This window comes from Mus musculus, chromosome 7, assembly GCF_000001635.26.
Source record: "Mus musculus strain C57BL/6J chromosome 7, GRCm38.p6 C57BL/6J".
Taxonomy (NCBI): Eukaryota; Metazoa; Chordata; class Mammalia; order Rodentia; family Muridae; genus Mus; species Mus musculus.
In genome coordinates, this window is record NC_000073.6 from 19,206,734 (window position 1) to 19,342,921 (window position 136,188).

At 50.2% G+C, this 136,188-nt stretch overlaps 7 protein-coding genes, 2 long non-coding RNA genes and 1 other non-coding gene across 18 annotated transcripts, besides 2 other annotated features; 5 read left to right on the top strand and 5 right to left on the bottom strand.

Moving 5' to 3' along the window:
* Positions 1-5,804: 5,804 nt before the first annotated feature.
* Gpr4 (G protein-coupled receptor 4) lies at positions 5,805-17,443 on the top strand. The gene is made up of 2 exons (NM_175668.4): positions 5,805-5,901; positions 14,657-17,443. Exon 2 carries the CDS (start codon positions 15,422-15,424, stop codon positions 16,517-16,519), a length of 1,098 nt encoding a protein of 365 aa, NP_783599.1. The 5' UTR covers positions 5,805-5,901; positions 14,657-15,421; the 3' UTR covers positions 16,520-17,443.
* Positions 10,246-12,285: an enhancer, noted in NCBI's record as "VISTA enhancer mm1753". NCBI's record gives its function as "enhancer in: limb[3/5] | facial mesenchyme[3/5]" and the evidence as "EXISTENCE:transgenic organism evidence [ECO:0001131][PMID:17130149]".
* Positions 17,444-21,655: 4,212 nt separating the features above from the next.
* Positions 21,656-40,084, top strand: Opa3 (optic atrophy 3). Its single transcript, NM_207525.3, has 2 exons — positions 21,656-21,851; positions 38,021-40,084. Exons 1-2 carry the CDS (start codon positions 21,710-21,712, stop codon positions 38,416-38,418), a joined length of 540 nt encoding a protein of 179 aa, NP_997408.2. The 5' UTR covers positions 21,656-21,709; the 3' UTR covers positions 38,419-40,084.
* On the top strand, positions 35,397-35,556 carry Gm25134. The gene has a single exon (XR_003946946.1). It is a non-coding gene; the product is annotated as a U1 spliceosomal RNA (small nuclear RNA).
* A 2,617-nt stretch (positions 40,085-42,701) lies between the features above and the next one.
* On the top strand, positions 42,702-49,813 carry Gm38499 (predicted gene, 38499). Its single transcript, NM_001370864.1, has 2 exons — positions 42,702-42,914; positions 48,623-49,813. The coding sequence occupies exon 2, from the start codon at positions 48,640-48,642 to the stop codon at positions 49,105-49,107; it is 468 nt and encodes a 155-aa protein (NP_001357793.1). The 5' UTR covers positions 42,702-42,914; positions 48,623-48,639; the 3' UTR covers positions 49,108-49,813.
* A 382-nt stretch (positions 49,814-50,195) lies between these two features.
* On the bottom strand, positions 50,196-65,121 carry Vasp (vasodilator-stimulated phosphoprotein). Of its 4 annotated transcripts, none has more exons than NM_001282022.1 (13): positions 64,781-65,121; positions 57,921-58,092; positions 57,702-57,837; positions 55,242-55,326; positions 54,443-54,480; positions 54,091-54,332; positions 53,848-53,948; positions 52,683-52,734; positions 52,499-52,532; positions 52,241-52,286; positions 52,070-52,160; positions 51,129-51,186; positions 50,196-51,021 (listed from the first exon to the last, which is right to left on the bottom strand). In NM_001282022.1, exons 1-13 carry the CDS (start codon positions 64,783-64,785, stop codon positions 50,984-50,986), a joined length of 1,098 nt encoding a protein of 365 aa, NP_001268951.1. In that variant the 5' UTR covers positions 64,786-65,121; the 3' UTR covers positions 50,196-50,983. The 4 variants fall into 4 exon arrangements, 3 of the variants coding, with proteins under 3 accessions (NP_001268951.1, NP_001268950.1, NP_033525.2); NM_001282021.1 differs by having other exon boundaries at positions 53,848-53,945; positions 57,672-57,837; NM_009499.3 differs by having other exon boundaries at positions 57,672-57,837.
* A 4,950-nt stretch (positions 65,122-70,071) lies between these two features.
* Ppm1n (protein phosphatase, Mg2+/Mn2+ dependent, 1N (putative)) lies at positions 70,072-73,362 on the bottom strand. Of its 3 annotated transcripts, none has more exons than XM_017322151.2 (5): positions 72,374-73,360; positions 71,537-71,654; positions 71,352-71,457; positions 71,217-71,277; positions 70,072-70,473 (listed from the first exon to the last, which is right to left on the bottom strand). In XM_017322151.2, the coding sequence occupies exons 1-5, from the start codon at positions 73,289-73,291 to the stop codon at positions 70,465-70,467; spliced, it is 1,212 nt and encodes a 403-aa protein (XP_017177640.1). In that variant the 5' UTR covers positions 73,292-73,360; the 3' UTR covers positions 70,072-70,464. The 3 variants fall into 3 exon arrangements, with proteins under 3 accessions (XP_017177640.1, NP_808359.1, XP_006539883.1); NM_177691.3 differs by having other exon boundaries at positions 70,074-70,476; positions 72,374-73,316; XM_006539820.4 differs by lacking the exon at positions 70,072-70,473 and having other exon boundaries at positions 70,851-71,277; positions 72,374-73,362.
* Positions 73,363-75,890: 2,528 nt separating this feature from the next.
* Positions 75,891-89,431, top strand: Rtn2 (reticulon 2 (Z-band associated protein)). 2 transcript variants are annotated; one of them, NM_013648.6, is made up of 10 exons: positions 75,891-76,132; positions 79,802-79,846; positions 79,950-80,420; positions 80,514-80,777; positions 86,343-86,550; positions 86,870-87,008; positions 87,115-87,184; positions 87,686-87,732; positions 88,718-88,776; positions 88,983-89,431. In NM_013648.6, exons 1-10 carry the CDS (start codon positions 76,099-76,101, stop codon positions 89,059-89,061), a joined length of 1,416 nt encoding a protein of 471 aa, NP_038676.1. In that variant the 5' UTR covers positions 75,891-76,098; the 3' UTR covers positions 89,062-89,431. The 2 variants fall into 2 exon arrangements, with proteins under 2 accessions (NP_038676.1, NP_001020535.1); NM_001025364.3 differs by lacking the exons at positions 75,891-76,132; positions 79,802-79,846; positions 79,950-80,420; positions 80,514-80,777 and adding an exon at positions 84,336-84,443.
* On the bottom strand, positions 83,874-86,348 carry Gm51441. The gene is made up of 3 exons (XR_003946609.1): positions 86,066-86,348; positions 84,306-84,474; positions 83,874-83,908 (listed from the first exon to the last, which is right to left on the bottom strand). It is a non-coding gene; the product is annotated as a predicted gene, 51441 (long non-coding RNA).
* A 2,095-nt stretch (positions 89,432-91,526) lies between the features above and the next one.
* Positions 91,527-94,060, bottom strand: Gm26802. Its single transcript, XR_881870.1, has 3 exons — positions 93,594-94,060; positions 92,322-92,424; positions 91,527-91,954 (listed from the first exon to the last, which is right to left on the bottom strand). It is a non-coding gene; the product is annotated as a predicted gene, 26802 (long non-coding RNA).
* Positions 94,061-95,962: 1,902 nt separating this feature from the next.
* On the bottom strand, positions 95,963-103,385 carry Fosb (FBJ osteosarcoma oncogene B). 3 transcript variants are annotated; one of them, XM_006539543.3, is made up of 5 exons: positions 103,247-103,385; positions 102,573-103,138; positions 100,387-100,707; positions 99,826-99,933; positions 95,963-98,569 (listed from the first exon to the last, which is right to left on the bottom strand). In XM_006539543.3, exons 2-5 carry the CDS (start codon positions 102,696-102,698, stop codon positions 98,108-98,110), a joined length of 1,017 nt encoding a protein of 338 aa, XP_006539606.1. In that variant the 5' UTR covers positions 102,699-103,138; positions 103,247-103,385; the 3' UTR covers positions 95,963-98,107. The 3 variants fall into 3 exon arrangements, with proteins under 3 accessions (XP_006539606.1, NP_001334515.1, NP_032062.1); NM_001347586.1 differs by having other exon boundaries at positions 95,963-98,273; positions 98,414-98,569; positions 102,573-103,312; NM_008036.2 differs by having other exon boundaries at positions 102,573-103,312.
* Positions 112,674-113,533: an enhancer, noted in NCBI's record as "VISTA enhancer mm567". NCBI's record gives its function as "enhancer in: heart[3/6]" and the evidence as "EXISTENCE:transgenic organism evidence [ECO:0001131][PMID:17130149]".

Consider the following 136,188-nt stretch of genomic DNA (forward strand, 5'->3'; position numbering starts at 1 on the left):
AGCTGCCCTTGAAAGCCAGAAGAGGGCTCTAGGTCTCTTGGATTTAGAGTTGTAAGCAGTTGTGAGCTGCTCAAGGTAAATGCTGGGAACAGAACTGAGTTCTCTGCTGGAGCAGTAAGTGCTCTGAACCCCAGAGCCGTCCTTCCAGCCCCATCTACTTTGGTCTTTAAGACAGTCTCCCTTACTTTCTTTTGTTTTGTTGTTTGTTTGGTTTTGGTTTTTGAGACAAGGTCTCTGTGTAGCCCTCGCTGTCCTAGAACTCTATGTTCTAGGCTGGCCTCAAATTCTAAGATTCACCTCCCTCTGCCTCCTGAGTGCTGGGATTAAAGGTGTGCACAGCCATGTCTGGCAAGTAAATGTAGTTAAAAACATAAGTTGGAGAGGGTTTGTGAGGCAGCTCGGTAGCTAACGATGCCTTGCAGGGCAAGCCTGTGGCTTGAGGACCCGTGCAAAGGAGGATTGAATGAGTCTACAATGTTACACACACACACACACACACACACACACACAAACACACTAAAGAAAGGAAGCCACCAAACTTCCAACCTACTGGCCTGAAGGCATTGTCCTATCAATGTCTGGCCAGGATACAAATGTTCCTTCCACTACTCAAACAAGCAAACAAATTTTGTAAGCAGCATTCCTATGTGGCATGCATGTGTGTATGTGTGTGTATATGAGTGTTCATGTATGAGTGTATATGTGTGTATGTGCATGTGTGCATATGTGTTCATGTGTGTATGCCTGTGTATATGTGTATGCCTGTGCACGTGTGTGTGTGTGTGCACAAGTGTGTATGTGTGCATGAATATGTGTGAGTATACATGTGTGTGTAAGTGTGTGTGTGAATGTGTGTGCATGGTTGTGGGTACAGTGAAAACCAAGACAACCTCAACACTACCTCATGGAAAGGGCAGACCTGCCTCAGAAGATGCTGAGACCAAAGTGGTATCATGGAAGGGGCAACAGAAAGACCTTAACACAGAAGGGTGAAGGAGCCATTCCAGGTGGAAGTTCTGATGCGTGTTATCTCCTTCCAATAAAATCAAATAAAGCCTCTTGTGGCTCCAGCTATCTCCTGGCCCCTGTCACAGGCCTCGACAACTCTGGGTGTTGCCTGTTGGGGACAGATCTGTGTCTCTCACTTTCTCTGGACCATGGGTAGGAAGAGCCAGGATTCTTGGTCACTTCCATGCTGTCTCCTAGCTGTCTCCTTGCCCAGTTCAGTCAGAGGCAGGAACTTGGGCACTGTTTATTGAGTGGCAATTAGAGTGTGTTTGAATAGCTGAGTGTGTCTTATCCAAAGACTACTGAATTCAACTTCCTCAAAGGGCTTGTGCAAAGGGTGCAGTCTGTAAAGTGCTTGCTGCAGTAGTGACTGTCCTCTGAGACAAGTGCCTGCCATCTTACGGACTTCACCTGTGTTCCCTTGCAAAAGAAACATCCCAGCTGGGCTTTTAAACTTTTAATTTTTTTAAAAAATTATGTATATGAATACACTGTCACTCTCTTCAGGCACATTAGAAGAGGGCATTGGACTCCACTCCAGATGGTTGTGAGCCACCATGTGGTTGCTGGGAATTGAACTCATGACCTCTGGAAGAGCAGTCAGTGCTCTTAACCGCTGAGCCACCTCTCCATCCCGCTGTGCTGGGCTTTAAAACTGTTTACACCCCCTTGGGACACAAGACCCTAAGTATTCAGCCACTTCCTAGCCACTGTGGTGTGCAATGATGTCCAAGCTGCAAGTGGTTGCACAGAGGGGTGGGGTGGGGCTCCATCTATGCATATATGAGCTGTCATCATCCCCTCTGGGTAAAGGCCTTTCTGGTGTAGCCTGTTGGGAGGAGCACTCATATCCCCGCCGGGGATCCCTCACCTGTGCTGGCTAGGGAAGACCCCTCAGAGGTTGGAAACCCTCATTGCTTCCCCGTGCGCACTTGAGTAGCGTGTGCCTCGGTTTGTCTTGGGCTCTTGGGAGGAGGGCTAGACTGTGCCTAGGTCTTCTCCCAGGAAGGAGTCAGCAACACCATACAAGTATGACGTCCTGAGTTCAGATCCCCTGCACCCGTGTAAAGAGCCGAGCTGGGTACAGTATGCCAATCCCAGTGTGGCTGGGGGTTGAACCTGAGCCTCCTGCTTCCGCCATCTGAGTTCTGGGATCACAGTTGTGCGCCACCATTCCAAGACATCTCTAAGTTGTTTCTTATTGTTATTGTTTTGTTTTGTTGAGACAAAGTCTCCCTAGGCTTTTAAAGGCCTGTTTTCTGACATTCTTGGGTCAAGCCTTCTTTCCCCCCAGCCCCCCAATGGATTCCAACAATCCAAGTTCTGGGAAGGTGACCCAGACTATAGATAGAGAAACAAATGCTTGTTAGCTCTTAATGTTTTGCCGTCCCCTTGTGGTCATCTTTGGATCTGCATGGAAAATTATCCCTTGAAAGGCCAGTTGGAAAAATTGCTGGTGATTCTCCATCCACCCCTCAGTGTCCCCTCAGTGTCCCTGAGCTGGGTCGTGAGAAACTGCCTTGTGCATAGCCTGCACCCAACCAGAGTTCCCGTCCCCTCCAGTCTGAGAGTAGGGGATGAGAAGGAGTTTTCGTTCCTCGGTCTGTGTTTGCACCCTGAAGGCTTGGGTGGTGATGGTCTCATAGCTGCAGGTCCTCTCCAGGGTCTCTCTGTCCTTCTGAAAACCGTCAGCGCCAGCCTTTGTGAATGTTTCCCAGTGATCCTCAGAGAGGAGCTGTGTTTTGCCTGCCATGACTTGGAATACATTGAGGCAACTTAGGGTTAGCTAGAGGAGAGGGCGATCCCACCCCCACCCAAGCCACTGGGCACTCTGACTTGCTTTTCAGAACCAGGCCGTGGCGGCTCACACTTGTAACTCGAACAATCTGAAATGGAGGTGGGAGGATCAGGAGTTCAAGGTCAACCTCAGCTGCTTGTGAAGTTCAAGGCCCTCCTGGGCTGGGTAAAACCATGTCTCATCTCTTGGGATTTACATGTAAGGTTGCCATGACACTTGCCTTGGCTCTGCCCTTTAACTCTCTGATGCTGTGAGTGTCCCTGCTTTGTGGTTAACCAGCTCATTTCCTATGCCTATTAAGTTCCCTGGAAGAAGAGAATTCACTGGTTCAGAGAGGTGAGGTCACCTACCCAAGGCCACACAGCGGTGCTACAACAGCTCCCTTTTCCTTCTAAGTCGTTGGATTAGTGTGAAGCTGTAGACCGGGTGGAAACTAATCTGCGATGTTAAAAGAAAGAACGGGGTACTGACAAGATGGCTGATGACGGCTATCAGGAAAGTGCTTGCCATCCAAGCATGAGGACATGGATGTGGGGCTGGAGAGATGGCTCAGCTGTTAAGAACGCTGACTGCCCTTCCAATGGACCCAGGTTCCATTCCCAGTACCCACATAGCAGCTCACAAGCATCTGTAGCTCCAGTTCCAGGGGACTCGACTCCCTCTTCTGGCTCCTACAGGTACTGCAGGCACAGAGTGCACAGACATACATGTGAACAAACATATACATTTGTAAATAGTGTGGCATGTTGTAGTTGTTGAGCTGAGTTAGAGGGTAAAACCATTTGCTATCAAGCCGGACGGACAACCTAAGTTTGGCCCCTTAAACCCACATGAAGGTGGAAGGAGAGAACCAGCCCCACAAGGCTCCACATGTGTGCCAAGACACTCATCCCACATGAGTGCCAAGACACTCACCCCATATGAGTGTCAAGATACTCACCCAGCTCCCCCATGTCCCTACACAGAGTAATGATAAACAAGGATTTTTTTTTAAAACTTATTTATTTATTTATTTATTTATTTTATGCATATGAGTATACTATAGCTGTCTTCAGACACACCAGAAGAGGGCATCAGATCCCACTACAGATGGTTGTGAGCCACCATGTGGTTGCTGGGAACTGAACTCAGGACTTAGTCAGTGCTCTTAACTGCTGAGCCACCTTTCCAGCCCCCAAACAAGGATTTTAATTAGATGAGTTGGCACATACCTTTAATTCCAGCCTTTGGAAGGCAGAAGGGGACAGATTTCTGAGTTCAAGGTCAGCCTGTTCTTAGAGTGAGTTCCAAGACAGCCAGGGCTACATAGAGAAACCAAAACTAAACCAAAATCTTAGACAAAAAATCTAAGAGGAACTACCTAAAAGGGCTTCTATGTGCACATACACACACATACATGCACACACAAATCCTCACAGACATATGTGTACATGTTCACACAAGGGCACCTGATGTTACTATACACACACTAACAAAGAAAGAATTGGGTATGGTGAACCAAGCACTAAGGAGACAGAATAAAGTGGACCTCTCTGAATCTCTAATCAGCCAGGGTTACATAATAAAATCTTGTCTGAAACAACCAACACAATACTGAGTGGTATACTCAATAACAGAGCCCTTCCTAGAATCCCCCAGTGAGGGCTGGGGTGTGGCTCAGTGGTAGAGTCCCTGCCTAGAATCCCCCAGTGAGGCACTGGGGTGTGGCTCAGTGAGAGAGCCCCTGCCTAGAATTCCCCAGTGAGGGCTGGGGTGTGGCTCTTGCCTAGTGTGTGTAAGGCCATAGGTTCTATCTTCTCAGCCAAGATAAAATAACTATGTAAACTAGAATTGTAAACACCATCACTGCTGTTGTTTTTGGAGGGCTGTATTCCTGTTGGATCAGAAGTCCCTGAGTCTATAAATGACCTCTCAGGACTAATTTGTGCAGGAAGTGACCGACCGAGATAAAAAGAGGGCAATGCGGCTCTTTGGAACCTTTGCACACTTCCTGAAAACAATGGGAATTTCACTTCCAGGCAACAGACACACAAGAGTAATCAACCTGAACTCAAGAATGGCCCTCCCGCCAGCAGGGAGGCTGATGATCAGGAAAGGATAGAAACGTACAGTCCTGGCAAAGTGAGGTGTTGAAGTGATCTATGGGTACATCAGACTTTTAGAGGGCAGACTAGGGTGTCCTGGACAGCCAAGTCGAAACGTTTTAAAGATAGAACTTCATTAGCCCACTTTGCCCTCAAAACTCTCAGCTATCCTCCTGTCCCAGCCTCTCAAGTGCTGAGAGAGTGCAGGCATGCACAGGTACCCCAGAACGAGACTTTTTTAAAATAGATTTTACATTATGCTCTCTGTGAAGTGACAAGAGACAGGTTGAGAAAAGGACTGTGTCTGACTACTTTGACTGTGGAAGAAACAGAGGCAAGGCCTAAACTCTGACCCCCAAGGCTCCTTCGACTTGAGGTGGATACTTAAGAGGCCACCATGTAACATGTTTTCCTTTACATTTATCTATCTGAGGTGTATGGCACCGGACAATGCAGAGGTCAGAGGACAACTTGCACAATCCCATTCTCTCCTTCCATCGTGTGGGTCCTGGGGATTGAGTTCAGCATCAGTAGCAATCGCCTGTCTGCTGAGACAAACCCCTTTGTTCTGGGTCCCTTAGAGGGATAGAGGGATATGGAGAAGGTTATTAACAGAGGCCTGCAGGGAGGGGGCTCTTCAAAGAAGGAAGCAACAGGAAGGAAGGTCCCAAGCTAAGCTACCTTTCCCAGAAGAAGGCTTAAATTCGAAGTGTGGAATTGGAGAGAGGGTAAGGAAGGAGTTAATGGATTGTACCCCTGAAGCAGCAGGTGAGATTTCCAGGCTTGAGTTCCTGAGGTGGGGGGGGAGGACGCGGTGGGGTGCAGGGGAGCGGCAGAGGAGGGGTTAATGGGGGCGGGCCTGGCTGGGGCGGGGCCTGGGTTCCGACTCCAGCCCCGGGCCAGGGGTTGTCGCTGCTGTCCTGCCCCGCGGGGGCGCCCGCCGGGTCCCTGTGCTGTGCAGAGTCGGGACCAAGTCAGAGACGCCGGTCGCCCAGCCCAGCCGCGGAGCAGGTGGGTGCTATCCCTCCGTTCCCATTCTACCCCTTCTCAGGTCCAAGACTCTGGGTGGCCGCTCCGCTGCCTCAGTCTCCCCGCAGCGACCCCTCTCCGCCACTCGGCTCTGGAGAACTCATCTTTTCTGCTTCTCCCTCCTGAGCCTGGGGTCCCTAAGATCCCCTGCCTCCGGGTCTCTCTCATTTCTCTCTCTCTCTCTCTCTCTCTCTCTCTCTCTCTCTCTCTCTCTCTGTCTGTCTCGCGGGCGCGCGCGCACACACACACACACACACACACACACACACACACTCGATCTCACTGCATACCATAAACTATCTTTGAACTCACTCTCATGCCCACATTGACCTAACATTCACGGCAATCCTCCTGCCTCAGTTTCCTAGAGTATACCGGGATTACATGTATATGTCACCACACCCGACTCTCCACCCTCTGGCGTTTTATAGACAGATTCTGTCTGTACAGTTCAGGTTTACCTTAAACTGGCTGGCCATCCTCCTGCCTCAGCCCCTTAAATGTTGTAGGTGTTCTTCAGCAACAAACCCAATGGACTCTATTTCTTTATCTTTTGGGGTCCCCTACCTGCTCTTCCCATCTGCCTCTGGATCCCTTCTACCTCATCCTTGGCCTCCATTCCCTTGTTTATGTGAGACCCCCTCCTTTTTTTCTTTGTATGTCCCCAACTCAAACAAACCCCAACTTTGTATATCCATCTCAGTGTGTCTCTTCCCACCCTCTCTTTTCTGGTTCTCTGGCTCTTAGTGCCTCTGCCCCCATCACTCTCCCTACGTCCTGAGACATCCTGGAACCTTTTCCTCAAGGTTGTGGGGCTGCTTAGGATTGGGGTAGGGGACAGTGGGATTGCAATCCAGAGCAAATGGACTCTGAGTGACACCATGACTCTAGTACCTACTTTGTAGTCACCCATGGCTTCTGAGGTCACACCTACCCCACCCTCCTGTCTCAGGAATTCCTGGCTGGGGGTGGGGGTGGGGGGGAATGGACTTCCTTCCTCCCTTCCAGAATTTTGGCTGGGTCTCTGTTAACTCCTTCCTGCTTTGTCTTACTCCCCTTCCCTGGAACTGAACTCCTGGGCAGCATTTCTCAACCGGGCTAAGACAAAGCTCCAGAATTCCCAAAGCTTTGGTGGTGGTGGTGGTGGTGGTGGTGGTGGTGGTGGTGGTGGTGGTGTGTGTCTCAAGCTGGATTCGTACTGGGGACACTAGTGTAAATGATGGGGAACACCTTGGCGCTCCTTCTAGACCCTCCGACTAGCTACACCCCCTGAAATCTACCAAAAGGGCTTCCCAGCATGTCTCTAAGGTTGAACTTGATCAACTTGGGGTTTGGGGTTCTCCTAGGAATGGCTACTGAGTCAGATGGGCAAGGGTTCCCAACGCAGACCACCTGGGAGCCCTGGAGGCTGGCATGCCGGTACCTGACTGTTATCCCAGCACTAGGAAGGTGAGAGGCAGGAGGGTTAGGAGTTGCAGGCCAGCCTGGGCTACATGACACGCTGTCTCAAAAGACTCTTGTAGTGGCACAGGCCTGTAGCTCAGGCTGAGGCAGGAGAATCTTAGTCTAAGGCCAGCCTGGGCCAATTTCTGTCTTTGAATGATAGATAGGACCTGGAATGCTGAAACCCTGACAAGCACAGAGAACCAAGGCCCTTTTGATGTTCTGGCCCTTTAATCTGTGCATATGCGTGCTGATATCTTGAAAGTTTATGCTACCCACAGCTGTGTGCTACAAAACACCTGTGGGAACCACACAGGCCACGCCCCTTCCATTTTACACACAGGGAAACTGAGGACTTAGAGCAGAAGTAAGTTACCGCCAGCCTCAGGGCTTAGGACTCTTGCCTAACCGCAGCCCATATCCGGAGACCTAGGTTCCCTTGACCATATCTGGAGACCTGAATTCTTGCACTACCACTAAGTCGGATTAATTTGGGCAATGAGGTCCGCTAAGTGAGTAGGGAGCTGTGCCAGACTTGGGTATGAATGGCTGGAGACCAGAAGGGAGGGTTTGCAGAGCGAAGCAGAAAAGATATTTCTGAGGGCTTGCTGGTGGAGAGAGAAAGGGACCAGAGGTGGCCTGGCCTGAGGGGTTGAGGGGGAGGAGTTTCAGACAGACAGACAGACAGACAGAAGCCAAGTGAATTAACTCCACCCCTGTCTCCTGACCCTCCCCTCAAAGCCCACTGCTCCCCCGGGACAGGGCCTATAATTTGGTTTGTGTCTAGACAAATAATAACTCAGCTGGTGTGAACAGGGAGGGACGAGGCCAGACCGCTGAGCAAGGGGTCAGAAGCAGCCTGGGTTTCTAGGTTCGTCCCTTCTGAGGTGGGGAGAATATAATTTGGGGGGGCAAGCGATCAGCTATCCTGATCCCCCAACTCTGTGAACCTTCAGCACCTCAGAATATTTTAAGTCAGAGCAGGAATGTGGGGGGAAAGAGGAAGTAGGGTTCACCTATTTACAAAGCGTTCTCATTTCGGCAAAGAGCGAAAAGGGAAACGTGTATTCATTTGCTGGGAAAAGATAAAAATCACCCAGGGTTTAATAATAGATTATGAAAGTCATAGCGTGTGTTTTATTTTATTTTATTTTTTTCTTTTTTTTTCTGAAATCATAGAGGGTTCTAACAATAGAACTTCAGAATCTTGGGGCCGGGAGACGCCTGGAATATTGGAAACTGACAAGGGTGTGCGTGCTGGCAAAGGCGAGGATAATAATAACAGAAAGCAGAGAATCAAGGCTCTAGAGTGTTAGAACATTCGACCACAAACGGGGCTGGCCATAGAATCTCGGGACTTGAGAACTGCCGGATCCTAGAATGTCAGCAGGGTAGCTCTAAGAATTCCACAGTCCTGCTGGGTGGTGTGGGTGTAGAGGTCAGGGGTGGGGGTGGGTGGGGGTGGGTGGGGAACAGAGATGCTCCTTAATAGAAATGGGGAAACTGAGGCCCAGCCAGGTGGCCTGACTGCACCCCCCTAGCCATTTCCGCTTGCTGCCAAGGCACCAGGTGGGCAGCGAGAAACACTGATCACATTTCAGCCCTAATGAGCAGACCGGAGCTGGCTGCTCCCCGGGGCCTCCAGAATGGGGGAGACTGGGAGCCCATGGTGGAGCGAAACAGGGGGAGCTAGCCTGGTGGCTTCGGAAATGAGGGTGGTGAGTGTGCTAAGGGTTGATGAGGGGGAATGAAGGGGGGGCTCCTATCACTGCTTTCTCTTGGCTTTTCAACCTCCATGTCTTTGAATTTTGCTGTATTGGGGACTGGGAGAGGCGGGCTTCTGGGACTAGGCATTTTTCTGGCTTTAGTTGCTGTGGCCAACTGGGGCTTGGGGTACAGGCTATCCTTTCCCATCACCCCAAAAGTTGTGCCATATTTTAACTTATCTTTTCCTACAGGGGTGTAGAATTTGTGCTTCTATGCACTTCCCAAAAGACTCACGTAAGGGTTAAGATAACACTGACCAAGCCATGATGGGTCAGTGTGTGTGTGTGTGTGTGTGTGTGTGTGTGTGTGTGTATGTGTGTGTATATGTGTGTGTCTGTGTGTGTGTGTGTGTGTATGTGTGTGTATGTGTGTGTGTGATGCGTGTCAGGCATGTGCTCACCTCTTCCCAGGGTCACTTTTGTGTGCTTCTTTTTTTAAGATTTATTTATATGACACGCCAGAAGAACGCATTGGATGTTTGTGAGCCACCATGTGGTTGCTGAGAATTGAACTTGGGACCTCTGGAAGAGCAGTCAGTGCTCTTAACCACTGAGCCATCTCTCTAGCCCTGTGTGCATGTTCTTTAAAAATCCTTATTAACTAGGTATGGTGACACACATCTTTAATCCCGGCACTCAGGAGGCAGAAGCAGGTGGATCTCAGAATTCACGGTCAGCCTGATCTACAGGGTGAGTTCCAGCTCAGCCAGGACTACACAGAAAAACTCTGTCTTGAAAAATACATAAATAACAATTTCTGATTTTTAGCAGACTCTCAAAGGGGTTTGAAGCCCCTAGAAAGACATTAGGACAGGAATGAAAGGAAAGAAACACCGGGAAAGGAGATACTGTTCATCTCAGATAGTGAATAACAGCCCTTCCTCTCTGGACCTCAGATTCCCTATATGGCCTGGGAAAAAATAGCTTCCTGTTCCCACACTATGTAAACCTGTATCATGGAATTCTAAGAATCAGAGGTTCTATGATGGCTGGGGCTGGGGTGGGGGTTTTGTGGTGGTAGTCAAATGTCAGGTAGGAAGAAGAAAGGTCAGTTTGATGTCCTGTCTGTCTGTCTGTCACTGCCTCTCTGCCCCACGTCTAGCATCCTCATGACTCAGGTAGGCTGAGGACAGGGTAGATGCCAGACTCTGTTCCCTGAGAGGAAATTGGCAGTGGGAAGTTCATTTCCGTTGGCTGCAGGAATGTCTTTGCTGCCTGTGTACCTGTTCCAGTCTCAACAGGGCCCGGGGGGCCACAGAAGGGAGCTCCAGGGGGCAGCCAGCTCTCTCTCATGGGTTTTTATGTGGGTGCTGAGGATCTGAAGGCAGGTGCTCCCTCACCTTGCACAGCAGTCGCTTACACGCTGAGTCATATCCTCAGCCCATTACACCCTTTCTTCCTTCCTTCTTTCTTTCTTTCTTTCTTTCTTTCTTTCTTTCTTTCTTTCTTTCTTTCTTTCTTTCTTTCCTTCTTTCTTTCTTTCCTTCTTTCTTTCCTTCTTTCTTTCCTTCTTTCTTTCCTTCTTTCTTTCCTTCTTTCTCTTTCTTTCTTTCTTTCTTTTTCTTTCTTTCTTTCCTTCCTTCCTTCCTTCCTTCCTTCCTTCCTTCCTTCCTTCTTTCTTTCTTTCTTTCTTTCTTTCTTTCTTTCTTTCTTTCTCTTTAAATTTTGAGACGGGGTCTCATTTATCCCAGGCTAACCTGTTGGGATCATAGGCCTGGGCCAATGCGACTGATTTATGAAGTGTTGGGGATACAACCCAGGGCTCCGTGCTTGTTAAGCGAATACTTCATGAACTGAGCTATGTGTCTGGCACTCTTTTTAGCCTTCTGTTCCCTTTTTGTGGTAAGAGAGATTGAACTCAGGACCTCGTGCCTGCTAGAGAAGCACTCTTCTGCTGAGCCACACCCCAGCACCCACTGTTAGACTCTAGGTAAGCATTCTATCAGTAAGCTGCATCCCCAGGCCCAGATACTGAATATGTGACTGAAGATGCTTCATTTTACCAAAGATTTTCATGTGTGATGTGATTAGGGTAGAGACAATACCCTTCTTTTGCAGAAGTTAAGGCTTCTGAAGGAAAAGGGGGGGGGGGAGGAAGAGGGCGGGAGACAGAGAGAGAGAGAGCAGAGAGCACGCCAGCAGAGAGGGGGGTGGGCAAAGAGGAAACAGACACTAGGGGAAAGACTTGGTCTGGATCAGAGGTTTTGATTGATGGTAGGCTGGGTTGGCTCCCATTGGTTTACCCAGGAACAAGTCCCTCCTATTCCATCTCCAAGGGATCCAGAAGTTTCCAGCTCTGGGGTGGGATGGTAGGTGTCTAAAGACTCCCCACAGGGTGCTGGCCTTAGGGATCAGGACAGGCCTGACCTTTCCAAGTCAATCAGGAAGCAGATGGGTCCTGCACTTTAATCTCCTCGCAGCTTGCAGCCTCTTCCCCCAGGCTCCCCAGGGCTTGTTGATGCCTGGGGTAGAGTCTGGGAGGAGGCAAGGGACAGCCAGTGGGAGAAGCACTGGGCGGGCTCTCCCAGCCTCTAGGCTTCTGGAATGACTTCTATACCCAGGCACTTGTTAAGCACCTACTGTATGCAAGGACTGTCCCTCACATGAGTAATACAACAGCCCACTTGACACTCAAGGTTCCTGTCCCCGAAGAAGTTACAGACAGACAGAAGGCAACAGGCTACAAACACAGTGCTGTGAGATGGTTGTAGGAGTGGTGGGTAGGAGTGAAAAAGGACATGGAAGAGGAGCTGAAGACACCATAGGCCAGTCAGGGAGAGAGTGTGGAGGAATGAGTACTGAAAGAAGCTCACTGGATTGGAGATTGCTGAAAGGAGGAGTAGGCAATCAGCACAGGCTAGCTGGGAAGAGGCCTGGGACCTGTCACCGGGTACCAGGAGCTTTCATTTTCTGGCAAGTCTATTCATTTTGTTTTGCAATAATGCAGAAAGGACCTAGGGCCTGCACATGGTAATCAAGGGCTCTGCCACTGAGCCACACCCCAAGCCCCTCACTGAGGGATTCTAGGCAGGGGCTCTACCACTGAGCCACACCCCCAGTCCCTCACTGGGGGATTCTAGGCAGGGGCTCTACCACTGAGCCACGCCCCCAGCTCCTCACTGGGAAATTCTAGATAGGGGGACTCTTGGAAGCCTTTGGAAGTTCAAGAAGAAAAGAACAAGAGCAGATTCCCCTAGAAGGTCTCCTGATTGCTCTGTTTGTAGTTAATTGAGGGAGGCAGAATGATAGAGCAGATGCTGTCACAGCCCCTGAGCAGTGATGGTAACATACAGCAAGAGAGGGATTAGTGACACAGGGTCTATCTGAAGATAAAGCAGGAAGGACTTTCCTTGGGAAGAAGAAAGACTTGAGTTTCTTAGGCTTACTGTGTGACTCCAGGTTTATCCCTTCCCCTTTCTGGACTATAATTTCCTCATTTGTCTAGTATGCTTTAACCAGTCTGTCTGTCTGTCTCCCTCTCTCGCTTTTCTCTCTCTTAAATTACACTTATTTATTTATTTATTGCCCTGGTATGTGTGTGGAGAACAACTTCTGGGAGTGAGTTTTCTCCTTTTGGCATGTGGGTATTGGGAATAAAATCAGGGCGTGATGCTTAGCAGCAAGCAACTTCTTGGGCTTTTAAGTGTGTTCTGGGGATTTTTAAGAGGTGGCTTCCCAGTCTCTGTGTCTTTTCTCCAGACTGCGTGGCACTTTCTCTGTTCATTGTCTTAGACTGGATTTCCAAGTATGATCTTGTTTGTTTGTATGGGTTTCTTTCTTTCTCTTTATTTTTCCTTCAAAATAAGCCTCTTTGTAGTCCTGACTGTCCTGAAACTTACTCTGTGAACAGGCTAGCCTCAACTGCAGATATCAGCTTGCCTCCTGAGTTTAAAATGCTTTGAAGCTGGGTCTAGTGGTGCCTGCCTATAGTCTCACCATTTAGGAAGCAAGGATGCTCACAAGTTTCAGAAAAGTCTGGGCTACATAGTAAGATCCAGCCACAAAAATTCATCAAGCCAACCAACATATGTAGGGGATGTGGCTCAGTTGTTACAGCACCTTCCTTGAATGCATGGGACCCAGGATAACAATCCAAGCTCTGTGTAAACTGTGCATGGTGGAGCACTCCTGGCATCCCAATACTCACAAGGCTGAAGCATTGAGGTCATCCTCAATTACATGCCAGGTTCAAAGCCAGCCTGGACTACATGAGAGAGGGAGCAAGATTGGTTTATATCCGAGTAAACTAAATATATACAGACCCTCCAGTCATCAGGTGAGGGGTTTGGGGCATGATTGTTCTCTACCTTTTTTTTTAAAGATTTATTTTATGTATATGAGTGCACTGTAGCTGACTTCAGACACATTGGAAGAGGGCATCAGGTCCCATTACAAATGGTTGTGCGCCACCATGTGGTTGCTAGGATTTGAACTCAGGTCTTCTGGAAGAACAGTCAGTGCTCTTAACCGCTGAGCCATCTCTCCAGCCCTCCTCTATCTTTTGGGGTGTTCTTTGCTTTAAACTTGTAGATCTTCTCAGAATAAGGGTTCTGGGACCTCACTGGACAGTGGGAAAGGAGAGGGAAGCCTGTGAGGGCTTCTCCCACTGCTGGCACCAACCCCAGGCTCCTTTTCAGAGTCTAACAGCTCCTGCTCTGTCCCACTGTCAACCCCGAGGCCCTTTTATGGCCGTGGGGCTCTGGGAAATGGGCTGTTTGGGAAAGGGGACTGAGGGCAGAGATTTCCCACCTTGGGCATCAGGACCTTGGACAGATCTGAGTGGTCCACTGCTTCAGTTTGTTAAATCTCTGAATCTGCTGTTTCTTTCTGTATGTGAATGTATGAGTGTGGTGTGTATGTTCACGCGCACGCATGTGAGTGCTTCTGCTTACTATGTTATACATGCAGGAGTCAGGGGACAACCTATAGAATTGGTTCCTTTCTTCCATGGTGTGAACTCCTGGAATCAAACTCAGGTTGTAAAGCTTGGCTGCAAGCTCCTTTCCCCACTGAGCCATCTCCACACCGCTCACCATCCATTGCTTACTTAGAAACAGGTTTTCACAGCTTCCAACCCAAGGTGCACTGGAGGATGATTTTGATTCTCCAGCCTCCACCTTCTGGGTTCAAAGACACGTGCCAACCTGTTGGGTTTTTGTTGTTGGGTTTTTTTTAAAGATTTATTTATTTATTTTATGTATACCAGTACACTATAGCTGTACAGATGGTTGTGAGCCACCATGTGGTTGCTGGGATTTGAACTCAGGACCTTCAGAAGAGCAGTCAGTCAGTGCTCTTAACCGCTGAGCCATCTCTCCAGCCCCCGTTGTATCTTTAACTTGTATTTGGAAAGCCCGTCTATTGCCTGGCACCCTCAACCCCATGCTCTTAGACATCTCTTCCTTGGGGTGATACTCAAGCAGGCTTTGTTGGGGTGTTCCTCTGTCTTCCACAGTAATAACGGAAGGTACTGGGGAGGTCAGTATGGACATCCATGCCAGTTTCTCTAATGTGTTTTCTCCCCTCAGGCCTAGCAATCTCAGCTCTCAATGCAGTCGTGAGTGGAACAACTTCATCTCCACTCCTCAGTCTCCACCAGGATCAACTCTGAGTCTCCTGGAACCCCCTTCAGAGTCCCCCTCCTACACACAATCCTGTGCTCCACCACTTACTCACCTTCCTGTTTCCTAGCATCCCTTCCCACAGTCACCAGCCTTTACAAGTCCTTCCTCTTTGTCTGTCCCCAGAGGACACCTCATTTTTTTTCCTGCTTTGGTGACTTTACATAGTTCTCTTTCCAGCTGGTGTCCTAGCAGATGCCAGCACTCTTAAAATTGCATCTTGCCAACTCTGTGACTTCTCTCCATGCTCCCATGTCTTTCCTTAGTCTTCTAGAACATTCCATCCCATTGGTACTTCACCATGTCCATATTGACTTCCTAAGATTTCAATAAGCATGACACCGCTGGTGTCTTCATCTCCTCTGTAAACACTGCCTTGACCTTTTTTTTTCTGGTGCCATCTTTGTGCTCTGGTTGTGTAGATAGCCCATTGACATTAGTTCCACCTCTTATCCTTACCTTCATCATCCCTTGACACTCTTCCTCTCAAGTCCTCCCTTTGCTTAGCCTGCCACAAAGCAAACCCAGACCTCAGTCCTCGTGAACTGTCTCCTGTGATGTTCCCCTGAGCCTCCAAAGAGGGGGCTCAGGGGGCCTGATGGCCTCCCGCCCCCCGTGGCCCTGTAGCCCCAGCGGGCCAGGGGAAGCTCCTGGGAAGCCCCATCGCCCAGGATGGACAACAGCACGGGCACAGGGGAGGGCTGCCATGTGGACTCTCGAGTGGACCACCTCTTCCCACCATCTCTCTACATCTTCGTCATCGGGGTGGGGCTGCCCACCAACTGCCTGGCCCTGTGGGCAGCCTACCGGCAGGTGCGCCAACACAATGAGCTGGGCGTCTACCTGATGAACTTGAGCATTGCAGACCTGCTGTACATCTGCACTTTGCCGCTGTGGGTCGACTACTTCCTCCACCATGACAACTGGATCCACGGCCCTGGCTCCTGCAAGCTCTTTGGCTTCATCTTCTACAGCAACATCTATATCAGCATCGCCTTCCTGTGCTGCATCTCCGTGGACCGCTACCTGGCTGTGGCTCATCCTCTGCGCTTTGCACGCCTGCGCCGGGTCAAGACAGCAGTGGCTGTGAGCTCTGTGGTCTGGGCCACGGAGCTGGGCGCCAATTCAGCACCGCTCTTCCATGATGAGCTGTTTCGTGATCGCTACAACCACACCTTCTGCTTTGAGAAGTTCCCCATGGAGCGTTGGGTGGCCTGGATGAATCTGTACCGCGTCTTTGTGGGCTTCCTCTTCCCCTGGGCACTCATGTTGCTGTGCTACCGTGGCATCCTGAGGGCAGTGCAGAGCAGTGTGTCCACCGAGCGCCAGGAGAAAGTCAAGATCAAACGTCTGGCCCTGAGCCTCATCGCCATTGTGCTGGTGTGCTTTGCGCCTTACCATGCTCTCCTGCTGTCTCGCAGCGCCGTCTACCTGGGCCGGCCCTGGGACTGTGGCTTCGAGGAGCGAGTCTTTTCTGCCTACCACAGCTCCCTGGCCTTCACCAGCCTCAATTGTGTGGCTGACCCCATCCTCTACTGCCTGGTCAACGAGGGTGCCCGCAGTGATGTGGCCAAGGCCCTGCACAACCTCCTCCGCTTCCTGGCCAGCAACAAGCCCCAGGAGATGGCCAATGCTTCCCTCACCCTGGAGACACCCTTGACCTCCAAGAGGAGCACCACCGGCAAGTCGTCCGGGGCTGTCTGGGCAGTGCCTCCGACTGCCCAGGGGGACCAGGTGCCACTGAAGGTGCTGCTGCCCCCGGCACAGTGAGCCCCATGCCCAACTGTCATCCTGCACCCTTCCGGTTGTATGCAAATGTGTGTAAATATGTCCATGTGAATTACAAGAAAAAAATGAGGTTTTTTTTTTCTCTCTGTCATCTTCTTCCACTATGATCCCCAATGATTCACTTAATCCCAGCAGGGTCTGAAGGGGGAACAACACAGCCAGGAGTTTGTCATCATGGGCGCCCAGATGGGGAGCCAGCCATGGAGAGTTTGGGATGAGGGGATAATTAAGCCAACTGCTTGGTTTCTGGCAGATAAGGACAGACGAGTCTGATCAGATGCTACAAGTGTGTGATTCCAGCTACTTGGGAGGCCGAGGAAAGATTTGGAAGTTCAAGACCCACTTGGACCACAAAGTGAAGCCCTGTCTCAAAATATTAAATACAACAAAGCCCGGGGATGTAATCTAGCAGTTTTTATCTAAAATTCCCAGTGAGGGGCTTGGGGCGTGGCCCAAGTGGGAGAGCCCCTGCCTAGAATCCATTCTGGTAATACCTAGCATGCTGGTAATTCCTTCTTGTTTGTATTTTGGAAAGCTATTTACCACAGTCTGGCTTTGAGGTTATGGTCTTCCTTCCTCAGCTTCCCAAGTGCTAGGCTTACAGATGTTAACTGCTATGTCAAGCAGATATTCTGAGATTCTACACAAACAGCATTCTCTCAGTCTCAGATGGTGAAGGAGGACAGGGACTGTCAAGAGCAGGTAAGAGCCAATCTGAGCAGCCTGCCTGAAGGAATCGTAAGCAGGGCTGGTTTAGAAAGGAGGCCCAGGACAGGAAGAGCATCCATTCATGCACTGTCTAATCACATCTTGCCTCAGAGATTAGGTTGGTCTGTGAAGACCAGATCCTGCTATCAGGGAGGTAGGACTAACAATAAAAAATAAACATAGCAAGACAATTCCCTTATCCCTTTTAAATTTAGTGTTTTTGTTTTCCTGAGACAGGGTTTTCTGTGTAGTCCAGGCTGTCCTGGAACTCACTGTATAGACCAGACTGGTCTCGATGCAGAGATCCATCAGCCTCTGCCTCCCTCCTTGGTGGTGGGATTGAGGGGCACCACACCCAGGGACAACTCCGTTTAAAATTATATTTATTTACTTACTGTGGGGTTGGTGTTCTGCCACATCACTGCTGTGGTGGTCAGAGGACAGCTGAGGGAATCAGTTCTCTCCATCCACCATGAGGGGTCCAGGGAGTCACTCAGTCTCCAGGCCTGGGGAACTTGACCTGCTCAGCTAGCTTACTGGCCCATCCATTGCCCCTCACTTGTTTTTGTACTAGAAGCTGATTCCGGGGTCTGCCCACACACCCATTCCCTCTTAGTCTTGGTTAGTTGCTAAGGCTGGTTCGGAACTCTTTGTAGTTCATACAGGCCTTTAACTTGTCATCTCCCTGCCTCAGTCTCTTGAATACCCAGGATGATGGGCCTATGCCATCAGGACCAAGTTGATTTTTTTGGACAGGTCTCATTGTGTAACCCTGGCTGGCTTAGAACCCAGACACCCCCTTTTCTTCTGCCTCTTGAGTACTGGGATTAAAGGCACGCCACCATGCCAGTGGGACCAGTTTGGGTTTTTTTGTTTTTTGTTTTTTGAGAAGGGACCAGTTTTTAGGACTTATGTTGAAGGAAGACAGTAGAAGAAACACAGAGCCTGAGGGATTGTGTAACTTGAGCCCATTCTGGGAAAAGGGTGCCCAAGGGGCCTGGGTGGAAAGGGCCTCTGGGAACCAGCCCACGCCCTGGTCCAGGATAGTCACTGAAGAGGCTGCAGGGCAAAGGGTGGAAGGTCTTACAGTGCTGGGTGGGGCCTCCCTGTTCCTCCCCTATCTGTCTATTCCCACGCCCAGGGTGGCCAGGGCTGCCTGCCTGATGTAGCTAATGATATCCCTTCCTCTTTGTGTCTTAATGGGTGATCCAGATGCTTCGGTGGCTCCTTTCACCAAATAGGAGGGAGAGGAAGTGCCTGGCTCTGGCTAGCCTGCTCCACCCCTGGAGTCAAGAAATGGCAGATGTCTCTATGGTGTAGAAACAGGCCGCTGAGATGGGAAAATCTCTCTCTCTCTCTCTCTCTCACACAAACACACACACACACACACACATACACACACACACACAGAGTGTCTCTCTCTCTCTCTCATCTGAAAAGTCCCATGGAACCCTTCTCAGAGAACTGAGGAGAAGGCGTGAAGAGGACTGGGGGCTGCAAAAGCACTTAGTAAAGAAGCAGGTTTGTGGGTAGGAAAGGTGAGTGGAGTGGAGGGGCTTCAGAAAGCACTGATTTGGGAAGGAGATTGAGATGGAGGCATCTCTGCATGGTGGTGCAGGCCCCAGAACCCTCAAGACCAGTGCAAGAGGACCATAAGTTTGAGGCTAAACTGGGTTGTATAACAAGATTCTGTCTTTGCAACAAAGCAAGACAAACAAAATGTATTGAACACCTACTGTGTGCTGGAAGCTGTTCTGAGAACTAAGGACACAATCAGAAAGGAAGATTTACATACCAGTTTAGAGGTTTCCTAAAGCCTTCCCAGAGATCCTAGACTCCCTAGGAGGTCCTTTGGCCACCAGGGTTAGAAGATGACCCTGGACTTCGACTCAAGAAGTGTTATCTCCACCCTGAGTCCTGTGGAAGCTTGAGCCTCAGTTGGGATGTCTGTAGAATGGGAAGTGGCGACTCTGAAGACATGGCTCCGTGGTTAAGAGATGGACTGCTCTCCCAGAGGACCTGAGTTCTGTTCCCAGCACTATGTCAGGTGGCTCACAAATACCTGTGATTCCAGGTCTAGGGGCTCCAGCGTCCTCTTCTGTCCTCTGTGGGCAGTACTCATGTGCACATACCCCACACACAGGTACACACATATGCACATAACTAAAAATGAACAGTGAAGGGGAAGGTGCTGTCCAAAGAAACCATGGAGCTCACCAGACACACGTCTTCAGAAGGACTCCTGCAAAAGTGGTTCTCAACACTCGGGACATTCAGGGCTGGAGAGATCGCTCAGTCGGTCAGAGCACTAGCTGCTCTTCCAGAGGTCCTGAGTTCAATTCCCAGCAACCACATAGTGGCTCACAACCATCTGTAATGGGATCTATTGACCTCTTCTGGTGTGTCTGAAGACAGTGACAATGTATTCACACATTAAATAAATAAATAAATAAATAAACAAACAAACAAATCTTTAAAAAAATCCGGACATTCTTAATAATTTAGATGTCAAGGTCACATATGCTCTTCCTGATTTTTTTTTAAAGATTTATTTATTATTACATGTAAGTACACTGTAGCTGTCTTCAGACACACCAGAAGGGGGCATCAGATCTCATTATGGGTGGTTGTGAGCCACCATGTGGTTGCTGGGATTTGAACTCAGGACCTTCAGAAGAGCAGTCAGTGCTCTTAACCACTAAGCCATCTCTCCAGCCCTCCTGATTTCTTCCCAGTAGTGGACATCGAACCCAGGGTCTTATAAAAGCTAGGCAGGAGCTTTTACCAAACACAGCTACACTTTGCCTCTTTGATGGACATCTTATTTTATTTTTGTACATTTTATTTTGAGTCAGGACTCACTAAGTTGCCCAGGCTGACCTTGAATTCATTATGTAGTCCAGGCTGACCTAGAACATTCCATCCTCCTGCTTCAGCTTCCTGAGTGCTTCCATGACAGCTGTGTGACACCAGGCCCAGCTGCCACCAATATAAATGAAGCACGGGTCCCCTGATGCGAGGACTTGACCAAAGGCACTGATGGGAAAGTCCGGGGTCCCTTGGCTATGTGTCACCAGTTTTTTCTCTTGATAGCCACGACCCCTCTGCTCCTTTGCCTTCCGGTCCCTTCCCGTCCCCAACTACCCATCCTCACGCCACCATCCAGGAATTTCTCTCAACTAAGTCTTGACTTTGTTTATATGATTTTGCTCCCTGCTGGGTAAGGGAGGACAGTCTGGGACATGTCCTTAAAGTTCCTTCCTGAGCCAGCTCCCTGGGGACCCTTACCCTCCAAAGGAGGAAGTCAGGCTGCTTGAGAACCAGTGATATTAGGCAATGTGGTGGCTGAGAAGCCCCGTGTCACCCCGTTCTTATGGGACCCTCAGTCTTTCACTCGGTTACTTGGGAAAAGGATGGATTAGCTGTAGTGCACATTTGGGCTTTGCGGGACATGCTCTACATGTAGTTACTTCCTGTGTTTTACATTCAGGATTCACACACAAAGCTGACTAGTAGAGCCACTCAGTGAGCATGGCGCAGCGATAGAGTCACCGCCTAACCCCCTCCCCCCTGGGAGGAGCTGGAGTCTTTTGCTCAGTGGTGGAGCCCCCCTCCTAAGATGGGAAATGCCTTGGGGTTCAGAGACACAAGCCTCACAACACAGAAAACACAAGACAGGTACTGTTATGTGTGACATTTTGCTCACGGGGATGCTGACATCAATGCTGGGCCGTGTAGCGCAGGGCTGTGATCCCAGCACCGCACTGCGGCACAGACACAGGAGGATCAGGAGTTCCAAGGACAGCGTAGGCTACACATTGAGTTCGGAGCCAGGCTGGGTTACACGAGACCGGCTTTTAAAAACAATTAGGGGAAAAAAAACAACAACAAAAAAAGAACGAACCGATTTCCTGAAGGGTTGAGTCACTCCTCCAACTTCAGAGAGTGAGTAAAGCGGCAGGTCTGTATGACTACGCGCTGACTCGCTCCCCTCCCCGGCGAGGGCACTAACCGCCGGGAAGGCGCACCCCGACTCTTTAGACTTAATTGGGACTCACCAGGCGCCTCCTATGGGCAGGGAAATCGACTCAGTACGTGACATCACGCAAGACGCGGTGACGTCAGTACGTCGGGACTAGGGCTCCGGCCACGCTCCCACGAGCGGCCGTTTAACGGCACCGCCCTCTGACGCTTCACTTCCGCCGCACATTTGCATACCCAACGTACGGACGTCGAGGCGTCGACGCGGCGACGTCACGAGCGCCCGCCCCCCCCCCAGCAGACAAACACCCTCCCCACCACCTCCGCCGCGAGCGTGCAAACGCACGCTCCTACGTAGGCACGTAGGCAAGTCCTTCCTTACGCAAGCACGCACGGCCCACGGGCGGGTGGGGGAGGAACGGCGAGGTCGGCGGCGCCCCGCCCAGTCAGCAAGGTTGCGCGTGCCCCAGGGCGGCCGCCGAGATGGTGGTGGGCGCGTTCCCCATGGCGAAGCTGTTCTACTTGGGCATCCGGCAGGTTAGCAAGCCGCTGGCCAACCGTATCAAGGATGCTGCCCGCCGCAGCGAGTTCTTCAAGACCTACATCTGCCTACCGCCAGCCCAGCGTGAGTCTCACCCCAAGGCCTCTAGCCCTTCCATTCCCGATCTTTCTAGTTCAGGGGAACGGCGTCTGTGCTTGACCAATCCCGGCGCGAACCGGCAAAACGCTATAGCCAATGAGGATGGCTTCTGCTAGAGGGGCGTGTCACTGACCCAATAGGGAAGAAGGGAGAGCAGTCAGGGGCGTCACCGCGCGAGTTTGGAATGCAAGCCAATAGAGAAGAGGGCTTCTGGCGGTTGACGTCTACACCAGCCAATAGGATGAGGTGTGAGAAACACCAGGGTGGAGCTTATTGTCAGAAGTTAGGGGCGGGACCGAGAAGAAGTCCCCTTAGCGATCCGCTTCGGAGCCATCCTTAAGAGAGACACTTGACTACAGAAACCCCAGTTTGTCCCTCAGTTTCCCTTCGGCCCTGTGGGTGATTTGCGTATCACCCTGGGTTTAGAGCACAGAGCTTGTGCGTTAGTTTTACACTGAGTTAGGGTCGTGATAGTGTTGGAATCTTGCGACCTGGCAAAAGGATGAACCCAGAATGGGCGTCCTTCCGTTTATTTATGAGTTTCCTCACACCGATCCTTTTCGTTCGGTAGCCGCACCGTGCAGGCTTCTTAGCCCGACACTGGGAAAGATACGGTCCTAATATGTCCGCATTATGTCAGGAACTGTAGGCAGACTCGAGTTTAGAGCAGCCGGGTGAGCCAAGGGAGTCTCCTGAGCAAAGACCTCACTTGCTTCGCAAACGCACCAGATGTGTGCTCCTAGAAAAGACTGATCTCTGTAAAGCAGAGACGAGGGGGAAGTCTTTGTAATTTACCGAGAACTACCGTTCATGTTTGTCCAACGCCCCATGTAGCTTATAAATGATATGATGAGTGTTTGTTTTGAGCTGACCCTGCTTATAAAACAACAGGGTCTATCTACGCCAGTACCAGTCTGTCGAACCAAGACTCATACAGTGACAATCTAGATGGGATGGCAGAGCCCACTAGGTACCTGACCTGACATAGAGTACAAAGAGCACTTCCGGGTAGAGGGAATATTCCAACTGAGACTGAAGGGTGAGGAGAATCTCACCAGACCACTGAGGGACATTGTTGGCTCCAAGGGTGGAACATAGGCACTAAGGGGACCCTTGACTTTTCTCCTCCACATGTGTGTTTAATAAGATTCTTGGTCATTTTGGGTTTTGGTGGAGCTTCTGCCTGGGCCAAAGGTCTTGCAGTGGAAATTTTGGGATTTTGAAGCAAGAAATGATGGTATAGACTCACATCCCAGTGTTTGGGAGGTTGAGACAATAGGAACAGGTCAGCTACCTTAAGATACCTGATTGAGTTCAGTCTGGGCTACATGAGACCTTGTCTCAAAACCAAAGATAAATAAATAACTAAACAGACAAACCAGCCTGTCATGGTGGTGTACGCCTTTAATCCCAGCACTTGGGAAGCAGAGGCAGGTAGATCTCAGATCTCTGAGTTCAAGGCCAGCCTGATCCACAGAGTGAGTTATAGGACAGCTAGGGCTGTTACACAGAGAAACCCTGGCTACAAAACAAAACAAACAAACAAACTGGTCCCATATGTTTGTCAATCTCAGCACTTGGAAGGCAGAGGCAGGAGAGTCAGTGCAAGTTATGAAGTATCTTTACTTATAAAGTGAGTTCCAAGATCTGCAGGACACAAACCAGGGATGACAACTTAAATTTATAGAAGAAAAAAGTAAGCCATCGCAGGCAGGAATTTGGTCACTCTCCAAGATCACACTCCATTACAGTCAGTTCATCATGGTAGAGGCTTGTGCCAGAGCCTAGCTGTGGACTCTGGACCTCCTGGCCTGTTCAGCTTCCTGCTTTTCTTCCAAGTCCTGGGACTAGTCTTAGCTTTGTGGTTTAGGGAACGGCTTTACCCTGCCCCTTCAATGATGACTTTGGGCAGGGGAACATAACCCACCTGAGCCTCTGTTTCCAGTTCTGTACAGAGGCTATGGAGAGACAGGAGCAGTTAGTGCCTGCCTACTGTGGTCCAGTCTGTATTCTCCCAGCCTGTAGGGCACCTAGTCCTTAGTGGCTGCAGTGGCCTTGCTCTCCCACTGTATGGATGTCCTCTGTGCATTTATGCAGCCTGAAATGCTGTCTTACTGTGAGGAATATGAAGATGTAAAGAAATCCAGGCCTCAGGGATTCCTATCGTCGAAGATAGGCCACAACCAGAATCAATGCCTAAAATATAAAGTAGGAAGTCTAGCCAGGCATGGGGACACATTCCAGCACTTGGGACTCGGAGGCAGGAGGAGTACCTTGAGTTTGAGGCCAGCCTGGACTGTAACATAAGCCTCAGTTTCAAAACCAAAAAATAAAAGCCTGTTAGGTGGCAACAACTTTTGTGGAAGAAAAGAAATGAGGTGAAAGGAGCTCTGTAAGCAGGGGTTCTTCAAAGGTCGCCCTGCCTCTGCACATGGAATGGAGGAGACCAAGGCAATTCGGAGAGCGCTCACGTGAGGACCGGGCCTGACCACTGGAAACACCTGGGCTTTTTGCCTGAGGGGCAGGGCTCATTAGAAGGTTCTGATCCTATGCCTGAGTGTGCATGTGCTTTGCATGTGTGTATGGTGAGTGTAAGTGTGAGTGTGTATGATGAGTGTGTGTGAGTGTGTGTGTGGCCTTGAAGATGGAACACAGGGTCTTGTGTGCACTGGGTAAGAACCTTACCACTGAATCACAGCTCAGCCTCAAGGCATAATTTACTAACTTTTTGTGACTGGCTCTCACGTAGCCCAGCGGGCCTCACACTTGCCATGTACTAGAGGATGACCTCAGGCTTTTGATCCCCGTCTCTCACTGCCACATGCAGGTGTACAGGCATGGAAATCTATACATCTTACTGTATGGCTTCAACAACTTCACTGTTTTGTGTTCCCCTGTGAGCCTTCCTTGCCCACTCTACTGATCCCTCCTCTTTCCAGCCAGCCCTCTTTATTTCATGACTCTTTCTTTCCTTGAGACAGGGTTGCCCTGGCTAGTCTACAGCTGGCTGTGTGGACCATGCTGAACTCAGAGAGACCTCCCTGCCTCTGGAGTTCTGAAATTAAAGATAGTGCCTTATGGCTAGGTAGTGGTGGTGCAGGTGCCTTTAATCCCAGCACTCAGGAAGCAGAGGCAGGCAGATTTCTGAGTTTGAGGTCAGCCTGATCTACAGAGAATGTTCCAGGACAGCCAGGGCTACACAGATAAACCTTGTCTCCAAAAACAAAGAACAAGATGGCGCATTATTATTATTTCTAAGTCCGTTGAGTTGGTTGGCTGTGCATTGGCAAGGGGTTATGGTAGCCTGACCATTGCATGAGCTATCAGTGAAGAATAAGTCTCCCTTCCTCCAGCAACTGTTAACTGCAGTAGTTCCTTAAGGCAGGGTGGGGCCTGGGGAGTTACATTTTAATAGATCTTTGGTAATCATTGCCTGAGGGTGGATGCCTCAAGGAGACAGCTTACACAGTCCAGCTCGGTATCCTTTAATCTGCAGTATGACTTGGCACTAAAAAAAGTTCACTAGCTAAGCCTGTAATGCCAGCCACTCTGGAGGCCGAGGCAGGAGAATTGAAAGTTCAAGACCAGGCTGGGGAGTAGAGTGCATTCACAACCAGAACATCCTTTGAGACCCTGTCTCCAAAGAGTGGAAAAGAGAAATAAGTAGCTAAAGCTGAATCACAGTGGTGGGGAGCTTTCTAGTATAGAGGTGTGGTGGGCCAGGCATGCTGACAATGCCTACCACGCCAACACTTGGAAGGTGGAGGCAAGAGGAGGAGCGGAGTTTGAAGCCAACCTGGGCCACTTGAGGTCTGGTGCCCTGCTCTCGAATTCTCTCTGCCCACCCTTGTCATTCATGACATTGACATAGTTCTGCAGAACTTTCCCCAATTGGCTCTGAGTTGTGTGTCTTTGGCAGGGATCCCACAAAGTATAGTGTGTCCATATCTATCTGGGGAAGGATAGGTTTGGGATACACGAGATTTTGTGGCTATGTACATGTGTGGCCGTGGTCTTGAAATGGTGTCATGAGTCATGGTTAGCAAGTCAACCTTCCTTTCCTGTCAGTGGTGATTGGTCTGGAAATTTGTTCAAAGGTAGAGCTGGCAGGAGTCAGGTGGGAGAGAATAGATGGCAAACAGGCAGAGGAGACTCGTGTGCTGTTGGAGATGTTCTGAGCTTGGAGAGCCCCACCTAGCAGGGTCCTGCTTTCTTTCAGTCTGTTCTTCCTTTCCTCACAGTGCTAAGAGGCTGTGGCTGTGGCTCAGCGAGTTCAGCCGTGAGTTGTCGCTCCAGGTCAGGCCTCTCTCCCACTGCTGATCCATCTGAGGATGTTGGCGCTCAGCCCTTGTGTTGTGCTTCACTTTGTTCTAAGACAGAGCCTCACTCTGTAGCCCTGCCTGGCCTGGAACTATGTGGACCAGGCTAGCCTTGAACTTGAGCTCCCTACCTCTGCCTCCTCCTCAGTGCTGGGATTAAAGGTGTGCCTGGCTGCCTGCCCCTTATCCTCACAGCTAGGAAGGCCATTGTGGCTGCTACAGCTGAGAGAGTACAGGGAAGAAGTCCCCGGCACTTCAGTAGTCATGAAGCAGAAGCCCGCCCTGTAGTTCCTGCCTGTCTCAGGTGATCCACACTCCTGGGAGGAAGAGACAGCCTTACGTTCTGTCCAGTTCCTTGATGCACTGTGCAGTGACGGCAAATGTCTTGTTTTGTTTTTTTGGCTTTTGAAGACAAAGTGTTGTACAGTTCTGGGTGCTGGCCTGGAACTTGTGGCCATCCTCTTGCTTCGGAGGTCTTTTGAGTGCTAGGATTTTAGACTTGTACTGCAACTTTTCCCGTGGCCTCCATTACAAAGTGTGTTACACGTGCTTCCAAGGAGCTGAGGGTGACATTGGGCAGGAAGACCCTGGTTCACTTGTGTTTATTTCTTTCTAGTGTGCTGCTCATTTTCCTAGTTTGCCACATGCAATAAGCAAGACTGTGGTCCTTCAAAGATGCCCACTTTTGTATTAGTTGTATTCTCATCACTGTAACCAAATACCTGAGGCAGACTAATTGTATAAAGAAAAGAGGTTTATTTAGCTCAGAGCCTGGGTATCATTTGCATCGGCTCAGCTCTTTTCATGGCCTACTTGCTGTTCTGGGACATCACTGTGTCTGTGGCTCGTCTCTGCTTATAATGCCATCAGGATTCTGCAATTCTGTCCTTGACTTCCATCCTAGTGATCTTAGGGCCTAGAGGCTCCACTTTTGAGTCTTTACCGTCTAAGTCTGTACTCTCTTAACCACTAGCAGAAATTTCTGGGGACTACACTCCTGCTGGAGCTCTAGGGGGAAAAACACTCGAAGGTTAGGCATGGTGTCTCACACTTGCAACCCACTAACTCCTTTTCTTTCTTTTTTTTATTTTTGTTTTTGTTTTTTGAGACAGGGTTTCTCTGTATAGCCTTGGCTGTCCTATCCTGGAACTCACTTTGTAGACCAGGCTGGACTCGAACTCAGAAATTCACCTGCCTCTACCTCCCAAGTGCTGGGATTAAAGGCGTGCGCCACCACATCCGGCCTTTTCTTTCTTTTTTTTAAATTAAGAAAAAACAAGGTATATTTTTACTTATGTGTATGGGTGTGTGCCACATGTGTGCAGGTACCCTAGGAGACCAGAAGAGGGAGTCAGATCCCTTGGAGCTGGGGTACAGATGGTTGTGAGTGACAGGGTGCTGGGAGCCAAGCTCAGGTCCTCTGCAAGAGGAGGAAATGCCCTTAACCTCAGAGCCAGCTCCAGCTCTGGAGGGTTCTTTTTTTGGGGGGAGGGGGTGTTTGAGGCAGACGTACACATTGAGATCAGGCTGGCCTCAATCAAATGCATGTGATTTTCCTGCCTTAGCCTCCACAGCAATAAGATCACAGGTATCTACCACCACACCTGACAGCAGTGACCCACCCTTTATTTCTTTTTCCTTTTTTAAAAAAAATTATTTATGTATTTATTTATTTTATGTATGTGAGTACACTGTTGCTCTCTTCAGACACACCAAAAGAGGTCATCAGATCACATTGTAGATGTCTGTGAGCCACCATATGGTGGCTGGGAATTCAACTCAGGACCTTTGGAAGAGCAGTCAGTGCTCTTAACCACTGAGCCATCTCTCCAGCCTGACGACCCCTTTGTTTCTTTAGTCTGTGGCTGGCTGGGCTCTGCTGGGAACCTCCTCTGTGGGGGTGCAGGAGCTGAGTGACAGGTGGCAGGTGCCACCATGGAGCATTGGTACCACTAGTTCCCATGGCTTCTCCCTGTAGTCTTCTCCACCAGGCTCCCAGCCTGCTCATCACGGTCCCGTTCAGCAGGAAGTGGGTGCTATGGGCCATTAAGGGCAGGGCCTGGATGTGCACAGTGTTATCCCTATGGCCCTGTCAGTCGGATCAGCCCTGAGTGCCGGCCACAGACAGTGCAGGAAACATAAACTGCCATACTTGACCACAGTGCAGGCACCCTTGGATTTGAATCCTGGTATCACCACTGATTGGCTGTGTGATATTCAGAGCGGGTTGCCCTCTCTGAGCATTTATTCTGTATTTCAAAATCAGGCAAACATCTGGCCTTTGTTGTGCATGTCTGTAATGCCAGCCCTGGGAGTCTGAGGATAGGAGGAAGTATGTTCAAGGTTCATCTTGGTTACTAGCCAGTTTGAGGTCAGCCTGGGCTACATGAGATTCTGTCAAAACAACAAAAGGAGGTAGTCATAAAACTTAACCCCAAGATTCCTGTATGATAGTGGAAGGCTCTGACCTAGAGCCTGTGGACTGGTTGTTTTCAGTGGCTGGGAGGGCATGGAGTCTGTTGTCATGTGAGAATAGGGCTTGGTACACTGATAAGGACTGTCTGCCCTTGTGTCTCTGCTTTGTGATTTCCTCTGGGTGTGTCCTGGGCACACCATTACCTTTCTGCAGAGTAGAGTACTTATGACTGATGACCAGTGCCCTCTGCATGCTCTGAGGCCAGTCGATAGCATGGCCCACAGCCAGCCTAAGGAACCTGGGCAAGTTATTTAACCTTTCTGGGCCCTGGTTTTGTACTCTGTTTTTGAGTGTCCTGACACTTTTATAAGTTATTATGACAAAGGAAAAATATTTTTTTTCTTTATAAAATTAAGGGTTGAACTCAGAGCCTCAAGTATGCTAGGCAGGGGCTCTACCACTGAGCCACACCCTAGCCCTGGCCTAATCCCTACATGCTATTGTAAATGTTAGTTGAAATACATAAAAATTTGGTGCCAGCTTTCTTTTTATTGTCACCATCATGGTAATGTCAGCTCTCGTGCTGTAAGCACCTGTTCTTGCTCACACTTAGGACTTGCAGCTTGCATGGGTTGTGAGCCCTACATTGCAGTTGGCCCTCATAGGCTTACTACTTACGCAAGTCTGGGCCTCCTCTCTCCAATTCTAGCTTGCTGGCAGTGGCTATTTGACCAGAAGCTTCAGTTAGAGCCGAGCTTGGTGCCACACGCCTGTAATCCCAGCAAATGGGAGGCTGATGCATGAGGTACCTGCATGGCACTGGGCTCCAGTGTGAGGCCCTGCCTCAGAAAACCAACAAGAGTGGGCAGGTGGCACACACCTGTAACTTCTGCACTCGGGAGGTAGAGGCAAGAGACTCAGAGTTCACAGGCATTCGTCCTCAGCTCTGGACTGTTATAGGTCAGCCTAGGACTCATGAGGCCCTTTCTCAAAACAAAGCACTTCAGCAGCAGAGGCACACAACAGGGGAAATATAAGCTCATATTGGGAAAATAGCTGTGAATAGAGACAAGTGAGAAAGTCAAACTCACAAGGTGGCTGTGAGGGGCGGGGCCACCTGTGAAAGCACCCAGTGCCCCAGTCTGCCTGCAAATGCTCCATGCTGAAGCACACCTTCTTATACACTGAGGGTTTGAGTTTCCAGAAAGAGAGGCTAGGTCTCCTGCAGCAAGGGAAGGGCTGGACCCAGGCCACCAGATTGTCTGGGACCTTTCCAGCTCCTAATGGCCTGGGGGATGGGAGTCATGCTGCAGGGAAGCTGGGCACTAGGCTGCCTGTCAAGACACCCTGGGAAGACCACAGCCTCGGCTCTCAGTGGAGTTGGCAGGCTCCTTGTTACTGTTGTCTTTAATATTGTTTTGTAGTGGACAAGGAACCTAAAACCCCATGTATACACCTGCTCCAGCACTGGCTGTCCCCTCAGCCTCTACATGGAGGTGTTGTCCCCTGAGCTTGTGGCCACTGGCTAGTCCTTCTGTGGGTTTACAGCCTAAGTTATATTTTGCTAAAAAGGAATGTATCTGTCGTGCCTCTTGGTATTTGGTTTAGAGAAGTTGAGTGATACTGCGGCATGCATGGGACCACAATAGAAAATGCATTCCCTTTAATCCCAGCACTTGGAAGGCAGAGGCTGGCAGATTTCTGAGTTCAAGGCCAGCCTGGTCTACAGAGTGAGTTCCAGGACAGCCAGGGCTACACAGAGAAGCCCTGTCTCGAAAAACCAAAAAAAAAAAAAAAAAAAGAAAATGTGTTCCCTATAGACAATGGGGGCACCACACTGAGTGGGAGCCTAAAGAGAGTCTAACAAGCAGAGACCTGTAAACACTGCAAGTCACAGTATTACCAGATGTGAACTTAAAATAGCCAGGGTTAAAGCTGAGCCTGGGGCTCAGTTGGTAGAGTGCTTGCCTCCATGCAGAAGCCCCGGGGTCCAGGCCCAGTGTGTATAAAGGGTGTGGCTACACACCACCTTACCCAGCACTCTGGAGGTGAGGCAGGAAGATTAGAAGCTCTTGGTCATCCTTGGCTATCGTTTGAAGTCAGCCTGAGCTACATGAGATTCTTCAAAAAAAACCAAAACAAACCAAACCAAAACAACAAAAAATAAAACAAAAAACAAAAATACCTAAGTGTATATGTTAAAAAGATAAAAAAGAATAATAAACACAAGTAAAACTCAGGATTGCCAAGAAACTGGAAAAATGGAACCATTAGAACATCTAGAAATGACAGCCCCAACCAGTCACCCCTCAGTTAGAGAACTAGGCTTAGCCAGACATGGTGGCACTTGCCTGTAATCCCAAAGCCTGGGGAGCCAGGCAGGAGATCTCAAGTTCCAGGCAAGCCTGGGCTCTACAGTGAGATCCTATCTCAAAAACCAAAGAAATAGCTGCTGCAGTGGCTCACACCTGTAGTCCCAGCACCTAGGAGGTGGAGGCAGGAGGCTTAGTTGGTTCAGGCCAACTGGACTCCTGAAAACCATCTCAACAAACAAATATGAAGGAAAAAAAGAGAAGAAAGACTAGTGCTGTTGTAGCCCAATAGTTGTGTGCTTACTTAGCATGCACAAGGCCCTGGATCCACCCCCAGCAACACATACTCGCAAATAGAAAGTACCATGGAGTGCAGTGTGCACATCTTTTTGTTTTTTGGGGTTTTGTTTTTGGTTTTGTTTTGTTTTTTTGAGCCAGGGTTTCTCTGTGTAGCCCTAGCTGTCCTGGAACTCACTCTGTAGACCAGGCTGGCCTTGAACTCAGAAATCTGCCTGCCTCTGCCTCCCAAGTGCTGGGATTAAAGGCATGCGGCACTACGCCTGGCAGTGTGCACATCTTTAATCTGAGCACATAGGCAGAGATAGGTGATCTCTGTCAACTGAAAGCCAGTCTGATTCAGGCTAGACAGAGCTCCATGGTGAGACCCTGTCTCCAGGAAGGAAGTTATGGAGGGAGGGACAGGCAAATACTGGATTAAGTACAGCTGCATAATGGTTGGCCAAGCAGCAGGTAGGTGACCTGTAGGCACAATGTGGCTTTGTGGGTACTTGCCTGAGATGCCCAGGGGTGCCACCTACATGGCCTGGCCCAGCTGACCTGGGGAAGCACTGGCATTTTTATTTTTAATGCTCTCCAGAGAAAGTCACTGCCCTGAGATCTATTTATAGTCTTGAGAGTGTCACATTAGCTCCTGTGTGTGGCAGCCAGGCTGTTGACCTCCAAAACTTAAGATGCTCTCCTGCTAAGCAAACACTTTCCTGTGTGTGTGTGTGTGCATGCGCGTGTGCGTGCCTGCGTGCCCTTCATTATTACCAGTTATGTATCTTGCTAACATGATATATTTAAGTATTTTAAAAAAAACAATTAGAAGGGGTGGCATTAATTATTTTTTATTCTTTCTTTCAGTCTTTCTCTCTTTCTTCTGTTGTTGTTTTTAGAGGCAAGGTTTCTCTGTGTAGCCCTGGCTGTCTGGAACTCTAGACCAGGCTGGCCTCGAACTCACAGAGAAACACCTGTCTCTGCCTTCTGAATGCTGAGATTGAAGGCGTGGGCCACTATGCTTGGTCTTCATTTTAGAATTTTTTTTATCCATGCTACCCACCCTCCCAGTGGTTTTGTGTACACAAAACAATGTCTTCCTTCAGTTGTGGTGTCTCACATCTATAATTCCAACCCTCAGAAGGCTAAGATAGGAGGATTGCTGATAATTCAAGGCCAACCTGGGCCAAAGAGTGAAATCCTGCCTCAAAAAACCATAGCGGTGCTCACTGTGACCCCCCCCCCCCCCCGCTGTAGGTCTGGGCTGACGTTTGGATGCTCCACCCCACTCTTGCTGCTTGACTGAGTGCTGTGCTCCTATACCCCAGCTCCTCAGAGGCTGGTGCTGGGCGCTTGTGAGTTTAGGGACAAGCTTGGCCACTGGGCCTGTCTGAAAAGAAACAGTTTTTAATCAACCGGGGCTAGGCTTGGTGGCACACACCTGGCATTTGAGAAGTGGAGGCAGGAGGATCAAGACTTCTAGGTTATCCTCAGCTACTTAACAAGTCTGAGGTCAGCCTGGGCTATGTGAGATTGTCTCAGAACAACAGAGGGGGCATATAGTTAAGTGCCTAGCCTGCTTCTGTCTCCATAGCTACAAAAACAATCAACCTCTTCAGGTCCTCCCACTGTGTTTGAAGGCTGGTTGATTTATAGTGCTGTATCACACTCTCCTTACTCAGGCTGCCTGCAGTACTCTGGATGGACAGGAGAGGGCGCCTGGGTCAGTTCTTCAGCTCTGTGCTGCATCTGGGCTTGCTCTAGCTGCATGGCAGGCACAGAAAGCTGACTGAATAGCTCCCTGACAGTGGGTGTTTCCAAAAGTCTTTGTACTCTTCTCAAGTTTATTGAAAACCAGCCAGTAAATCTTAACCAAACCTGCAGACAGACCTCCTGCCAGCTAGACAGTAAAGCACCTCTCAGTGGTTTGGTGACTCTATCTTCCTCTTGCTGACTTTTTCTTTTTTTAATTCAGCCAGTTCTCGTGACCTCAATAAGGCGGCTAGAGCTGTGAGCACCAAGCTTCTTATTTCTTTTCTTTAACTGAACACATGCCAAGTGCCTGAGGAGTGGAGAAGATAGCGTTGGAGCTCCTGGAACTGCAGTTGTAGACATCTATCAGCTGCTATGTGATTGCTGGGAACTGAACTCAGGTCTTTGAGAAGAGTGGTCAGTGCTCTTAACCACTAACCATCTCTAAAGCCTCACACCATGCATTTGATCCTTCAGGAGGCACCTGTGGGTGCAGCTTAGTGATAAAGTGTGCACTGAGGCCCTAGGGCTTAGTGATAAAGTGTGCACTGAGGCCCTAGGTTCTATGCTGGGGAGTGGGGGTGAGAGCAGCTGGCCAGGCGTGGAGAAGCAAGCCTGTAAATGCAGCCCTTGAACTGCGCGGGGTGGGGGGGGTGGGGGGGGTGGGGGGGCTTTGTTGGCCCAGGGAGTGGCACTATTTGGAGGTGTGGCCTTGTTGGAGTGGGTGTGTCACTGTGGGTGTGGGCTTTTAGACCCTTGTCCTAGCTTCCTGGAAGTCAGTATTCTCCTAGCAGCCTTCAGATGAAGATGTAGAACACTCAGCTCCTCCTGCACCATGTCTGCCTGGATGTTGCAGTGCTCCCACCTTGATGACAATGGACTGAACCTCTGAACCTATAATTCAGCCCCAATTAAATGTTGTCGTTATAAGAGTTGCCTTGGTCATGGTGTCTGCTGACAACAGTAAAACCCTAAGAGAGTCTTAATGTGTAGCTCAGGCTAGTCTGAAACAGTCTTAATTCTCAGCCTCAATTCCAGGCACTTCAGTGAACCTCTACTGTGGCCATTATAAGTCCCACAGATGAAGAAACTGAGGCCTTAGGGCAGGAGGTGGTAAATGGCTTCAAGCCAGACAGCCTGACTCCTTGGTGGCCTTAACCACAGTGCCCTAGGGCTCAACTCCAGCTCCATTCCTCAGGCAGCCCTGCTATCTCCCATCAGATTGCTACAGTCCTTGCTCACTCCTGGGATGATGAGCAGGCAAGCCTTTGAGCCATGCCTGGAGCACCCCACACTTGCACCCCTTCCCCTACCTGCTGCTCTCCACATTTGCAAAATGGGAAGCAGATGCACTATGCCAGTCACACGGCAACTAAGCAGCAGGTGCAGGACTGGAACCCAGGACCACCCAGCCCTCAGCCTCCAGAGCTCACAGGTGTCCCTCTCCTGAGCCCAGCTGGTCTGTCCAGATCTGGGTGGGGAGCCTAGGCAGAGGTCGTTCTCTGGCGGAGTCGTTAGGAGCCTGCTTTAGTCACCACTCCTTGTATTTAGTGTCTGCGGGTGCCAGGAGCTGCTGTAGAAGGAAGGACTGTGAGTCAGCGGGACAGATGGTGTGCATGTGTGCGTGTGTGCACACCTGTGATCCCAGCCTTCGGAGTCAGAAGCAGGAGGAGTTCATGGGCAGCCTTGGCTATACAGGGTGTCTGTCTATATGTCTGTCTGTCTGTGTGCTTGTGTGCCTGGTGTCTGTAGAGGCAAGAAGACTTGGGGTCTCCTGGAACTGGACTTACAAACTGTGGGAGCCACCCTGTGGGTATTGGGAATAAAACCCGGCTCGCCTGGAAAAGCAGCCAGTGTTCTTAACTGCTAGGCCATCTCTCCGTCTCCCTAAATTTTGAATTTTATTTTTATTTTATGTGTGTATGTGTGTACCTGCACACATATATATGCACCATGAAGGCCAGAATCAGCTGGATCTACCTGTTGTGGGTCCTCTACAAGAAGAGTTGAACTGTCTCTCCAGGCTGTTCTTTTATTTTCTTGAGGCAAGCTCTCATTACATACTAGCCTCATATTTGTTATCCCCCTGCCTCAGCCTCCTAAGTGTTAGTAGGAAAGGTCTGTGGCACTGTGGTTAGGCCGCCTCAGAGTGAGTGTTGAGCTCACTGGGAGACAACCAGAGACAAAGCAGAGACTGCTCGGAGCCATGTGATAATTTACTGACCAGTAGCAACAGCGGTAATTTAATTATGCTATTTCTTGACAAATGATGCTAGATATCTTATTAGGAGTTTATGGTGAGCCTGGCTTTGTGAATGGGGAGTGTTCCATAGAGAATCAAGTCTCTGAAGCAGCACAGGCTGAGAAATAAGTCCTTCTTGTACCCAAACCACTTCACTGGGGTTTCATTAATACTATTCATTCTTTTGTATTTTTTTAAATTTGTTTTTGTACACTTACCTGGCAGGGGAGATACCATGATCATGAAGGTGGTTTTCCCAGAACGAGACTCATCCATTGCACTCCAAATGTGCTGACCCTGCAGTTTCTCCAAATGCAGGAAATTCAGAGTAATTTGTGGTGGTGGGGGATTGTGTTTGAGCTCTCCTGTGGAGGGTAGGGGAGAAAAGAAAAGATGTATTTTTATTACTTTATGTGTGTTATGTTTGGCCTGAGTGGATGTCTGTGCACATGCTTGCAATGGATCCTATGAGACTAGAGTTACAGAAGGTTGTGAGCTGTCGTGTGGGTGCTGGGAATCAAAGCTGGGTCTTCTGAAAGAGCAGCAAGTGCTCTTAGCCTCTGAGCCATCCCTCCAGCTCTTGTATGTAAATTCTGTAAAGTTTTTTGTTTGTTTGCTTGCTTGCTTGTTTTGTTTTTGTTTGTTTGTATTTCAAGACATAGTTTCTCTATGTAATAGCCCTGGCTATTCTGGAACTTTCTCTGTAGACCAGGCTGGCCTTGAACTCACAGAGATCCACCTGCTTCTGCCTCCTTAATGCTGGCATTAAAAGCCTATACCACCACGTCTGGATGAAATTATATTCTATGTTTTGTTTGTGTATGTGTGTGTGCCCACATGCCACTACTGAGCATATGGAAGTCAGAGGACAACTTAGAGGAATTGAGTTGAGGTGTCAGTCACTTTTAGTGACTTTTACTGTATCATCTTGCCCTTGCTAATTCTGGATGTGTATTCTTATTGAGATACAACATGCATGTAATACTAATGGCAGGCCTAAAGTGTACAGGAAACTGGTCATAAAGGCACAGTCCTGCAGTAGAAGCTCTTAGGAGGCTTTCTGCCCTAGGTTCAGTCCCAGCCTGGATTACACAGTGAGACCTTGTCTCAAAAACACAGTAAATAAGTCAAGGAAGGTGGCACGTGCCTGTGGTCTCAGGCAGAAGCAGGAAGGCGCTCAGCCTTAGCTGTGTAGCATATTTGAGGCCAGTGCATGCTACATGAGACCCTGTAACAAAACAAGGAAGCAAGAAAGCAAAGCGCATGATGGTCTACATAGTGAGTTCCAGATCAGCCAAGGCTAGTCAGTGAGACCATGTCTTAAAACAAAATAAAACAAAACAAAACCAGTTTAATAAACAATAAAAACTAAAATGAAGGCCGGGCGGTGGTGGCGCACGCCTCTAATCCCAGCACTTGGGAGGCAGAGGCAGGTGGATTTCTGAGTTCGAGGCCAGCCTGGTCTACACAGTGAGTTCCAGGACAGCCAGGGCTACACAGAGAAACCCTGTCTCGAAAACAAAAAAAAAACAAAAAAAACTAAAATGAAGACAGGAATGGTGGTGCATGCCTGTGATGCTCACAGCTTGAGAGGCTGAGACAAGACTATTCCTACAAACTCAAGGCTAGCCTGGCTCTACATGGTGGATTCCCAGGTCAGCCAGGCATAGTGAGACCATCTCAAAGACTCAGCTGGGCAATGATGGCACATACCTTTAATCCCAGCACTTGGGAGGCAGAGGCAGGCCAGCCTGATCTACAGAGTGAGTTCCAGGACAGCCAGGGCTACACAGAGAAACACCGTCTTTAAAAAGGAAAAAAAGAAAAAGAAAAGACTGTTGAAAGTACTTTCGTGCGCCCCCTCCATCTTCTCCCACTTAATGGTCTCCCACGATGCTAAGCTGGTGAAGTCGGGCACCTGCCCTCCCCTGCTCCTGAGGCTCTCAAGTGCTGAGGAGAAGCAGGGCCAGGCAGGGAGACCTCTGCTCTCCACTGGGCTTCATCAGTTTGCACTGAGAACCTAGGATCGGAGCCTCCCGGCTCACAAAAGCTGCAACCCTCCCTCTGCATTCTGGGAAGGAAAAGAAAGGGAGTTGGTCTCTTGCCAGAGAAGTGGGCGACTGCCGTGGAGAAAGACAGCTGGCCACTCTGTGTGGTGACCTACAGAGTGCCAGTGTGGCTGCTGGGCCTTTATAGCTTGTGTGCTCTTAACAGTCGGGGAGCAGGTGCTTGTGACCTGTTAGGGGCATGGCCTCCCATCTGAGGACCTCTGCTCTTGTCAGGTTTCTGCTCATTGCTGCTCTCTGGAATTTTCTTGTGCTTTGATGGATGTCTCTGGAGCTAGGCCTGATCCTTATGGTGCAGAACTACCCCAGCTACTCAGGAGGCAGAGGCAGGAGGATCATGAGTTCAAGGTCAGCCTGTGCTACATCTGGAAAAAAGTAAAAAGCAATAGGACGTAATGTTTGTCATCCCAGCACATGAGGAAGTAGAAAAACAGTCCGAGGCTGAAGGTCATCCTTGTCCACGTAGGGAGCTGAAGGCCAGTGTGAGCTCCATCCATCCATCCATGTATCTAAAACAAAAGATGGGCTATAGCTTAGTGGTAGCAGGTGTGTCCAGCATGCATGAAGCCCTGGGTGCTGACCTTATTACTGAGGGAACAAAGCCCCCAGGTCACCCTGGGAGGAGATTCCATGTTCCCTGAGTGAAGCAAGGGACAGGTCTTGCTTAAGGTGACTGCCCACTCCCACCTTGGTCTCTGACTTCAACTGGAACAAGAAAGTATTGGGGGTGGAGCTTCGGAACACACCTGACCTCTTTCTCCCCTGCAGTGTACCACTGGGTGGAGATGCGGACGAAGATGCGCATAATGGGTTTCCGGGGCACTACCATCAAGCCACTGAATGAGGAGGCAGCAGCAGAGCTGGGTGCTGAGCTGCTGGGCGAGGCCACCATCTTCATTGTGGGCGGAGGCTGCCTGGTCCTGGAGTACTGGCGCCACCAGACTCAGCAGCGCAATAAGGAGGAGGAACAGCGGGCAGCCTGGAACGCTCTGCAGGATGAGGTGGGCCGCCTGGCACTGGCCTTAGAGGCGCTGCAGGCTCAGGCACAAGCGATGCCCTCCTTGAGTGCCCTGGAGGAGCTGCGGGAGGAGCTGCAGGAGGTGCGTGGTCAGGTCTGCAATGCTCACTGTACTTCCAAGTGCCAGGCAGCATCTTCCAAGAAATAGCCAGCTGCTAAGGCCTGGACTTGTTTGTGACCATGTGGCCTCCAATAGAGCCTTCTCCTCACACCTCCTGGCCCGGGATGCTCTGGCCTAGCAGAAACCACGAGGACCTTGATGTAGCTGTGACATGTGGTCACCCCTTACTGACAGGTTCTGGGCATTTCCCCAGGGAGCACTCAGCAGAAGCCTTCAGAGCCCATCCAGTCTCTGACTCAGAGCCCTCAGCCCCTCATTGGACTTTCAAGGTCTCAGACACCTGACTCTCCACTGCTCTGGCAAAGGCAAAAGATGGAACCAGGGCTCAAGTCTGATCATGACATAGACAAGGTCACCTGCCCATCATTGGAGCGCCTCCTTCCTTCGGTGAACACAGGCCACCTTGAGCCTTGCCTCAGGTCAATGTAGCTCCCATGGAGGCAGCAGAGTGCAATTGATGTTCCCGTTCTCTCTCCTCATTCTCCCTCTGAGGTCCCCAGGGGATCACGCCTGTATAGATCCCCTTACTCCTCAGCCTGTGGCATTACCCCATTTCCTCCCTAGGCACAGACGGATCCTAGCTGGCTCGATTCTGACCTGTCTCAGTCGCAGCCCCGCTGCCCTATCCTGAAATGTCCCTGAACCTTGTTTCGGGTGGCACATATTTCCTCCTGTCCTTCTGTGGTATTTTTCAGTTGGGTGGGTTAGATGTCACACACACACCTGTCTGACCCTTCATACCCCTTAGGTCTGGGTCCCTCTACCCTTTCTGTTGCCCCACCTTCCTTGCTCGATCCCCCCAGACATGACTTACTGCTGGGAATGTGATGGAGGAAACAGAGTAACCTGTTCTCCCACCGTTCTGGAAGCCAGCGGCAGAGGTCAGGGTGTTTGGGCCCCACTTTCTTCTGGCTTCAGGGGCCCCAGATCTCCTAGACTCTGTGTCCTGTCTTCATGTGGCTTTCTCTTCCCCCACCTGTCTCTTGCAAGGACACCTGCCCTGAATACAAGACCCACCCTAAATTTAGGATGACCATATTGAAAGAGCCTTTATTACATCTCTGAAGACCCTTTTTCTAAATGGAGACACACAGGCCCCAGGATTCAGACATGGAGTTTTCTTTTGAAGGCCCTCTATTCAGCTTGCTGCCTTCTGCCATTTTAAAATGCAAGGCCCCTACTATGCTGTTTGGCTCTTCCGGCAGCCTACTCATGGCTTCTGGGGTTGGGCTAACCACTATAGCTCCAGAAGGATTGTGGGTGCAGCAGTCACTGTCATGGTTGTCCAGTTCCTGATGGAGCTGCAGAATAAGGAGGCCTCCTAAGGATATATGAGGGGCATAATTAATACGGACCTTCAAACTGGGCCAGTGATCATTAACAATAGAGAAATCCGGGCTTGGTAGCTCATATCTGAAATTCCAGCACTCTGAGGCTGAGGCAGGAATGAGCCTGGGTCCCATCGTGAGTTCCTGGACAGCCTGCTGAACCACAGGGAGAGACCCTGTCTTTAAAAAAAAAAAAAAAGGCAAAAAGTAAAAAAGACAACCAAGCCAGACAGTGGTGATACACGCCATTAATCCCAGCACTTGGGAAGCAGAGGCAGGTGGATTCTGATCGAGACCAGCCTGGTCTACAGAGTGAGTTCCAGGATAGCCAGGGCTACACAGAGAAACCCTGTCTCCAAAAAAACAAAACAAAAGTAAAAGAAAAAAAGACAACCTTGGAGGAAAGGCAGAGGTTTTGGCTCTGGGGGAAAAGGAGCCGAGACTCATCCTGTGAACTCTTCCCACATTGGGAAACTAAGGCTCAGGAAAAGGGAAGCTAGGTGACTTGGCCAAGACCCCATAGCTCAGGAGGGACCAGAGGACCCAGAAGATTCTGGCTGCAGGGCAAGATGAGATAAGGCCCAACCTCTTCCCAGTGGCCAGAGGCACTGGGTTCTGCCCTCTTATCAGAAAAGCCCCAGGCCACACCCAAGATGTCTGACTATAGGTAACAGGTTCATTCTCCCTGGCCCTTGTCCCTAGAGGTGGCACTTGTAGGGCTCCCCCAAGGGGATGAAAATGACCCATCCCCAGGATTCCCCAGACTGAAACCAATACTGAAACTGTACCTCAGTTTCTTCTAGAAGAAGCTGAAGTTGGTGTCTTTAAATTTAGGAGCAGCTGAGTTAGGTGAAAGCTGAACTAGGGACAGAGGACACACATGGCTAGGTGATGAGGGGAGGACAGAGTGAGGAGCCAGGAAAGCTGCCTGTTTGCCATGGTTACCCCTGTGGAGTCACTAAGAGTTCCAGGGCCAGCCCTGGCCACCTTGCCCTGGGTCAGTCTATAGCAGTTATGGCAAAGCCAAGACCGGTGAGGGCGCTGAGCTCCATCAGGTCAGTCCTTACTCCAACAGACCAGCCTCACTGGTGGTGAAGAGCCCCATAGGAATGGTTTCTCTGCTTGCTTGGGAGGAAACAGGCACCAAGAGGAAATGTCACCTTTGGGTCACCCAAGCATGAAAGTAGGCCTCGGGGCCCACCCTGACCCAGTGGAGCCTTCACATGGTCCTGGTGTATGTGGACATGGCAGCCTCTCCCATGATGACAGTGCAGGAAGCCACCGTGGTGTGGTGTGTGGTTCCAGAAGCCTCTGGGGCAGGAGGCCAGAGCAGCTTTCATGGCTCTGACTCCCTACTCATGCAATGTTACATATCCCCACAAAGGGAGAAGGAGGACAATAAATTTATGAATGAAGCTGGTTGTCTTCAATTTTATTTGTGTGTGCTTTTAATTGAAAAAAAATCAAAGGGGGATGGAGAGATGGCTGAGAGGTTAAGAGCACTGACTGCTCTTCCAGAGGACCTGAATTCAATTCCCAGCAACCACATGGTGGCTCACAACCATCTGTAATGGGATCCAATGCCCTCTTCTGGTGCATCTGAAAACAGGGACAGTGCACTCACATATGCGACATAAATAAATAAATAAATAAATAAATCTTTAACAAGAAGGAAAGAAAGAAAGAAAGACCGGGCGTGGTGGCCCACGTCTTTAATCCCAGCACTCGGGAGGCAGAGGCAGGTAGATTTCTGAGTTCGAGGCCAGCCTGGTCTACAGAGTGAGTTCCAGGACAGCCAGGGCTACACAGAGAAACCCTGTCTCAAAAAACCAAAAAAAAAAAAAAAAAAAAAAAAAAAAGAAGGAAGGAAGGAAGGAAAGAAAGAAAAAGAAAGAAAAGAAAAGAAAAGAAAAAAGAAAAGAATCCTATAGACTGACAAATAGAAGCACTGGCCACCAAGCCTGATGACTTGAGTTGGATCCCCAGGACTTGATGGTAGAAGGAGAGAACTGACTCCCTCGGTTGTTAGACCTCCATATTTACCTTGAAATATGCACACAACCATAAACACACTAAATAAATAAATAAACAAAATGTGATGAGAACTTTTTTTTTAATTCCAGGGATGGCATAGGCCTTTAATCCCAACACTCGGTACTCCTGCTAAACAAGAAAGACTGCTAGGGGGCTGGAGAGATGGCTCAGCAGGTGAGAGCACTCACTGCTCTTACAAAGGTCCTGAGTTCAAATCCCAACAACCACATGGTGGCTCACAACCATCTGTAATGAGATCTGATGCTCTCTTCTGGAGTGTCTGAAGACAACTACAGTGTACTTAGATATAATAAATAAATGAATAAATAAATAAATAGACTACAGAAGACCCTGTCTAAACCAACCCAGAATTGCAGCAGGCATGGTAGCGCGTACCTCTGAATCTCAGCACTTGGGGAGTCATTGTCCTTCTCAAAATGACCTTAAAGTCCATCTTAACCAGAAAAGCTGCCCTGTTCTTTGCCATGCTGGGTCCCCATCCCCCAGTCAGCTGCAGCCCCAGTCTCATGGATTTACAACCCAGTGAGGAACAACTGCACACACACTCAGCATTACCTGGTTATGTGAGTAGATGGGGCTGGACCTAGACTCTTCCCTTCTGAGTGATTTGGGGCTTCAGGGCATTGCAGACAGAACCTTGTCATACCAGCTCACACAGCCTGAGCCAGTGTTGGTGGCTCTGCCTGTCCCATCCCTGGCTGTTGGTCTCATCGGACAAGCCACCATAAGAGAATGAATCTTATACAAGCTCCAGCCGGTTCCCCTGGCCCCAAAGCCATCCCTTGGCTGGCCAGTGTGAGCACTGTGGATAGATAGACTGGCAGGAAAAGCCTGCCTTAGTGGCTGGGGTGCTATCACCCACCAACTGGACACATGTGCATGGAGCAGCTACTGTGTCCAGTTTTCTCCCCGTGTCTGGATAAGCCAGGGACAAGACAAAGCTCAGCAGAGCCACCATGGTGCTGCCATTCCAGCATATGGGTAAAGAGCTGGCCCTGGGGAAGTGATGCCGTAGACAGGGCTCTTGTCTAGCATGCCTGAAGCTCTGAATCCAGTCCCCGGCACTACATAAACTGACATCCTGCTACTGTGGAGGTGCCTCAAGTTCAAAGTTGAAAACTCCATAGGATGAAGACGCAGGTAAGAGCAATCAATCCTAACAGTGCAAAGCTTAGTAGATTAGGCCCCTGAGCTGAAGCAGTCAATAAATGTTTATTACAACAGCTGTGCTCACTCACTTTCACATTGTCGATGGCCACTTTAGCAGAATTTGAGACTCTGAGATGCTTGAGAACAGTTAGTTACCCACTGGCTCTTTACAGGAGAAGTTCACTGACCCCACACAGCAAGGGCAGACAAAGGTCACCCTCTCAGGGAGCCAAGTGTGGTGGCACACACCTTTTGTTGTTGTTTTTTTTTGTTTGTTTTTCGAGACAGGGTTTCTCTGTATAGCCCTTATCTGTCCTGGAACTCACTTTGTAGACCAGGCTGGCCTCGAACTCAGAAATCCGCCTGCCTCTGCCTCCAGAGTGCTGGGATTAAAGGCATGAGCCAACATGCCTGGCTGTCACACACCTTTAATCTCAGCATTGGAGAGGTAGAGGATGTCAGAGCTCTGTTGAGTTCTAGGTTGGCCTGATCTACATAGTTCCAGGACAGCCAGTGGCATGTAGAGTGACCCTGTCTCGAAGATGCAGAGAGGTGGTGGCACATGCCTTTAATCCCAGCAATCAGGAGGCAGAGGCAGGAGGATCTCTTTGAGTTTGAGGCGAGCCAGGCCTACAGAGTGAGTTCCAGTACAGCCAGGGTTACAGAGAAACCCTGTCTTGAAAAACAAACTAAATAAAAATGGCAATCAAACTAAACCTCTGGAACAGGAGGTCACTAAGGCCCTGGACCCCTTGTGTCAAGCATTAGCTCACTCGTCTGTGTTCCTGATTCTCAAACCCCACAGGAGCTGCTACCAGCAGCCTCAGAAGGCCTGAGCTTGCACTGCAATCCTTGAGAAGGAGGGGCTTATGTAACCCATCCTGGGCACACTGTAAAGTAATTCTCTTCTCCCTGTATGTGGATCTCAGGGTTGTGTAATTCTGTGCACATCTGTATCTGTAACATGATGTGTGTAATGTTGTATATGTCTCTGGAGTGACAGTTTGGCAAAGTCATTACTCAGTAGGACTTGCTACTATGTCTTCTTTTGTGGTAATCTACTTCATAAAGAAGAGCTAGCCCGGTGTGGTGGCGCACAACTTTAATCCCAGCACTCGGGAGGCAGAGGCAGGCGGATTTCTGAGTTCAAGGCCAGCCTGGTCTACAAAGTGAGTTCCAGGACAGCCAGAGCTATACAGAGAAACCCTGTCTAAAAAACCTTACTGAGGAACCAATTTTTAACTCCCAGCACCCACATAGTGACAGTGGCTCACAACCATTTCTAACTCTAGTTCCAGAGAATTCAGTGCCCTCTTCCACACACGCACTTTGTCCACAGACATACATGCTGTCAAAATATTCATACACATAAAATAATAAATCAATAAGAACTATATAAATATTTGAATATGTACATGCATGTATGTGTTCTGTGCATTTAAGATATATATTTTTAAACAATATTATCTGAATGTGACAACACATACCTTAATCTCTGTTCTCATAAACTGAGACAGGACAGTGTCACAGATTTGAGGCCATCCTGGACTAAAATAAGACAGTAAATAAATGTAAAAACCAGGAACAGTGGCTCAGGCTTTCAACCCATGGGAAGTGATGGCAGGAGGTGCAGTGAATGCGAGACCATCATCAGCTATGCAGTGAGTGTAAGGCTAGCCTGGGCTACATGAGAACCTGGGCCAAAAAACAAAACAACAGAGAACAGGCTTAGTGTTTGCCCAGCACTAGGGTGGGGGTGGAATTAGGACGATAAGGAAATCAAGGCTAGTCCGGGCTAAGTAGCCACTGAAGTCACTAGTGAATTCAGTGCTAGCCTGGATTATATGAGACCCTGCTTCAGAATAAAGAAACAAAGCAATATCAACATGACTCTAAACCCTACCAAGCATGGGTGGGGATGCCTTCACACTAGGTTACTCGGAAACAGAAAGGAGGCTCACTAGAGCCTGGGAGTCAGTCCTAAGCAGTCTGAGGAACACAGCAAGAGGAGCAGGGAACTCTGTATGTACCGTAGATGCACTCTGCACTAGTGTGGGCAACCAGAGCAGAAGAGTGGATTCCTGGTTCATTTTGTGCAAGCTGTGTCGTGAGTCTAATTAAAATGAAAAGTCACTATATAGTTACCTTTGCCAGCAGAAGTGCACACTACTTGCTATCTTCAGTGGGAGCCCAGATAGCCAGGTGTAGTGGTGAACTCCATTAATTCCAGAAGATAAACCAAAAATTCAGTAGGGTGTCCAGTTCAAAGCTAGGCAGGGCTACCAGGCTTTTGCCTATCTCAGAAAACAAAACAAAACAAAACAAAAAACAGAACCTAGCCTTGTCACTGATGACATAGATGGGCTGCTGAGGGGCTCAGCAAGCCCAGAGAAACACTTCTGCTTACTGGCTGCTGCTGAAGCTTCTGACTCGGTTACAGATGAGGTGATGCCTTCATCTTAAGAGTTTTATGCTCCTGAGCGTATCTACTCCATCTTCTAGAGTTCTCTGGCCAGGTGGCAAAAGCCACCTGACAGAACCTGTTTCCTTTAGATTCTTCTAGACCTCTGCAGCATCCTTCCTTCCAGGGCAGGGAGCAGGGCCCCTCTGGAGTAGAGTCCTTTGACCTGCTATTGCACAAGGAACATCATAGAATTTCTTTATGGCCAGCCAGAGGCACTAAGACAGAGTTTCAGTGGCCAGCACGGGGAGGTCAGCTAAAATCAGGAACTATGATTAAAAACTATAGCTGGCAGGTATAGAGCACTGACTGCACTCCAGAGGTCCTGCGTTCAATTCCCAGCAACCCCATGGTGGCTCACAGCCATCTGTAGTGGGATCCGATGCCCTCTTTTGGTGTGTCTGAAGACAGCTGCAGTGTACTCATAATAAATAAATCAATCTTAAAAAAAACAAAATCAAATGAGGGGAGCCATATAACTTCAAGGGTACAATGCCTGTCGCCAAGCCTGCAGACCTGAGTTCAGTCCCTGGATGCAGAGGGTTAAAGAAGAGAACAGACTCCCTGCAAGTTGCCCTCTGACCTCTCTACATGGACACACACACATAAAATATCAAAGACAAATATAAGCTTCAGTGAGTGAGGCTGGCTGAACTGATGGTTCAGCAGGTAGAAGAGAGCTGACGCCCAAAAGTTGTCCTCTGACTTCTACATTCTCCAACTGGAACATTGGACACACACATACTAATCATAAATACATTGTAAAGATAAATAAAAGAAGCCGGGCGTGGTGGCACACGCCTTTAATCCCAGCACTCCGGAGGCAGAGGCAGGTGTAATTCTGAGTTCGAGGCCAGCCTGGTCTACATAGTGAGCTCCAGGACAGCCAGGGCTATACAGAGAAACCCTGTCTCGAAAACCAAAAAAAAAAAAAAAAAAAAAAAAACCCAAAGCCTTGACAACCCAAGAAAGGATTCAAAACATTTTACCAAACACCCTTTTTGAGAAAAGTACTTAGGGATATAGTCCAGCAAATCTAGATTCAAACTGCCTGAATATAGAACATGAGGTCAGACATTCCAGACTCCTCAAGCTTGTCTCCAGGGATCTCAGAGCAAAAGGCAGGCCTCCAGATGGGTACATGCATCTTCTCACAAAAGCGATATTCCCAGGTCCTAAGGGAGAAACAAATAGAAGATAGAATCCAGCCAGGGGCGGAGAACACCTTTAATCACAGCACTTGGGAGGAAGAAGCAGGAGGATCTCTGAGTTCCAGGCCAACCTGGTTTATACAGTAAGCCCTTAGCTCAAAAGGAAAAATAATAAAGAGTTGAGGAAAGAGGTGAGGTGGTGGGAAGACATCATGGGAACACAGGCCTGAGCCTCAGGGACAGCCAGTGTGTCCATGACCTACTGAGAAACAGCCGTTGAGGAAAAACACAAGCTTCCAAGTCAGATGAGGGCCCCAGGGAACAACTGCAGTGGACAGCAAGCTCTTCCGGTATTCACCCAGCCCTGAATGGGTTTGGCCCTCAGTCCTCCAGCATTTGGCAGGCAGAGACAGTTGGGCGTTTGTTAGTTCCAGGCCAGGGGTTCGAGGTAAGACCTTGTCTCAGCACACACTCCAAAGAACTGAAAATACGGCTCAAGTGGGTTTGTAAATGACAACAGAGCAGAGTGCTGGTGCAGCTTAGGGAGGCCCACTGTGAAGACCCACAGCCACTGAGGAGGGAGCACACTTACAGGACTCAGTTCCTTTTCAGAGCTTCCTTTTATAGGGTTCAAGAGAAATTTAGTTGCTGAGTGGTTGACAGAGAGCAGTTCTCTTATTTTGGTTGATGGGTTACATATTCATTTTTTTCTACTACGCATATCCCATCCCATAAGGTATGATTAAAATTTTTGATTTGTGTTTATGCGCATGTGTCCGTGTGTGCCATGTGTGTTCTAGTGTCATGGAGGACAGAGGAGGGCATCAGATCCCATGGAGCTGGACTGCAGGCAGTAGTGAGACATGAGATCTGGGAACTGGACTCAGGTCCCTAGCAAAAGCAGTATGTGCTCTTAACATCTGAGCCATCTCTCCAGCCCCAGAATGTCTGGTTTTAACCATGCACACCCAGTTATACACCGATAGACTAAGATAGTAAACAGAGGACTATCTCTAAAATTTACTTGAGGACACAGTTTTGTAATTTTTTTCAAAGATTAATATATGCCAGGCAGTGTCGGTACACATTTTTAATCCCAGCACTCGGGGGGTAGAGGCAGGTGAGTTCAAGTTCTGTGAGTTCAAGGTCAGCCTGGTCTACAGACTGAGTTCTAGGTCAGCCAGGGCTACACAGAAAAACCCTGTCTCGACACCCTCCTCAAAAGATTTGTTTTTATTTTATGTGCATGAGTGCTTGGGGTTTTATACTCTGTGGCCACCTTGTGACCCTAACCCTGCCCCACCTTCCAACCAGGGCAGCCTTTTCACTCATGCCCACTTTCCAGGATCTTCTGGACACTGGTTTTTGTTTTGTTGTTGTTGTTATTATTATTAGTGTGTGTCAGTCATTTATTATTATTATTTTATTATTATTATTATTGTTATTATTATTATGTGTGTGTGTGTCAGTCAAGCTTGGGGCAACTCTAGAGTGGGCTTCTTCCAGTTCTGAGGATGGAACTTCGGTAAGCAGGCTTCCATGGCAGACACCCTTACCAACTACCAAACCGTTGCTGACTCTGGACATTATTTAATTCGTTTGTTTTATTTTGAGATCAGGGTCCATTGCTAGCCTAGAATGACCTTTTGTTTCACTCTCCGGTACTGAAATCATGGCTGCCACAATCACCATGACCTGCCCACAGGAGGGCCCTCGTTCTGTCCAGGCCAATTTTCAAAAGACCACCTGGAACTTGTTCCTGAGTGCTGAGTGTCTACCTCAGATAAGCCTGTACCATCAAACTTGTACCTAGGGGACCTCGCATGCTAGGCTGGCACTCTACCAAGGGAGCCACATCCCAGCCTCAGACCATTTTAAAACCATGTCTTCAGGTTCCCGCAGGCTGGAGAAGTCATTATCCTAAGGTTGCGGACTGGGTGACTGTCCTGTAGCCAGGCAATTATGACTATGGCTGTGATCCCCAAGACATGGGGGTGAGGATGGGGGTGGGGTAGGGGAGTGTTTGCAGTGGGGTGAGGAGCGTCCCTGGCCAAAGCAAACTCCGACTCCTCTCTTCTTCCCTGTAGTGTACCACTGGCTAGAGATGCGGACCAAGATGCGCATCATGGGCTTCCATGCTGAGGCCATCAAGCCACTGAATGAGGATGCAGCGGCTGAGCTGGGTGCGAACCTGCTGGGTGAAGCCATCATCTTTGCTGCTGCGGGCAGCTGTCTGCTGCTGGAGTTCTGGCGCCAGAAGTCATCGAAACACCGCAGGGAAGTGGCGCAGGTGGCCACGGTGCTGTCGCTGCGGGAGGATGTGGAATACCTGGAGAACATGCTGGACGAGGTGCAGGTGCAGGTGCAGGCAGCATTGCCCAGGAACTCACTGGATGAGCTGCGGGCAGAGCTGCGGGCAGAGCTGCGGGCGGAGCTGCGGACAGAGTTGCAAGCAGAGTTGCGGGCAGAGCTTCAAGATGAGCTACAGAAGTTCAGAACCCAGATCTGTAAAGATTGCTATGAGCCAGAGCTTAAGCCTGAACTCCAGTGTCCTGAGGCCCCCAAGGAGTAGAGGCCGCAGGACTCTGGCCTTGGACGTGGACTGTTGTCTGGGCTTGTCACATGACTGACCTCTCTGCATGGGCCCACCCCCAAATGGTGCCAGCTAACGTGCCCTGGTCTCTGGGGACAGATGGGTCCTAGGCTGAGAGAGGTGTGAGTACCCCTTCCCACGGGGTCTCTTTAACCCACTGGTGGGACATGACAGGAACCCTTCCAGCTCCCCTAACCAAAACCACCATTGCTTGAATGCTGTACTTGGAAAGGAGGGCAGTGTGTTGGGGAGCCGTCTAACAACCTTACTGGCCCATCATACTCCCTGCCTTAGGTTCTGGAGCCCCATCTCCCTCCATCTACCTCACTTTTTAGGGAAAGAGGATGGGGTCTGCCCTGCCCTGCTCAGTCACTCTGCCTACCCCACCGCACCCCCATAACTGGCCTTTTGTAAAGGACCCACCTGCACCCTTACCATGTGGGCCAGTGCCACCACCCACCTGTTTGTTTCACGGTATTCTCAGGATCACCCTCCCTTACTGCCTTTGATCTTCCGGGTAAAAAGCCACTTAAAATATGGCGAACAGCAGCCTCACCTTCTGTCCAAATGGGACATTCCAGAAAACCAAATAACTCCCTTACCCACTCTTTGCTAACCCACTGGGCCACGAAGGAGTGGTTTATGAATTTAAAATGTTTTATAATTAAAGGAGCCCCAGGTTAAAGAGTGTCTCAAACCATTATTTGTTGAGTGGGCAGGCGTGTCATCCATTTCAGTTAGGAAAGAACTACGGGAGGGGGACTCCTAATGGGGGGGGGGCAGTCATCTTCTGAGACCCTTCCCAGGTAAAGAAGTCAACCCAGCGTTAAGCTGTAAGACTTAACCACACAGTCTGCAGACACTGCAGGATGGAGGAAGCAGGCTGGTGAGGACCACAGAGAGAAGGGGCGTGACTGAACCAGGAATGTATGTAGAACCGGAAGTGAGAAGCAGAATTCTTGCAAGGGCGCCCACAGCTGTCAGCAACCCTCCTTTCCTGGTAGGATACCTCCCCTCTCATATAGCTGCCTTTGATGGGGCATAGCATTTAAAGTACTCCAGAGACCTTTGCATTTATAAAAACTGCAGATTTATTCAGCGAGGGCCCGTGTCCAAGAAGCTATGGTGTAGAAGTCGGAGGACCTATTTTTCCTCTTCTCCCCCTCACTTCATCTTCCCGGAGGGCAAAAATGGTCTGGACCCTGAAATCCTAACCCAAATAAAAAAACCACAAAACTGAGGTTCCAAAAAAGTTAAAGAATCTTAATTCCTCATAGAAAAGAGGGAGGAGCCAAGGCAAAAGGGTGTCCCAGGGGTGGGGGAAATACCCCCCACCTAGTGGGATACCTCCCCTCTTATATATAGCTGCCTCCGATGGGACAAGCCTGGGGTCTAGCATTTAAAAACTCCCACACCCCATTTTTATCAAAACCAAAGAGAAAAAAATTTCCCTTCCCCGCCCCCAAACCCAAATATATATATATACTTTTTCTTAAAAAAAAATTCCAAGGCATTAAAGCGTTAAAGTGAATCCAGAACAAGAGAAGGTGAGACCCCTCCTTCCTTCCCTCACTGCGGGGTTACTCGGTCCATCCCCAGCAGAGGAACCAGCCCCAAGGGGATGGTGAAGGGAAAGGACCAAAGAAAACAAAGGGGTGGGACCTCCTTATCCAATCAGCAGCCAGCGTGGGTGTGACCATGGCACCAGGAAGCCACACCCCACGTGGAATCTTCCAAGTGGGAGCTGGCGGGGGAGAACGCATTCTTGTGTAACTCTTGGTCAAGTAGAGGCAGGGAAAGCAGGTGCCAGGCAGGAAGTACAGAAAGAAGAAATGGGTCTTCTGGGTCCCTGTAGTCAAGGAGAACCCCGCTTCCTCAGCTCCTGGACAAAGACTGGAAGGAATGAGAGGCACAAGTCAGGCCAGTCTCCACTGTCTTCCCTTCCAAGGCAGGCACTTCCCATGAACACAAGGGCCTGCGTTACAACAGAGGTGCCTCACCTTCGATGATTTCCTCTTTCATTTTCTGTAGCTCCTTCCGCACCTCTTCCAGAAGCTCCTGAAAGAACCAATCAAGAGTGGTCCCGGACTCTCTTACTCCAACTTATCTAAGGTTCTTAAACATGAACACTTGCTTGTGTGCTTGTGCAGGTGTGTGCATGTGAGCGTAAGGGATGTGCAAGCAAGAGTGAGGTACATACATACACGTCGCTGGGGTGGAGGTCAGAGAACAGCTTGAAAGAATTCACTTCTTCTACCATGTTGTTTTTGTGGCTAGAACTCGGTTAAGAGTGGCACAGCCACCTTTACCTGCTTAGTCACCAAACAGTCCACTTTATTTCAGGGACAGGGACGGATCGTAGGGCATCTTAAATGCTACTTAAGCACACTACTGCTGAGCCACGCCCCAGCCCCTCTCTGGAGGATTCTAGGCTTTACCACTGAGCCACGCCCCCAGCCCCTCACTTGGGTGGGGAGGAGGGGAGTTCTTGGCACTCTTCTGATTAGCCAGGTTCTCTTCCCTTCCTTCTTGACTGAAGACAGAGAAAGCTGGTTCAACAACCCTTCCCTCATCCTTTAACACAGCTGCCAAGGTCACAAAATGATGGGAATGTTCTACAGGAGAGTTCTAGATCTTTGGGGCCAGCAGAACAGTATTGGAGAACATCCAGGAGCAAGCTTGCCAAATGTACATAGTCTCCTGCCAACTGTGACTAGAGATGGATAGCTCGAGCCACTGAGGATTCTGGGGACTCAGCAGGAATGAGTGATAGACTGGTACGGTCTGCTATAGCTACTGGGAAAGTGTGGGCGTCTGTCCCCTGGGCCCCACCCACCAACTCCTTTCCTCAGGCTAGAAGAGGTTTCTCAGCCTTTCCTAGAACCATTCTGGAGCCAGGTCTGTCTCTCCTGGCATCTTTCTAGCTATTTCCCCAAGCTACCTGCTTCACCCTCTCCAAGTCGGAGTCATCACTGGAGCAGGGCGTCGAGGGGTGGGCCTCGGAGGTAGTCACAGAAGAGGACGACTTCATCCTGAAGAGATGGCACAGGGCAGGAGTGAGGGTCCTATCCCAGGGGTTGTATTATGTTCCTCCCCAATATTTATAGCCTACCTTGGCAAGGTTGTGCTGTTCTTCTCCCAGGGTCTTCTCACAGGTTCTGGGTGGGTGGGTGGGGCAACAAATAAAGATCAGAGACAAGCATTGCCCCCACAGTACCATACCACCACTCAACTCACCAGGCCAAAGAATTTTAGAAAACTACAATCCCCAGTACTGTTTTCACAGATTTTCCCCTGTAGTGCTTTTAAAACAAGAACAATGTGTCCTTGGATTTATAGTTTCTATGGATAGAACAGGGCTATCACTCACCACTCTGGGCAGGGAGTCGGGCCTCTGACTCCTCCTGTTGGCGGTAAATACAAGTATCATAAACTACCCTTTCTATGCCAATATTCAGGTCCAAAGCCAGCTCAGCCCTGTAACACCTCCTCCCTGCCCTAGGGTACTAGTGTACACCATAAGGAATATAGGGCAGGAAAAGCCCCCTACTTACACTGGCTGACTCGTCTTTGGGGGGCTTCTCCCCAACCTGTGTGGCTTTTCTTCTGCAGAGGGGCAAGCAAGGACAAGCTACAGTTCACACTCTGCCACTCAACAGGACCCCTTCCCACTGCTAAATTCCAGGAGAGGTTGGAAAGTTAAAGAAGGGGCCTGCAAGATAGCTCAGCAGAGAGAGATGCTTGTACCAGCAGAACCACCTGATTTAATCCCAAAGACCTCTGTGAAGGCTGATGGAGAGAACTGAGTCCTGCAGCTTATCCTCTAACCCCCACATAAACAGACATACACAGTGAATAAATAAATGTAGCAAGACTTTTAAAAAGAGAGGCAGGCAGATCTCTGTGAGTTCAAAGCCGCCCTAGTCTACACAGCGAGTGACTGTCTCAAAAAAAAAAAAAAAAACAACATGGGACAGAATGTATTACATGGCACAAGGCTGTAATCCCAGTATGTGAGAGGCAGAGGCGGAAGAGTCATCATTCTAAGTTCCAGCCTAGCCAGGGCTGAGAACAGCAACAGCAACAATCCAGTTCAGGGCTGCTGAGATGGTTCAGTAAGGAAGGGTGCTGGCTGTTAACCCTGACAACTTGACTCCTAGTCACAGAACCCACGTGGTGGAAGGAGAGACCTCTCTTCCGGGGAGTCATGGGCACACTCATATATACGATAAATAAAAAGAAATAGCTTGAAAATTTAAGGAAAAATCCAGTCCAGAGATTGTTCCTCTAGAATCTGGAGGGGTCCCCCATAATTTCCACATCTGGAAATCTTAAGCATTCTAAGGGCGACGAGGAGTTAGTTCCTAGGTCAGCAAGCTGGGTGTCTAAGAATCTAAGCTTTCAGAGTGTAAGAATCTCTCATGGCTCAAGCACTTTACAGTCTGTGAGCCACCTCAGGGGCTGAGTCTCCAGCATCGTGTCCTGGACATGGCTGTCATCAGGCAGCACCGCCACTCATAGACACAAAGAAGCTGAGTGCAGGTGTGTCATTCCAGCGCCCAGGAGGCCGAGGCAGGTGCATCGGGAGTTCAGCCTGGGCTAGACATGAGCGGCGGGGAAAGGAAGAGAGAGGACAGGAAGGGGAGGGGCCCAGTCAGCACTACAACAGCCTAACCCTGAAAATGCAGCATATAGCTGAATTCTGGGACTCAGGCTCACCTCCGGGCCAGCATGGCGTTCATCTCTTCCATAAGCCCCCCACCAGTGCTTCGACTGTTCTCAGCTTTGGGGGCCAGGGGCCCCCCAGAGGCCTCCTCCTGCTGAAAGAATGAAAAGGGGGAGAAGGCTTCACAGGTAGGCCAGGTGACCTCCCAGCCCTCTTGTGACACCTTTGGGGGACTCTGACCACCTCCCATTGTCCCCTCAGGGCTTCATCCCAGCCACTCCCTGGTACTTCCTTACCTTGCTCACTTTCCTGAGTTTGGCTCCAGCAATGGCAGCAGCCAGGCCTGGGGCCCCGGAACCCCCACTATTGGGGCCCTGTGCTGTAGGGAGTGGGGGTGCAGGGGGTGGGGCTGCCCCTGCTCCATGACCTGCCCCAGATACCCCTGAGGAGGGCAGACCTGGGGGTGGGGGGGGACCTGGAGGAGGGGGAGGTCCTGGAGGTGGAGGAGGGCCCCCAGCTGGGGGAGCAGGTGGGCCTCCTGCAATAAACACAGAGAATGGTCCTACTGAGAGAGAAGCCTGGCTTTGTGTCCTCCCTGCCCAACCAGCTCCTCCAGGGAGGTCCCCGTGACCCAGTCACGGCCATCACCTGCATTGGAGACCCGGCGCTCCATATGCTCCGGCTGCCTGTACGGGGGAGGGGGGAGAAAGGAGGCTGCTTCAGTCCCCAAACCAAGCTAACTGGTTCATCTCTCAGGTCACCAAGGAGGCTGGTGCCTCCCCTCCATCCAAGTCTGCCTTCCGAGGGCCCAGGGAAAGAAGGATGAGAACAAGGGGCAGGAGGCATGGATGGAGCCTGGGTACGTTCTTTACAACTATGCAAGCAGATGATTCCAAAGTGGCCATGGGCTCAGAAAGGTGGAGTCCTGGTGTGGAGTAGGGGCACGGGGGGGGGGGGGGGGGGGAAGAGGGGGTGGTACCAGCATGGTTCATTCCCTCATCAGATTCTTTTTGGGGAGGGGTTAGATTTTCTTTCTCTTTTTAGACAAGGTCTCACTGTGTAGCATAGGTTAGCCTAGAACTTTGTAGACCAGATGAAGTTCTAACTTGCAGATCCACCTGCCTCTGCTTTCTGAATGCTTGGAAAGGTGCGCACCACCGTGCTGATTTGTACAACAGCACCCCTGACTAATTTCTAAGGCCAGCCTGGAATTCACTACATAGGCTGGCCTCAAACTCTTGGCAACCCTCCTGCCTCAGGCTGAGATGACAGGTTGTATGCCACTACACCCATTTTTGCAGTTTCTTGTCTCTGGGGGCTTGGTAAACAGTGTCTGAGTGCCATCTACTTCTAGACTCTTGGCCCTCTGACCTTTCTAGAAAGTGAGAACTGGCAGGTTCTGAACTCTGGGAGCTATGGGATGCCTCAAAGGAGTGAGGGTCCCCACCTTTTCTGTTGTTCCAGCTCCTCTGGGGAGGGACCATTCTGGGCAGACCAGGCAGGGGGTGCTGGGGCTGGGGGAGGCCCACCTCCTGGAAGGTGAAGAGAAAAACCACAATAAGACAGGAGGAGCTCCACTCCTCAGTCTCTCCTCCCCTCATCCAGACGCCATCCCAGTGAGAAGCAGAGGCCCTGACAGCCCTCACAAGACTCAGCACCCAGAAAAGGGAACAAGGAGCAGCCTACCTGGGCCTGAGCCCCTGTGAGATGGGACATCCACGAGACACAGACGTCCCACTAGTCACTAAGCCATACAGGTTTGAAATCTGCAGAAACCACCACTTTTTCCAGGCCTGCACCACCAATGGCATTTCTCCACGCACACAGACTGGGGAAGCTCTCCCACTAACACTAACGAGGCCTTGTGAAGTCAACATCTCAGCCACTGGGCTGTTTTCCCTACAGAAAGCAGAGCAGTCACCTAGGACACCGCGAGGTGGGTGGGGACATGGCTCAGTGGTAGAGCACCTGAGTGGCTTGTCCAAAGCCACCCCCCCATTCAACCACCAGCACCTCTTAAAAAAAAAAAAAAAAAAAAGGCAGGATTTTGGCATCATTAGGGAATTTAAAATAAAAGAAGATTTGTTCCCTGCACTAGAGTTTCCACTTGACCCAGATCACCACATGGGCTGAATGTTTCCAAAAACAGTAAGAAATACCATGTAGCTGGGCATAGGGCACACGCCTTTAATCCCAGGACTCAGGAGGCAGAGGCAGGCAGATCTCTGAGTTCAAGGCCAGCCTGGCCTAAGGTGAGTTTCAGGACAGCCAAGGCTACCCAGTGAAACCCTGTCTCCAAATAGCACATAGGGCTGGCGAGATGGCTCAACGGGTAAGGGCACTCACTGACTGCTCTTCTGAAGGTCCTGAGTTCAAATCCCAGCAACCACATGGTGGCTCACAACCACCCATAATGAGACCTGACTCCCTCTTCTGGTGTGTCTGAAGTCAGCTACAGAGTACTTATGTATAATAATAAGTAAATCTTTGGGCTGGAGCGAGCAGGGACTGGGCACACAGGGTTGACCGGAGTGAGCAGAGGTCCTAAAAATCTAATTCCCAACAACCACAGGAAGGCTCACAACCATCTGTACAGCTACAGTGCACTCACATACATTAAATAAATAAATAAATAAATAAATCTTTAAAAAGAAATAGCACCTAGAGACTTTACTTTGAACTGAGATGGCACCAGGGTCTGGGACATGGCAGGCAACCCTGTACCACTGACCTGCTGCCTTAGCCGCCTGTGGACTTTGCTTTGCCCAAATACAGCTGTGGAGCCCAGAATGGCCCAGAACTCTCCATCCTCTTACCTTCTCAAAGGCTCACATTACAAGTAAATGCCACCATGACCAACACAGGGAACTCGGGGGAGGCTGGACAGACAGACGTCTTGGTGTAGCAAGTGGTCGAGGAAACTTTGCAGAGAGGGGCTTTTCTACTCGGCATACGCCAGGCATCGACAGTTCCCATCAGTCTGCCTCCATAGGTTAGCTGATTTCTAGGCAGGTAGACTCAGGCCCCGAAGGGCAGGACAGCAGCTTCAGGCTGCACAGCACTGCTGAGCGGGTCTTCTGCTCACCCCAAACCCCAGCCTGTTTGGCTGTTTGAGACAAGGTTTCTCTGTGTAGCCCTGGCTGTCTTGGAACTCACTGCACTGTATATATAGACCAGGTTGGCCTCGAACTCAGAGATCCACCTGCCTCTGCCTCTTGAGTGCTGGGACTAAAGGCATGAACTACCACACTGGCTGCGTTTTGTTTTTGTTTTTTAAAATTTCATATGTATGGGTGTTTTGCCTATACATGTATTTCTGTGTACCACATATGTGCCAAGTGCCCACAAAGGCCAGATGTCAGACCCCTTGGTGGGGATCTCTGAGTCACCCATCCTGTGGGGGCTAGAGTCAAACCCAGGTCCCCTGGAAGAGCAGTAAATGCTCTTAAGCACTGAACCATCTCTCCTGTCCTCCAACACGTGCTTTTTGAGATAGAGCTTTATGTAGCTCAGGCTGGACTCACACTACCTGTATAGCTGAGGATAGCCCTAATCTCATTATCCTCCCTCCTCTACCTGCTGAGTGCTGAGACAACAGGCTTGCACCACCAAACCTAGTTTATGCAGTGCTGGGGACTGAATGCAGACAGACAGACAGACAGACAGACAGACACACACACACACACACACACACACACACACACGCTAAGTGAGCTCTCTACATACAGATCTATGTTCCCAGTCCCAATTTTATTTACGTATCTATGACAGAGTCTTGCTACATCATCCAGGCCTGCCTGGGACTTGTTACAATCCCCATGCTTCAGCCTCCTTATCACAGCAAGAGCCCCAACACAATCCCACCTGCCCATCTAACCTTCCAAGGCCTCTAGGGCGTTGGCCATGCCTGTTGCAAACTGTATGGCGTCCTCCTTGCTGCCGAAGTTGAGGCCCCAGACCTGGCGGGCATCTCGCCACTGATGGAAGATGGGAGTGGCCTGATTGTACTTGACACCCCGAATGATGGCACAGTTGATAACCACCTACAAGAGAGAACAGGTTGACGCGGGCTCCGTGGTAGGGAGGCAGAGGGACAGAGGGACAGAGGGACAGAGGGAGCCTGCACCTGCTGATCCGGCTGCATCTTGCGGCCAACAACTCGGAAGGAGTTAGCAGTGGGGTTGTGGTAGATCTGGACGCGGCTGAAGGCCTGGGGACCAGTGCCAGCAGGGAGCCATCGCTTGTTGCTGTCATCATAAAGCATCACAGTAGCCCGGCTGGAACAGATGACCGTCTCGCTGCCAGGGGAGAAAACAGAGGGGCCAGTCACATTCTCCTTAGATCCATATAGTAGATACAGGAACTGATTGCAGCCTGTACATGAATATACAGGGGTGTGGCTGTACATGCATGACTGGGAGTGTTGCTCAGTGGTTAGAGACCCTGACTAGAAACCCCAATGAGGGGCTGGGGGTGTGGCTCAATAGTAGCGTGTTTGCCCAGCTTGCTGGCCCGGGCCCTTGGTTGAATCCACAGTACTATAAAAGAAGATAGGTTGATAGGTGAGTAGTACCATGTAGTGAACAGATAGGCAGGCCACACACAGGAAGAGGCAGAAAAGAGATAAAGTAGGGTCCATAAGGCTTGAGCTGGCGACCAGAGAGCTTGCTCGAGGTCCTGGGCTCAGCCTCTACAGCCTTAATCAAAAGTGGATACAGGCCGACTAGAAAGGACAGAGCTGCCAGGACTAGCAGACGGCCCGGGAGTGAGCCGAGAACAGCCTCTGCCTGGCCTTAGTTTCCCTATCTCTACCACCTCTCCACCCCCACCTCAGGTCAGATAAGAAGGGCGGAGTGTGAGGGCAGATCCCAGGGCCCTGGAATTGCCTCCCCTGAGGCCACATTTATTGGCCACCTGGTCCATCTGGTTCCCCAGGGCCCAAACAGCCATTTGGCACAAATTCCTGGCTGCACTGTCACACCCTGTGGCTGGGGATGGAGACACAGAGGTGGCCCAGACAGACTGCCCTGCCACCAGGGAGCAGCTGGTCCAGCCTTGGGGGGGGGGGGCAGTGCCGAGGAGGCCACTGGCTGATGTAGGAAAACAACAGCTCAAATATAGAGTCAGATACCACAGACCTTGGTTCAAATTCTCCACCAAACCCTTCTTCCACATGACCAGAGAGCTCCTCATGTCTCTCATCTGTCACTTAGGGAAGACATGATGGTCCCTACCTCCTGAAGGCTGTGATCTGGTTAAAGTACTAGGCACGGCACAGTACCTAGTATACACTGGGGTACTGAGGGCTTGGTCACTGTCACCACTGAGGCACCCTGCACTCACCCAGTCAGTACTGAGTGCTCAGTACTATCAGTACTAGGGTTCCCTGAACATCTCCATCACACAAGACCCCCACAAACACACCTGTCCTCCTGGAAGACTCAGTTCTCCAGGGCAGGCAGTAAGGCTTGCAGACAGGAAGTAACTTGGTCAAGGTCACATACAGACAGGGGAAGTTGGGGGGAGCTCAGGCCCCACCCACCCCCACCAGACAGGGGAAGTGGGGGGAGTTCACCCCATCTCCACCAGGCTTTTTCCTGAAAAGAAGAAGTTTGTGGTTTCCAGGGGAGAGAAACTTCACCCCACAATGGCAGGGCTGGGGGCTGGGACGTGACGCCATGCTGTGAGAATTTATCAGGGAAAGCCCCTTGGGGGCTAGACACCCCAGCTTTGCATGTATGCTGCTTTATTACCAGCTCTTTAGCTGGGCCCACGCCTCAAGCCTAGCTAGGTCACTCCTCCTGTCCCACTGTGTCCCTTCAGGGTGGATGGCACTCTACCTGGATACAGACAGCGGAGAGGGCCCAGAGAGGCGGAGTGTTCTATCCTCAGTCACACAGGCACAGAGCAGCTCAGAGAGAGGCTCTGATGTCAGATGAGCTGGCTGCCAGGTCCCACTCTTAACCCCACTCTTAACCGCAGACGGAGCTGTGGGTCCTTCCCAAACATCAGGGGCCACGTGAAACAAGCATAGCTTCAAGGGACTGTTTCTGGCCCAGGCACCCTTGGCAGGGCAGGGCTGAAGCCTCACCCACACCTGCCACCCACACCCAGAGCCAACTCTGGCCACACGCCCAGGGTAGACTCGGCATCACTGCCCCACCCAGATGCACTTTGGCCTCTCAGGTGGTCCTGCCCTGACATGGCTCTAGTACTGAGGGAATACTGCTGTCTGCATAACCCTGGGCTGGGTCCTAACCTCAACTAGACCTTAAAGATGATCTTATAGAAGGACCTTCTTAAGACCCAATCTCAGAGTCCAATCCGTCCCCATGTCCCTGTCCCCTCCCACTCACCCCTTCACCCACTCCCCCAACCCCTCCCCAAATCCTGTCTCCTCCCCATCCAAGGTTTGTGAGGTCCCCTGTGCTCCAGTCTCTCCTTCCCTCTTGCCTTTGCTCAGTCTGTTCCAACCTTTACATTCCGTTCCAACATCCCCTTTCCACTTGCACATTCCCCCCACCCCCAGCCACCACCACCACCACCACCACCGGCTCTGCCTAGATGTCCTCCCTTCCCAGAGTTCCTCCCTGACCACTTCATCTGCACACCCCCTTTCTGCTTGACAATCTTTTGTTCCGAGACACCCTTGTAACTCAAGCCCAGGATAAAAACAAAAACCAGAACCAGCCTCAGCTGGATGGGGCCTGCGCCCAGTCATCCTAGCACTCAGGAGGCTGACGCAAGAGGATCTCACGTTTGAGGCCAGCAGGCCAGGCTGGCTGCGCCGCACAGTGAGACCCTGTCTCAAGGAAATGAAACACCAAACCAGGACCGGCAAGATGGCTCAGCAGCTGAAGGTGCCTGCCTCTGAGCCTCGGGACCTGAGCTCGAGGCTGGTTCAGGGAGAGACAGACTACCAGGAGCTGTCCTCTGACCTCCACACACCCGAAGTCAAAATAAACTATTTTTTTTTCCAAATCCTTAAAAAAGAAAAGGTTAAGAAATAAATGTGAATGTAGGTCAAAAGCGTGAAGCCTTGGAAGTGTGACTTCCCCAGGCCCCTGTCACCTGAGAAGCTGCGCACATCACTTGCCTATGAGTGAGTATATTTAGGCGTCCCACCTTTTTAAAGCAGCACCCCCATGATCTACACTTCTTCCTTCATACCTTGCCCTTTTAAAATTATCAACCAGACTGTTTTCTCATCTTTCAATGTACATGAATTCAAGAGGGAGCCTCTCTGTTCGTTCGTTCGCTGTGTGATCTTTGCCCAAGTGTCTTCACCTCTCTGTGCCTGCATTTCATCATCTGTCAAGGGGCTGAGGCTTGAATCTAGCTCATCTGATTGCTGAGTAGTTCGTCGGGAAATTGGAGCCCAATGCTTGGAACAGTGTTGTCGACCTTCAAAATGTCAGCAGCTACTGTTGAGTCTGCTGTTTACAACTGCTGAGTACTGCCTAGTGCTGGGTACCACTCTAGGTTCTTGAGATGCACTGGGGAGCCAAAGGGATCCTTGGGGACCCGATGTTTTGGCAAAGGATAATAAAGGGTAGCAGTTCTGGGCTGGAGAGCCCTGTACTTGGGAGGCAAGGGCAGGACAGCCCTTGTAGGCTTGCGGCCAGCCTGGGTCACATGGTGAGACCCTGTCCCAACAAGGAGCTGGAGTGGAAAATCCCCACAGGAGGTATATACCTGTGACCCCAGCTCTTGGGAGATGGAGGCAGGAGGATCTGGAATCCATGGGAGCAGTGAAGGGCTGGCAAGATGGCTCAGTGGGTAAAGGTGCTTGCTGCTAACCCTGATAACCAGAGTTCGATCCCCAGAAACTTCACAGTGGAAGGTGAGTCTCTTTCCTCCCTGGGCAGCCGGTTCCAGACCTGCCCTCCTTCCATGTAGCTTCATGTCCCATGCCTCAGTTTCCCAGACCTGGAGTTCCCAACACTCTGAGTCCATTAGATAAAAGGAAACAACACAGACTCAAACCCACAACCCTGCAGCTGACAGACTCCACCTTGGCAGCTGGGAACCCTAAGAGTGAGGGAGCCTCTGAGGACAGAGGTGGCCAAATACTGGTAGTCCCCTCTATTGCTACCCGCCCACAACCTTAACCCACCATCTCCTTGCACCCTTAACCTTGTCTGTCTGTCTGTCTGTCTCTCTCTCTCTCTCTCTCTCTCTCTTTCACACACACACACACACACACACACACACACACACACACACACTGAACTCTTAAGTCTCTGATGCAGGCTGGCCTCCAACTTGCTATGTAGCAGAGGATGACCTTATGGGAGGTTAGTGTTAATGGTAAAAGTATGTTATTTGTACAAAAAACCAAACCCATAGATGGTTCTAGTTTTCTTTTTTTGTAATACTACTAGATTTAGACAGTCCTAGGTACAAATTCAAACTTTTACCACCTCTAAACTGATTTTCATATATTTTTGAGACTGGGACTCAATAGCCCAAGGGCCTCCAGCTCTTGGTCTTCCTGTAGTCACCTCCTGAGTACTGCCTTAGAGGCATGAGTCACCACATCGTACTCCCAAACCATTAAACTTTAACAGGCCATTTCCTTAACACCACTGCACCTCAGTTTTACTACCTGTAAAATGGGGGTAAGACCGGGAGCACATGCTTGTACTAGCACTGCACTCAACTGCGGTGGAGATTTAAAACGGAACCAGACTCATATTACCCCACCTGGCAGGAAGAGTGATTGAACCTGCTACATCACTTAAAAAGAAAAGAAAAGAAGAACCGCTGCTCATGTTATTGCAAGAGGAAAGGAGTGAGGCACATTCTTTCAGAATTCTGCCCAAGAGCCCTCAGACCTCTGACCCCTTCTCTGCCTTTCCCAGCTCCCGGATGCAGCAGACACTCGGCAAATATTTGTCAAACTGGGAGAAAAAGAACCGTATCTTGTAATTTTCCATCTCAACCACCTCCCTTCCCACTCCCCCTAGGGCTGTCCCCAGTCAAACCAGTCCTGCCCCCTTCCCCACCACAGCATAAGACCTCTGAGGGCGCTGGAGCCAAGATTCAAAGTCTTGGGGGCAGGGCTCAGTTTACCCAGCTGGGAATAAGGAAATAAGGAATGGGTCGGGGTCTCTGTCTCTAATCCTAGCTGTCCTTGGAGAAGTGACACAGCCCAGCAATTGACCAAGGACGAGGGAGACCCTTTCCTAAGAGGGTGGGGGATTCCTTCAACTTGTGCCTACCCTCAGGGGAGGGAGGGAGGTTTGGCACTGGCCACAGCCAGAGCGGGGCGGGCTGCAGGAGGACCGGGGCTGGGGGTGGGAGTGCAGGGGGCCGGCCTAGACGTTGCTCCTGCCCTTTTACGGTCTCAGCGAGTGAGGCGGCACTAACTCGGACATCCGCCATCCGCCTTCCACCGGGCCTGGGACCGGAAACGGGTGGGGGTGGGGCGGGGCTGGGGGCAGCGGGGCGCAGTGGAGGAACTGACCCCCTTTAGGGGGACAGAGCTCCCATGGGGGAGGGAAGGCCAGGCAGGAAGTCTCCAGGGTGTCTCAATGTACCCCTTCTTGCTCCAAATCCCAACACTCCCACAAGCCAAGGGACAGACTTGGGAGGCCGGGAGGGAGGGAGGGGTCCTAGCTCAGGGTCCTAGAGAGGAATGTCACCTAGATGTCAGAGGGCAAGACTGGAGGATGTGCACATGGGAGGTTAAGCCCAAACTGTCCCCAGGAGACTCCTCCTCCAGCCAGGGGCTTTGGGGCAGGAAGTCCCAGCCAAAGTGGAGGAAGGGAGACAGTATTGTCAAGATGTGGCCCCAAGGGAGAGATTATGGGGGGGTGGGGGTGGCTGGGGCTGAGAGGAGGGGAGGCCTCTGTCAGGCCAGGCCCCGCCCTCAGGTGAGCCCAGGAGTTCAGGGCAAGTCCCAGGGAAGACATACAAAAAAAAAAAAAAAGAAAGAAAAAAGAAAAAAAAAATCTTTGTATCCCCCTCACCTACAAGATTAAATTCCTAGGAAGAGAGCTGGAAGAAGCTAGTGAGCCTGGGTCCCTGAGGGAGAAGGCTATGACCTTGACGCTTTCCAGCGCCCCCTCCTCCAATCCCACGGCCTGGGGAAGGGGGTAACACCCAGCGACATTGAGCCCAGGGGGAGGGACTGTGGTGTGGGGAAAGCAGCTGGCCACAGTGCTCACTCGGGGGCCCGCCCCCCACACCAGCTGTCTCGACAGGTGAGTCAGGAAGACAAAGGCCCCCCTCCCCCAGCTGCTGCGCCCCCTCCCTCCCCGGCCACCAGGTTGGGGGGGGGGGACCAGAACCGTCCTCTGGCCCGGGGGTCCAGGAGCCGCCCTGGGCCTGGAGTGCTCCAGGGCCCTAGGACCCAACCTGGTTGCCTAAGGGGAGAAGAGTCCCATCCAGACCCTCTAGGCCCCGTGGGCCAGATTCCCAAGAACTCCTCCACAGGAGAACCTCGGTGTCCACCAAATTTAGGAACATCAAGAAGTGCCCCTAAAGTTAAGGACCGCGATTCCACTCTGGGACTCTCATCCAGTGCCCTAGACGCAAGGATCCGAATTCCAACCACAACCTGAGACTCAAGAGTTTTAGGGCTAGGGTTCTCTAGCCAGCCTCCCACCTGGTTTTGAGTTTGGGGGCGGTAACTCTGAGCCCGCTTATACTAGATCATCCCTGCGAGGATCTGACTATCTGAGAACTCAGAGGTGCTCCCCCCAAAAGTCTTCAAATTCTGAGTCCCGAGAGCGCCCCTAAACCTGAAAGCCATCAAGAGAACCTCAGCCGGCACCGCCCCAAGCCTTTAGGGAGTAGTGTGGAGAAACGGGGTGTCGATATTTAGAGATCGTTCCAGAAGGCACCGGCTCAGATCTGGGACGCCCAAAGCGCTGTGTCCCCTAAATCTAGCCCCAAATGCGCTGGAGGGGGGGAGGGGGACAAAGGCGGGGCGCGGAGCCGGCTCCCGGCTGGGACCCGGCTGGAGGGTTCGGGGCTCACCTCATGGCTGCGCGGAGGGCGGGCGGCGCGCCCACGGGGAGTGCTCCCGGGGCGCCCCTGATTGGAAGTGCAGGGGTGCGGGGCTGGCTCCAGGTTCTGCTCAGTCTCTCTCGGGGTCCCGCCCCATAGAGTCCAGCTTCCTGGGGAGAACGTGGACCGGGCCGGGGCGGGTCTTCAGGCGCCTCCTCCCACCGGTGTTCTGATGTGCTGGGATCCCCTGCGATGGAAAGCGGGGTGCAGCGTCCGAACCTCGCCGGCGCACCCCCTCGGCCGGCTGCACCTACGCGGTTACTCTTACTACTGTACTCTCTTTGCTACATTTCGTTCCAAAATTCCACTCCCCGTACCCACAATTCCCTGCGCCTTAAAGGGGCCGTGGACGCCTCCAGGCGGGGGATGGAGAGCGTTTAAAAGGCAACGCGGAACCTTGGGCTTCCGCAATTGCACTCCTTTCCCGGTCTTGTGGCGTGGGGGTGCACCCTGAGCCTCACTCCGGAGTTGGAGGGGAAAGCTTGGTGGAAGAGACAAGGGGCCTTTCTTTGATCTCTAGCTGTCTCCACTATCAAATTCTTTAGTAGAGATCTGGGGGTGTAGGTTCTCCACTCCAACTCGCTCCGTGGACTTCTCAGTTTATTTTTTGGGGGATGGGGGTACCCTTGGTTAAGCAAGGGATCTCATCAATTTCCACCTTTAAGTAACACTTCCGCACTTCTCTTCCCCAGATCTCGCTTCTCAGGCCGAGCCCCACCCCTCGCCGCCCCCCACCCTCCCGGGGAAGGTGTGGAGGAAGTGAGCGAGGGGGCGCGGCGGGCCGCTGACTCACCGCGGCCGGGTCGTGGTTGGGGTGGGGGCGGGGGTAAGGGTGGGGGATAGACTAGGAGCGAAGGGTTGGTGGTGAGACCCCGATCTGCTCCCCACGCGGGCCCAGCTACAGCTTAATTTTGCCCACGGAGGGTAGTAGGATCGTCCCAACAATCCGGCAGGCTCAGAGGCCCGGAGACCCTCCTCTAGAGCCCCTTCCCCGCCAACACGTCCGGGCTGAGTCGAGCCCCCCCTCCCCCAAGCCTTCCGCAGTGGGACCCATAGGCCCCGCCCAGAGTTACATCATCATGCAGACACGCCCCTCCCGTAGAGCTCTACCTGGCCGGCTGAAAGGCGGTAACTCTAAGAAAATGGCAGTTCCTGACTTACTGATCGAGAAACTGAGGCTCAGAGACAGGGAATGGGTTTAGCTTATTTGGGTCCCCCCGCTCCCAAACTCACGAGAATCAATCCACGTGGCCTTTGGCCAATCCATTTCCTGGATGCTATGCTGGCTCCCTGTTGTCCTTCACTTGTAAGAACCTCAACCTTCAGGCCAAACTCTTACAGTAATTCTGCTCTAAAAAAATCTAGTACACCAGTTAGTTGTCCTGCTCAAACCAGGAGGCTGAGGCAAGAGGATCACGAGTTTGAGGCCAACCTGGGCTACAGGGTGACTTTAACGTCATCTGAGGTTATATATTTAAGAACAAAAGTGGCCTGTGGAAGTAGGGCAGCAGTTAAAGGGGGGGGGGGGATGGAGAGATGGCTCAGCGGTTAAGAGCACTGACTGCTCTTCCAAAGGTCCTGAGTTCAAATCCCAGCAACCTCATGGTGGCTCACAACCATCTATAATGAGATCTGATGTCCTCTTCTTGTGTGTCTGAAGACAGCTACAGTGTACTTACATATAATAATAAATTAAAAAAAAAAACTTGCTACTTTTGCAGAGGACCCAAGTTCAATTCCCAACACTTACAGGGCTAATAACTGTAATTATAGGGTTACGTTCATATGTGCATGCCCACCACCTCCATACACATATATAATTAAAAATAATACAAGTAAATCTTAAAATTAAAACCACAAATGGGCTGGGCAGTGGTGGTGCACGCCTTTAGTCCCAGCACTTGGGAGGCAGAGGCAGGCGGATTTCTGAGTTCGAGGCCAGGGTATACAGTGTGAGTTCCAGGACAGCTAGGGCTATACAGAGAAACCCTGTCTCCAAACAAACAAACAAACAAAAAACCAAAACCTACCACATATATACACCACACACACAAGTATATACAAAAGCAAACACAAGAATCTGTGGTTTAAGATAATTCCTTTATTGGCTAGAGATAGAGAAATGGTTCAGCAATTAAGAGCAATGGCTGCTCTTGCAGAGGACCCAGGTTCAATTCCTAGCACCCACATGACAGCTAACAACCACATGTAACTCTGGTTCCAAAAGATCTAATTGCCCTTTCTAGCCTCCACAGGCTCCAGACACATATGTGGTACATAGACATACATACATACAGGTAAAACACCCGTGCACATAAAAAACAAAAAAACCAAAACCACAAATGGGCCAGATGTGGTAGCACAACACCTTTAACCCTAGCACTCAGGAGGCAGGGGTAAAAGTAGGTCTCGGTGAATTAGAGGCCAGCCTTGACTATTTATAATGAGTTCCAGGTCAGCCAGCCTGGTCTACATAGTGAGATCCAAGTCAGCCAGGGCTACAGAGTGAGACCCTGTCTGAAAAATAAAACCCTGGGTAATCTACCCCCACACATGCATCCATCTAAGACAGTGATTGTCAACCTTCCTAACGCTGTGACCCTTTGATAAAGTTTGTGTTGTGGTGACCTCCCAACCATAAAACGATTTTCCTTTGCCACTTCATAACTGTAATGTTGCTACTGTTATGAATCGTGATGTAACTATCTGTGGTTTTCTATGGTCTCAAGTGACCCCCATGGAAGGGTCCTCTGATCCCCTGAGAAGTCACCACCCACAGGTTGGTCTGGACTGGGCTATAATTCTCCGAGCCCCTCAGGCTCTGGGTGCACCACAACAAGCTCAGATTTTTATCGGCTTCTGTGTTCTCAACAAGGCCAAGCTAGAACAACAGTTATCCAACTAAAGGAGAACCACACTGCATGTGAGCTTCTGTGAAATGGGAAGAGTGTAGCTCCATATCGCCTTCATTAAAGCATAAGCTAGCTTTTTTTTTCCTGTAAAAGTCTCATTTAACAGGCCTGGAGACACAGCTTCAGACTGTGATGTGCCTGTTCTGTGATCATTAGGACTGGGTATGGGGTCCCCAGTACCCATATAAAAATACATCTCTTAACATCACCAGTACTGGAGGCAGCGGGACACGGCAGATTGCAGTGCTTCACTGGCTACCTGCATCCCTGAGCGCCAGGTTTGCTGAGATCCTGTCTCTAAAATAAGGCAAAGAACAGTGAAGGAAAATGTTCCTGAAGCCCACCTTTAACTTCCACCACATACTCATGCACACAGGGGCACATGTGCACACAAACACGTACACACAAATAGAAAGTCCCTGTGGAAACCCTTGAAGCATAGCAAGCCTGGTCATTTGTGTTTCTGTGTGTGTATGTGTTTGTGTGCACATGTGTGTGCACAGGGTTTGCACACTAGGCAAGACTGTTCCACTCAGCTGCATACTCATCCCGAGGAACCAATTAATCTCCTCTCTCTCTCTCTCTCTCTCTCTCTTTCTCTCTCTCCTCTCTCTCCTTTCTCTCTCTGGTTATGTGTAGCTCTGGATGTCCTGGAACTTGCACTATAGACCAGGCTGGCTTCAAACTCACAGAAGTCCTCCTGCCTCTGCCCCCTACCCCAACCCCAAGTGCTGGTATTAAAGGCGCTCGCCACCACTTCCTGGCACATCTTTTTTCTTACAACATATTTAAAATACAAAAGCAGGACCACAGAGGTGTCTCAGTGGGTAAAGACACTTGCTCCAGAGCCTAAGGATATTAGTCCAATTCCTGGGACCAACATGGTGGAAGGACAGAATCGGCACCCGCAAGTTGTCCTCTGACCCTCACCATGTGGGTTCCAGATTATCAGACTCTGTCAGTCTTCGGGGTACCTGCTGAGCATTCTACTCAGCCCAAGATTTTGAAAAAAAAAGAAAAAATAATGTCAAGTGAACCTCCTTGCTCATTTTTTCCCCTTTTCTCCCCTGCATTTTTTCTTTGACATTATTTATTATTTATTGCTCCCCTTGTTTGCTGTCTCCTCAAACATGGCTGTCATCTGCACTGGGCCTCCAGGATCTCACAGCTGGCCCACAGCTATGAAGAGGGCTTGATGACAGGACAGTGGCTCCCTGCACATTTGCTGACCAGGGAATATGCAAATCACTCTTTTGTTTTGTTTTGTCTCTACTTAGGCCTGGCTGAGCTGGAACTTATGTAGACCAGGGTGGCCTCGAAATCACAGAGATCTACCTGCCTCTGCATTCTGAGTCTGTTTTCAAAGGCATGGGTCACCATGCCCAGCACAACTAATTTCTAATTTAACCAATGAATGGAGTGTGTGTACAGGAGTGTATGCTGGTGCGTGCATCAGCACACTTGTGGAGGCCAGGGAGGGTGTCAGATCCCTTGCAGCTGGGATTTCAGGAATTTGCACGATGTCTGCTTGCATGGATTTGAAACCAGATCCTTATTGTGCAGCAAGCACTCTTAACCAGAGAGCCTTTCCAGCCCTGATATTTGTGTGTGTGTGTGTGTGTGTGTGTGTGTGTGTGTGTGTGTGTGTGAGACTGTCCAAATCCTGATCGTCGATCATCTTTGTCCCAATCCCAGGTGTGCTGGACTCACAAGCTGGTGCCTGAATATCTGGGGCAACAAACCACTTTTAATAGAAAAATGTACTTATGGGTCCAGATGAAGTGGCACATGCCTGTGATCTCAGCACATGAGCAGTGGAGGCAGGAAGGCTTCCATTTCAATGCCTTCCTGGGCTCTATGAGCAGAACAAAAATTAAAGGGGTGCTGGAGAGAGATGGCTCAGCATTTCAGAGAACTTACTACTCTTGCAGAAGAATTTGGTTTGGTTCCTAGCATCCGGGAAGACGTTCACAACCCTCTGTAAATCCAGTATGAAGGGATCTGATGCCCTCTTCTGGCCTGTGCAGGCACCAGGCACACATGCAATGCACATGGATAAATTGCAGGCAAAAGATTCAGATACATATAAATAAATAAATAAATAAATAAATAAATAAATAAATAAGGAGCACACACAGCGGGGGGGTGGAAAGAAAGAAAGAAAAGAAGAAAAGAAACCAGCCCAACGATATGGCCCAGCAGGTAATGGAGCTTGTTATCAATCCTGAGAACCCTGCAACAGTCTCCTGAGCACTGCCCTCCAGCTTTCACATGTAAGCCACAGCATACACACTCAAAATAAATAGTAAGAACACCAATAACAACAACAACAACAACGAAGAAAGGGAATGCATTTGGAGTTACTTTTATTAAGTAAAATTTCATAATCACGTCTATCACCACCTCCTTGTAGCATAGGTTAAAAAAAAAATAGAAAGGCTGTTACTTGCTGATCACTTAAGATCTGTTTGGCTTTAAATACTAAGGGGGAGAAAAAGAAGGGGGTTTAGTTGGGTTTTCTGCTGTTGGGAGATGGCGGAATTCCCCCTCATGAGACTGGTGAGGGAGAAGCAGAAGAGGAAACAAGGAGTTGAAGTTCCTCCTCGGCTGGCCTGCCTTCCCCTGGCTCTCCTCGTAGGGAAGCACAGATTTCCCCTGAGATGTGCATATGGTCCCCTGAGGATGGCCGCTGTCAGGCCTGAGTTCAAGGCTTGAGTGGACGCCCATGGCTTCCGCCCCATCTCACCACTCCTCCTGAAACACAAAATGTGAGAGAGAGAGAGAGAGAGAGAGAGAGAGAGAGAGAGAGAGAGAGAGAGAAGCAACCCACTTCGGCCTCCTGGAACTCACTCTGTAGACCAGGCTGGCCTCGAACTCAGAAATCCGCCTGCCTCTGCCTCCCGAGTGCTGGGACTAAAGGCGTGCGCCACCATGCCCGGCTTTCTTTTCTTTTTGTTTTTATTTTTTATTAAAACTTATTTATGGTATGTACATGCGTGCACTGTTGCTGTCTTCAGGCATGACAGAAGAGCGCATAGGATCCCACTACAGAGGGCAGCCAGTGCTCTTAACCACTGAGCCATTTCTCCTGCCCCCTGGTGTTTCTTTCTTTTTAAATTTAATTAAAAAATTTAAGTTTATGGGTGTTTTGCTTGCATGTATGTATACGTACACTACATGTGTGCAGAGGCCAGATGAGGGTGGTAGATCTCTTGGGACTAGAGTTGTCAGCCATATGGATTCTGGGAAATAAACATGAGTTCTCTACAAGAGCAACAAATGCTCTTAACTACTGAGCCATCTCTCCCGTACCTTCCCCTAGTTCTCTCTCTCTCTCCCTATTTTTTTCCTTTTTTGTTTTTGTTGTTGTTTTTAAACAGAGTCACATGTAGTCCAGAGTAGCCTTCAACTGCCTTACCTAAGTTCCTCACTCCAGAGCGCTGGAATAGCAGGGGTGAGGCGAGTGGGCAAAGATGCAGGGTAGGTTGCCTTACCTCTTGACATTCCCCTGGGGTCTGATGCAGCTTAGAGTAAGCTTCAGCAATGACAGCGGCCCTAAAGAGCAAAGGGAAGCCTTCAGGAGACCTGGTCCTGTCGTCACCCTGCCCCATCCTACCTCCCCTGCTCACTTGCTGTGTAGCCCTCCTCCAGGAGGCAATCCTGGGATGTCCTCTGAGGCCAGGGTCCTGAAAACCGTGTTTAGGCCTGGAGGTTCCTGAGCAGAGGCATACAGCTCTGAGGAGAAGGAGGAGGAGGTGAGCCAACAGCCCACACTGGCCAGCCACCCCTCCCACTGGCCATTTGACCTGCTCACCAGCAACTTTGTGGCTCAGGGCTTCGTCTAAAGCCATCTCCTTGCTAATTGCCTCCTCACAAGGCCTGGGGGCCCCAGGGAAGCAGACCACCATGCAGGTCATATTGTCCAGACTTCCCTGGATAAAGTGAAGGAAAAAGAAAGACCCTGGTGGGCGGGGCAAACGCTCCGTCCCAGGATTCCATGCCTTTGAGGGCATGGCTTGTCAGAAATTCTAGTGTTGGGAGTCTCCCTCACGGATCTGACCAATCCGTCCCTATCTAATCTAAGCTCTCTCCCTTTTGGACTCATCTCTCGGAGGACCATGCCCTTTGCCTGGCCTAGCCACGATACTGCATTAACGAAAACAGACACAATCCAGCAAGATGGCTCATGGGCAAAGTCGCTTGCCTGACACCAAGCTTGACAACCTGAGTTCCATCCCTGGGACTCATTGATGGAAGGAGAGAATTGGTTATCATAAGATGTTCTCTGAATTACACATGCATGATGTGGTAAACCACACACCACACACACACACACACACACACTACATTAAAATGTAATACAATTTAAATAAAATAGACAGCCAAATCTTTTTAAATTCTTCCTATTTAAGGACTCTTCCTGTTTCAGACACACTTCAGGACTAGCCTGAAGTCCTAGCACAAATCCTCGAGGCCATGCTCCTTCTGTTAAATCCGTCCCATTTGCCTATCTGCCAGTTCTAGTCTCCATCACGGTTCAGAGCATCCTTCTTGCTCTGCCCAAGAAGTACCCAAGTCACTCACACCCTCTAGCTCAGCCCCACTCTTTATCAATGAAACCCCTTCTTCCCAAATGCAGTGGCCCCAGGACCTTGCACAGACATGTGTCCAACAGCTGCGCACAGAGTAGCTCCAGATCCAGGCCCAGACGCAGGCGCGACGTCACTAGCCCCGCCAGATCAGCACCAGACAGAGCGTCCCACACGCCATCAGAAGCCAGGAGAACGAACTCGTCCTCATCCTGGCGTGCCAGCGCAGCCACCTCGGGCTCAGCGGACACGAGCTGCAGCTCAGGAGGCCTCCCCGGTGCCTGCTTGTAGGCGAAGTCACCTAGGGCTCGCGACACGGCCAGGGACCCCTCCACGCGCCGTCGACGGACTGTGCCACCGGCGTCGTGGATGCGCTCGCGTTCCCGAGGCCGGTGGGGACGATGGTCCTCGGTGCAGAAGGCCACAGAGCCCGAGCGACTCAGAAGCGCGCGCGAGTCCCCGCAGTGTGCCAGGTAGAGGAATCGCGGGGACACGAGCAGAGCCACAGCCGTTGAGCCACCGGGGTCGCCGCGGGGCCAGAGAGCGCTCAGCTGCGCGTCTGCTTGGAGGAAGGCGCTACGAAGAGCCTGGCGCACGCCGTCGGGCTCCTGGGGCGCAGGACCTAGTTCCCCCAGCACGTAACCTGGGAGGTGGCGAGCTCCGAAGCGCGCGGCCCGAGCTCCTCCATGGCCATCCAAGACGGCGAAAAAAGCCCATCCTGATGGCAGCCCGGGCAAAGCCAGCCGAGCGCAGTGCGCGTCCTCCATGCGTGCGCGCCAGCCCTGAACGGCGCTCGCCCCGAAGCGCAGGCCGGATGTGGCCGCTGCACCCCTGTGCAGCCTCTGCCAACACCGGGGCGCAGCCAGGAGACTCCCAGACGCACCAGGCACGCTGCACTCCTCCTCCACCTCTTGCTCCACCACCTGCTGAGCTCGAGCGGCCCATCCGAGTCGCTCCAGCAGGCGGACAAAGGCCGCCATCCTCCGGCCAGGAGATCAGGAAGGTTCCCTCATTGTCCCCGCCTTCCCTAATCTCTTTTCTGTGAGACTTTAAACCAAGTAAATCTCTTTCCTATCCCTTGACCTGGCCTGAAGTCGGGTCACTAAGAGATATATATATCTCTTAGTGTAGAAGAAATATATTGTAATGTATATGTAAAATATATGTAAAGAAAAAAATATACATATATAATATTTCTTTTCTTTCCCCACACTTTCTGGGTCAGGGGCTGATTGAGCTTGGCGAATAAAAGCAAGTTATTTGCAATCTATTTTACAGGTATAACACATTATTTAAAAGTTTATTACACTCATTTAATGCGTGTGGAGATCGGAGGGCAATTTGTGAGAGTCAGTTTTCCTATTCTACCTTGTGTGTCCTGGGGCTCGAACTCAGATCAGGTTTGGTAGCAATTGCCTTTACCCACTGAGCTCTATCTTAGGTCACGCACACACTATTTTACATGGATAATAATAGTAATACTGTTGTTGTTGTTTTTGTTGTTATCGGTTTTTGAGACATTGTCTCACTATGTAGCCTTGGTTGGCTAGGAAATCTCTATGTAAACCAGGCTCTCAAACTCAGAGATCTGCCTATCCACCCTAACTGGCTTTTTTTCTTATAGGTTATTTTTAAATTTATTTATTTTATGTGTATGGGTGTTCCGCCTTCATGCATATGTACCATATGTGTGCTTGGAGGTCAGAAAACGGTGTCAGATCTCCTGGGACTCAGCTCAGTGGCAGAGACTTCAACTCTAGAACCCACGTCTTGGACTAAAGGACCTCCTCTGACCGTAGACTGCCTAAACCAAAGCTCTACACCTATGTGGGCTGAGCGCCACCTCCCAAGCCCTTTTGTTTGGTTGTGGTTTGTTTGAGACAGATCCTCATGTAGCCCAGGCTGGACTCAAACACTATTGTATCCAAGGCTGGCCTAGAACTCCTTGATTTTCCTGCTTCTGCCTTTTGGGTGTTTTCTGATCAAAGATGGCCTCCAAGCCAGACATGGTATTACAGGCCTGTAATCCCAGCACTTGGGGTGGGAGAAAGAGGATCAGGAGTTGAAAGCCATTTTAGGCTGCATAAAGCCCTGTCTTAAATACAAAACAAAGCAACAACAACAAAAACCAACTTAACTATAATAACAATAGCTTAAAAATCAAAGCTGTCCTATCTCCTGCTCACGGTCATTTTACCAACCTCACACGCTGCCTTTCCAGACCACATCTGTAGCTCAGATCCCATCTATTACATCATTCTATGCTGTTGCCTCAACCCCACCCATGTCTAAGCTCCTCTCTGAGCCTTAAAAGTTTTGAGTGCTTTGGGTTGGGCAAGGAGGCTCAATGGAGTAAAAGCCCTTTGCCTGGTGACCTGAATTCCATCCCCCAAACCCACATGGTAGAAAGAGGGAATTCTGGGACCTGGTGCTGGCCACAACTGCCCATAAGAGGTGTTGATGATATGGCAGAGGCAGGATAGAATAGGAGTTTTGTCTCACTTGTTTATCGGTATCCCGCTGGGGCCTACGTACCTGTCTTACCACACATGCTCTATAGACGACTATTGAAAGGATGAATGAACGGAAACTTCCCAAAGCTCCTACTCTGAAGAGTAAGCTTGCTGGGTATGAACGTGTGACTGGAGCAGAGTGACCTGCTTATATGCTCCACAGGATACACACACACACACACACACACACACACACACACACACACACACACAAATAATTGTAAAACTAAATGTTAGGGCTGGAGAGATGGCCCTGAGTTCAATTCCCAGAAATCACATGGTGGCTCACAACCATATACAATGAGAGGATCTGGCGCCCTCTTCTGGCATACAGGCATATATACAGGCAGAACACTGTACATAATAAACAAACAAACAAATCTTTAAAGAAAATAAGTTGGGGAGGGGTGGATAGACAGCTCAGTGGTTAAGAGCACTGTCTGCTCTTCCAGAGGTCTAGAGTTCAATTCCCAGCAACCACATGGTGGCTCACAACCATCTGTACTGGGATCTGATGCCCTCTTCTGGTGTGTCTGAAGACAGCTACAGTGTACTCACATACATAAAATAAATAAACAAACCTTTTTTTAAAAAAGAAAAAAACGAGTTTTGTTTATTTGTTTTGAGACAGGGTTTCTGGCTGTCCTGGAACTCGCTCTGTAAACCAGGCTGGCCTTGAACTCACAGAGATCTGTCTGCCTCTGCCTCCCAAGCGCCGGTAAAGGTGTACACCACCATAGCCTGGCAGAAAATAAGTTTTAAGTTTTAGTTCTTTTCCCCACCCCCTTTTTCCACGCCATCTCCAAGTCTAGCCTCAGACTCTACCCCAGAACATCATATCCCACCCTCTCTCAGTGCCATCTCTAAAACTGCCCCAACACCCTTACATCGGAGTATGCATATTCTGGGCACTCTCTCCCGCGCTGCACACCGCTCAAGCCCCGCCCCATTCCTAAAGGCCCCGCTCTCCGAAACCCAGACGCCTCCCATTAAAACGGAGGTCCCTCCCTCCAGGTCCTCAAGCCCCGCCTTCAATTCTAGGCCCCGCCCCAGGCCCCCGCGCTGCAGTGCTTGCTCCTCTGCGGCCCCGCCCTCCCCCGCGGAGTGGAGCAGAGGGCGGCGGCGGTGGCGGCGGTGGCGGCGGCGGCTGCTAAAGCAGCCCGGGAGGATGGCGGCGGCGTCGTCGACGCGGCGGAGATGAGCGCCCGTGGCCCCAGGCCCAGGGCGGCGCGGCCGGAGTGGGCGGGGGTCCCGATGCAGGCCCGAGGGGGGCCATGGGGCAGGTCCTGCCGGTCTTCGCCCACTGCAGTGAGTATGGAGAGGCTCCGGCCTGGTGTGGGGCACAGAAAACCGCGTGGGGTCCTCCTAGGGTCTCCATCTTCCGCGAGCGGGCTCGAGGGAGAGCCGGGAAGCCGGGAAGGAGACAAAGGAATCCTTCCCCTCCCCCCCGCGCTTTGGAGGCAACTGGGGCATCCTGACCCGGAGGACCCGGTGCAATGGGGTGGAGGGGGGGTCATCGAGATCGCGTGTTGGGGGTGCGCGCTGGGCGCTGGATTGGGTCGCCCCGCCCAGTGTGAGAAGGAGCAAGCTCGTGGGGAGCTGTCCCCGGCCCTGGTGCTGGCCTCAGCTGACGGGTTGAGTCAGGATGAAATAGAAGGATCCGACTCCCCTCGGCACACATTTTGCATCTCACCCTCATGATCTGCCCAGAAGGCACTCCCAATATCACCCTGGGTGTCCGACCCCTGTCCTAAGAAAACAGTCATCCCTGGCTTCGTTCCAAGTCTGAGTCTTTAGCGGGCTTTTCCACTCAGTAGTAACCCTGCAGAAGATCACACTCCTCTTCAGGCCTCTGGTTGCCCAGGTGAGGAAATGAGACGGAGGTGCGGGGTAGGGTTTCCATTTTCGAAGGCTGTCGAGGCTCTCTTGTGTGAAGAGCCCCTAAGCTAGCTCCAGGGGCTGGCTTCCTGGTTCCAAGCCCCTTGTGTCATCCTGCTCCACTCTGAGACATCGGCTCTGGCAGTCGGTGTTTACCCGTGCGTCCCACACAGGGTAGTTCTGACAGCTGGGGATGCCGACGCTAGCAGATCTAGCCACTTGCACGTCTTGGGTATCCAGATGCCCAAGTTCTGAGAATGTGCCACTCGGACATTTTTAGTTTCATTCCCCTCCTCCTAGCGCCCAAAGATCTCGTCTTCAGCTGAAATCACCAGGGGGAGACCCTGCAGGCCTGTCCCCAGCCAGCCCCACCTCTCTTGTCCTTATCTATAATCTGCCCCCTTCCTCCATTCACACCTTCACACCCCTCTGTTCCTGTCCCAATCACAGTGCCTACCTCAAAAACTTTGTACTGACCTTCCCCTCTGTCTGGAAGGCAGAACCCGAGGCATCTGAGGTCTGATGCCATCAGAAAAGCTTTGGGGACTATTCTGTGTCAAGAGGAACTCCATCCCCCTTACCTTGTTTGACTTGATGTTTTTTTGTTTTTGGTTTTTTGTTTTTGTTTTTGTTTTTGGTTTTTTCGAGACAGGGTTTCTCTGTATATCCCTGGCTGTCTTGGAGCTCACTTTGTAGACCAGGCTGGCCTCGAACTCAGAAATCCGCCTGCCTCTGCCTCCCGAGTGCTGGGATTAAAGGCGCGCGCCACCACGCCCAGCTTGACTTGATGTTTTATGGACTCTTCCACAAAGTATAACTTTATGAGGTCAGGAGTTTTGTCTAATTTGCTCATAATGTAACCCCTCTGGGACCTAGAACAGTGCCTGCCACATAACCTGTGCTCAGTGAATGAATGGTTGGATGGATGGCTGGCTGGCTGGCTGGCTGGCTGGACTGAAACTTCCCAAGGCACCTACTTGAAAGACGTTGAGATAAAGCTTCCTGTAGTCCAGGTTGGCTGGGATTAGGATTGTGTGTACTGTATATGTAGCAATCTGAAGTTAACCTTGAGATCCTGATCCTCCTATCTCCGCCGATCTCCCACATTGGGTCTACAAGCGTGCACCAACACACCCTGTTTATTTCATGCTCGGGGTCAAACCTGCGGCTTTGTGTATTGTGAGAACCACTTCCTTAGTCCTGGTTCAGAACTTCTAAGTCTCCTCTGCTTCTCTATTCCTCCGACCCTCCTCTTCCTCTTCTGTTTCTTTAATTAATTTTATTTATCTTTAAGAGTAATTTATCTTATGTATGTAAGAACTCTGCATGTATACCTGCATGACAGAAGTGGGCACCAGATCTCATTACAGATGGTTGTGAGCCACCGTGTGGGTGCTGAGAATTGAACTCAGGACCTCTGGAAGAGCAACAAGTGCTCTTAGCTGCTGGGCCATCTCTCCATTTTTATTTTATATGTGTATGATGTTTTGCCTTCATATATGTCTGTGCCCCACATGCATGCAGTACCCACTGAGACCAGAAGAGGGCATCTGATCCCTAACAGTGGTTCCCAACCTTCCTAATGCTGCAATCCTTTAATATAGTTCTTCATGTTGTGGGGACCCGCAACTGTAAATTATCTTCGTTGTAACATTGTAATCGCAACTTTGCAACTGCTATGAATTATAATGTAAATATATAATATTCAGATAGTCTTGGCTACCACCCCTGTGAAAGGGTCCTTAGACCTCCTCCAAAGAGGTCGAAACTCAGTGGTTGAGAACTGCTACCTTAAAACTAGAGCTACAGATGTTTGTGAGCCACCCTGTAGGTGCTAGGAATCAAACCTGGGTTCTCTGCAAGAGCAACAGGTGCTTTTAATGAAAACCTTCTCTCCAGCTTCTCTCTTCTTTTCCTTTTGCCCCTCCCCCTCCTTCCCTTTCTCCTCTCAACTGTGTTTGCATGGACTGACTGCCTCCAGAGCTCCCTGCAAGCTTGTTAAGTGTTCCACTCCCAAGCATTTCAGCCCTCTTTTTGCTTTTTATTTTGAAACAATCTTGCTATTGCCCAAGCAGGCCTTGAACTTGTGGTCCTCCTATTTCAATCTCCAGTAGTTAGTTGGGAATACAGGTCTGTATGATCAGACCTGCAGCTCCGAGCTTCTGGTATCGATGTCCTTACTGTTTTACACTCTATACAGAAAGCAAAATGTCCTACCATTCAAATAGCTTAAGATTTCTTTTCTTTTCTTTTCTTTTCTTTTCTTTTCTTTTCTTTTCTTTTCTCTCCTTTCTTTCTTTCTTTCTTCCTTTCTTCCTTTCTTTCTTTCTTTCTTTCTTTCTTCCTTCCTTTCTCTCTTTCTTTCTTTCTTTCTTTCTTCCTTCCTTCCTTCCTTTCTTTCTTTCTTTCTTTCTTTCTTTCTTTCTTTCTTTCTTTTTTGGTTTTTCGAGACAGGGTTTCTCTGTATAGCCCTGGCTGTCCTGGAACTCACTTTGTAGACCAGGCTGGCCTCGAACTCAGAAATCCCCCTGCTTCTGCCTCCCAAGTGCTGGGATCAAAGGTGTGAGCCACCACCACCCGGCAGTTTAAGATTTCTTAAAATTCCAACTATCCAGGCCTCCAGCACTAGTGCATTTCCATCATTAAAAAAATTTTTTTAGGCGGGGCGCTGGTGGCACATGCCTTTAATCCCAGCTTCGAGAGGCAGAGGCAGAGGCAGAAGAGGCAGAGGCAGAGGCAGAGGCAGGTGGAGTTCAAGGACAGCCTGGTCTATAGAGTAAGTTCTAGGATAACCAAGGCTCCTAGACAGAGAAATCCTGTCTTGAATCCCACCCCCCCCAACCACAAAAAGAATTTTTTGTGTGCTTATGTGTGTTTCCATCTGTGTGTGAGTGTTTGTGTGTTTGCATGTGTGTGCATGAGCCTGTGTGCATGCTGCATGGGCCCTGGGCCCTGTATGTCAGCGGTCAACTCTAGAGAGTCAGGTACACAGGATTGTCAGCATGCACTTGTACCTGCTGAGCCTCCACAGCTCGTGTCTTTGACTTAGAATCATCTAAGCCTCTAGATTATAGAATCCTCATTTCTTTCCCGTTGCAGAAGAAGCTCCATCTACAGCCTCTTCTACCCCCGATTCCACGGAAGGTAAGTGGAGTGGTGTGTGTGTGTGTGTGTGTGTGTGTGTGTGTGTGACAAGGTGTCATGACTGGATAGTCTGGAGAGGCTGAGAACCCTTCTTCTACTGCAGGAGGGAATGACGACTCAGATTTTCGGGAGCTGCACACAGCCCGGGAATTCTCAGAGGATGAAGAGGAGGAGACCACATCGCAGGACTGGGGCACCCCCAGGGAGCTGACCTTTTCCTACATTGCCTTCGACGGCGTGGTGGGCTCTGGGGGCCGTAGGGACTCAGTTGTTCGTCGTCCCCGGCCCCAGGGACGTTCAGTCTCAGAACCACGGGACCCACCCCAACAGTCCGGCCTGGGTGACAGCTTGGAAAGCATCCCTAGCCTGAGCCAGTCCCCAGAGCCAGGGCGCCGCGGTGACCCTGACCCCGTGCCTCCAGCTGAGCGCCCGCTGGAGGAACTGAGGCTGCGGCTGGACCAGCTTGGCTGGGTTGTCCGGAGTGCGGGATCTGGGGAGGATTCGGCCACCAGCAGCTCCACCCCTCTGGAAAATGAGGAGCCTGATGGATTGGAGGCCAGCGAGGCTGGAGAAGGTGAGATCTCGGAGGTGTGTGGAGGGTGTGTGGCTAACCAGGATACATCCAAGAAGAAAGCAAGCTCATGGCTTTCCCTCTCTCTGACACCAGAGACGAATCTGGAACTCCGACTTGCTCAGTCTCTACATTTGCAACTTGAGGTCCTGACTCCTCAACTTAGCCCTAGCTCCGGGACCCCCCAGGCGCATACTCCATCCCCACAAAGATCTCAAGATTCGAACTCCGGTCCTGATGATGAGCCTCTGCTGAATGTGGTAGAAGAGCATTGGCGGCTGCTGGAGCAGGAGCCAATCACGGCCCAGTGCCTCGATAGCACAGACCAATCAGAATTCATGTTGGAGCCGCTCCTTCTAGGTAAGCAGTTTGTGAGCAAAGGACTTGGCTACGGAGGACCATGTACAGCTATGACAGAGGTGAAGAGATTTACACTTAAATGTGACGGGACCAGCTTGGCACAGGACCCAAGAACAGTGGAGAAGGGAGTCCCCCAAAATTCCCTTTACCTGAGTGTGTGGTTTGATGGGTCTCTCCAATACACATTCACACTGGTAACTATCTCTAGGACCTCCTGCACTCAAGGCACAAGCTCTACCACTGATACACACACACACACACACACACACACACACACGTGTGGTGGTCCATCTAGAAGCTGAATATGACCCTGGGACTTATGAAATGTTTTAAATTCTGAGGCCTGGAATGGTGGCATGCACCTTTATTGTCAGTATTTGGGAGGCAGAAGCAGGCGAATATTAGTGAGTGTGAGGTCAAGCTAGTCTACACAGTAAGCTCAACTCTAGCTTAGGGTATATAGTGAGACCCTGTCTCAAAAATGTTTAAATGAATTTATTGTGTGTAGGTGTGTGTGTATGTATGTGTGTGTGTGTAAATACATGCACTTGCAAATCATATCAAGCCCATGGGTTTTAATCTTTTTAATTAACTTTTTAAATATTTAGATATTTAATATTTATTTTATTTTAGGTATATAAATGTTTTGCCTGCATGTATGTCTGTGCACCATGCACATACTTGGTGCCTGTGGATGTCTAAGAGGGACTCGCATCCCCTGTAACTGCAGCTGGGATGGCTGTTACCTATGGTGTGGTGTGGAAACTGAACCCAGGTTGTCGTCTTCCTCTTCTTCTTCTTCTTCTTCTTCTTCTTCTTCTTCTTCTTCTTCTTCTTCTTCTTCTTCTTCTTCTTCTTCTTCTTCTTCTTCTTTTTTCCAAGACAGTTTCTCTGTGTAGCTCTGGCTGTCCTGGAATTCTCTCTGTAGACCAGGCTGGCTTTGAACTCAGAGCTTCACCTGCCTCTGCCTATGGAGTGCTGGGACTAAAGGCATGAGCAGGTATCAATACCACCGGGCTTGAACCCAGGTCTGCAAGAGCACTGAGCCATATCTCTAGCCTCTCAAAGGACTTTTGAGAGTCCATCCTCACCTTGTAAAGGTAGAGTCTCTCTTTTGCAAGGGTTGGGGTGGGGTGTGTTGTTACAGGGTCTCACTATGTTGCTCTGGTTGTCCTGGAACTCACTCTGTAGACCAGGCTAGTCCCAAACTTCACAGAGACCCACAGGAGAGTCTCTCTTCTTTCTGTTGCTACATTGCCTACTCCGGGCCATTCTCCTTTCTGGTTCAGCCTCTCATCTCTTCGAAGTTGTTGGGATTTCAGATTCTGACCACGTGGGCTTCGGGGATTTGCACTGCAAGTATTTTTATGCAGTGACCCCACCCCCACTCCCCAGGGCCTCTACAAAAACTTTACTCTTTAGGCTGAAGAGATGGATTCACTCTTCAAAGCACTTAATCTTCTCAGAGAGGGCAGGATTGCTGCACCTAACTGCAGCTCTAGGGAAATGACGTCCTCTTCTGGCTGCCCTTATCACCTGCACTCATGTGGGCATACTCACAAGGAGAGCCGCCTTTAATCCCAGCATTCTGGAGGCAGAGGCAGGTGGATTTCTGAGTTCGAGGCCAGCCTGGTCTACAAAGTGAGTTCCAGGACAGCCAGGGCTACACAGAGAAACCCTGTCAAAAAAGAAAATGAGTTTGCCAAGCTTGGTTGGTGCACATCTGTAGTCCCAGCATTTGGGAAGCAGAGACAGGCAGATCAGAATGTCAAGTTCAGACATAGGATTTTAATCCTAACACTTGGGTAGACTGAGATAGGAGGATTGGTAGTTTAAGGCTGGCCTGGGCAACATGAGACACTGTGGGTTTTGTTAGCTATTAGTTAATTTCATGACAGGGTTTCTTTGTGTAGACCAGGCTGGCCTCAAACTCCCAGATATCTGCTTGTTTCTGCCTCCAAAGTACTGGAATCAAAGGTATATGCCACCATAGGACAAGCCTGTTTGTATTTTTAAAAACAAACAAACAAACAAACAAACAACAAACACAAAACACAACCAAAAACATTTACTTGGGCCAGATGTCATTTCTATGAGTTTGAGGCGAGCCTAAGTCTACACAGTGAGTTTCAGGACAGTCAGGACTGTGTCGAGAAAGTCTGTCTCAAAACAATAAATACATACATACATACATACATACATACATACATACTTTTTGAACCTTTTAAAATTTTTTATTTACTAATTTTTAAAAAGATATTATTAATTATTATATCTAAGTACACTGTAGCTATCTTCAGAAACACCAGAAGAGGGTGTCAGATCTCATTATGGATGGTTGTGAGCCACCATGTGGTTGCTAGGATTTGAACTCAGGACCTTCAGAAGAGCAGTCAGTGCTCTTAACCACTGAGCCATCTCTCCAGCCCCTACTAATATTTTTTAAATGTAGGAGTGCTCTGTCTATATGTACACCTATGTGCAGATGGTAGTGTGCCAACATATGGTTATTGGGAATTGAACTCAGCACCTCTGGAAGAGCAGCCAATGCTTTTAACCTCTGAGCCATCTCACTAGCCCTGCCCCTCCCTCCAAAAACTTTTTTTTAGACTTTTTATTGTATATTTTCTTTATTTACATTTCAAATATTATCCCCTTTCCTGGTTCCCCCCACCATCGGAAACTCCCTATCCCATCCTCCCTCCCCCTGCTTCTATGAGGGTGCCCCTCCACCCACCAACCCACTCCCACCTCCCCGCCCTCAGTTCCCCTACACTGGGGCATTTATTGAGCCTTCATAGGACCAAGGGCCTCTCCTCCCATTTATGCACGACAAGGCCATCCTCTGCTACATATGCAGCTGGAGCCATGTGTACTCCTTGGCTGAAAACTTAGTCCCTGAGAGCTCTTGGGGGACTGGTTGGTTGATACTGTTGTTCTTCCTGTGGGGCTGCAAACCCCTTCAGCTCCTTCAGTCCTTTCTCTAACTCCTCTATTGGGGACTCCACGCTCAGTCCAATGGTTGGCTACAAGCATCCACCTCTGTATTTGTCAGGCTCTGGCAGGGTCTCTCAGGAGGCAGCTATCTCAGGCTCCGTTCAGCATGCACTTCTTGGCATCCACAATTGTGTCTGGAAAAAAAAAGATTTATTTATTTTTTTAAGGATAAAAAAGCAAAGCAAACAAGCAAACAAAAGCTTCACTGCAGTCAGGCATGTTGAAAACAATGCACACATTTAATCCCAGTAATCTACAGAGAAGAGACAGGTGCGGTTTGTGTGTGTGTGTGTGTGTGTGCGCGCGCGCGCGCGCGCGTTCGCGCGCGCCCGCGAGTTCCAGCACCTCACAGCAAGACCTTATCTCAAAAACAAAACAAAACATTCTACTTTTCCCTAACTGTATCCTTTAGTCATTTGTAAATAGCCTCCGCCTTCGTTTTGAAAGCCTGGGCCTCCAGGAACCGCAAACACTTGGTTAAAGACAGCTCCTTGTCTGTTTACTAAGTCCCAAATTGGGAATTGTCCCCACCTCTCTGGCCAGCCATTGGTTGGGTTGCAAAGGGGCCCTTCCCCTCTGCTCTTTCCCTCGGGTCCCTCTCAAGTGGGCAAAATCCCCAGGAGCCGGGCGTCTGCAACCGCTCTCTTGGAGCCAAGATGGGGAGTAAAGGTGGGCTTGTTGGACGGCTTGGAGCTGGGGTCTGGGAAAAGAGCAAAAGGGTTCAGATTAGTTCTTTCCTCCCAGCGATCAGGGGCATGGTTTCCTTCTGGGTGTTTGGACCTGTCAGAGAGGCCTGTTGGAGCTGGGGCGGTATATCAGGGGGCGTCTCGGGAGGAGGTTGAGGGGACAATGGGGGTCCCCTGTACAAGCCAGAACTTTGGGGCCCGGGAGCAGGGAGGCTCCCATCCCCCAGCCTCATGTCCTGGCTACGGAGCTGTCATTCAGGGCTGGATGTGCCAGCACAGCTGCGGGAGGCCCCCTCCCCCTCGCGTGCCTAAACTTAGCCCCGCCTCAGGCGACCCGGCCCCTCCCCCACCCGCTGTTATCTGTCTGGGGAGACAGACTAGGAGGGCCCCCGCATAAGGAAAGGAGGGCTGCTCTTTAGTGTTGTCTGGGAGAATAAGTATAACGAGTACAGAAGCGAGGGGGACAGCAGAGTGTCTGGCCAGTTGAAGGGATTGTCTTGAGAGCAATAAGGAAGGGAGCTAGAAGGAAACGGGAAGGATACTGAAATCAAAGTTTGGGACGCAAATGGGTGTGGCTTCTTGGGAGGGCTGTAGGGTTTAAGATGAACCGTTAAGGGCTGGAGGTACCCCACCAGGAGCTCAGGCCCAGCTCAGGAACTGAGCTGGACACATCTGGGAGGGGTCAGTAGTTTGTGTTAATGATTCAGACTATCAGGACTTTAACCATACACCTAGGACTTTAAAAATTTTTTGGTAAAAATGGCACGCCCCTGTCATCATCCCAGCACTTGGGAGGCAGAGGCAGGAGGGCGGCTGTAAGTTACAGGTCAGCCAAGGCTACCCAAGGCCCTGACACAGAAAAGGAACAATAACAACGAACAAAAATTGTTAGTTTTCCTTGTGATCGATCTGACAAAATTTACACCTGTTAAACAATAGGGAATAGGCTCACCCAAGTGATGATATTCCGACTTGGGAGTGTGTTTCAGGGGGTGCAGACGTGAGATATTACAGAAGAGGGGGTACAGAACAGGAGAATACTCCCTACATTGAGTTCAGAGCTGAATAAAATGAAGAATGTCGCAGCCACAATAGAGTATTATATAGCCCCAAAGCCAGGCATGGTGTCACAGAGCTTTAATTTCAACACTCCAGTGACAAGGGCAAGTGAATCTCTGTGAGTTCAAGGCCAGCCTGTTCTGCATAGAAAGTTCCAGGACAGCCAGGACTACATAGTGGGACCATATCTCCAATAAATAAAACTTGTCAGGCATGTAGCTCATAATATAATCATAATATATAATATAATATAATATAATATAATATATAATAAAAGATTATAGACAGACAGACAGATGGGTGGGTGGGTGGGTGGATGGATGGATGGGTGGATAGATGGATGGGTGGGTAAATGGACAGACTGACAGACAGACAGATAGATACGACTGGTCAGGGATGTAACTCATGATAGATAGATAGATAGATAGATAGATACATACATACATACATACATACATACATACATACATACATACATACATACACAGTCAGACAGACAAACAGATAGATAAGACTGGTCAGGGAAGTAGCTCAGTTGGGTTTTACCTAGCATGCATGAAGCCCTAAATTTGATCCTTAGCACCTCCTTGAAGCACTAAAGGGTAGAGGCAGGAGTATTTGTCTTGAGTTTGAAGCCGGTCAAACTTAACTCAGTCTAAGAAAAAGAAAGGATGAATTAGAATAATCAGGAGTTCAAGACCAGCCAGGGTTTCATAGTTTGAAGTCAGCCTTAGCTTCATAGTGAGACCTTATCTCTAAAAAACAAACAGAAAGGGAGTGAGCTTGGTCAGGTCGGGTCCCAACATTGTCTTCTTTTCCACAGTGGCAGACCTGTTGTACTGGAAGGACACCAGGACGTCGGGAGCGGTCTTCACGGGCCTCATGGCCTCTCTCCTCTGCCTCCTGCACTTTAGCATCGTGTCCGTGGCTGCGCACCTGGCCCTGTTGGGTCTCTGCGCCACCATCTCTCTCAGGGTTTACCGCAAAGTGCTGCAGGCCGTGCACCGGGGCGACGGCACCAACCCTTTCCAGTGAGAATGCTTGGCCCTGCCCAGCCCCCGCCGACGGACCGTCCATTGTGACCCTTGACCTCAGCTCACGCATTGCCCTCTCTCATCCATTTTCATTCTGACCATGAACCCTGCTCCCCTGTAAATCCTGACCTCTCCCTTTATCCTTGATAATTCTTGATTCTCTTTCCTAATCTTAAACTTGACCTCAGCCCTCTCTACAAAAATCTTCAGCCCTAACAATGGTTTTCTACCAAATGTCCTGTTCTTAGAAAGCTACTTACCCAAGTTCGAGCCCCGCCCACACAGAGAACCACACCACACCCCTTTATCCCATCAGGGCCTACCTGGACATGGACCTGACCCTGACTCGGGAGCAGACAGAACGTTTGTCCCAGCAGATCGCCTCCCACGTGGTCTCCACAGCCACACAGCTACGGCATTTCTTCCTAGTGGAAGACCTGGTGGATTCTCTCAAGGTACCCCCAAAACTGCTCCGGGACTCTCAACTCTCTCCTCTGTGCCCGTGGTGGGGGGTGGGGCAACAACCTGTATGTCTTTCTGACATCGAGCCTTACCCCACAGCTGGCTCTTCTCTTCTACATCTTGACCTTTGTGGGAGCCATCTTCAACGGCTTGACTCTTGTCATCCTAGGTGAGCTGGGAAGGCGGAGGCCACGGGAGGGGGGCGGGGTGGAGGGTGAACGGGAGGTTGGGAGGGGTGGGGGGTTGGGGGGGTGGAATATGGCTCCACATGGAGGGTAAAGAGAATCTTCGTGTGCACTGTGTGGAAGCATCACCTGTCAATCAAAAGCTGTTGGGCTATTAGCTTAGGGAGGAAATAGGGGGCCCGAGCTCCTGCAGGAAGAGAGTAATAGAATCAGGGTTTGCCCTAGTGCTGATGAGAGGGTCTCATGAAACTGAGACGAGGTAACCAGCCATGTGGCATTCATAGAATAGAATAAACGGGTTAAATGAGATAGGGGCTTGTCAGGGAACAAGCCCAAGCTAGCCCAAGCATTTGTTCATGAAATATTGAGTCTCAGAGTCGTTATTTTGGGAATTTGGTCGGGAGTGGAAAAGCCCTCAACGGAGCTGACCCTTTGCCAGGAGAACCTGACACCCCCATCCCCCATCTCTCTCTCTGCATCTGTAGGAGTGGTTGCTTTGTTTACCGTCCCCCTTCTGTACAGACAACATCAGGTGAGTATGGCAAGCTCTCCATTGCCGACATGGAAGCCAAAAATGGGTGGTGTGACTGCCTCCCTTCTATAGCCAAGGTCCCACAGACATCATGTCCCAGGCAGAGTCAGGAGCTCTGTAGACACTCAGCACTCGGAGAGTGGGGCAGGAAGATGGTATGAGTTTCAGACCAGCTGCATAGACTCCACCAGTGAGGGGCTCGCTCATGGCTCAAGGAAGGGAGGTAAAACATTTCTCACGTAAAAGCCTGTGGAAGGCCATGAGTTCAATGTCAGTGCCACCAAAAAAGTAAGGTGGATTCAAATTCGTATTAAACTACTGTTAATATGTCACTCCCAAATCAGAGCATGGCCCAAGCTGCCAACCCTCAGGTCTGAGATATGTGGGTGTAGCATCAACAATCTGAGGACCCAGGAGGCCGGGGCAGGAGGATCATTGCATGTTCAAGGCCAGTTAGGGCTATGTCGCAAAGCCCTGTCTGAAAAACTAAAAACCAGGCAGAGGTTGTAGCTCTGTTAATAGAGTCCTTACCTAGCACGAAGGCCCAGGTTTAATCTCTTAGCAGTGCATAAAACAGGTTGTGGTGGTGAACATACGTAATTCCAGCTGCAGCTACATTGCATGTTTGAGGCCACCTCAGGCTACATGAGACTCCGTTTCGAAACAAATAAGGCAGAAAGGCCGGTTATGCCAGGCAGTGGTAGTACACGCCTTTAATCCCAGCACTTGGGAGGCAGAGGAAGTGGATTTCTGAGTTCGGGGCCAGCCTGGTCTACAGAGTGAGTTCCAGGACAGCCAGAGCTACACAGAGAAACCCTGTCTTGAAAGAGAGAGAGAGAGAGAGAGAGAGAGAGAGAGAGAGAAAGTCGGTTATGGTTCTCACAGTTGAAACTGGAGTGCCAGGACCTCTTTCAATGTGGGATGCTGCCTTCAAGCATCCTACATCAATTACCCAGAACCCTCTTTGTCTCTTTGGTCTCCCCAGGCCCAGATTGACCAGTATGTGGGGTTGGTGACCAATCAGTTGAGCCACATCAAAGCTAAGTAAGTACATGAGAAGATGACAGGGAGGAGAGTGGAGCCTGGGATATTTGCTTGTGGGTTTTCTTTTGTCTCCCCCCCCCCCCCGCCCCGCCCCCAGCTCCCCACTTCCTATCTCAAAGCAGGTCATCAGGTGGAGGGCAGGTGCTATCTTCTGCACCTCCTCCATCTCAAGTCACACCTCATGGCCCCTAATTTTGCTCCCTCAGGATCCGAGCTAAGATCCCGGGGACCGGAACCCTTGCCCCAACAGCATCAGTCTCCGGATCCAAAGCCAAAGCCGAATGAGAGGGGTGTCTTTGCCCGATGGACGCCTGCCTATACCCCAGCAGCCCTCTTCCCTTCCATTTCCCGTGCATCCACACCCTCTCCCACTCGGCCGAGCCATTTCCCAGTGGGAAGTGCCTGAGCGACCCGGACTACATTTCCTAAGAGGCTCTGCTCTAAGAGTCCAGGAAAAGGCCGCGGAGCCTGCTGGGACTTGTAGTTGAATAGTCAGGACGCTGCCCTGCACTTCCGTGACCCACCGCTGGAGGCGCCGTGAGGGGTTGGTGCCTCTGAAGCCACCAACCCCTATGCTGGGGCTTTGCATGGGGCCCAGGCGAGCCTTGAGCTTGGATTTACACTGTAATAAAGAGTCCTGTGGAAAATTCACTGCATTCTGTGTTTTAAAGTCCCTCCACGTACATCTTCCTACACGGAAAAGAATTAAAACAAACAAACAAAAACATTAAACAAAACAAAAAGAACCTCTAGCGATAATGTTATCCTTAAATCCCAGCATTCAAGAGTCAGAGGCAGGTGAATCTGCACAGTGAGTTTCAGGACAGCCAGGGCTATGTAGAAAGCCCCTGTCTCAAAACAACCATCAAGCCGGTGGCGCACGCCTTTAATCCCAGCACTCCGGAGGCAGAGGCAGGTGGATTTCTGTGTTCGAGGCCAGCCTGGTCTACAAAGTGAGTTCCAGGACAGCCTGGGCTATACAGAGAAACCCTGTCTCGAAAAAAACTTTAAAAACCCCCCAAAACTAAAACAAACAAACAAAACCATCAACAAAAAGAAATGATTGGGGGATGCAAGAATGATGATCTGGTAAAGGAAGCAGTGGTCTGAGTTGAATCCCCATGGTAGAGAGACCGCCTGCAGTAATGTCACCTCTACATGTGCTCCATCGCATACCTGCACTACCCACAATGAACATGTGTCATTTAATCATTTAATTAAAAAAATAAAGTTAAAAAATAAATTCTTGGGGCTGGTGAAAGCACCTACCTTCAAGCTGGTCACCCGCGGTCCATCCCTGGAACCACGTTGTGAGCAATCAGAAACGACTCCTTCAGGCTGTGTTTGCACAGCCCTATATATGCATTCAAAAATAAATGTTGTTTTTTAAAAGCCTGGCATAACAGAGGGAGGTGGATCTCTGTGAGTTCGAGGCCATCTAAATAATCATACCTGACTCAAAAAAAAAAAGAAAAAAAGAAAGAAAAAGAAAGGAAAAAAAAATAAGATCAGTGAGTCTCCCAGATAAAGGCACTTGCTACTCAGACTTGGCGGTATGAGTTGGATTGGGGGAATCGACCAAAAGATTAAAGCAATGCAGGGCTGGAGAAGTTGATTCGGTGGTTAAGAGCACCAGTTGCTCTGCCAGAGAACCGGGGTTTGATTCCCAGCACCCACAGAGTGAGTGGTTCACAGCCACTTCTAACTCCAGTCTCAGGGATGCCCCCTTTTGGTCTCTACAGGCACTGCATGCACTTTGGTATACAAACATACACGCAGACAAAACATAAAATAATATTGGCAATAAAGAATGGGAGACAGAGCTGTCTCTATGACGTCATCCTCTCACCTCCACATGTATGCACACATACTCATGATAACAATAAGAAGGTTTTCCAAGTGTGACCCAGCAGAAATGCTCAATCTGAAAAGCATCTACGGTTTTATTATTATACTCTGTGATAGTGTTTCCCAGATGTCAGCCATTCCCTGTGAGGTCCATGCTAGGGCTGTAGTTCAGTGGATGGGTACTTGCCTAGTATATACAAGGCTTGGGTTTAATAGCCATCAACGCCTGCCACAGAAATGCCTAATGGGCAGCCAGACTTGGTGGCACATGTCTGTAATCCAAGCACTGAGCTCCAGGCCTGAGTTCCAGGCCAGCTACATAGTTCAAAGTCAAACTGAGCTCTAGTAAGACCGTCTTAAAAGATCAAAGGCTAGGTATGGAACTGCCTAGAATCTTCCAGAGAAGGATGGAGGTGGGGAGTGTGGCTCAGTGGTAGAACCCTTGCCTAGAATCCCCCAGTGCAAGGCTGGAGTATGGCTCAGTGGTAAACAGCTAGCCTAGCTTGCCAAGGGCCCTGGGTTCCATCCTCAGCACCATAAATAAAACAGAGAAAAATAAAACAGAGCAAATACCTTCTATAAAGAAATGTTACTTCCTACCTTGGAAGCAAGCCAGCATTGTTTATCAGAATAGACTACAGCAAAGACAACCACAGAAATGTTAAGATTATTGCGCCCTCACTTCCCCCTCTCTCTTTTTGTATTTTGATTTTTTGTTTTGTTTTGTTTTTAGAGACAGGGTTTCTCTGTGTAGCTCTGGCTGTCGTGGAACTCACTTTGTAGACCAGGCTGGTGTCGAACTCAGAAATCCGCCTGCCTCTGCCGCCCAAGTGCTGGGATTAAAGGTGTGCGCCACCATGCCCGACTGGGGCTTTTTTTTTTTTAAGATTTATTTATTTATTATATGTAAGTACACTGTAGCAGTCTTCAGACAATCCATAAAAGGGAATGGAAGCCACTATGTGATTGCTGGGATTTGAACTCAGGACCAGTCTGTGCTCTTACCCACTGAGCCATCTCACCAGCCGATCACTTGGTTCTTGATATATATATCATTGTAGGAGATGTTATAGACATTGCTCTATCTACATAGTGTGAAAGTCAGGCATGAAGTGCAGCATCTAACTAATCAAACCGAGAGGGTCTGGGAGACACCTAAGTAAGTCACTTGCAGCCAAGCCTGATGACCCGAGTTCAATCCCTGGAATACACAAGATGGAAGAAGAGAACTAACTTCCAAAAATTGTCCTCTGCACCCAGGAGGCAGAAGTAGGCAGATCTCAGCAGAGTCACATGCCAGTCTGGTTGAGGTAGTGAGATCCAGGCCAACCTGGGTAACATTTTTTTTTCAAATTTTTATTAGATATTTTCTTCATTTACATTTCAAATGCTATCCCGAAAGTCCCCTATACCCTCCCCCCCCTGCTCCCCTACCAACCCACTCCCACTTCTTGGCTCTGGCGTTCCCCTGTACTGAGGCATATAAAGTTTGCAAGACCAAGGGGCCTCTCTTCTGGGTTATGTTATTAAGTTATTAGACAACCCATCCCAACTTCAAAACTGCAATATTTGTATCTCCAGCCGAGTTCTACTTTTAAAATTTAGTTCACTGTTGCTGCTATTGCCACTGCCCCCTCCATGAGGCACTTGCTTAGCAAGGGAAAGGTCATAGGTCACAATCACAGTATGTCACATACCTGCACGGAGAATGGCAAGGTGGCCTAGAGGGTAAAGGTGATTCCTCCAATGGACATGGTAGAAGGACGGAGCCAACTCTGCAAGTTGTCCTTGCACACGCACCTACATGAAAAAATGTTGTTGTTTTTTAAAAAATAACGTTTTCTAAAGATGCTTTCTAAGACATCTTTCCCAAGACATTGTGTTCACATCAAAGAATCAGGTGAGGGGAGAATTCTGGTGAGTAATGGGTCCAGGAACACTAAAGCCACTGGCCTATCTCAGCACCCTGACTCAGGACACACACACACACACACACACACACACACACACAAAGTTTCAGAATTGATGTAGCTCTAGCGCCTCCCAGAGGCCAGCCCAAAAGTCGACCCAAAGTGTAATTCATTGGTTCCTTGTGATTCCTCTATGGCAGGAATTCTTAACTTGTGGTGGGGACCCCTTTGGGGGTGGAATGACTCTTCCACAGGGTCATCTAAGATCACTGGGAAACACAAATGCTTACACTACTATTCATAACAATAGAAAAAATTACAGTTATGAAGTATCAATGAAAATAATTTTATGGTGGTGGTGGAGTCACCACAACATGAGGAAATGTATTAAAGGGTCCCAGCACTAGGAATGAGGAGAACCACAGCTCTAGGGAATTCTGTGTCTCAGATGCATTATGCAGGTGGGGAAACTGAGGCTCAGAGAAAGGTTGTGAAGACATCTATTCACCTTCATAGTCAGGTAGTAAGTGACAAGCATATGGTGGTTTGGTTGTCTGTGGCAGGGGAGAAAGTGACCCTTTTCTAATATTTAAACCGGGGTCAGGTCGGGGAGGCCTTACTAGCTAGTGGTATTTGAGAACAGGATGAGAGGCTTTGGGCCACATGGACATGGGGAGGGAAGGCAACCAGGCTGAAGAGATTAACCAAGGAGGAGTGTGCCTGTGAGAGCCTGCAGCATTCCTCAAAGCAGTTCCAGGAGGGTGGGGTAGGGCTGTTTATGGAGCGAACGAGGTTAGATTGTAGGGATCTGTGAACTAGGTAAAGGAACTCTGATTTTCTGTCTTCTTATAAGTCATCATAAGATTTAAATGGCTTGTTGTGACTCATGCCTGTAATACCATTGGGAGGCTGAGGCAGGAAGATTGCTTCAAAGTTCAGGCAATCCTGGGCTACATAGTGAATTTCAGGCCAGCCAGAGCTAAAGAGTGTGACATATATATATATATATGCAACTCTTATAAAAGAAAACATGTAATTGTGTAATTGGGGTTGACTTACAGTTTCAGAGGCACAGTTCATTATCGTCATGGAAAGAAGCAAAGCATTAAGCAGGCAGACATGGTGCTGGAGAAGGAGCTGAGAGTTCTACACCTTGATCCGAAGGCAGCCAGGAGACCGCGTTCTGCAGACAGCCAGGATCACACTGGCCAGACTTGAGCATACGTACCTCAAAACCTCGCCTCCAAGTGACACACTTCCTCTAACAAGGTACACCTCCTCTAATAAGGCCACTCCTGCCAATAGGGCCACTGCCCCTGGGCCAAGCATATTAAAACCACAACTGTAGGTTTCATTTCCCCTAGGGAGTTGGGCTACAGGAACTCGGCTGTGGTATTATCCATGTCTGAGCCTTAGTTTCCCTGGGCTAATCACATAGATATAAAAAGGGATGGTTTTTAGCGTCTAAACGCAAGGGGAGTTGGTTGTCAACTCCATCACCTTAGGGACTCAGTAGATTCCCTACATACTTGCAGTTCTATAAAGCAACGGCAGGTGTCGCTCTGCGGCCGCGTGCCGTCAGACCCTACGGTCTCGCTTGCAGAAAATCTCGAATTCTGCTACGAATGGGCCGCGTGAGAAGTTTTTCCATTAAAAACAAACAAACAAACAAACAAACAAAAATAAAACTGACTTTTCACTTTGCAAAAAATTCTGCTTTTAGTTAGGGAGACAGGCACTTTAGGCGCTGCTTCCCAGAATGCAAGGCGCTATGCAAATGAAGCTACTTACTTTTTAGTTAGTAGAGTCATTCACGGAACACTTTACTGAGGAAACACATGTTCACAAGAAAAAGTGAAAAAAAATGTTCGAAACCATTGAAATTAATTATCTACTGTATACCACAAATAATGACCATAAGTGAAAAAAGTAGTAGTATCTGGCCTTTATATAACTAACCGAAAATAGCTCCTTTCGCCCGGATGATCCTCAGTGGTCTGGGGTGCAGGCTTCAAACCTGTAGCTGTTTAGCGACAGAGTGGTTCAATTCCACCTTTCGGGCGGGAGTATCTATCCCATTTTGCTCCCTGCAATTCACATTCTTGTACAAAAGCGACCAGCGCGCAGTTAACCTCTCTGAAGCCACCCCTATTCTCATTTATTCTCTCTTCATACTTACACTTTTTTTCCTCCCAGGAATTTCCGACCAAATACATCTCAAAGATGGATTTAAATTAGTCTCCAAAATTCTAGGATCTTGCTGTCTCTCCTTAAACGATTTGCTCATCCAGTCATCTGCTCTTTTATGTATTTAATCACGCATGCATTATTAGTCATTTTTGTTCATTTGTTCACTCCGGCTCAGTCCTGTCTCTGCGTTGGAGCAGTAATGGGGATAGAGTTGTGATCACACCTTTAGCCCTGGTCTTTTGAGGTAACTGAGCCAGTGGAGAGAGCAGGGCACCAGGCAATTGTGTTTTTAATGAACTCGAGCATAGAAGGTCGTCTCACAAGGAGTCCTGAGCAGGGTGGCCTTGAGACACACACTTAATGGAAGACAAGCTGACAGAAGAGCGAGAATGGGGGAACCGAGGCTTGAGCAAATGCCTTCTCTTTTCCAAGAACCCCCTAGACCACCCGACTGGTGAGCATCTCCTCCTGCAGCAAGTTATCCTTTCCAGGCTTGCTATTAAAGAAGAGAAATGTGTTCTGCCTCCTCCATGCCTCTTGGATCCTTTTTCTCCTCTGCTTTCCATTCTCGATCCTTCTTGAAACCCTCAGCGTCCTCCTCAGCCTGGGATGGGCTAGAAGAGACCACCTAACGCTAACCTTCTCTGCTCAAAACCTGCTGCGGCTCTCTAGTGCTTTCAAAGGAGCGTCTGAACTCTGCATCATTGCCTGTAGAATCTCCCTGAGGCTAACTCTCACTCTCCACCTGCCCTCCACTACCCTCACCACGAACTTCTGGCTCCCCTGGTGTACCAAGCCCTCTCCCCATAGCAGATCTTTGCGCTTGGTATCTACGATCCACATGACACTGAACTCCACCAGTGATCCCCTTGCCTCCACCTCTCAAATGCTAGGATTTACAAGTGTGCCCAGCTTTTACACCTTGCCCTTAGCTGTTGCTGAAGTCATTGCACACCCAAGGTGAATAAATTCTTTTCCGATCATGAAGTCTTCCAGACCCTTCACCAAATTTGTACCTTACACTTTTCCGCCCCTTATTTTTTCAAGTAGGTGGCCCAGCCTGGGAACATGGGAAAACCTAGCAAGTCTCCACTTCCTTTTAGTCCCGTTGTAGGTTCTGATTCATTAGGCGTCCCACTAAGTGCCAGCAAGACCTCCCTAGCAATCCAAACTCCGTTTTTCTGAAAGGAAGCCATGTAGTAGATGTCCAGGGAAAACAGACACTTTGACCTGAAGAATACAGTTTTTTAAAAGCTTTTTATTGGCGACAGTGCAGAACCAAGGGGGGGAGGGGAGCTGCCCAGTGCTAGACTGCCCCAGCACCCCCGGGGTCAGGTGCAAAATACAAAAAAACAAAATGAAAAAAATCACAAATACAGCCTGGGTGAGGGCTATGGAGTCAATGAATTGTGGTCGGCAGTGGCAGGCCCTTCTCCTGATCAGACATTTCCACCCAGAATTCTCAACGATATAGATTGTAAAAAATCTACCACCCAGTCACACTTACTTACAGAAGTAAAATTGCATGTCCCCGACAAATCCAGAATTAACAGACAGACCGGAGATCAGAGTCATTGAGAGTGGAGACATGTTGGAAGTGGTCTGAGCGAGACAGACTTGAGAAAGGATAAAGGGAGAGGCCGGGACTGTCTCCAACAGCCAGAGGAGCCGAGACAACAACAAAAAAGTGACAAAAAGGGACAGCCAGAAAGTCTGACTCAAATCCCCAGAAGCGATTTTGAACTCCACAGCACACTTGAAAACAAGGAAGCTCGCACGCACGCACGCACGCACGCACACGCACACACACGCACACTCATATATAATATATTTATTTATACATAATAGATATAAGTGCTTTTTGGGAACCAGGAAAGGGATAAATAGCTGGGGGTGGGGTTTGGGATTAGGTTTGGAACCTAGGGCCCAGGACAGGGTATGGAATGTTCCATGCAGCACGGGGGACGGGCGGTAGGGCCCATCTCCCCAATATTAAAAAATAGAAATCTGACTCGTGGGATTCTCACGAGGTGAAAGCTGGAGGGAAGGGACAGAACTCGTCTTTGGGACTGAAGGAATTGGATGGAGTGGGATAGTGGGAACTCAGCCCCCTCTTAAGTATGCTAGTCCAAAAATATTTGGGGATTCAAATATCGAGGATAGGGGAGCCAAAGCCTCAGCCCTGAAAACTTCTCTGAAAATTGCCTCGACCTCTGTGAGAGGATGCGGGGCTCCCAGGGTGGGGAGAAGTTGGCGTCCTAGGCTGGGGAAGGCGAAGGACTTAAAGAGAAAAAGTCTGGGGCCTGAGCAAGAAGGCCACCGGGATGCGTCGTGGTCATCCTTTCGAGTCTAACTCCCTGTCAAGGGGAGGGAGGAAGCAAGTGGAAGAAGGGGAGGCCCAGGGAAAGTTTTGGAGGGCTGGGGGTCAATCCCATCCGGCGCACCCAGCAATCCGACCACTCATTCACAGTATAAAGCGCTCCAGCAAGATGGGCGTCGCAGCGCCCCCTGCTGCCCAAAACCAGTAAGGCCCAACGAGGACGGCCAAGGGCGCCTGGGGTGGGGGTGAGGGTGAGAGGGACATAGCATAATACTGCACAGGGGTGGGAGCGGGCCTGAGTTGGGAGGGGGCTCTGTAGCAGACGAGGAAAAAAATCCAACCTGAGCCAGTTTTCCCAGGAGGGAAAGACTGAGCAGTCAGATAGGGGTTCACATTTTGGAATCAGCGGGAAGTGGGGTTAGCAGACTCCCAAAGGGGGCATCGACTTCCCTCAGTCGGGGGCTCAATTCGTCCAGGAGGAGGTTGTAACCTCTTGGAAATGTTAAGTTAATCAGCTAAGGCCCGAGGGAGCAAAACAGAGCTATCTTGGTCACCCTGCACCCTTGAGGGTGGATGGGTGGGTGGGGGAAAAGAAGGACAGGACGGTGCTGTCATTTCCTCGTTGGGTCTCTCTGGAGGTGCATGCCAGCTCGACCTCAACCCACCCTGCACCCCACACTCAGCACCCTTTCCCCTCCAGCCTCACGCAAGACGCCAAAGGTGGGCGTTGCACCCCACCCTACCCACCCAGCCAGCCATCTATCCCCAGAAGTTGGGTTGAAGTAACAGGACAAAGATATGCAGGAGGGGTGTCCATCCCCGCCCCACCCCCTGTCCCCAAAGTCACCAGCTCTCCGGTCTCGCCGGGGCACAGAAAACCAGAGACGGAGCACAAAACACAAAGGAGGTCCTTCCGTCATGTCCGATGGCAGAGGCGGCAGGTGGTCAGACAGAAGAGTCAAAGGGTCCACACACACACCCCCGGACTGCTTCCTCCCCTCTCCTCCTCATCTTCCTCCTCCTTGTTCCTTGCGGGTTTGTTTGTTTTGTTTGTCTAAAGAGTTTACAGAGCAAGAAGGGAGGGCGAGTTCAGCGGGTCGGACGGCTGCTCGCTGCCGCTGGTGCGTTGGGCGCCGGCGAACGCGGAGACCTCCGGGCAGGTGAGGACAAACGAGGAAGTGTACGAAGGGCTAACAACGGGGAAGGGGTCGCCGAGGACTTGAACTTCACTGTGTGTAAAGAGAGAAGCCGTCAGGTTGGGGGGTGCGTCTCGGCTGCTCTGGAAGGGCAGGGGCGGTGGTGGAGGGGGCGGCAGCAGCCAGCCGAAGCCGTCTTCCTTAGCGGATGTTGACCCTGGCAAATCTCTCACCTCGGCCAGCGGGCCTGGCCCCGGCCCCTCTTCGTAGGGGATCTTGCAGCCCGGTTTGTGGGCCACCAGGACAAACTCCAGGCGTTCCTTCTCTTTTTGCAGCTCGGCGATCTCCGACTCCAGCTCTGCCTTTTCCTCTTCAAGCTGATCAGTTTCCTAATGGATCCCAGCAGGGCCAGGTCATAGGAGACAGAGAAAGGAGAATTGCTGGTCAGCGACCACACAGAGTAGCTTCACCCGCCCAACCCCACACTCATACATTCTTGCTGCTGATCCAGGGGGCTGGACAGCTCCCTCCCAACTGAGGGGACCGTCCCCTAAGAGGAAATCCTGGTAGACCATGCTACTCGTGCCTCGGTTTCCCCATCAGACTAAGAGATGGTTGGGAAGAAGCTAGGCAGGAGTGGACGTCACTGATAGGCAAGAACTCCAAGCCTGGTGTGATGGTGAACATTTGTAATCTCAACTTTGAGAGGCCGAGGAAAGGGTCCCCCTGTACTAAGGAGTACTCTGCCTTAAAGGGCAGAAGGGGGCATTGTAGCTCACTGAGTGAAGGAGATTGCCAGCAAGCACCCACAACACGGAAGGAGAGAACAAACTATGAAAATTTCCCTCTGACCTCGTATGTGTGCTGTGGTGCACCAGCACTCACTCAAACATAAGCAAATAATAAATAAACAAACGAAATAATTTTTTGAGAGGAAAAAAGAAAAACACTACAGTTTGTTGAGTCAGTAGGTAATGCTTATGTGTTGTTTTTAATGAGGTTCTGTTACCCATCTCCTTCAGCCTCCCGACGGGAAATCAGAGACACACCCTGGTTTCAAGGGGCAGGCATGAGGTGTGTGTGTGGGGGGTTGCACTGAGGTAGAAGAGAGAAAGAAGTGGGCTTGGTGGGCGCCACCAGCTCAAGTTCGGCAGAACTGTAGATAGCTGGAGTAGCAGGTAAGGAATTGACTTAGCACAAAATAGTTTCCAGCCAGAGCCAGTCAGGATGATGGCATCTCAGCCAAGGGCTGAAACTTGAGGCTATCAAGTTGGGGGAGGAGGGCTGAACTACACAGGTAGATCCCCAGCTCAGGAAAAAAAAATGGAGGCAGGAAGGCAAAATGGATTATTATTTAGTGAAGGAAAGAAGGTGAGAGAATTACCTCCTCTAGCTTGTCTCCTTAGGCTGAGAGAAAGCCAGGAGGGTGACATGTGGGGACATATTCAGGGAAAGTGGGGAACAGTCGAAAGTAAGTGGGCATGGGTCTGAGCATGCATATGGAGCCACTCCATCAGCCTATACTGACCCCTGTTCCCTAAGAGGGGGTTTCCTCGTTTAGGACACAGGCACAGTGAGAAACGGGGGAAGAACAAGGCAGAGTGCTCCCAGCACGGCCTCAAGACACCCCCAGACTCCTCCTTACCGCCTGAAGTCGATCTGTCAGCTCCCTCCGACGGTTCCTGCACTTAGCTGCAGCCAGCTTGTTCCGCTCTCTGCGAACCCTTCGCTTTTCTTCTTCTTCTGGGGTAAGCTGAGTCAGAGATAAGGACCATGAGATCTGGGGGTACCTCTATCAGCCCTAAGAAAACTCCTTCCTCCTGAACCCCAAATAATAACCCCTACTCCTCACTGGCCAGAATGGTAAAGTTCCTTCAGACTTGAGGCCTCAGAGGAACCTCCAACTATTAAGTGACAAAATTACTGTCACTTTCTCTTACTTCCCTCACCCACCTCCCCCCAAGGCCAACTTTTGAAAATAATGATCTCTTGCAGTGCAGGCTGGACTCCATAAGTAGCACAGGCTGGCCTCGAACTCCTGCTCCTCCTGCCTCCACCTTCTGAGAGCTGGGGTTACAGGTCTGCATAACCACTCCTGGCTTATGCTGTGCTAGGGATCTTCATGCATGGCAGCAAGCACTGTACAAACTGAGCCCACATCCCTAGCTAGGCTCCTCCATCCCAACTCCTGAGGCCTCATACTTACTGTCTCTTCTCGGGGTCTTCTAGGCCTGGCTCTGGCTGGACGGGCAGACACAGGTCCACTGGTGGTTGTGCTGGTTGAAGGCCCACCACTTCCGCTTGCCCCGCCAGTGCTGTAGGCACTCAGGCCTGGGGTTGAGTAGCTGGTTCCTGGCATGTCATAAGGGTCAACAGCTGGAGGCTGGGAGGCCAGTGGCTGCCCCTGGGACTGGGCCATGGAAGAGATGAGGGTGGGTTGCACGAGCCACTGAAGATCCTGGCTGGTTGTGATTGCGGTGACCGTTGGCACGAAGGAGCCGGGCATTTCCCCGAGACCGGCGCACTCCTACGGGGTGAGACATACACACACAGGCGTAGACACACAAACAAAGCCACCGACACACACACGCCCAACACACATAACACACACCGACCCCTGTGAGTGAGCACAGGGTGAGCGGGTGTGGATGTGTGTGTCACAGGCAAAAAGCCACAACACCCACCCTTCCACTACACCGTGACGCAGTGGTTAATGAGAGATTCTGTTCAACTGCCTTCTACCTCCTCCTTCTTCCTCGGGGAAAGGTTGCACGGTTCCAGCGGGTGGTGAATCACACCCCGGGTTGGTGACTCTTAGGTGTGGGGGGGTGGGTGGGAGAGGAGGCTGGACAGAACCTGGTGACAAACCTCCCGGGATGGAGCCACAGACATTCACACACACATACAGCCAAAACACCCCACCCCCACCACAGAGGGAGGGAGAGGGAGAGGCCTTAGCCCAAGCCTTCCTCTCCTCCACTCACACACAAACACACCCCCCACTGCATGAGGGCTCCCGCAGGGGCGGAGATCCCAGTTCCAACGGTGTTGGGGGACCGGCCTAAGAGTTGAGAGCATCCCTTCCGAGTGTCTGTCTCTTCCCCAGTGAGACTGACAGGTTTCAGTGAACTGATAGGCAGAGAAAAGTGACAGCGAGAATCTCTCAGACTGTCTTGCAGGGGATGGGGTGACATAGGATCTGCGTCCCCGAACCCAAGAAGCGTCCATCACGCCCCCCCCCCCCCTTCCCGCAAGTGGAATCCTAGAGGCTTAACTACTCTAGGGGGCGTGGCGAGGGAAGGGCTGAATCCCTGGCCAATCAGAGCCCTGGGAACTAAGGGAAGGCAGACCTTTTAGAGACCACCTGGCTGCCTCTCCGTAGGCTAGCTCATCTAGTGTTTGAACACCTCGGAAGGACTGAGTGTCTAGAGCTCAGGGAGCACGTATATGTGTGCCTGGAGAAGGGATGAGGCCTTCAGTTCCCCCTTAGAGGCGCTAACACTCAGCCAAAAGCCTCTAGCTTATGACAACAGGACCAGGTCCACACAAGGTCCTCGCAGACCCATGGGGTGACAACGAGTCCCCCGATCGCGACAAGAATCCCCTAGCTCTCCCTCTTGGAGACCCCCAGCACGGGAAGAACCACAAAAAGCAAGGAAGGGAGCTACGCTCTACAAATAGGAAGGGAACGCTGATTGGCTAAAGCTCGCGCCGCGACAGCCAATCACAAAGCCACGCTGCCCCCTCCCTTAGCAACGTGGCCTCGGCGTTCCAAAATAGAACGTGCCCGGGACGTCAGGGGCGGGGCGGGCGGAGGGGGCGCTGCGCGCTGTGCGTGCCCCGCGTCAGACGGAGGATTCCAGCGCGTCAGCCTTTACGCACGGGTCCCCCGTTACGTCTCCGCGCAGGAGGCGGAGGCAGCGTGACCGGGGTTCGAGGCCCTAACTCTTGCTGGGTGGAGGGTGACTGCGGACTTGCAGTCCGCGTTTTGAAGGAAGAGGGAAGAGGAGGAGGCTCCTGGAAGCTTCTCTGGAATTTTTTGTTTCTTTTTCTTCCCCTACTTGCCTAGCTTCGGCTTAGGGAGCCGGCTTTCGGCTAAAAGTTCTCAGCTTCTGCTAACCACCGGGTATATACTTTGCACCGGGCATCGCCAACGTTTGCCCAGCTGCATTCCTTTCCCGCGCTCCGCGCAAATAACCTTTTGCAAACATCACTCCATTCTTTGCAGTTTGCAAACAACAAAAAACCAAAGTGCAAACCGAACTATTGCAATCCCAGATCCTGGGTTTTGGCGCGTCTCTATTTGAGAGGATGCTCAATCTACACTTTAGCCTGAAAGAAACACCCCCCCCCCCAACCACTAAAGTAGAATCTTTACGATCTAAAACTTACCTGGGAGGCGGCGGCGGTGGGTGGACTGCCGAAGGAGTCCACCGAAGACAGGTACTGAGACTCGGCGGAGGGTGATGAGCTACACCGGGAGCCGGAGTCGTAGTCTCCGGGAAAAGCTTGAAACATTTCCCTGGGCACAGGGGGGCCCCTGTGACCACGCTGAGGTCGCCGGGAAGCCAAGGCTATGGCCGAGTGGAATGAGATGCGAGTCCGGAGTAGACCGGACACGTCTCCAAAGTGCGCTGCTCGGGGAAGCTTAGTCTCCGGTTCGGAGAACTGCCCAAGTTTCGATGCAAGTTCCCTCTGCAAGATCCCAGATCCCCTTCAGACCGCCGCTGTACCTCCTGAAAGTCCAGGCTCTGTCGGTTTCACGGGGGGCGACGCGGGGATCGCTCCCCGCCCAGAAACCCGCCGGGCAGTGCCGCGGTGCAGCGTGCGCTTCAGATGCAGTTCCAATCCTGTCGAAGCGTCCCAAGAAATGAGGGAGAGCAGAGGGGCGCGATCCAGAAGCCCACAGAAAGAAAGTCTATCCTCCGGACGAATCGGAAGAACGATCTAGAAAGAGTCTTGCAAAAAGGAAACCCACAAAACTTTCTCTCCAGTTTAAAAATATATATAAATATATATATATAAATTTTTCACGGCCTCCAAGAAGAAGAAAAAGAAAGAGTCACCAGTAGTCAAGTCCAGCAAGCCCCGGCTCCGCGTGTCCCCGGCGTAGCCGCTCCAGTCTTATGAATGAAACCGGGAGCTGCCGGGCTGAATTTATGCCTCCGGGACCCGCCCCCGCGCTTGCGTCACCCGCAACTCCATGCACAAACCTCCCAAACTCTCCCTTCCCGCCGACTGAGCTCCTTGTGGCGCCCTCCAGGGCCTCGTGCACCTGCCACCTGCCCATAGTGTGACCCTGGGGGTCTCGGGGGTCCCCAAGGCTGCGTTCTGAGGGGCTTCGCGGGAGGGGATCCCGCCCCGCCCTCCCCGGAGTTCCTGTGACGCAATTAGCCATATAAGGAGCTCGGCCAGCGCGGCCCAGTGTTTGTTTGGTATCCTAGCAATTACGTCAGAGGGAATCCCTCGCTCCTGCGCGCGCCCGCTGTTGCGCTGTGCGGAACCCGCCCGCGCCTGCGCAGTTCCACGCTGTCCCGGAGGCTGAGATTGACAGGCGCCTAAACTCCCTCAGAAGGCCCCTGCTGACCCGGGTTGGAGAAGGTGCAACTCCAGATCCCAGGTCTGCTTATACCCCTGGGACCCCACCCTCCCCAAACCGGTGCAGCGCCCCTGCTGGTGAAAAAGAGCAAGGTCCCCAGTGCAGATTCTGGCGAGAGGGGTATAATCAGTCTAGGTGGGGAAACTGAGGCTCAGGAGGAATTGGAGAGTCTGTGATATCTCCAGGTGTAGGGATGGGTAAGGATGCAGTCCCCTCCCCACTAGCTTTGTCACGGATTCTGTGTGACTCGGTGAGCTTGGAAAATGTGCTCCCTCCCTGATCTAAAACTTCAGTACTCATAGCTAAGCAAAGGATAGGTGGCTTTTCCGGGTCCCTGAATCTGGGGGACCTGCAGAATTGGAGCAGGTAGGAACCCACACCCGGTGAGTTCTTCAGGCTTGATGGTGTTGGAAGCCTCTCCTTCCCACTTAGCTCAGGAGACAGAAAAGAAAGTGTGTATACAATAATAATTGAACAATAATAATTGGTGGTGTCTGGTGGTGGTGGCAGCTGCGGCAGCAGCACACATCTTTAATCCCAGCAGAAGCAGGGAGATCTCTGTGAGTTCGAAACCAGCTTGTTCTACAGAGTGAGTTCCAGGACAGCCAGGGCTACACAGAGAAACCCTGTCTCGAAAAATAAATAAATAAAATACTAGTGCATTAATATAATCGGTGGCATGTGTTTAGCAATCAGCAGGTATCAGCCCCAGCAAGATGGTTCACAGGTAAAGGAGCTTGCTACACATACCTGACAACCTGAGTCCCATCCCTGGGACTCACGGTGGAAGAAGAAAAATGACTCCTAAAAATTGTTCTCTGATCTCCACATGCATGCAAAGACAGAAAACAACCAGTACTCATATGTAGTAATAATAATAATAATAATAATAATATCAATATTAATGATTTAAACAAAAGGGGATGTGAGGGCGGGAATGTAGCTTAAAGTGGAATGAATGTCTAGCATGTGTGAAGTCCTGGGTTCTATCCACATCCAGAAGGAAAGAATATATATACACGTATTGTGAACATCCCCTCCCCCTATTGTGAACATCCCCTCCTCTTTCTACCCTTTGCCCTCCTCCTTTCTCTGTCTGTTTTTGAGATGGGGTCTCATTATGTACCACCTTTGGCCTGGAATTCATTCTGTAGGCCAGGATGACCTCTACCTCTTGAGTGTTGGAGTTAAAGGCACCTTCCACCATGCCAGGCATATCTGATCTTATGTCCTGCTTGTTTGTTTGTTTGTTTGTTTTTAAAACAAAGACTAGAATTTACTATGTACCCAAGGATGACAATGAACATCTTGCTCTCACCTCTATATTGTCGCCAGGCCTGGTTTATTACTGGGGATGTAATCCAGGGGCCTCCTGCATGCTAGGGGAGCCCTCTGCCAACGGCTGCTGCATCGCTGGCCAGGGTCCTGATTCTTAAGTACCCACTAAGAAGGATGCCACCAGCAACTGCAAAAAGCCTGGGAGACCCCAGGCCAAGCCTAGGGAAAGAAAACTTTTCCAGGGGAGATGCCACACACACATGTCCATTCACCCTAGACAGGGAGCCAGCTCAGAAGAGACCAAAGTCCAATTTGCTGAACCGATGAATTTTCTATTAGAGTTACTTACAGGAGTGTGCATGGGTGAGGGGTGACTTACGGGAGAAGTCACTCAAAGACAGCTGCGTCACCCAAGCCCGCCCCAGCATGAGTGACAGCTTACAAAGCTGGGAGCCTGGAGCACCCTGCAGAGCCTGAAGACTGCTCCACAGATTGGAGGGTGCTCTCTCCAGATGTCTTAGTTGGTCTAAACCTCTTGCAGGCAGCTTGGCTAGGTTCTGAGTCTTCCAAATAGCTGGTCTGTTGTCAGGATCTCCTTTGCAGCTTGGCATCTTTCCATCTTAGGAGTGGGGAGACTCTTAGCCATAATTTATTGCTTACTTTGGCAGGGAGGGGCTTAGTAAATGTGGTCAGTTTCAGGGACTTCCTATTGTGAGTCTTTTGCCTTCCTGTTTAAAGCACTTCTCTGCCAGATGGAATGTTTCAGTCTTGGAGGAAACTGTTCCATAACTCCTGGTCCAGCCCAAAATCTAAAGAAGAAAGCAAAGAGGCACTTTAATTGTTTATTTTTATTTTGTTTTGCTTTGTTTTTAGTATTACTTATTTTATATTATCTGTATGAGGGGTTTTGTTTTGTTAGGTCTTTGTATGAGTGTGTGTGTGCACCCTGTGTGTGCCTGATGCCCACAGAGGTTAAAAAAAAAAGCCATTGGATTCCCTGTAACTGAAGTTAGAGTTGGTTGTGAACCACTCTGTGGATACTGGGAACCCAATCCAGGTTCTCTGTAAGAGCAGCCAGTACTCTTAACCACTGAACAATTTCTTTACCCCAAGAAGCACTTTAAATACGTTAAATCTCGCCAGAAGTGGTGGGTCTATGCCTTTAATCCCAGCAACTGGGAGGCAGGGCAGGCAGATCTTTTAATTCTAGGCCAGCCTGGTTTACATAGTGAGTTCCAGGACAGCCAGGGCTATGTGCAGAGAGACCCTGTTTAATAATAATAATAATAATAATAATAATAATAATAATAATATTAAAACAATGACAATGCTCAAGGCCAGCACCATAACACCACAGACAAAGGTGTGATTTCTAACACCATAAAGAAAAGACTTGATTCTCTATACCAATAATGGGGAAGATGGTGGGGAGCCACATAGGGATAAAGGGACTGGTGGGGGGTGCTAACAGGTGATGCCAGAGATTGCCAGACAAAAGCCTGACCTCAAACCACCTCCCACCTGGTTCCCCACGCCCCCTCTGTCTGCTCCTGTCAGGAGGGAGGGACAGGTACTCAGAGATGACAAAGCAGCCACTGGCAGGCCATGACTCTGCTCAGGCATCCGACAGGGAGTGACCCCTTAGTGTTCTGCCCACCTCAGCTTCTCCTCCCCTTTCCTGTGGGTTAAAGGAGACACAAAGTCACCCACTCTGCCTGCCCCAAAGCCCTCAGACCCCGACACAGTAGCTCAGACACCCAAAATGCCACCACAGGGACACTCAGACATCTGTCCACAAGTAGCAGCCCACAGCCTTACATGACAAGTGTCTATATACACAGGGAGAGAAAGAGGCTCCCTGTGAGACAGTAACACAAAGCACACAAAAACATATGCTCTTGGTATGCGTGAGTGAGGGGTGACTTACAGGAGCAGAAGTCACTCAAAGCTGTGTCAGCCAAGCCCGCCCAGTACTGTTATTTCATTTTGAGTCAGGGAATTATTATGTAGCCCAGGCTGGCCTAGAATTCACTGGATTGCTGGCATGGGTTAGTCTTTCTGAGATAGGGTCTCATGCTGTAGCCCAGGCTAGCTCTGAACAATCAATCTATTACCCACCCACCCCCACCCCCCGCTTCCACTTTCCAACTACCTACCATGCTTGATTCTGTGCTTTTCTTTCCTGAAATGTCATCACCCTGGCCTTCATGCATACAGAGTCCTCTGGTCTTCCCTTGGCCAAACTTTTGCCACTACATTCCTCAGTTCCCACAAGTCTCGGGCCACATCCCAGCCCTACCCCTGCAGACCCCTGTGAGCCGGGATGTTTGTGGGTGTTCTGATGGTTTGACAAGAGAGCCATCCCTATGGCAATACATGAGTGTCCTTGTCCTGTCTCCTCGCGCTGATAGACCCCCTGCCTCCACCCCCTAGGCCAGGGTTGAATTGGCTGACTCAGTTAACCTTTGCTTGCAGTCCTGGAGTCCTCCCAGAGGGGGTGCCCATGGAGATTCAGAGGGACAAGATGGTATGATGTATGGTGTCTGTCAGTGGTCCTTGTCCCAGCCTCCCATCTCCCTGCTGTGCCTCAGTTCCTGAGGTTTCTGTATGCCCTTCCCACTGTCTGAAGCACACGGATTCTGGTCTACTTGGCTCCTGAAGTCGCTTTGGTCTCAGATGAGCCAGCGCCTTGCAACAAGCATGTCGTCTCCCAGGTGTTCCCATCAGGGTTAGTGTGAAGCTGCCCTGTGTCCCAGCACAGGACAGGCAATCTGTAGGTGCTGTCGTCATGAATCTACCATATTTTTACTTAATTATTTGTGAGGCAGAGTCTCAGATAGCTCACACTAGCAACCAGTGTCAGGTAGCTCAGGCTATGTTTTTTTAGCCAAGGATGAGCCACCTAGAACTTCTCCCATCGTCTTGGCTCCAGCCCCCAGTGCTGGAATTACAGGTTTGTATCACCACACCTGGTCTGTATAATGGTGGGGTCAAAACCAGGACTACATACATCCAAGGCAGGCATTACTGCAGAGCCACATCGCAGACCGACCATGTGTTCAAGTTTCTCTGTTCTTTTAAATTAAAAAGTATTTTTACTTCTTTGAGTGTGTGTGTGTGTGTGTGTGTGACCTTGAAGGAGTTTCTTTTCTTCCATCATGCAAATGTCAGGAATTGAACTCAGTTCCTTAGACTTGCAGGCAAGCGCCTCTACCCACTGAGCAATCTTTTCAGTTCTCATTTCTCTTGTTTGAAGCAGTCTTACTCTATAGCATAGGCTGGCCTCCAGCTAACTCCCTCCAATCCTCCTTGCCTCCTGAGTGCCTCCCGAGTGCTGGAATTACAGACATCAGCCTCCATTCAGGTCTTCATTCATAAGGTCTGACAGGGCAGCACAGTTATCTGGACCTCTCTGATCCTTCGAATGTAGCTGCTGGATCAACTGGTGGCAGGGACCTTGTGTGTGAGTGTCAGACCTGACTCCAGGCATTTGTAACAACCTGCTTTTCCCATGCTGCCCGGCGATGGATGGGCTTGTGTCTCAGGGTCTTCTGACTTGAAGGGGGTAGTGTGTGTACATTTTTCTTTTTGAGGATCTCACTGTATAGGCCAGACAGGCCTGGAACTCAATCTGTAGACTAGGCTGGTCTCGAACTCACAGAGATCCACCTGTGTCTGCCTCTCGAGTGCTGGGATTAAAGGTGTGCATCACCATGCCTGGCTAGCTGTGTATATTTTTAAGGAGGGAGAATAGAATACAGAATCCAAAGAAACGTATGTATGAATGAAAAGAAAAGGAAATTAAGAAAGAGAAAGGAAGGGAACATGACTGTTCCTAGGTATGCAGAGGAGAGTTTATTATAGATATGTGGGAGAGCATAGCCAGAGGCAGGGACCTCTAGGATAGTCCAGAGTCGACTTAACCCTGAGCCGTGTGGGGAGAGAGGGAGGGGAGCCATGGGAGCCAGGTGCAGCCTTAAGGTACAAAGAGAGGGGAGAGCTAAAATAGTTGGATTACATAGGGATGAACAGCCCAGCCCCTGGGCTGGAGAAGTTCAGCATAGCGGGTGGGGTATGCCAGCCAGGAGGGCATATAGGAGCTGAGTTATTGCAGGGAGAAATTGGGGGCCAGGTCCTCTTGATATGTTAAATAGGCACCTCAGCCATTTGTTTGAAACCTAACAATGTATAGACATATACAGTTGGACAGATGTCTGCCCCAAGGTACACATACACGCTCTAACAGATACTTAGCTGTGTCTAGCTAGTCATGCCTACAATCCCTGCAGAAGGATCAGTGAGTTCAAGGCTGGGTAATAGAGTGAGCTCAAGGGTCTCTGGGCATTACAGTGAGACCTTGTCTCAGAATTACATATAAAACAGGGGTCTGGGGACAAACCATGGGCACGTGGGTCTGGGAGCAAGCTCAGTGGCAGGATGTTTGCCCAGAATGCAAGAAGCCCTGGGTTCAATCCCTAGCACAGCTAAATAGTCTACAACAGTGCCTGGCACTGCAAATGTCTAAGTTATTCATATCAAATGAGATCATCAAAATACCGAGAGTTGCAATCTTCACAATGAGAATTACGGATGTCACTTAATAGGGTAAAGGAAGCGAGTCTTGTGGGGACAGTCTTGTGTGTGTGTGGCAAGCTGTAGCTCTGGGGTGGCTGGAGGGTAGGGCTCCCACGCTGGCTTTTGTGCGCCTGTGCCTGCGTGTGCAAGTGTAAGAGCCCATTGTCTGCTGACTCCATTGTCCTCTGAGCCTCGCTTGCAACTTCGCCATTCTGTGCGCAAACACTAAGACCCCATTCCACATCCCAGCCACAGGTCACCAGGCTACTGGCCGCAAGCCACAGCTTCCCCTTTCTCCCACAGGCACTTCCCTCTCCCTGACTGGGGCCTACCCTCTGCCTTTTCTCCCTCAACTTTCTCTTCCTGTCCTGCAGATGCTGTGGTCGGTGGTCTCTGGCAGTGGCCACCCTGTCCCTGACTCAGGCTGGAGAGCCTTTACTGACCTTGATGTGGTTTGCATGCCCACACAGCCAGACAGCCACTCGGGGGTGTCTCAGGGGGTCACTAGCGGCCACGTGCCCATGCCCAAGGTGACTGATTTCAGTCCATGATTCAGTCTCCTTGTCTCGGCCACCAGGGTTGCCCTGGTTGTGTGATGTCAGAAGTCAGGTATGTGGCTAGGGTTTCTCTAAGGTGACTCAGATGCCGAGATACCCTCTTCTTCCTCCAGACACTCTGGGCCAGAATCCAAGGCAAGCAGCCACTGAGCCTGACACTCCCTTCCCGGCCCACTCCACACCCTTCATGACCCAGAGCTGAGGATACAAAGGAAAGAAAGGGTTCCCAGAAGCAGGTCTTGAGCCAGCCTGTGTTAGCTACCAAGCCTTCCCCACCATCCCAAAGATCGTACATGTCTGTGGATCGTACATGTCCATCTGTCTATCTGTCCATCTGCCCAGTCATTCAATCAGCCATTCAGATATTTTGTTGTTTTTTGAGCCAAGGTTTCTCTGTGTAGCTCTGACTGTCCTGGAACTCTCTCTGTTAACCAGGTTAGCCTCGAACTCACAAAGATCTGTGTGCCTCTGCCTCCTGAAGGCTGGGATTAAAGCCCTGACTCACCCACCCTGCTAGCAATTCAGTTATTTAATCGGCAGCCATCCCTATTCACTGAAGCCCTGGGGCACAGAAAGAAACAAGACAGGCAAAAGCATCCAGCTGGTGACATATACCTATAATAGTTGGGAGGTTGAGGCAGGAGGATTACAAGTTCAAGACCAGCCTGTATATTGTGCCCTATATTGTGGCCATTACTTTCTAATCTCACCAACCTGCAAACCGGCTTTTGTCATTCCCCGAGAGTTTTTCCCACAATTCCAGTTTCTTAGAGTCCTCCACCCTCAACAATCATTTGGAGCAAGTCCTTTCAGGAGTCTGCCCTTAGGCTGGCCTGCTTTAGCAAGCTCTCTTTTCTTTCTTTTCTACATCTCGGTCCCATGGAGGGACTCTAGTCTCTACTCTTAATCCCTACACTTTACCATCCAGATGCTTTTCCCAAAATGTGAACTTCCAGAGGTTTTTGAGGTGTGTGTGTGTGTGTGTGTGTGTGTGTGTGTTGTGTTGTTTTGTTTTTGAGATAAGGTCTCAATATGTAGGCCTGACTGGAACCGTCCCTAATCTTCCTGGCTCTTCTCTCCAAGTATGAGAATCCAGGTGTGCGCCACCACCCCTGGATGTGCCAAGCACTTTGTAAACATTTTCCATACAAACTTGTTTATGGCCAACAGTCTTGTGAGTGGGTGCAATTATACACTCCCCTTCTCTAGGGGAAAGCTTGAGACAGGGTCTCATTCTAGCCTTTGCTATCTTGGTGTTTGATATGTTTTGTGTCAGCCCTCCTATCTCTGTATTACCTACCCCATTTGAGAAACAGCAGATACGGGGCACTGAGACCCTCCCATTAGAGCAGAGGGAGTCACACCATTTAAGTCCATGGGTACTGTCACCATGGTGGGTGTGTCAGTGTCTTCCAGCCTGGCAAAGAAATGGGGACAGAACTCCCAGCAAACAGGTCCTCAGGTGTGTGATCACAAGCAGACCCTCAGAGCCTGTCCCTCACAAGGCATAGTACACTGCAAAGGACAGGCAACTCTGGAAATTGTAGGTGCTATCATGGCCGTGCCATAAGCCTATCATCCCAGCACTTGGGAGGCTGAGGCAGGAGGATGGGGAGTACAAAGCCAGCCTGGGCTATAAGAAGACCCAGCTTTTTATTTTTTTTAAGGACAAGAAAAGGAACTAGACTTGTAGCTCCATGGTACAGGGCTTCTCCAGGAGGCGTGAGGCCCTGGGTTCAATCACTGATACTGTCTCAACTGGGCATGAGGGTACATGCCTGCAATCCTAGCACTCAGAAGGTGGAGGCAGAAGAATTGCCATCGATCTTCCTCCGCTATAAAGTTTGAAGCAATCCGGACAATGTTAGACTCCGTCAAAAAAAAGAAACAAGAAACAAATGAGGAAGTCGAGTTCAGTGCGCAGAGAGAGTTCTGGGATTGTAGTTCTGGGGTGTTTGCACCCACGGCCTTGTGCACACTAAGTAAGCTGCTCTATCAGCTGCAGCCCCAGAGCATCTTTGAGTGGATTGTCTGAGCACACATAGTTAATATACAGGAGGCAGAATGCCTCTGCCAGAGGTGAAGCCACCCACAGGCACTTTCACATTCACAAGCTTCCCAGATCACCTGGGAGGCCCTCACACAACTCTCTCTCTCTCTCTCTGTCTCTCTCTGTCTCTCTCTGTCTGTCTCTCTGTCTGTCTCTCTCTCTGTCTCTCCCTCTCTGTCTCTCTGTCTCTCTGTCTCTCTCTCACACACACAGATACACTCACAAACACAAACCAAATACAACAACACACACACTCACAAACATTCACACAACACACACACATGCACAGTGGTCCTCACACAACTCTCTCTGTCTCTGTCTCTGTCTCTGTCTCTGTCTGTCTGTCTGTCTCTCTCTCTCTCTCTCTCACACACACACACACACAGACATACTCACAAACACAAACCAAATACAACAACACACACACATGCACAGTGGTCCTCTGGAACCTGCTGTCTATCGCACAACTGGGCACTGTCCCCAGAACTCACTCCACTCATGCGGTCACACCATGCTTCTCTCTGTCTGCTCAGAGATTCGGCCCAGCCCTGGTCACATGAAGCAGCAGCATGGGGGGCCTTGGGAGGAGGGGTGCTGGGGCCAGTGGGTAGACCCTCCCAGTTCGCGGACTGTTTCACAGACAGAGCCCGGATGCTTCAGACTGGCGGAGTGAGACAGGTAGGCAAACCTACAGGGGAGAGAGGGAACGGAGGGCAGGCAAGGGCTGTGGCTCTAGGTCTGTGCGTGTGCACAGGTCATACACTGCTCAACCATCTCCAATGGTGGTGGGAATCCCCCTGACCTAGCACTACACCCAGAAACTTAGGATCTGAGGTCACAGTGACACGCTTGAGAAGGGCCACCTCTCCTCTTTTTGTGCTCCTGTTTTTGAGTGCTATGGTTTGAGGGGAAGGAGACAGTCAGCGAGCGGGAGGCTCCGGACGGACAGGCACTCCGGGGAGGAGGGGGCGCAAACAGAAAGCAGACAGTGGTAATTTGGGGATACGGGTGTCCCCTCGCTGCCATCTCCGGGTCGAGCCGTCTGTCTGCCCTGGCCGGTCTTGGCTGCTGTGCGCGGTCGCGCCGCTTGGCCAGGGACAAACAACCTTCCCGTCGCTAGGTAACGGCGTGCCACAGGCTGCCGCGTCACTGCGTCAGCGCGGGCGGCCGGGGGGGAGGGCGCACGGAGTCGCAACGGCGCTGTGGTTTGTTGACGTTGCTAGGCAACCGCCGCGGCGCTGCCCAGGCAACGCGAATCGACTGTTCTCCGTCTTAAAGTAGCAGGAGCCCTTCCTGGTTCCCGGGAGGAGACCCTGGAGCTGTAAGAAGAAGAAGAAGAAAAAAAAAACAGTTCCTTTCTGACTACCGGGACAGTCAGTGGATTTGGAGGCTGGGTTAAGTTTACCCCGTTCTCAAAGCGGAGACAGAATACCAGGTTGCAGCTGGCAGCTGTAGATAGATATCTTTATTTCTTTTTTCCTTCTTTTCCTTTTTTTCCCCCCTCGGTGTCAAAACAGGTCTCTGTAGCCCTGGTTGTCTGGAATTCACTCTGCAGACCAGGCTGGCTTCGAACTCACAAGAGATCCATCTGCCTCTGCCTCTCAAGTGCTGGGATTAAAGGCGTGCACCATCATCGCCTGGCTTAGATATTTCAACTCAAGTACTTGAAATGTTGGTGTTTGTTGGTTGTACTTTTGGTCAGGTTGGCTTGCAGCAGGTGCGTCGGGTACGTGGTAGTGAGAAAAAAAAAAAAAAACTGGATTCTGGTCCCTGCTCTGTAACTTTGACCTGTGAGCCCTTTCTTTACTGAGGTGGCATCGTCACATTGCTCACCATAAGAAGTGTGAAATCGCTAAATTCTGTAAAGCGGGTAGTGGGCAGAAGCACTTGCCACCAAGCCTGAGAAAATGACTTGAGTTCCTAGGACCCACATGATAGAAGAGTTTTCCTCTGACTTCTACATTTGCATGCTGGCACCTGTCCTCCTACCCTACATAATAAGTAAATAAATGACAATAAGAAACTGACCTGGTTCTGTACCTCACTGATTTTAAGATAAACGAGCAAGGGAGATGGTTCAGTGGGCAGAGGCGCTTGGTGTTAACCTGAGTTCGATCCCTGGGACTTAAATACAGGTGAAAAGAGAGAATTGACTTCTGTAGGTTGTTTTCTGACCTCTACACACAGGACATAGCACTTAATTCACCCCACACGGAACAGGTTAATAAAAATGTAAAATAAGTGGCGAACAGGAATGAACATATTTCATGCACTGTGGCGTACTAAATAGGCAGCTCTGTTGTATACTAGTGATTTTTTAAATACATTTTTTGATTTATTTATGTACATGAACGTGCACCACCTGAGTGTCTGGGGGTTACAGATGGTTGAAATGTGGGTGTTGGGTGGGAATCGAACCCAGGACCTCTGCAAGAGCAACTGTTCATAACCACTGAACCATCTCTCCAGCCACTATTAGTGATGTTTTTATTATGTCCCACCAACTGGCAGGTGGTGCTGCAACCCTGCCATTTAAATCCTGACTGTGTGACCCTAAGTCAGTGACTTGTCCTCTCTGACCCCACTTTCTCCTTTGTGAAACCCATGATCTCTGTGTCACAGAGTCATTTCCGGGTAACGGTCCTGGGTGGGGGTTCCCCTCATGGGGCTTGTCAGGTCGATGACCTGTGTCTGTGTAGTGACTCACCATGCAGTGTTATGTAAAGCTCTTAGGTTCTGCATGGAGGGCAGGTTATGTAAACGATGTCTTTGGTACATCCTACGTAGGAGACCTGGAGAGGAGAACCTGGTCCCCTGAGATTGTCAACCCATGGCAATGGCTTTGACTAGCAAGCATGGCTCATGTGTATACACACTGTTGAAAGAACATACACCCCTCCTGGGGTGGGGGTCCCTCTGTCTGCCTAATTATCATTCTGCCTTCCAGTCATGGGTTTACTTGAGAACTTTATGTTTATTAGTTTATTATTTCTGTGTGTGAGTCTGTGTGTTTTGCCTATAAAAGCCAAGTTCTGATGCCTAGTAGGATAGGTTCTGCAAAGACACAGTGCGGGGGGGGGGGGCGCGGGGGGGGGGCGGGGGGGGGAGGAAGCACAAACAAGAGTTCCTTCAACTGCAGCAAGGTAAAGAGGTGCAAGTATGTATCCCAGCCACTCAAGAGGCTGGGGGAGGGGAAATACAGCCATTCCAACCTCAGTGACTAGACAAAACATGTGTTTGAAAATAAAAGGAGATGGGAATGTAGCTCAGTGGTAGAGCCCCAGCCTGGAATCCTCCAGTGAGGGGTAGGGACATGGCTTCTTAGTAGAGCCCCTGTCTAGAAACCCCCAGTGAGGGGCTGGGGTGTAGCTCAGTGGTAGAGCCCCTGCCTAGAATCCCCCAGTGAGGGGCTGGGGACATGGCTTATGCTTTGAGTGCTTTTCTAGCCCACAGAAAGCTCTGGATTCCATCTCTAGTGCAGACAGATAGACAGACAGAAGTGACAGGTAGAAAGCGTTTGTTTTCATTCCATCAGAAAACACATCTCCAAGAGCCCAGGGCCACATCTCGGTAGACATGTGTGACTAACTTACACAGGTTGTTGCAGGAAGTGTGGGGTGTGCCTGCTTTAGGACTGTGATTGATCGTGGAAGGCTGTGGGTCCTCCCCTTGGCATGTACCAGCCTGTCTGTAAGCTAGTGACCCAAGTCGGCACAGGGGATGTGGCCTGACAAGCCTCGCACCTGTCAAGCAACATTTTCCCCGTTGGGTCCAGACAACACCCTGCTGGATGTGGTTACCTGAGAACCTTGCCGCAGAGCTGCGGGACAAGCCCACATGGAGGGGTGCAGCGCAGGCTGTAGCTCTGGAAGCTGACGATGTTTGTTGTATCTTGGTGCCTGAGTCTAGGGGGTTCTGTCTTCAGAGACAGTGAATCGTACATCTGAGATGAATGACATTTTGGGGGTCTTAGTTTCTGCATATAACATTTCTTATTAAAGATTTATGTTTTTAATTGTTCATGTGTATGGGTGTTTTACCTGTGTGAATGCCTTTGCTCCACATACATGCCAGGTGCTTGGTGCCTTCTGAGGCCAGAATTGGCATAGGAGCCCCTGGCACTGGAGTTGCAGATGGTTGTGAGCCACCATGTGGGTACTGGGGATCAAACCCAGGTCCTCTGCAGGAACAACCACGGCTCTTACCGGCCCCTTTCCAAGCCCTAAGATTTATTTTTATTTCTACACATGGTGTGTGTGTGTGTGTGTGTGTGTGTGTGTGTGTGTGTGTGTGTGTGTGTACACTCATGCATGTAGGTGCAGGTACCCAAGAAGTCAGATATCCTGGAACTCACGGTTATGAGCTACCACAGCGTGTGCTGTGAGCGCTGAACTCAGGTCTTCTGCAAGGAGCAGCCAGTGTTGTTTGTCACAGAGCCATCTCTCCCGACCCTCTCTCTTTTATTCATTACTGATACTGCTGCTGCTGCTACTACTACTACTACTACTTTGGTTTCTCTGTGTAGCCCTGGCTGTCCTGAAACTTACTCTGTAGACCAGGCTGATTTTCAGCTCACAGACATCCACCTGCCTCTGCCTCCATAGTCCTAGAAGGCTTGAACCACCACTACTGGCATCCTCCTCCTTTTAAAAAAAGTGTTTTTAATGTATTATTAATGGGAGTGCCTCTGTGTGTGTGCATGTGATATGTATGTACATGTGGTAACATATGTGCATGTGCTGTGTGTATACACGTGGTGTGATCTGTGTGTGTGCATGTGATGTGTGTGTACATGTGGTAGGATATGTGCAAGTGCATGTGATAGGTATGTACATGTGGTGGGATATGTGCATGTGCCGTGTGTATACATGTGGTGTGATATGTGTCTGTGCATACGATGTGTGTAGATATGTGGTGTGATATATTTGTGTGCATGCGATGTGTGTGCATGTGTTGTATGTACCTGTGTGACAAGTATGTGTGTGATGTGGTGTGTGCACATGTGTATGAAGTGTGTTTGGGGACTCTCATGCCACAGTGAATGTGTAGAGATCATAGAATAGATTGTGAAATCTTCTTTCTCCCCTCACCATTATGTGGGTTCCAGAACTGACCTCAGCTTGCCAGGCTTGCCCAGTGGGTGCCTTTATCCACTAACATCTCATTGGCACTAATAATGAAGTCCACAGGGACCAGGGGTACACCATCTGACATCATGGTGGCTGCTGCTCTCTGCTAAAGACTTGTCCGGAGTGTGACCATCAACAAATTCGGCAGCTCATCGTCCATCGGCCTTCGGGTTCTGTCTTTTCTTTCTTTTTCTCTTGTCAGTGTTTGGCAGGGTCTTTGCCATGTAACCCTGCACGGTCTTGGGATGAACACCTCCTACCTACCCCACCCTCACCGCAGCGCTGGAATCACAGATGGTCGCCACTGTGCCTGCCAATGTGGGGTTGCTGATCCGTGCTGCTTTCCAGCCCAAGTTACTATCACTGCTGTCTCCTCCCCACTGGTCCCTTTGCCTCCATCCTGCAGTCTGCTGGGCCCCCTCCAAATCAAAAACCACCTCATGGAGTGTTCTTCCTTTGCCTGAGACAGGGTCACACTTAGCCCTGGGTGGCCTTGAACTCTTTATGTAGCCGAGGATGACTTTGACCTTTTGGTCCTTCTGTCTCCACTTTCCAAGGGCTGGGAGTTTAGGTGTGTGCCACCAATTCTGGTCACATGTAGCACTTAAGTCAAAGGCTTCACTGTGACCCGCGCAAAACAGGCCTGTCCTGTCTGTCACTCCCTCCTCTAGTTCCCTCTACTACACTGACCTTGTCCTATTCTTGCAAGCTCTCTGCACTTGTTAGACTCCCGTGGCCTGTTTTAGAGCTTTCCAAATGCTACAGAAGCCACTCTTCACTGGGGGATTCTAGGCAGGGCGCTACCACTGAGCCACGCCCCCAGCCCCTCACTGGGGGATTCTAGGCAGGGGCTCTCCCACTGAGCCACGCCTCCAGCCCCTCACTGGGGGATTCTAGGCAGGGGCTCTCCCACTGAGCCACGCCTCCAGCCCCTCACTGGGGGATTCTAGGCAGGGGCTCTACCACTGAGCCACACCCCCAGCCCCTCATTGGGGGATTCTAGGCAGGGGCTCTACCACTGAACCACACCCCCAGCCCCTCACTGGGGGATTCTAGGCAGGGGCTCTACTACTGAGCCACGCCCCCAGCCCCTCACTGGGGAATTACCTCTATGTTTCTAGTTTCCTCTGATTTGGGAATGCTCAGTTCAGATGTTTACAGCCTCCCCTCCTGACTAGTTACTGAAACATTGCCTTCTTTTTTAGGTCTTCCTTTAAAAAAATACTTTTGATTTTAAAATATATTTTTTTACGGGTGTGTGTGTGTGTGTGCGTGCGCGCCCCCTCACCTGCCGCCCGCCCACGCAAATGGGTATGTGCCACTCCTCCAGTGTGAAGATCAGTGGATAACTTGCAGGAGTCAGTTCTCTCTTTTCACCTTGTTGATCCTGGGGATGGACCTCAGATCATCAGTCTTGGCAGCAGGAAGCTGTTCCTTCCCCTGGCCTTTCTTGGTCACCTCACTGACAGTTACAACCCCCAGTCTTCCCATTACCCTGTAATCTTTCGAAGAATTTAATTTGTCAAGACATGGTTGCTCTGTATAGTTCTGATATCAAGGAACTTGCTCTGTAGACCAGGCTGGCCTCGAACTCAGAGATCTGCCTGCCTCTCCCTCTGGAGTGCAGGGATTAGAGGTGTGTGCCATCACCACCACCTGGCTTTGTCTATGTTTATCACCTATGAATTCCTTGCCTGGCTCCTTCCCTACTCACAAGCGCCCAGAGTACCGTCATCTTTGTCACACTCACAGCTCGGAGGGCACGGGCTGGCCTGTAGCAGATGTTCAACAGACACTGAATGACACCTTTAGGGGTTCTGTGCAGGGTGATCAGCGCTTCAGTCTGAGGTCTTCAGAATCCCTTCCTTCATCGTGACCACAGCGACATTGCCCTAAGGCCTTCGTATGAAGGTTCCCCACGTTTACAGATGTGAAACCGAGATGAGGCGATGGGGAAGTCCCAGAAACAGGGCTTGAAGTCCCCAGTGAAGGGGAAAAAAAAAGATTATCCTGATATCAGGGGCGTCCCTGCATGTTTAATAGCACTATCTTGGTGTCTATTCCTGGGGTTGGTTCTTGCTCTTCTAGTGGAGAGGCCTCTGTCTTATCTCTTCATCCCTGATAGTTCCTGGGGGCTGAAGACTCCAATCCCTTAAGGTTTTTATTTGTTCATTTTATTTATTTACTTTTTGTTTTTGTTTTTTGTTTTGTTTTGTTTGGCTCCAGGATCCCGAGGTCTGTTTGGCCCTGTTGTGTCCCAGTGTCTGAGTCTGTGTGTACGCCAGGACTCGGGGGTGAGGGTGGGGGCGCTGCGGCGGGGGGGGGGGGGGGAATGGCGGTGACCCCTGTTCCTTGCGTCCTGGGCTCAGGTCCCAGTCCAGCCTGTTTGCAAGCACCCTCCCCTTGCCCTGGCTGCGGGGTTCCCACAGGACCCGCCCCAGGGCGGGGCTTGTTGCCTTAGAGACCAATGTTTTGCAGCTGCAAATTGGGTCTCTGGGCCACCAACAGGAGCTCGGCCCTGGGAATCCCGGCTCAGCGTGGGAGCGCGTCGGGAGGGGTGCAGGGTCACCTAGTGCCGGGCTGGTACCCGGAGAGTCGTTTGACTTGGGAAAGCAGAAATGGGAGAATATATAAGGGGACTACGACAAGATAGGGCCATTGGGACTGTTTCAAGGAGACAGGAGGAACCTGGGAATAGGAGCTAGGAGTATTTCTAAGGGTCGGTTGGAGGGAAGAGAAAGGAGTTTGGGAAAGATTCAGAGATGTAGGAGGACATTAGGAAAGGTCAAGTGGGAGGTCTGCGCAGTTTGGGAGTGCTGAAAGACAGGCTAAGGATGGCTGGACCAAAAAGGAATGTGGGGACTAGAAATTTAGGGGGATCTGGAACTGCAAGAGATGTTGTAAAGGTAGGACCTGGGGGCTTAGTAGAGAATATGTATTTACAGGGCGTGTGAGGAGCTGAATTGTAGGGTATAGGATCGTAAGTGGAACTTAGGGACACCAAAATCCTTTCCTGGGAAGGTTGCAAAGAGCCGGAAACGCGGGTGAATCAGAAAGGGGAGACTGGTTACTTTCAGGCGCCAGGAGGGACAGCCCCTCCCTGTCCATTGTCCCCAACCCGGCCAGGACGTCCGGCGACGTCCCGAGGGACAGGAGTACTGCTTATGTAACCCTGCCGGGCCACCGATCCCGGGTTAGTCTCCTCCTTCATCTCCAAGGAGGGGCCTAAGTCGGGATCCCCGCTGATGACTCATTACGTCATCGTGGGCGGGTCACAGCCAGGCGGGAACGGCTTTTTCTTGCTCAAGCACCTCCCAATGGAGAGAGAATCCAGGCCCTTATCTGAGGCCCAAGTGGACTCGTGGCTTAGCGATGTCCCTCTGGGAGGTACTCATCCTCATGGCAGTGGCTATCAGTCAGGTGGGTAAACTGAGTCCCAGATCGTGAGCTAATTCCCACAGAGTGCTGGTTGCTTTTTTGCCACACATTTATTTATTGTGGATTGAAGCCAGATGTGGTGGTCCATGGCTTGTAAACCCGGCTCTCTGGAGGCTGAAGCAGGGAGATTGTCTCAAGTTCAAAGCCAGCCTGGGACTTCTGGAAATGATAACAAATACATTGAGTACCTAGTCTGTCCCCGTTACTGCCTACCGTGGAAGCTATCCAGCGGTCACCAAAACCCTGGCCCAGGAATCCAGAATTCCTTTAGCTAACTCTATCCTATTGTCAATGACTCCAGGTAAACCTTCTCCAGACCCAGCCTCCAGCGGTAGACCTTCCCATTAGCTCTCTGAGAGACCCTTCCTTGGGGCTGGGGACAAGCTACTCATCTGCCAGCTAATGTGTTCCTGGACTTCCTCCTGTCCTCATCTGCACCCCAGGGTGTGACTATCGATGCCTGCAGGTGGCGAATCACTCTGATCTCATACAGCTGGCCTGCTGGCACCTCAGTGTGTCCCTCAGATGTCATTTAATAACTTCATTCTCCTGCTCTAAGCATTTCTGGGTGCCTCAGGGCCGCAGTAGGTAGGCACTGACACTGTAGTAGCATCATATTCTCCCAAAGGGAGTCTTCCGGAGTCTCCTACGGGAAGGTTACAGAAGATCCTCTCAGGAGCCGTACTTTGTGCCCTAACTTGAGTCTTGCTTTGATCATAGCCACTTTTCAGTGGCGCGTGCGCGCGTGCACACACACACACACACACACACACACACACACACATACATATGAGTGTGAACATATGTGCACTTCTATGTGCACACACACATGCACACGTGTGTATATGAATGTAGAAGCCATAGCATAGCATCCAGTACCATTCCTCAGGTGCCAGCCTACTTTGTCTTTTAGATAGGGTCTCTCACTGGCCTGCAGTTAGATAAACAAATGAGGCTGACCCACCCCCAGCTCCAGGGTTCCACCTGATTCTACCCCCACAGTGATGGAATTTGAAGCTGGCATTAATTAATTAATTAAGTAAGTATTGCTATGCATATGAATGCTTTGAATGTATGTATACCACATGTGTGTAGTACTGAAAGAGGCCAGAAGAGGGCATCAGATTCTCAGCCTGGAATAACAGTTCTGAGCAGTCATGGGGGGATTGTAACACAACCCTGGTCCTCTGTAAGAGTGAGAATTTTCTATTTCTGCAGCCCCCTTGCCTGGGCTGTCTTTTTGTTTGTTTGCTTGCTTGCTTGCTTGCTTGTTTGCTTGCTTGTTTCGAGACAGGGTTTCTCTGTGTAGCCCTGACTGTCCTGGTCCTTTGTAGACCAGGCTGGCCTCGAACTCAGAAATCCGCCTACCTCTGCCTCCCAAGTGCTGGGATTAAAGGCGTGCACTACCACGCCCGGCCCTGGGCTGTCTTTTATATTTAATGTTATTTTTAAAAGATTCACTCGTTTCGTTTTAAGTGTGAGCTTTTTGCCTACATGTATGTATACACACGTGTGTGGTCGTTACCAGAAGAGGTTAGGTGAGGCCATCAGACCTGCTAGAGCTGGAGTTACGGGTAGTTGGGAACTACCATGTGGGTGCTGGGAATCGAACCTGTGTTCTCTACAAGAGTGGTCAATAACCACTGAGCAGTCTCTCCAGTACATGTCTGGCGTTTTAAAGTGTGGTCTGGGGATCGAATTCAAGGCTTCCTGCTTATATAAAAAGCACTGTAATGGCTGGGTTATTTCCACAGACTTTTTCTCCCTCCTCCTTCTCCCCATTTCTAAGTATGTGTGTGTGTGTGTGTGTGTGTGTGTATCTGTGTCTCTCTGTGTGTCTGTCTATCCATCCCTGTCTCTCTGTGTGTGTGTCTCTCTTTTGTCTCCCTGTGTCTCTGTCTGTCCATCTCTGTCTCTGTCTTTCTGTCTGTCCATCTCTGTCTCTTTCTCCCTCTTCCTCTCTTTGTCGCCCTGTGTCTATCTCTGCATGTCTCTCTCTGTCTGTCTCTGTGTTCCTTTCCCTGCATGTCTGTCTCTCTGTGTTTCTGTCTCTGTGTTTTTCTGCCTCTCTGCGTCTTTCTGGGTCTGTCTGTCTGTCTGTCTGTCTCCCCCAGCCTGCTGGTCTTCCTTGCTTCTGAGTCCTCCTGTCTCTGAGGTGACAGGTGCACGCTATTACCCCTCACTTCCATCTGAAGTTTTGGAAAACTTTCATCCCCTTAAAAGGAGGCATCCCTGTGCCTCTTCAAGCCTGGGGGTCCACACCCTCTTTTTCTTTGAGATAAGCTCTCATAGGAATGTATACCTCAGGCTGGTCTGGAATCCCTGCATCTAATTCCTTAGGACTGATATTACTGGCATGCTTCTATCCCTCTGTGAAGGTTCTCCCTTCATAGCAGGGTTTAGCAGTGTCACCTAGGCCACTGGCATATGGGTCTAGCAGGTCACTGCAGTGATAGTAATGGTGCAGACACTGCAGGCTGCATAGCGGCTTAGATCCTATTGACTAAGACCCACAAAGGTTAGCACTGAGCAGTGACACACACGGTGTGGGGGTGCGAACCTGCCCTCCCTGCTCCCAGGAGGTGGGGCGGGAGGGAAGTTCAAGGCCATCCTAGGCTACAAAATCTGTTTAAAGCCAGATCCTGTCATAGTAAGAAAAAGTTAAACGTTAAAAGTGGTAGGTATCCTAATTAGCCTATGCCAATCATTTTCCAATACAAGTGAAGTAATGAAAAGATATAGTGCCTCATGAATGTGTATAATTATGACGTCAGTCAAAAATAGTAAATAAGGACCTGGGAGGTAGTTGAGTTGGTAAAGTGCTTGCCTTGCACAAGGCGGGACCTGAATTAACCCACTTTAAAAGCATACAGAAAACGCTGGGCTTGGCCCCTTGTGCTTATAAGCACAGCTCTGAGGAGCCAGAGACAGGCAGATCCCTAGGGGTCCTTGGCTAGTTTACTGAGCAGGTTTCAGGCTAGTGGGAGACCCTGACTCAAAAGAAAAGGCCCAGTACAGAGGGCAAAGAGCACCAGCTGCTCTTCCAGAGGACCCAGTGTCCACATGGCAGCTCACAACCAGCTGCAGGAGATCTCACAGCTTTCTCTGACCTCCAAGGGCACTGTACACACTGGTGCCACCATACAGGCAGGGCAAACACTCATCCAGAAAACATAAAAATATATAAAATCTCAATAAAATACATGGGCAGGATCTGAGGAATGACACTGGAGGTTAACCTCTGGCCTGTACATATGTGTTCAACTGTGCATGTGCACACACACACACACACACACACACACACAAAGTTAATAAAATAAGGAAATAAGGCCTGGTGTGAGGGCACACACTTGTAATAATACAGAGGAGACTGAGGCTGAGGCAGGGGATTGAGAGTTTAAGGCTGGCCTTGGGCTGCACAGTGAAAGCCTCACCCATCCAAGAAAAAGGAAATGATAGAAATGTAGGGCTGGAGAGACTGCTCCACTGCAGTCAGCCTGCTCTTTATTCTTTATTGTTATTATTATTATTATTATTATTATTATTTTCTTTATTTACATTTCAAATGTTATCCCCTTTCCTGGTTTCCCCTCCAAAAATCCCCTATCCTCCCGCCCTCCTTCCCCTGCTCCCCATCCCACCTACTCCTACTTCCTAGCCCTGTCATTCCCCTATACTGGGACATAGAGCATTCATAGGACCAAGGGCCTCTCCTCCCATTGATGACCAACTAGGCCATGCTCTGCTACATATGCATCTGGAGCCACAAGTTCCACCATGTGTTTTCTTTGATTGGTAGTTTAGTCCCTAGGAGCTCTGGGGTTACTGGTTAGTTCATATTGTTGTTCCTCCTATGGGGCTGCAGACCCGTCAGCTCCTTGGGTTCTTTCTCTAGCTCCTCCATTGGGGACCCTGATGCTCACTGCTCTTGTAGAGGTTACTATGTTTGGTTCCTAATACTCTGAGTGGCTCACTACCCCTTGTAACTCCCATTCTAGGGGATATGACGCCATTTTCAGGTCTCCAGAGGATCCTACAAGCATGCAATGCACACAAGCTCATTCAGGCATGCACACTTCTATAAAAATAACTGCTCATGCCTTTAATCCCAGCACTCAGGAGGCAGAGGCAGATCTCTGTGAGTTCAAGGTCAGCCTGGGCTACAAAGAGAAACTCTGTCTCTAAAAACAAAGTAACAACATCAATAATAAACACATCATTTAAAAAATAGAAATTAAAGCTGGGGGTGGTGGCACAAGCCTTTAATCCCAGCACTCTGGAGGCAGAGGCAGGTGGATTTCTGAGTTCGAGGCCAGTCTGGTCTACAGAGTGAGTTCCAGGACAGCCTAGGCTACACAGAGAAACCCTGTCTTGAAAAAACAAACAAACAAAAACCCCCAAAAAAACAGAAATTAAGCTGGCAAGTATCAAGCCAGTCAGGACTACATAGCAAGACGCCCCCAAAAATGTGTGGAGTAGGAGACCAGGAGATGACTCCACAGTTTAACCACAACAATCCCAAGCGTCCAGGTACAAAGCTGGGTGTGGTTGCACACAGTGTTAGCTGCAGAGGCAGAGACCAGAGGATTCCTTGGGCTCTGTGGTCAGCCAGTGTGGCCAGTGAGTGAGCTAGCCCCAGGCTTACTGAGAGCCCTTGACTCAGAGTATGGGAAGCAACTGAAGACAGTACCTTCACCTCTCACCTCCACAGACATACATAGTAAATAAATAAGTACATAAATAAGTAATAAATAAAGCATATATTTAAGATATTTTAAAGCAATAAATGAATACCCATGCATGCTACACTTTTAATCCCAGCACTCAGGAAGCAGAGTCAGATATCTCTGAGTTGAATCATAGCCTGGTCTACATTGTGAATTCCAGGCCAGCCAGAGCTACATATTGAGACTCTATCTAAAAATAAAGGAACAATATATATATATTTTAAAATAACACAAAAAGACCAGATGTGGTCCCTGCCTTCGATCTTAGCACTCAGTAGGTGGCAACAGGCATATATGTCTGTGAGTTTGAAGCCAGCCTGGTCTACAGAGCAAGTTCCAGAACTGCCAGGCTACATTGCAAGACCCTGCCTCAAAAACAAACAAACAAACAAACAAACAAAACCAAGGAAGGGACCAAAGGTCAGACGCCAGGTCCCAACTCCAGCCACCTCCGGGGACTCACACCAACACCCAGCCCAGCTGCCTCCCGGGACCCCGTGATCCCCACAGGGGTGAGATGGACAGACAGATACGGAGGTCGGATGGACAGACCGATGCAGGACCTGACGGGGCCAGGCGGGGTGGGGGTGCAGATCCGGGCAGGGCTGGCCGCGGTGACCGCGGGGCCGCCTCCTGGGTGCCTTCCGCTCCCCGGAAGCGCTGAGTCGTCGCTGCCTTATCTGGCGGCCGCTATTTCGGGCTCCGCTTCGCAGCAGCGCGGTGACTATTTTTAGCGGCGTTCGGGTAAAAATGGACCCAGCGCGCGCGCGGGTGGCCGAGGCCGTGCGCGCCTGGGGAGCCGGGGACGCGCCTGAGTCACCGCCGCACAGAATCTTCCAGGAGCCCCAGGCGCAGTTAGGAGGGGGGATATCGCGGCGGAATAAGGAAACCGAGGCACGCAGACACCCCCGCCCCCGGGGGGAGATTGCAACAAGGGCTCTTGAGCTGACTGCAAGGTAGCATGCCGCAACTTCAGCTTGGATCTCTCCCCTCCCCCAACTCCTCTTGTCTCTTTCTGCCTCTCTATGTGTAGATAACCTCTCTCTCTCTCTCTCTCTCTCTCTCTCTCTCTCTCTCTCTCTCTCTCTCTCTCTCTCTCTCCCTCTCTCTCTCTCCCTCTCTCTCTCTCTCCCCTTCCCTCTTTGCATCTTCCTTTCTCTTCTCTCTTCTCTTTGAGACAGGGTCTCACTGAGATCTGCTTGTCTGTGCCTTCTCCCACCCCACCCCCATGTCTGTCTGCCTCTGTCCTCTGTCTCTCTTAGTCTCCCTCTGTCTGTCCTGTCTCTCTGTCTTTCTGTCTCTCTTTCTCTATCTATCTATCTATCTATCTATCTATCTATCTATCTATTTATCTATTTTATATTATCCTCTGTCTTGAGACAGGGCCTCACTATCAGAGAACCTCTTGCCTCTGATTTCTAAATGCTGGGATGGCTTACACCATCAAAAAGTGGCTTTTACATTTTTAAAAAACCAGTGTGTGTGTGTGTGTGTACACTAATGTACATGCCTTTATACGGGTTCCTCCAGGCCTTTGTAATGAGCATTTTTACCCACTGAGCCATCTCTATGGTCCCATCATACACTTTGAAAGTTTATCTGCCAAGCAGTGTGGTATATATACTCCTTTAGTCCCAGCACTCAGGAGGAGAAGCAGGCAAGATGTCTCTAAGAAAGGCCAGCCTGGTTTACATACCCAGCGCCAGGCTAGCCACAGCTAAGGCTGTGTAATGGGCCCTCTTTTCACACACACACACACACACACACACACACACACACACACACACACGCACATGCACACGCACAGAGAGGGAGAGAGAGAGGGAGAGAGAGAGACAGAGACAGAGAGAGAGACAGAGAGAGAGGGAGAAGGAGGGAGGGAGGGAGGGAGAGAGAGAGAGAGAGAACACCAAAAACCAACCAACCATGCCTGTGGGCTTTGGAGGTCATGTGGAGGTCAGAAGACAACTTTGTGGCCTGGGTCCCCATAACTGAATTCTGTGGTCAGACTTGGTAACAAGTGCCTTTACCTGATGGACCCCAACATACATTTTTTACATTTTTATGGCTCTTCTTTGTGCTAGGCCTGGTGCTTGGCCATGAATGCAGCTTAACCCTCATCCGTATCTCATCCACAGTGCACTGTAAGATGCTCACATCAGCCAGCGAGGACCACAGAGACTCTCAGGGCCAGGCTCTAGCTCAGTCTATGTCTGTGGACAGGGAGGTGACTGCCTGCCTTGTGAGGGGCTCAGACGAGCAGCCATTGGAGATGTGGGGCTATAATGCAAGGTGTATCATAATGCTGCCCCCAGGACTCAAAATAATGGAGGTCAGGGCTAGTTCTGGGAAGCCTTGGAGTGACACAGGGGATTGATTAATTATGAATTTTGCTGCCTCGGCTGAAAACTGGTTTACAAAAATGTATTGGCTTACCAAATAAGTAGAAACAGCGACAGTGGAAGTTGGGGGGAAAAAAGAGAAAAAAATAACTATCACAGCTTCATGCACAGCTTTGATACCGTGACTGTGGTTACTGTCTGCAGGTCCACAGCTCTCTTTGATTCCTCCAAGGCAGGCTCTCCACATCATTAATTAACTATTTAACATTTGCCTGTGTGTGCCCCTCCTCCCTTTCTCTCTCTCTCTCTCTCTCTCTCTCTCTCTCTCTCTCTCTCTCTCTCTCTGTCTCTCTCTGTCTCTCTCTCCTTCTTTCTCTGTGTAGTCCTGGCTGTCCTAGAACTTACTCAGTAGACCAGGCTAGCCTTGAACTCAGAGTTATGCCTGCCTCTGTTTCCCCAGTGCTGGGGTTAAAGGCCTGCGCCACCACCTGGCTGCTTTTTTCCTTTCATCTTTCCCTGGGTTCTGGGGATCAAACTAGAGTCATCAGGGTTGCATAGTAGCTGGTATGACTGAACTTTTTTTGTTTGTTTGTGTTTTTTGAGACAGGGTTTCTCTGTGTAGCTCTGGCTGTCCTGGAACTCACTTTGTAGACCAGGCTGGCCTGGAACTCAGAAATCTGCCTGCCTCTGCCTCCCAAGTGCTGGGATTAAAGGTGTGTGCCACCACCGACTGGCTTGAACACTTTTTTGAAACAGATTTATTTTATGTGTATGACTACTGTGCCCGAATGTATGCACGTGAACCACTATCATGCAGTGCCCAAGGAGGCCAAGAGGATGCCAGTTTGAATCCCTGGAACTAGAGTAGTGGATTGAGCCACCATGTGAGTGCTGGGAACCGTCTCAGTTCCTTTTCTATCCCTATGATGAAACATCATCGCAAGGCAACTTTAGAAGGAAGCATTTAATTAGGGGCTTGCTTACAGTTTCAGAGGGTTAGAGGCCATGGCCATCACGTCAGGGAGTGTAGCAGAAGGCCAGTAGGCATGGCATTGGAGCAGTCGCTGAGAGCTCACATCTGATCCAAAAGTTGAAGGCAGAGAGAGTGAGAGCAGACTTGGCCTGGACTTGTGAACCTTCAAAGCCCATCCATCCCTGGGAAACACCTCCTCTGATGAGGCCACGCCTCCTTCAAGGCCACACCTCCTCTGAATAGGCCATGCCTCCTCCAAGGCCACACTTCCTATTTCTTCTCAAATAGTCCCACCAACTAGAAACTAAAGATTCAAATATATGAACCTTGGAAGCTATTCTCATGTAAACCATGGGGGCAGACCCAGGTCATGTGCAAGAGCAACCAGTGTTCTTTTTCTTTTCTCTCTCTCTCTCTCTCTTTCTCTCTCTCTCTCTCTCTCTCTCTCTCTCTCTCTCTCTCTCTCTCTCTCTCTCTCTCATTTTTCAAGACAGAGATTCTCTGTATAGCCCTCACTGCTGTCCTGGAACTCACTTTGTAGACCAGGCTGGGCTCGAACTCAGAAATCCGCCTGCCTCTGCCTCCCAAGTGCTGGGATTAAAGACTTGCACCACCACTGCCAGGCACAACCAGTGTTCTTAACCATGACCTTGAACTTCTGATCCTCTTACTTCCATCTCCCAAGTGAAGAGATGTAGTTGTTACTGTCTGTATGTAGTCGTTACTGTCTGTATGTAGTTGTTACTGTCTGTATGTAGTTGTTACTGTCTGTATGTAGTTGTTACTGTCTGTATGTAGTCGTTACTGTCTGTATGTAGTTGTTACTGTCTGTATGTAGTTGTTACTGTCTGTATGTAGTTGTTACTATCTGTATGTAGTTGTTACTATCTGTATGTAGTTGTTACTATCTGTATGTAGTTGTTACTGTCTGAAACCTGGTGTTTTTTCATCTGGCCAATTTGTTCCCAGAAATAATGACTCTGAGACTTATATAAATTAATGCCTAGCCCAATAGTTTGGGCCTGTTCCCCAACTAGCTCATAACTTAATACCCTGTATATTCTATTCTATGAATGCCTAGTGGCTGGTTACCTGGTCCTCAGTTTGTAACTGTCTTCCTCTGTCTCTGAGGCAAAATTTCCCACCCCTGACAGTTTCCCAGAATCCTCTTTCTCTCCATTGGATATCCCACCTTCTGAAAACTCCTGCTTCAGCTCATTGGCCACAGGCTTTTATTTTATTTATTTATTTTTTTATTGACAGGTGAAGCTTCCATACATTGCACAAAAGATTCCCTCTTCAATGAGAGAACAAGGTTTGTGTCACCAAACCCAGAGCTTCATGGTTCCTAGGCGAGGACTCTCCCAATAAGCCGTTATTTCATCTAATGTTAGCACTATTTTAGGAAAGAGCTCACTGTGCCCTCCAAGCTGGCACGTAGCTGTCCAATTCTCCTGCCTCAGCCATCATTCATTGACCCCAACAGGGTCACATGCTTGCCCCTGAATCAATCCTGGTCACTTGTGGGCAGAGGATTGGGCTGGGCCGGTGTGAGGTGAATTTGCCTGGAAAGGTAGGATAGATGGAACTCAAGGTAACCCTGTGAGCTGAGGGTTGGGGTGCGAGCATTCTGGCCCCTGTGGCTGGGAGGAGGGGAAGGCAGGACAGGTTTCCTTCCGTGTTAAACATAAGAGAACAAACAGTACCTTCCCTTCCAGGGTGAGGGCGAGCATTTGTGGCGGAGGCATTCAGCCCACAGTTTGGCAGGGAGCGGCTGCTGGGTGACAGGCGGTTTCTACTTTAAAACAGTCACCATTATTACCACCGCTGCTGCAGAGAGGTGTCTAGGAGCTGGGAAGTTGTGATCTCCCCGGCTCAGGAGGGAACCAAGCCGAGGCTGAGCAAATCTGAGATGGAAACTCATGCTCTCCACTTCCTGAAAGCAGTCTGCCCCTGAGCCCCCTTGGAGTCTACCCCGGATGGATGGGATGAAGGAAGCCAGAGGTATCAGCCTGTCACTGTTCTTTGTCACAGATCTCAAGGTCTACTCTCACCAATGCTTTCTATAATCGCCACCCTCCCCCAAAACCCAAACAACCCGGGGTTTCTCTGTGTAGCTCTGGCTATCTTGAAACCCACTCTGTAGCCCAGGCTGGCCTCAAACTCAGAGATCCGCCTGTCTCTGCCTCCTGAGTGTTGGGATTAAGGGCGTGCACTGCACCCAGCCTGTTTTCTTTTTGTTATGGTGCTTGGGGCAGAACTCAGAGCTTCTAAAGAGATGGGTGAGCACTGCATGGTTGACCCAACCTCCAAGACCCTCTCTAGTGATTTGATCTGTTTGCTAGCCTGTTTCTTAAACTGCAGCATAGACTCAGTCTGCCCAAGCGCCCCCCCCATTGACGCGAGACTCCTCCTTTGAGTTTTCTTTGGCCACAGAGAGCATCTGCGCCTCCTTCACTGTTGCATCCCCAAAGGGTACCACAGCTCAGCAAAGCTCCTAAAGTTCATTCATTCATTCATTCATTCATTCCGGACAGGGTCTCTTGTAGGCCAGGCTGGCCTTGACTCTTGGTCCTCCTGTCTCACAGCCTCAAGTGCTGGGATGACTGGTGTAGGATGACATCACGTCTGGCTGTGTTCTGTTTTATTTTGCAACAGGAGCTTTTTTGGAGGAACCAACAGGGGAGGGCAGGGGAGGGGTGAGGGTGGGGACTCTAAGCAGAGGCCTTCCCACTGAGCCACACCTCCCAGGCTCTCTGCTTTGCTGGTTTCTGTAACATTCTCAGCAGAGTTACATTTGTCTACAGTTTATGAAGAAAACACTCTACCTAGTTCTCCAGAGCTTGAGAGATGCCTGTTACCTGTTCCTGCCCAACCTGGGCTACAGGGCAAGACCCTGTTTTGGGGGCGGGGAGGGGAGAAAGCAAAGCAATTTAAAACCTCAAATTCTGGCTAGGAGATAACTCAGCAGGGAAAAGGGTAAAGGTGCGAGCCAGGAAAGCCTGAGAACCTGAGACAGATCCTGGAACCCGTGTAAATATGGGCGAGAGCTGCCTCCCTCCACGGTGTGCCAAGGCATGCCCATGCCCCACTCTCTCTAACACAGTAAAATTGTCAAGGAAACCCAACCCTTTAGCCAAGGATGGTGGCTCCCACTTATGACCTCACCACTTGGGAAGCTGATGAAGGAGTATTGCTGGTATTTGGGGGAGGGTTTGGTTTCTTCCTGGGCCAGCCGGGCCTCTATGGCAAGGTCCTGTTGCAAAATAAAACAGAACACAGCCAGACGTGACGTCATCCTACACCAGTCATCCCAGCACTTGAGGCTGTGAGGCAGGAGGATCAAGAGTCAAGGCCAGCCTGGCCTACAAGAGACCCTGTCCCGAATGAATGAATGAATGAATGAATGAATTAAAATTAAATACAAAGAAGTCACCAGGTGCCGGGCAGTGGTATCATACACGTTTAATCCCAGCACTTGGGAAGCAGAGGCAAGCAGATTTCTGTGAGTTTGAGGCTAGCCTGGTCTACTGAGCAAGTTCCAGGACAGCCAGGGCTACACAGAGAAACCCTGTCTCAAAAAAACAAAACATAACAAAATGAAATAAAATAAAAGTCACCAGGCCAGCAGGATGGCTCAGTGGGTAAAGACACTTGATATTTGACACCAAGCATGATGGGTAGCCTGGGTTCAACCTCCAGGTCCCGTGTCTTGGAAGGAAGGAGAGAGAAAAACACTCATAAGAACATTGTTCTTTGTACTGCATGTGAGTGCTGTGCACATGTCCCCTCATAAATAAATGTAAAAAAAATCAGTTGTAAAAAATAACAGTTAGTATAATAAAACAATAAAACAGCCACATCTGTAGAATGTCCTCCATCTGAGACAGGACATCAGAGACAGTGGCCTGACGTTCTGAGTGACAGGAGGCCACAGTCTGGAAGATTGCTCTGGTTCTGATGCCAGCCCTGGAGCTGCCCGGCTATGACGTAAAGCCCCCTTCCTCCCGAGTCCCAGTTTATTCATCTACAGAATCAGAAGTCCCAGGCTGGGCATGAGGCTCAGTGGACGCAGTGCTAACCTAGCATGGGTGAAACTTCCTGCCTCCAGCGAGGCATAACCAGATGTGGCTGAATTTGTCATCCCAGTACTGGAGAGGAGAGGCAGCAGATTGGGAATTGAACGTTGTCTCCAGCTACATAGAGTTTGAGGTTAGTCTGGTTTATGTTAGACACTGGGCGGGGGGGTGGGGGGGGTGGGGGGGTGGTAAGAGGAGAGGAGAGAGAAACAGAGGGAGAAAAGAGAGGGACAGAGGAGGGGAGAAGGAGAGAGACAAAGAGACAGGCAGAGAGGCAGAGAGGGTGACATAGGTGGGGAGGAGTTGGGCTGGAAAAATGGTTCGCTGGCAGATGTTTGCCGTCCAAACCAGGCAACCCAAGTAAAGATGAAAGAGGAGAACTGATTTCATAAACTTGCTCTCTGACCTCCATCCTTTGTTATTTGCATTCACACACACACCCCCACACACACCACACACACAAACTTATAAATAAGAGAGTAATAATAATAATAATAATAAATAATAAAAAGATATGGTGGTGTTCACCTTTAATCCTAGCACTTGGGAAGCAGAGGCAGGCAGATCTCTGTAAGCTCAAGGCTAACCTGGGTTACATAGGGAGTTCCAGGCTAGCTTGGACTACATAGAGAGACTCTGTCTCAAATACATACATATGTATACATACATACATACGAAAGAAAAAAAGGATAAATTCAAGAGACATGCAACAATTCATTAAAGTAATAAATTTCATGTACAGTTTACTAAAAGTCCACATGCCTCAGAACTCAGTCAGAAGTGTCACTGTTTTTGCTGTTTTTAGCATGCTGTAGATTAATTAATTTTAATTAATTAAAATTAAATACAAAGAAGTCACCAGGTGCCAGGCAGTGGTATCATACACTTTTAATCCCAGCACTTGGGAAGCAGAGGCAAGCAGATTTCTGTGAGTTTGAGGCTAGCCTGGTCTACTGAGCAAGTTCCAGGACAGCCAGGGCTACACAGAGAAACCCTGTCTCAAAAAAACAAAACATAACAAAATGAAATAAAATAAAAGTCACCAGGCCAGCAGGATGGCTCAGTGGGTAAAGACACTTGATATTTGACACCAAGCATGATGGGTAGCCTGGGTTCAACCTCCAGGTCCCGTGTCGTGGAAGGAAGGAGGGAGAAAAACACTCATAAGAACATTGTTCTTTGTACTGCATGTGAGTGCTGTGCACATGTCCCCTCATAAATAAATGTAAAAAGAAATCAGTTGTAAAAAAAAAGTACAGTACTATTTACCTATTTGACTCCATACTTTGCTTTTTTTTTTTTTTTGAGGCAGACTGTTTCATGCAGCCTTTTCTGCATGGCCAGTTTATGCAGTGATGGGGATTGAATCCATGACGTTGTCGACGAGGCAAATGCTCTGCCAACAGAGTTATTCTAAGGCCATTATTTGACTTTATGAAGACAGGGTCTTGTTGAGTAGCCCAAGTTGGCCTGTACCCTTTCGTCCTCTGGCCTCAGACCCTGGGGAGGGCTCGCATCTGAGTCCCTGCCTCCACATCCAGTTTAGACTTGTTAAGTCTTTGCAAGACACCATCCTTGGGCTTCAATGAGCCATCACCCTTCTCTCTCACGTTTTTGTCTGTGTCTGGTCTGCTGTGATTCCCTGCAGGCTCCATAAACTCAGCAAAGAAGCACAATAAAGTCTGCTTAGTGTCTACACGTGATTGTGTCCTTAAGGGGGGCGGGGCTGAGGGCGCCTTGGGTTGTACTTTGGTAATCACACCTCTCCCGGACTCCCTAAGGCCCCAATGCTAGGACCCCCATGACCTGAGGACCAGGTGGCCCAGGTGTAGGCGACACAGTGCAACACTAACCATGGTTTGCAGTGCGCCCCTCCCGGGGTTAAAACGAGGCTCCCGGGCCACACCTGCACATGGCACCTGCTGCAGGGACAGAAAGCAAGCTGCTGTTGGATCCATTTTTCCTTCTTGCCATCACTTTTCAATCCATGCTAATCGGCTAGATTAAATTTATCTTTAGCTCTGTCTCGTGTTGCCCTGGACACCGCTCATTTATCCCAGGCCACTAGGTCAGAGGGACAGCGCTCTAAAGTAAGCGTATGAGTTCTCAAGTCTTTGGAGGCAGGGATAAGCACTCCAGGCAGGAGGAACATTCCAGGGGTTGGGGGTGGGGGTGGGGCAGTACAGAAGACACGTTATGGAACGATGGCTGTCTGTGGTCAATGAGTCTGCGCCGCCATGCCTAAAACATTTCAGTACTCCTCCTAGTGAGAAGCACGTGTTCCTACCTGGTCCAATTTCTTTGGTGGAAGTTCTTCCCTTAATCCAACTGCAGTGCCTCTGCTACAAACATCTTTTGCTGTGTATCTATTCATCCACGGACACATTGTCCCAGTGGACACATTGAGGTGCAGTAGTAGAAGAGGTGTCCGTGAAGGCGCGGGGGTCGGGTCCGGTGCGCTCCACTGTCCCCCCATCCGGGGGCCTCCACTCCGGGCCGGGTGAGTCAGCCCCGGGCGGCTCCCGCGTCATCCAGGCCGCTCTGCTCCACGCTATTTCGGGCTCCGGGCACTATAAATAGAAGCTCTCACAGCCGAGGCGAGCCAGCCCCCCTCTCTGCTCGGGCCCCCTGTGTCCCCGGCCCGCCGCGATCGCCGTCACCGCGGCTAAGTTTAGAGGCGGGTGGGGACGCCGGCCTGGTCACTGTGGTCCCCCACCCTCGCCGCCGCAGGCGGAACCTTTGAGGGTCTCCAGCTGTCCAGCTCCTTTTTAGTCCAAGCCCCCAGTTCTCCATCCCTTCTGGAGTGCAGAGGGGAACAGAACCGTACTTGATACAGGAGGAAGAAACCCAGGAGGAAAGCTTGACCGGGATGCTAAGAGAGATCATTTGAACTCAAAGTGGGATCATTTGAACTCAAAGCCCCCGAGTGGGAGGACCTCGATCTGGATATGCAAGGCTCAGTGCAGAAATTGAACACAGAAAGCAAACTTGGGGATGCTGAAGAACTAGGAGGAACTTTTCCCGCCCTTGACTAATGCAAACGACTCAAAGTCACAGCCGTGGGCGGTCGGGACGCAGGTTGGCTGCGGTAGGGATGCTCGCCGCCTTCCCGCTGGGTCCTGAGCATCCCGCGTGGTCCTTCCCAACCCACCCGAGAATCCTATAATAGCGGGGCGCAGGCGACCCCTGGCGGTAGAGACGAGAGTTGCAGGTTCAAGACTTGGGATACCTTTGCCCTGTGGGAGAAACACATCTCACACA

What these genes read in the sequence shown, in the direction of transcription:
- Gpr4 (NM_175668.4), top strand. Translation starts at nt 15,422, where the DNA reads ATGGACAACAGCACGGGCACAGGGGAGGGCTGCCATGTGGACTCTCGA.
- Opa3 (NM_207525.3), top strand. Translation starts at nt 21,710, where the DNA reads ATGGTGGTGGGCGCGTTCCCCATGGCGAAGCTGTTCTACTTGGGCATC. An exon ending in CTGCCTACCGCCAGCCCAGC is followed by an intron (nt 21,852 to 38,020) that starts GTGAGTCTCACC and finishes TCTCCCCTGCAG; the next exon opens with TGTACCACTGGGTGGAGATG.
- Gm38499 (NM_001370864.1), top strand. Translation starts at nt 48,640, where the DNA reads ATGCGGACCAAGATGCGCATCATGGGCTTCCATGCTGAGGCCATCAAG.
- Vasp (NM_009499.3), bottom strand. An exon ending in GCGCCGGGTCTCCAATGCAG is followed by an intron (nt 54,333 to 54,442) that starts GTGATGGCCGTG and finishes TGTTTATTGCAG; the next exon opens with GAGGCCCACCTGCTCCCCCA. An exon ending in CCAAAGACGAGTCAGCCAGT is followed by an intron (nt 52,533 to 52,682) that starts GTAAGTAGGGGG and finishes TACCGCCAACAG; the next exon opens with GAGGAGTCAGAGGCCCGACT.
- Ppm1n (XM_006539820.4), bottom strand. Translation starts at nt 73,291, where the DNA reads ATGGCGGCCTTTGTCCGCCTGCTGGAGCGACTCGGATGGGCCGCTCGA. An exon ending in TGGACACATGTCTGTGCAAG is followed by an intron (nt 71,655 to 72,373) that starts GTCCTGGGGCCA and finishes CACTTTATCCAG; the next exon opens with GGAAGTCTGGACAATATGAC. An exon ending in CCTGAGCCACAAAGTTGCTG is followed by an intron (nt 71,458 to 71,536) that starts GTGAGCAGGTCA and finishes CCTTCTCCTCAG; the next exon opens with AGCTGTATGCCTCTGCTCAG.
- Rtn2 (NM_013648.6), top strand. Translation starts at nt 76,099, where the DNA reads ATGGGGCAGGTCCTGCCGGTCTTCGCCCACTGCA. An exon ending in GACGGCACCAACCCTTTCCA is followed by an intron (nt 86,551 to 86,869) that starts GTGAGAATGCTT and finishes TTATCCCATCAG; the next exon opens with GGCCTACCTGGACATGGACC. An exon ending in ACCTGGTGGATTCTCTCAAG is followed by an intron (nt 87,009 to 87,114) that starts GTACCCCCAAAA and finishes CTTACCCCACAG; the next exon opens with CTGGCTCTTCTCTTCTACAT.
- Fosb (XM_006539543.3), bottom strand. Translation starts at nt 102,698, where the DNA reads ATGTTTCAAGCTTTTCCCGGAGACTACGACTCCGGCTCCCGGTGTAGC. An exon ending in CCACCGCCGCCGCCTCCCAG is followed by an intron (nt 100,708 to 102,572) that starts GTAAGTTTTAGA and finishes CTCACCCCGTAG; the next exon opens with GAGTGCGCCGGTCTCGGGGA. An exon ending in GAAGACCCCGAGAAGAGACA is followed by an intron (nt 99,934 to 100,386) that starts GTAAGTATGAGG and finishes TCTCTGACTCAG; the next exon opens with CTTACCCCAGAAGAAGAAGA.